Consider the following 144,179-nt stretch of genomic DNA (forward strand, 5'->3'; position numbering starts at 1 on the left):
TCTGGAGTTGTGATCTTGGCTTGTTCTGCCATTGAAGGCTGCTTGTTTTTGTTCCAGGAGGTCACATATTTCAGCATTGGTTTCTTTGAACCAGTCTTGGTGACGGCAATGTCCAAACCCAATGGTCTGGACACTAGAGTCCAGTATTACTGACTTTATTCATTCCCACTGTTCTGAAATTGAGATAATGCATGAAGATTTTCCAGAGGGAGCTGCACCTGGAATTCCTCTCTTCAATCGGGCTTTTTTAGGGCTGAAACATTGATTCTCTTCCTCTTGGACTTTTGGGTCTTGCGATGTCTTGGTACTAGGTAGGTGTTCATCACCGATCGAACAAGTTGATAATCTGTTCATCAGGCATCAGTTTCCTGCATGGATCGAGTGATACAGACATCACTTAGATCTTTGACTCAAACTATGACATAATCCAGGAGGTGCCAGTGCTTTGATCTAGGATGCCTCCATGTGGTTTTAGATTTGCCATTCTGGCAGAAGAGGGTGCTTGTTATAATGAGGCCATGCTGAGCACACTGTATCAGCAGGAGGACACCATTTACATTGGCTTTTCCTACCCGGTTTTCCCAGTGGTTCCTCTCCAGACATCGGAGTCATGGCCATCCCTGGCATTAAAGTCTCCCAGAAGGATGATTTTTTTCTTCTTTTGGGATGGCAATGAGGTCATCATCAAGGTCAGAATAGAACTTTTCTTTAACATCTTCATTGGAGTCAAGGGTTGGGGCAAAAGCCCTGATGACAATGGCATGTTGATTATGGTTGAGCTGTAAGTGAAGTGTCATGAGGCTTTCATTCACGCAGTTGAGGAGTTGTGGCAGTGCACCCAAGATCCTATTCCAGATGGCAAAACCAACTCCATGAGGGTGACTGTCAGTCTTTCCTTTACAGTAGAAGGTGTATCTCCCTGTTTGTTCCTTCAGTTGCCCCTCCCCAGGAAGGTGGGTCACACTGAGGGCAGTGATGTCAATTTGAAGTATCGATAGCTCATGTGAGATACAATTGTAGTTCTTCTTTCTGGATGGTCACTCCTGAGATTGTCCATGACTGTTCTAACATTCCAGGTTGTAAAAGTTAGAGTTTTATTTCTTGGACCACAGAATTAGTGATCTCACAGGGTGTGGTTCCCCAACCAGGAGAAAGAGGGACAGCCTATTTTTAGGGCATCTTTTCTAGACCCCTCCCCATTGGGGTGAGCAGAGAGTATTCTGGAGAGGACTGCTCAGTCACACATGCTGCTGCCCAAGGACACCTCTGTCCAACGACATTCATGTATCTATCACCTGTGTGATAGAGTCTCCCAGGTTCACAGCCCTGTCCCCATCATCAATCCTCCATTGCCACAGGATTTGGCAGGTGGATCCTATAGGTAGAAGCCTATGCGTAACGTCATTTAACATGGGGACCTTAGGGTGCCATCTTTGTCCACATGGTCTTGATGGTTTGGTGGTCAGATTTCAATGATCAAGACCTCCTTGCCGCTGCAGCTTTCTCGTGCCTTCACAGCCGGTGAGAAGCACAGTCTTCCTTCGCCTGTTGTGCCGTTGAGGATTTTTTGCATTTCACTTTGTCTGGCACTTCCCCCTGACCTTTGTGCCATGGGAGGCTTTAACAGGAGCAAAGAGTTCCTGACGGCATCGCTCAAGGGATCATCGGGATGCATGACCCTCTCCACCACCTGAAAGTGGCAATGCATGGAGAAGCTGCCGATATTATTGAGAATATCGCACCCCATATACATTATAGTGAATAACTCACCCTGTATCTATTACAGTGAATAACACACCATGTACACATTACACAGAATATCACACCCTTTATATATTGTACAGCATAACCCACGTTGTAAAGATTATAGTGAATATCAGAGCCTGGAAATATTATAGTGAATAACACACCCTGTATATATTATAGAAAATAATATGCTTGCTGCAGATGCCTCCATCGATGACAGTATTGGTAGGAGTGACCATGACACGATCCTTGTGAAAACAAAGTCCAGTCTTCATAATAAGGATAGCATTCATGGTGTTGTGTGGCACTATCACCGTGCTAAATGAATAGATTCAGAACAGTTTTGGCAGCTCCAAACTGAGCATCCATGAGGCGCTGTGGGCCATCAGCAGCAGCAGAATTGTATTCAAACAAAATCTGTAACCTCATGGCCCAGCATATCCCCCACTCTACCATTACCATCAAGCCGGGGGATCAACCCTGGTTCAATGAGGATTGCAGGAGAGCATGCACCAGGCCTACCTAAAAATGAGGTGTCAACCCGGTGAAGCTGCAACAAAGGACTACTTGCATGCTAAACAGCAGAGGCAGCATGTGATAGATGGGGCTAAGCGATCCCACAATCAACAGATCAGATCTAAGCTCTGCATTCCTGCCACATCTAGTCATGAATGGTGGTGGACAATTAAACATCTAACGGCAGGAGGAGGATCCACAAACATCCCCATCTTCAATGATGGGGAGCCCAGCACTTCAGAGCAAAAGACAAGGCTGACGATTTCACAATCTTCTTCAGCCAGAAGTGCCAAGTGGATGATCCATTGTGGCCTCTTCTCGAGGTCCCCAGCATCACAGATTCCAGTCTTTAGCCAATTTGATTCACTCCACATGATATCAAGAAATAACTGAAGGCACTGGATACTGCAAAGGCTATGGGCCCTAACAACATTCCGGCAATAGTACTGAATACATGTGTTCCAGAACTAGCTGCGCCTCTAGCCAAGCTGTTCCCGTACAGCTGCAACAATGGCATCTACCCGGCAATGTGGAAAATTGCCCAGGTATGTCCTGTGCACAAAAAGCAGGATAAATCCAATCCGGCCAATTCTCGATCATCAGCAAAGTGAAAGAAGGTGTCGTTGACAGTGCTATCAAGCAGCACTTACTCAGTAATAACCTGGTCACCGAGACTCAGTTTGGGTTCTCCCAGGGCCACTCGGTTCCTGACCTCATTATACGTCCTTGGTCCAAACATGGGCAAAAGAGCTGAATTCCAGAGGTCAGGTGAGAGTGATTGCCCTGGATATTCAGGCAACATTTGACCGAGTATGACATCAAGGAGCCCGAGCCAAACTGAAGTCAATGGGAATCAAGGGGAAAACTCTCTGCTGGTTGGAGTCATAGAGTCATAGAGTTATACAGCACAGAAACAGTCCCTTCAGCCCATCGTGTCTGTGCTGGCCATCAAGCACCTATCTATTCTAATCCCATTTTCCAGCACTTGGCCCGTAGCTTTGTATTCTATGGCATTTCAAGTGCACATCTAAATACTTCTTAAATGTTGTGAGGATTCCTGACTCTGCCACCCCTTCAGGCAGTGCGTTCCAGATTCCAACCACCCTCTGGGTGAAAAGATTTTTCCTCAAATCCCCTCTAAACCTCCTGCCCCTTACCTTAAATCTATGCCCGCTGGTTATTGACCCCTCCGCTAAGGGAAAAAAGTTTCTTGCTATCTAATCGATCAATGCCCCTCATAATTTTGTTACCTCAATCATGTCCCCCCTCATCCTTCTCTGATCTAAGGAAAACAATCCTAGCCTTTTCAGTCTCTCTTCATAGCTGAAATGCTCCAGCCCAGGCAACATCCTGGTGAATCTCCTCTGCACCCTCTCCAGTGCAATCACATCCTTCCTATAGTGTGGTGCCCAGAACTGTACACAGTACTGCAGCTGTGGCCTAATTAGCGTTTTATACAGCTCCATCATAACCTCCCTGCTCTTATATTCTATGCCTCGGCTAATAAAGGCAAGTATCCCATATCCCTTCCTAACCACCTTATCTACCTGTGCTGCTGCCTTCAGTGATCTATGGACAAGTACACCAAGGTCCCTCTGACCCTCTGTACTTCCTGGGGTCCTACCATCCATTGTATATTCCCTTGCCTTGTTAGTCCTCCCAAAATACATCACCTCACACTTCTCATGATTAAATTCCATTTGCCACAGCTCCGCCCATTTTACCAGCCCATTCTATATCACCCTGTAATCTAAGGCTTTCCTCCTCACTATTTACGGCACCACCAATTTTTGTGTCATCTGCAAACTTACTGATCATACCCTGCTATATTCACATCTAAATCATTAATGTACACTACAAACACTAAGGGTCCCAGCACCGATCCCTGTGGTACACCACTGGTCACAGGCTGCCACTCACAAAAACAACCCTCGACCATTACTCTCTGCCTCCTGCCACTAAGCCAATTTTGGATCCAATTTGACAAATTGCCCTGGATCCCATGGGCTCTTACCTTAACCAATCTCCCACGCGGGATCTTATCAAAAGCCTTACTGAAGTCCATGTAGAATACATCAACTGCTTTACCCTCATCTACACATCTAGTCACTGCCTCGAAAAATTCAATCCAGTTAGTTAGACACGATCTCCCCCTGACAAAGCCATGTTGACTATCCCTGATTAATCCCTGCCTCTCCAAGTGGAGATTAATCCTGTCCCTCAGAATTTTTTCCAATAGTTTCCCAACCACTGATGTTAGACTCACTGGCCTGTAATTACCTGGTTTATCCCTGATATCCTATTGAATAATGGTACCACATTCGCTGACCTCCAATCCTCTGGTACCTCCCGTGGCCAGAGAGGATTCGAAAATTTGTGTCAGAGCCCCTGCAATCTCGTCCCTTGCCTCACATAACATCCTGGGATACATCTCATCTGGGCCTGGGGATTTATCCACTTTTAAGCCTGCTAAAACAGCTAACCCTTTCAAAGGTAATTTGTTCAAGTATATCACAAACCCCCTCCCTGATCTCTACACCTACATTGTCCTTCTCCATAGTGAACATAGATGAAAAGTAATCATTTAAAACCTCACCTATGTCCTCCGGCTCCACATACAGATTGCCACTTTGGTCCCTAATGGGTCCCACTCTTTCCCTGGTTATCCTCTTGCCCTTAATATACTTATAAAACGCCTCAGGATTTTCCTTTATCTTGCCCGCCACTGTTTTTTCATGTCCCCTATTTGCTCTCCTAATTACTGTTTTAAGTACCCCCCTACACTTTCTATACTTCTCTAGGGCCTCCGCTGTTTTCAGCACTCTGAATCTGCTATAGCCTCCTTTTTTTTCCTGATCCAATCCTCTATATCCCTTGACATCCAGTTCCCTGGACTTGTTGGTCCTACCCTTCACCTTAATAGGTACATGTTGGCTCTGAACTCTCACTATTTCCTCTTTGAATGACTCCCATGGTCTGATGTCGACTTTCCTACATGTAGCTGCTCCCAGTCCACTTTGGCCAGATCCTGTTTTATCATATTGAAATCGGCCTTGCCCCCAGTTCAGTACCTTTATTTCTGGTCCGTCTTTGTCCTTTTCCATAACTGCGGCACAGTGGTTAGCACCGCAGCTCCAGCGACCCGGGTTCAGTTCTGGGTACTGCCTGTGCTGAATTTGCAAGTTCTCCCTGTGACTGTGTGGGTTTTTGCCGGGTGCTCCGGTTTCCTCCCACAGCCAAAGACTTGCAGGTTGATAGGTAAATTGGCCATTGTAAATTGCCCATAAGTGTAGGTAGGTGGTAGGAGAATGGTGGGGATGTGGTAGAGAATATGGGGTTAATGTAGGATTAGTATAAAATGAGTGGTTGTTGGTCAGCACAGACTCGGTGGGCTGAAGGGCCTGTTTCAGTGCTGTATCTCTAAATAAAATAAAATAACTTTAAAAAAACTACCTTAAATCTTAGAGTTATGGTCACTTTCCCTGAAATGCTCCCCACTGACACTTCTACCACTTGTCCGGCTTCATTCCCTAGGATTAGGTCCAGTACTCCCCCTTCTCTTGCAGGACTTTCTACATACTCGCTCAAAAAGCTCTCCTGTATGCATTTTAAGAATTCCGCCCCCTTTAAGCCTTTTGCACTAAAACTATCCCAGTTGATATTAGGGAAGTTGAAATCCCCTACTATTATTACCCTATTATTTTTACACCTCTCTGAGATTTGCCTACATATCTGCTCCTCTATCTCTTCCTGACTGTTTGGAGGCCTGTAGCACACTCCCAGCCAAGTGATTGCCCCTTTTTTATTTTCAAGTTTTACCCATATGGCCTCATTTGAGGAACCTTCTAAGATATCATCCCTCCTTACTGCAGTAATTGACTCCTTAATCAACAGTGCAATGCCACCTCCTCTTTTACCCCCTCCCCTGTCACGCCTGAAGATTCTATATCCTGGAATATTGAGCTGCCAGTCCTGCCCCTCCCTCAACCATGTCTCTGTGATAGCAATAATATCATAATGCCATGTGCTAATCAACACCGTCAATTCATCTGCCTTACTAGTAAGACTCCTTGCATTAAAATAAATGTAATCCAGCCTTGCATTTTTCACTTGTGCCTCAACAGGTCTATATTTGCTCTGCCTTCCAGACTGACTCAGTTTCTCTTCTATCTTTGACTGTGCATCACCCCATACTGTACCTCCACTCTGTATCCCATTCCCCTGCCAAATTAATTTAAACCCCCCTCCCAACAGCACTAGCAAACCTCCCAGCAAGGATGTTGGTCCCGTTCCGGTTCAGGTGCAACCCGTCCAATTTGTACAGGCCCCACCTTTGCCAGAGACTGATCAAGTGATCCAGAAAAATAAAGCCCTCCCTCTTGCACCACCTCCTCAGCCTCACATTCATCTGCTGTATCCTCCTATTCCTATACTCACTAGCACGTGGCACTGGGAGTAATCCAGAGATTACAACCTTTGAGGTCCTGCTTTTTAATCTTCTACCTCGCCCCCTAAATTCTTGTTGCAGGACCTCATCCATCTTTCTACCTATGTGGTTGGTACCAATGTGTACCATGACCTCTGACTGTTCACTCTCCCCCTTCAGAATGTCCTGCAGCCGCTCCAAGACATCCTTGACCCTAGCACCAGGTAGACAACATACCATCCTGGAATCTCGTTTGCGGCCACAGAAACAACTGTCTGTTCCCCTTACAGTTGAATCTCCTATCAGTATGGCTCTCTCACTCTTTTTCACCCCCTCCTGTGCAGCAGAGCCATCCATGTTTCCATGAACCTGGCTGTTGCTGCTTTCCCCTGGGAGGCCATCCACCCACCACCCCGCCAACCCCCACCCCCCCACCCCCCCGCCAATAGTATTCAAAGTGATATATCTGTTTGAGAGGGCAAGTCATTCCTGGCACAAAGAAAGATGGTTATGGTTGTTGGAGGCCAATCATCTCAACCTCAAACATCAAAGCAGGAATTCCTCAGGGTAGTATCCTAGACCCAACCATCTTCAGCTTCTTCATCAATGACCTTCCCTTCATCATAAGGGCAGATGTGGGGATGTTCACTGATGATTGCACAATGTTCAGCACCGCTTGCAACTCCTCAGATACTGAAGCAGCCCATGTCCATATGCAGCAAAACCTGGACAATATCCAGGCTTGGACTGATAAGTGGCATGTTACATTCGTGCCACACAAGTGCCAGGCAATGACCATCTCCAACAAGAGAGAATCTAACCATCTCCCCTTGGCATTCAATGGCATTACCATCGCTGAATCCCCCACTATCAACATCCTGGTGGGTTACCATTGACCAGAAACTGAACTGGACCAGCTGTATGAATACTGTGAATACACAAGCAGGTCGGAAACTGGGAATTCTGCGGCGAGTAACCCACCTCCTGATTCCCTAAAGCCTGTCCACCATCTACAAGGCACAAGTCAGGAGTGTGATGGAATACTCTCCACTTGCCTGGATGGGTGCAGCTCCAACAACATTCAGGAAGCTCAACACCATCAGAACAAAGCAGCCCGCTTGATTGACACCCCATCCACCACCTTTAACGTTCATTCCCTCCACCACCGATGCACAGTGGCAGGAGTGTGAATCATATACAAGATACACTGCAGCTATGGGCCCTGACAATATTCCGGCAATAGTACTGAAGACACCTGTGCTCCAGAACTAGCCACACCCCTAGCCAAGCTGTTCCAGTGCAGCTACAACACTGGCATCTTCCCGGCAATGTAGAAAATTTCCCAGGTATGTCCTGTACACAAAAAGCAGGACAAATCCAACGCGGCCAATTACTGTCCCATCAGTCTACTCTCAATCATCAGTAAAGTGATGGAAGTTGTCATCAACAGTGCCATCAAGCGGCACTTGCTTAGCAATAACCTGCTCAGTGATGCTTAGTTTGGGTTCCGCCAGGGCCGCTCAGCTCCTGACCTCATTACATGGACAAAAGAGCTGAACTCAAGAGGTGAGGTGAGAGTGACTGTCGTTGACATCAAGGCAGCATTTGACCGAGTATGACATTAAGGAGCCCTAGCAAAACTGAAGGCAATACGAATCGGGGGGAAAAACCTCCGCTGGTTGGAGTCATAGCTAGCTCAAGGAAGATGGTTGTGAATGTTGGAGGTCAATCATCTGAGCTCCAGGACATCACTGTGGGAGTTCCTCAGGATAGTGTCCTGGGCCCAACCATCTTCAGCTGCTTCATCAATAATCTTTGTTCATTCATAAGGTCAGAAGTGGGGATGTTCGCTGATGATTGCACAATGTTCAACACCATTCCCAACTCCTCAGATACTGAAGCAGTCCGTGTAGAAATGCAGCAAGAACTGGACAATATCCAGGCTTGTGTTGATAAGTGGCAAATAACATTCGCACCACACAAGTGCCAGGCAATGACCATCTCCAACAAGAGAGAATCTAACCATCTCCCCTTGACATTCAATGGCACTACGATCGCTGAATCACCCACTATCAACATCCTAGGGGTTACCATTGACCAGAAACCGAACTGGAGTAGCCATATAAATACTATGGCTACAAGAGCAGGTCAGAGGCTAGGAATCCTGCAGTGAGTAACTCAGGTCCTGACTCCCCAAAGCATGTCCACCATCTACAAGGCAGAAGTCAGGAGTGTGAAGGAGTACTCTCCACTTGCCTGGATGGGTGCAGTTCCAGCAACACTCAAGAAGCTTGACACGGCCCGCTTGATTGGCACCCCATCCACGAACATTCACTCCCTCCACCACTGACGCACAGTGGCAGCAGTGTGTACCATCTGCAAGATGCACTGCAGCAATGCACCATGGCTCCTCAGACAGCACCTTCCAAACCCACGTCCTCTACCAACTAGAAGGACAAGGGCAGCAAATGCATGGGAACATCACCACCTGCAAGTTCCCTGTCAAGTCTCACACCGTCCTGACTTGGAATAGTATCGCCGTTCCTTCACTGTCACTGGGTCAAAATCCTGGAACTCCCTTCCTAACAGCACGGTGTGTGTACCTACCCCACATGGACTGCAGCGGTTCAAGAAGGGCAGCTCACCACCACCTTCTCAAGGGCAATTAGGGATGGGCAATAAATGCTGGCTTAGCCAGCCTTGCCCACATCCCATGAATGAATAAATAAAAAGGCAGAAGTGGAGGAGCCTCAGCCCTTGCAATTGTGCAAAACACTTGAGGTTCTTTCAGATTATATGTTGAGAGCGGAGGCTGCAGGGTGTATGAGCAAACTGACCATGGCACCGTGGTACAGGATGCCATTCAAGAGGGGGGAGTAAATAGGAATGTAGTGGTAGTAGGGGACAGAATAGTCAGAGGGATGAACACCGTTCTCAGCATCCGAGAGCGAGAGGCCAGAAGGATGTGTTGCTTGCCCGCTGCCAGGGTTCAGGACATCTGTTTGGGGCTGGAGAGGAACTTGCTTTGTGAGGGGGAGGATCCAGTTGTCATGGTCCACGTGGGTACCAATGACATAGATAGAACTAGGAAAAAATTTCTGCATGGGGAGCATGGGCAGCTAGGGGCTAAATTAATCTCTGAGTTATTACTTGAGCCATGTGCAAATTGGAGTAGGGTAAATAAGATTGGACAGTTAAATGTGTCGCTAAAACATTGGTATGGTAAAAATGGGTTTCAATTCATGGGGCACTGGCACTGGTCTTGGGGAAAGTGGGAGCTGTACTGTTGGGACAGTCTTCACCTGAACCATGCTGGGACCGTGTTCTGGCAAGTTGTATAACTAGGGCGGTAGAGAGGGCGTTAAACTAAATAGTAGGGGCAAGGATCAAGTGAGAGTAGATATAATGTTGTTTGGTAGTACAGAACTTGAGAATTGCTGAAAATAGAGACATGTTATCGAAGCTTTTTGTCTTGTACTCATCAGGACATACGCAAGAATAACCAATGTAAGGGAAAACAACAACTGATACTGCATGAGAAGAGAGTGCTGATTGGTTGGCAAGTGAACTCTGGTCGAGGCGTTGCCATGGAGATGGCACCAGTTTACGGTGACTGACAGTTAACTGCCAAGATTTGTTTGAAAGTAAGACCAGGCAGCTTGACTCTGATTGGTCAAGGCATTGCCCTGAGGAATGAACCAGCCAATGGATGGCACTTATTTTGTTTAGCTGAAACAGGCACAATGTTTGTACATGTTCTTTCTGTCTGCAAAGACAGGGCCCTGTGTATTAATATATGTAGCTTCCAGTACACGCAAATGCACCACATTGTGAGCCTTACTGACAATCTTAAATTGGTTGTCAGCATAATTCTTAGCACACTTTCCAGGGCCGAAAATGATGGCCTTAGGCCTGTTCATAAGTTTGCGCGCTATACAGCAAGAAATGATCTGATCAGGGTAGTCATTGTCACACAGGATGTCTTGAAAGAAAAGTGCCCAGTTTACCTCAGATTACCCAGGAAGGGTAATGTATCCCAAACATTTGAGTAACAGGTAAAGCTAGCTGTTTCACACTGCTACTATGCAGTAGCAGCACATGTAGTGTTCGCCACTAACAGGATGCTGCCGTCAAGCCAAAATGGTGTCCTGCTTATCACACAAATGAGTAATATGATATATGAATTTCAGTGCCAGTGTGATGCTAGGTATATAGGTCATACGTCCCAAAGACTGGCGGATCATATCAAACAACATGTCCCTTCTGCTGTTCGCAATAGGCAAGATACAGACTGTACCCAACCAGCCTGTGCTTGCAAAACTCAAAACACATTGTCCAACATTAGATGTGATTCCACAATTGGTCAACTGCTAAATAATCCGCAGTGTGCTAAGGATTACATTGACAAGCAATTTAAGATTTTCAGTCGGACTCACAATGTGGTGCATTTGCGTGTATTGGAAGCTACATATATTAATACACAGGGCCCTGTTCTTTGCAAACAGAAAGAACATGTACAAACATTGCACCTGTTTTCAGCTAAACAAAATAAGTGACAGCCATTTGCTGGTTCATTCCTCAGGGCAATGCCTTGACCAATCAGAGTCAAGCTGCCTGGTTTAAATTTCAAACAAAGCTTGGCAGTTAACTGTCAGTCACCGTAAACTCGTGCATTCTCCATAGCAACGTTCTACCAATCAGAGTTCACTTGACAACCAATCAGCACTCTCTTCTCATGCAGCATAAGTTGTTGTTTTCCCTTACATTGGTTATTCTTGCATATTGTCCTGATGAGTGCAAGACAAAAAGCTTTGACAACATGTCTCTATTTTCAACAATTCCCAAAATATGCTAAATTAAAGAGAGAGGACAAGGTAATAGAGCAAAGTCGCAATAAGGGAAATGATAATCAGAGTGTGGCAGGAAGGGACAGAATGTATAAAATTAAGAGTGTGCAAGCAGCTAGGGCTAGAGGTTACACAAATAGTAAAAAGACAGAGCTAAAGGCTCTGTATTTGAATGTGTGCAGCATTCGTAACAAAACAAATGAATTGATAGCTCAAATAGAAATAAATATGTATGATCTGATAACCATTACAGAGACATGGATGCAAGATGACAAAGGCTGGGACCTGAATATTTAAGGGTACATGACATTTCGGAAGGACAGGAAACTAGGAAAAAGTGGAGGGGTAGCTCTGTTAATTAAGGATGACAATAATACAATAGAGACAGGTGATCTTAGTTCTAAAAATCAAGATGTAGAATCAATTTGGATAGAGATAAGAAATAGTAATGTTGTGAAGTTACTAGTGGGAGTAGTTTATAGGACCCCAACAGTTACCACAATGTAGGACAAGGTCTACAGGAAGAAATAATGAGGGCTTTTGAGAAAGGTACACTGATAATCATGGGTAATTTTAATCTACAGATAGATTGGATGAATCAGATTCGCAAAGGCAGCCTGGAAGTTGAGTTCATAGACTGTTTTCGGGACAGTTTCTTAGAGCAGCACATTCTAGTGCCAACCAGAGAGCAGGCTATGCTAGATCTGGTACTGTGCAATGAGACAAGATTAATTAATGACCTCATAATGAAGGCGCACCGAGGTAGCAGTGATCATAATATGATCGAATTTCACATTCAGTTTGAGGGTGAGAAAAGTAGATCTAAGACAAGTGTTTTAAACTTAAATAAGGGTAATTATGAGGGCTTGAAGTAAACTTTGAAATAAAGTTAAGGGAGAGGTCAGTAGAGATGCAGTGGCAGATATTTAAGGGGATATTTCATAATACTCAGCAAAGATACATCCCAGTGAGAAAGAAAGACTCTAGAGGAAGGGTGCACCATCCGTGGCTAACTAAGAAAGTTAAAGATAGTATCAAATTGAAAGAAAAAGTGTACAATTCAGCGAAGAGTATTGGCTGGTCAGAAGATTGGACAGAATATAAAAAACAGCAAAGAATGACCAAAAGAATAATGAGAGAGAAATTAGAGTATGAGAGAAAGCTAGCTAGAAATATAAAAACGGATAGTTAAGAGCTTTTACAGGTATTTAAAAAGGAAAAGAGTAAGTAAAGTGAGTGTTGGTCCTCTAGAGAGTGAGTATAGGGAGTTATAACGAAAAATAAGGAAATGGCGGAGGAACTGAACAGAGTTTTTGCATCTCTCTTTACTGTAGAGGATACAAATAACATCCCAGAAATAATTGTGAATCATGGACTGTGGGTGTACCTATCTCACATGAGCTGCAGCGGTTCAAGAAGGCAGCTCACCACAACTTTCTCAAGGGCAATTAGGGATGGGCAATAAATGCTGGCCTAGCTAGCGACACCTACATCCCATGAATGTATGAAAAAAAGAATTGAACGGGAGGGAGGAACTTAAAATAGTTACCATCGCCGTGCAAAGGGAAATGAAAAAATTAATAGAGCTATAAGTTGACAAGTCCCCAGGTCCTGATGGGCTTCATCCTAGGGTCTTAAAGGAAGTGGCTGCTGAGATAGTGGATGCATTGGTTTTAATTTTCCAAAATTCCCTAGATTCTGGAAAGGTCCCATCATATTGGAAAATATTGAATGGAACTCCGCTATTCAAGAAAGGAGGAAGACAGAAATCAGGAAACTACAGGCCTGTTAACTTAACATCTGTCATAGGGAAAATGATGGAATCTATTATTAAGGGGGTTATAGCAGGTCATTTAGAAAATCTCAATGCAATCAGGCAATCAACACGGTTTGTGAAAGGGAAATCATGTTTGACTCATTTATTAGAGTTCTTTGAGGAAGTAACAAGCAATATGGATAAAGGGTAACCTGTGGATGTGGTGTACTTGGATTTCCAGAAGGCATTTGACAAGGTGCAACATTAAAGGTTATGAAACAAAGTAAGAGGGATTGAGCGGGGGAGTGGGACGGACTGGATTGCTCTGTGGAGAGTCGGCATGGACTTGATGGGCCAAATGGCCTCCTTCTATGCCGTAAATGACTCTATGGCTCGAAGAGCCCATGGTATAGGGTGTAACATATTAGCATGGATAGGGGATTGGTAAGCTAACAGGAAACAGAGAGTAGGCATAAATGGGTCATTTTCATGTTGACAAGCTGTAACTAGTGGAGTGTCACAGGGATCAGTGCTGGGGGCTCAATTATTTACAATCTTTATTTATGATTTGGATGAAGGGACAGAATGTATGCTTGCTAAATTTGCTGATGACACAAAGATAGGTAGGAGAGAAAGTTGTGAAGAGGGCAGAAGGGGCTGAACTTTGCAAATTGTGGCAGCGCACTCTGAAGTCAGCAGCGTGCCCACAGGCATTGGCCACGGCTCAGCCCCCGCGATATTACACGCAGGAGGGGGATGGGGCAGAGCGACCGCCCCTAACGACATCATCGGGAGCGGCCGCACCATCCCCGGTAACAGCGTCCGGCGCCAACATCCAGGCACTGCCGCCATTTTTAAAGGGCTTCAAGCCCTTAGAAGACATTTGAATTTTTAAAGCAACAGTATTTTACATTGACCTTAAATAAAAAAGTAAATGAAAGCTGGAGGTCCTTTCCCACCCACCCAATGATTTTTTAATTGGCTCATATGCCGAAAATCAACTTTATTCCCACCTCGAACTTGCCCCCCAACCTCGTCACATTTCAACCCCTTCCCACCATCCCCACAGCCAATAAAAAAGATTTCCCCGCTTTCCCCACACCCTCCGCCCTGATAATTTTACTCCTGCCCCTTCCCCACCAGTGTCCCATCTTGCAACTCCGTTCCGAGTTCCAAAAACATGCAGGTTGCAGCTGGCGGCTGTAATATCGGCGTGGGACAGCCGCTGGGACCAGGTAGTTTATTTGCATCTTGTTTTAATTAATTTTAAGATTTAAATAATGGCCCCACTGCCTGGCGACGGTGGGGGCCACACTGAGGCCTCACCACCGCCGGTAACATGCGATGGGGCCTTCTCGGCGTCGTGGGTCATGGTGGGCCTCCCCGCAAGTATTTTACGGGCCCCCCTGCCATGAGCAACAACGTTGAGGGGCTGGTAAAATCCAGACCAAGGAGTCTACAAAGGGATATAGATAGGTTAAGTGAGTGGGAAAAGATTTGGCAGATGGAGTATAATGTGGGAAAGTGGGAAATTGTCCACTTTGGCTGGAAAAATGAAAAAACAACATATTATTTAAATGGAGAGAAATTGCAGAACTCAGATGCAGAGGGATCTGGGTGTCCTAGTACATGAAACACGAAAAGTTAGTGTACAGGTACAGCAATTGATTAAGAAGACAAATGCAATGCTGTCATTTATTGCAAGGGGAATGGAATATAAGAGTAGAGATGTTTTACTGCAGCTGTACAGGGCCTTGGTGAGATCACATATAGAGTATTTTGTACAGTTTTGATCTCCTTACTTCAGAAAGGATATAACTGCATTGAAAGCAGTTCAGAGAAAGTTCACTTGACTGATTTCTGGGATGAGAGGGTTATCTAATGAGGAAAGGTTGGACAGGTTGGGTCTGTATTCACTGGAGTTTAGAAGGATGAGAGGTGATCTTATTGAAACATGTAAGATCCTGAGGGGACTTGACAGGGTGGATGTTGAAAGGATGTTTCCCCTTGTGGGAGAGACTAAAGCTAGGGGGCACAGTTTAAAAATAAGAGGTCTCCCAGTAAAGACAGAGATGAGGAGAATATTTTTTTCTCTGAATGTTGTGAGTCTGTGGAACTCTCTTCTCCGGAGAGCAGTAGAGGCAGGGTCATTGAATGTTTTTAACGCAGAGGTAGACAGATTCTTGACAAACAAGGGAGTCAAACGGTATCAGAGATGGGCAGGAAGGTGGAGTTGAGTCCACAAACAGATCAGTCATGATCTTGTAGAATGGCAGAACATGCACGAGGGGCCAAATGGCCTACTCCTGCTCCTAGTTTGTATGTTCATATATATCTATTATAGAGAATAATACACCCTGTATATATTATATTGAATAACAATACCCTGTAAATATTAGAGTTACTATCAACACTGTGTATGTTATAAAAGGGGCTGTCTGTGTGGGAGGAGCTGTCTCTGTCTTTAAAGGAGGGACAGTCTCTGTTAGTCAGTCTGTGATGGTGAGCTGTCTTTGTCTATCCGTCTGCCTGTGACGAAAGGGCTGTTTTTGTCTGTCTGTTGATTGATGGTCTAACTTTGTCTTTGAGGAATGGGCTGAGAGTCTGGAACATACAAACATGGAACAGTAGGAGGCCATTTAACCCCTTGAGCCTGTTCCACTATTCAATGAAATCATGACTGATCTATGATCTAACTCCATGTACCCAGCTTTCCCTCACAATCCTTAATACCTTTCACTAACAAAAAACTTTCAATCTCAGTTTTAAAATCAACAATTGATCTCACAACAATTATTCCAAACTTCCACCACTCTTTGCATGAAGTAATGTTTCCTAATTTCACTGCTGTCAGGTCTGACTCTCATTTTTAGACTATTCCCCCAGTCCTCGACTCCCCAACCAGCAGAAATAGTTTCTCTTTATCTACTCTATCTGTTCCCCTAAATATCTTGAATATTTCACTCAAATTACTCCTTAATCTTCTAAATTCCAGGGAATATAACCCTAGTTCAGGTAATCTCTCCTCATAGCTTAACCCTTGGAGCCCAAACATACAAACATACATATGAATTTACGAATTAGGAGCAGGAGTAGGGCCATTCGGCCCGTCGAGCCTGCTCCGCCATTTGATAATATTATGAAAGTGCTTCTTTTTAAAAATATTTTTTGAGGATTCATGTGTTAGAATTATGGACGTTGATTTATTTGGGAAAACTGAAAAGACTCCATGGATGTTTTTTTTACAAGGGTCACTGAGAGGCCCTGTTTGAAAACAACCTTTACTGGAAGTCACAGTCCTTAAGCTCACTAAACGAGAGAAACCTTGGTAACTTGGGAAGATGTTTACAGAGAAGTGAGATGACAAGATTTCTGATGGTCAGCAGGTTCTGACTTGCTGTTTGGGATTTCACTTTTGAGATATTGTTTTGGTTCACTTAGGGTGTGGAATGTGCTGAAAGCAGTTGGAGAGCAACCTGTCAAGAGAGAAACACCCAGCTCATCTTTTCTCCACCTCTGGAAGAGACCTGGAGAAATCCAGCATGTAAGCTCCCCTTTCTCTACCTTTGAAAAACCGGTGAATCCGGAGTGGGATAAATGAAACCCCTGATGCCACATTTCTCCTGGAAGCCTACCAGACTACGTCTCAACATCTCCAGAATGAACTGCTCCAGAAAAGATCCCAGTGATCCATCTCCATATACCCGAATTAACAAGTATTTGGCCAAAGTACGCCTTTTTTTGTTTTTATTTGTAAAAGAGCTCTACAGAGAAAATCTAACTGCTAACATTGTACCTCTGTTTAAAAAGGGAGCAAGGGATAGACCGAATAATTTCAAGCCGGTCAGTCTAACCTCAGTAGTGGGCAAATTATTGGAATCAATTCTGAGAGGCAGGATAAACTGTCACATAGAAAGGCACAGGTTAATCAAGGACAGTCAGCATGGATTTGTTGAGAGAAGATCTTGTTTGACCCACTTGATAGAATTATTTGAAGAAGTAACAAGGAAGATAGATGAGGGTAGGGCAGTTGATGTGGTCTTCATGGATTTTAGCAAGGCTTTTGACAAGGTCCCACATGGCAGACTGGTTAAAAAAATAAAATCCCATGGGATCCAGGGGAATGCAGCAAGGTGGATACAAAATTGGCTCAGTGGCAGGAAACAAAGGGTAATTGTTGGGTGTTTTTGCGATTGGAGGGTTGTTCCAGTGGCGTTCTGCAGGGCTCAGTACTGGGTCCCCTGTTTTTTGTGGTATATATCAACAATTTGGATGTAAATGTAGGGGGCATGACCGAAGAAGTTTGCAGACGACACAAAGATTGGTCGTGTGGTACATGGTGAGGAGGATAGCTGTAGGTTGCAGGATGATATTGATGGTCTAGTCAGATGGGCAGAAAAGTGGCAAATGGAATTCAACCCAGAGGTGGTGCATTTGGGTAGGTCAAACAAGGCAAAGGAATACACGATTAATGGGAAAATACTGAGAAGTGTAGAGGAAGTGAGGGACCTTGGAGTGAATGTCCACAGATCCCTGAAGGTAGCAGGACAGGTCAATAAGGCAATTATAAAGGCATATGGAATCCTTTCCTTTATGAGCTGAGGTATAGAATATAAGAGCAGGGAGGTTATGCCGGAACTGTATAACTCATTGGTTAGGCCACAATCTGAGTATGTGTGCAGTTCTGGTCACCTCATTACAGAAAGGATGTAATTGCACTAGAGAGGGTACAGAGGAGATTTACGAGGATGTTGGCAGGACTGGAAAATTGCAGCTATAAGGAAAGATTGGATAGGCTGGGGTTGTTCTCCTTGGAATAGAGAAGGCTGAGGGGAGATCTGATTAAAATGTACAAAATTTTGAGGGGACTGGGTAGAGTGGAGGGGAAGGGTTTATTCACCTTAGCAGAGAGGTCAGTGACTAGGGGGCATAGATTTAAAGTGATTTGTAGAAAGATTAGAGAGGAGATGAGGAAAACCTTTTAAACCCAAGGGTGGTGATGGTCTGGAGCTCACTGCCTGAAAGGGTAGTTGAGGCAGAGACCCTCAACTCATTCAAAAGGTGTCTGGATATGCATCTCAAGTGCCGTAACCTGCAGGGCTACGGACCAAATGCTGGAAGGTGGGATTAGAATAGGTGAGTCGTTTTTCGGCCAGCACAGACACGATGGGCCAAGTGGCCTCTTTCTGTGCCGTGAACTTTTCTATGAAAATCTCTATTTTTCAGTTAACCGGTGTGTGGGCAGGGGGGGGTGGGGGGGGCAGTGGGGGGAAAGTATTTATAAAGGGAATTTTCATATTTCAATCTGTGCTTCATTATGGGATAAGTCTTGTTTTATAATAAACTGGTAATTTTGTCGTTTATTAAAGAAACCCGATTGTTGTATTTCATTCGGGGATGAAGAGTAAAATCTATGATTGACTGTATCGGTAACTGGGTAAACATTTAAATATATGTTGTCACCTGTGGAGAAGTGGAACTAGAAAAGACAGTGCACTCCTCCTGCCTCAGTCGTTACAATAAGATCATGTCTGATCTGATTGCGGTCACACTCTACTTTCCTATCTAAACTTTGACTCCTTTGTAAATCACGAATCTATCTAACTCAGCCATAAAAATATTCAATGACCCAGCCTCCATTGTTCTCTGGGTAAAGGAATAGCACAGACTAACAACACTCTGAGAGAAAAAAAATTCTCATTGTCTTAAATGGGAGACCCCTGATTTTAAACCGTTCTAGACTCTCCCATAAGGTGAAGCATCCTCTCAGCATCCACCCTGTCAAGTCCCCTCAGGATCTTATATGTTTCAATAAGATCACCTCTCATTCTTCTAAACTCCAATGGGTATACACCCAATCTGTCCAACCTTTCTTCATGAGATAACCCCGTCATCCCAGGAATGAGTCAATTGAACCTTCTCGGAACTGTTTCGCATGCAATTATATCCTTTCATAAGCAAGGAGACCAAAACTGTACACAGTGTACAGTACTCCAGATGTGGTTTCACCAATAATGTCCTGTACAGCTGTAGCAAAACATCCCTAATTTTATATTCCATTCCCCTTGCAATAAACGGCAGCATTCCATTTGCCTTCCTAATCACTTGCTATACCTGCATACTAACATTTTGTGATTCATGTACCAGGATACCCAGATCCCTCTGAACCACTGAGTCCTGTAATCTCTCTCCATTCAAATAATATACTACTTTTCGATTCTTCCTGCCAAAACGGACAACTTCACATTTTCCCACATTATACTCCATCAGCCAAATTTTTGCCCACTCACTTAACCTATCTATATCCCTTTGCATGAGTTCTTGGCCGGGATTTCGTGTGGCCGCCTGATGTGGGGGGACACGGAATATTGCGACAGGTGGCGAGGGGGGCGGTGGTGGTGGTGGGGTGATCTTCCCAGGGATGGGATAGGCTAATGATGGCCTTCCTGCCCAGAGCCCAATTGAGGCCCTTAAGTGACCTATTAATGACCAGTTAAGGGCCTCTTCCCACCGCCGCTGGGATCATACCGCGGTGTGGGGGCCTACGCTGTGTGGGGAGGACGCCTTGCAACACAAGGCGCCCTCCCTATGGGCTTGGGAGGAATCCCTCCTTCATGGGCAATTTGCGGCCCACAGAGGAACCCCACCGGAAACAACCTTACCCCGGGGACCACCCTCCCCCTGGACTGCACAACCACCTCCCCCCACACTCCTCCTCACTGGGGCCTTCCCGACCAGCCCTGCCGACCGCACCTCACCTACCTCTTGTCCAGGGTTCCAGCGCTGGGCCTGGGTCCGAGGCGTCTGCAGTACCGGCACTGTGACCACCACGCCTGGTGGTGCTGCCAATACTGCTGAGCTGCCAGCCCTCCGATTGGCTGGCAACTCATGGAGGCGGGTTCTCGGTCTTTAAAGGGACAAGGGATCCCGGCTCTTGAAACTTTGATTTAACAAGACAGGAGGATCACTCCTGGGGCATGAAAAGGCAGACGTGGGGTTCCCCTTTCCAGCCTGGCGCCAGAAGTCCTGCTTCTAGCACAAAATCCAGCTCTTTATGTCCTCTTCACAACTTATTCTCTTACCTATCTTAGTGACATCAGCAAATTTAGCAACCATACATTCTGTCCCTTCATCCAAATCATTGATATAGATTGTAAATAGTTGAAGCCCCAGCGCTTATCCCTGTGGCACTCCACTAGTTACAGCTTGCCAACCCGAAAATGACTCATTTATCCTACTTTCCGCTTGCTGTTAGCTAACCAATCCTCTATCCATGCTAATATGTTACTCCCCTACACCATGGGCTCTTATTTTGTGTATTAACCTTTGATGTGGCACCTTATCGAATGCCTGTTGGAAATCCAAGTACACCACATCTACAGGTTCCCCTGTATCCACCTTGCTAGTTACTTCCTCAAAGAACTCTAAGAAATTACTTAAACACGAGTTCCCTTTCATAAAACTATGTTGACTCTGCTTGATTGCATTAAGAGTTTCGAAGTGCCCTGCAATAATGTCCTTAATCATAGATTTGAGCATTTTCCCGACGACAGATGTTAGGCTAATTAGCCTGTAGTTTCCTGCTTTCTATCTTCCTTCTTTCTTGAAGAGTTACATTCACTATTTTACAATCTGATGAGACCTCATCAGAATCTAGGGAATCTTGGAAAATTAAACAAATGCCTCTACTATATCAGCAGCTTGGGGACTTGTCAACTTTTATTTCGAATAGTTTTTTCAGTACCCTTTCCCTGGTGATTGTAATTGTTTTAAGTTCCTCCCTCCCTTTCACCTCTTTTCCTTTTTAGATACTAGTAGAAACTCTTACTGTCCGTTTTTATATTTCTAGCAAGCTTTCCCTCATACTCTCTTTCTCCTTCATTTTTTTTTTAGTCAAACTTGGCTGGTTTTTAAATTCTGTCAAATCTTCTGATCTACCACCAATCTTCAAAGAATTGTACACATTTTCTTTCCATTTGATACTACCTTTAACTTCCTTAGTTAGCCACAGATGGTGTGTCATTCTGAGAGTCTTTCTTTCTCAGTGGAATGTATTTTTGCTGAGTGTTATGAAATATCTCCTTAAAAGTCTGCCACTGCATCTCCACTGTCCTACCTCATTTCCCAGTTCACTCTGCCTTCATAAAGTCATAGGCCAGAATTTTACGGCCCCCAATGAGCAAGTCCTGCATCAGCCTGCACCCCAAGAAGAATATAGACCACCAAGCATTGTCATCGAGGGAACCGAGCTGAATGCCATCAAGCAATTTACGTATTTGGGGAGCGTCATCTCGTTTGATACCACCATAGACAAGGAAGTGGACAATAGGCTCTCAAAAGCAAACAGTACATTCGGCAGTAAAAGAAAAGCAAAATACTGCAGATGCTGGAAATCTGAAATAAAAACAAGAAATGCTGGAAATACTCAGCAGGTCTGACAGCATCTGTGGAGAGAGAAGCAGAATTAACGTTTCAGGTCAGTGACCCTTCATCAAAAGTAGGGTCACTGACCTGAAACGTTAACTCTGCTTCTCTCTCCACAGATGCTGCCAGACCTGCTGAGTATTTCCAGCATTTCTTGTTTTAGAACATTTGGCAGACTCTACAAACGTGTGTGGAGCAACCACAGCCTCAGAGCACAGACCAAACTAAAAGTGTACAAAGCCATAGTCCTCACCACCCTTCTGTATGATGTCGTGTCAAGATCCGCTGGCAGGATCGCATCTCAAACATTGAAGGCCTGGAAACATCCAACATCACCAGCTTCAAGGCCATCCTCCTGCAAAACCAACTGCGTTGGGCGGGTCACGTTGCCCGGATGGACGACAGTTGCCTGCCCAAGATTGTGTTGTATGGAGAGCTGACCACGGGTAAAGGAACAGAGGGGCCCCACGCATATGTTTCAAGGACTCCTTGAGGAGGTCCCTCCCTGTGTGGCGCATCGACCATCACCAGTGGGAAGCGCAGGCCATAGATCGTGATGCTTGGAGATGCTACATCGGGAGGGCTACAGACACCTTTGAGACTGAGCAAAGAACCAGCATGAAAGAGAAAAGGAGGAGAAGAATAGATCCAATTTCCCCCAGCAGCGGCTACACCTTCATTTGTACCTGCTGTGGGAGAATTTGAAGGTCATGGATAGGCCTGACTAATCACCACCGGGCCTGCAACCGATGACACAACCGTCCCAAAATCTTCATCCGCGAAGAAATGCCAAGATGTCTGTCTATCTGTGAAGGAGGGACTGTCTGTCTATATTTTTTTTATTCGTTTTGTGGGATGTGGGCGTCGCTGGCTAGGCCAACATTTATTGCCCATCCCTAATTGCCCTTAAACTGAGTGGTTTGCGAGCCATTTCAGAGGGCACGTAAGAGTCAACCACATTGCTGTGGGTCTGGAGTCACATGTAGGCCAGACCAGGTAAGGACAGCAGATTTCCTTCAAAGAACAAAGAGCAAAGAAAATTACAGCACAGGAACAGGCCCTTCGGCCCTCCAAGCCTGCGCCGATCCAGATCCTCTATCTAAACCTGTCGCCTATTTTCTAAGGGTCTGTATCTCTTTGCTTCCTGCCCATTCATGTATCTGTCTAGATACATCTTAAAAGACGCTATCATGCCCGCGTCTACCACCTCCGCTGGCAACGCGTTCCAGGCACCCACCATCCTCTGCGTAAAGAACTTTCCACGCATATCCCCCCTAAACTTTTCCCCTCTCACTTTGAACTCGTGACCCCTAGTAATTGAATCCCCCACTCTGGGAAAAAGCTTCTTGCTATCCACCCTGTCCAGACCTCTCATGATTTTGTACACCTCAATCAGGTCCCCCCTCAACCTCCGTCTTTCTAATGAAAATAATCCTAATCTGCTCAACCTCTCTTCATAGCTAGCGCCCTCCATACCAGGCAACATCCTGGTGAACCTCCTCTGCACCCTCTCCAAAGCATCTACATACTGCACGCAGTATTCCAAATGTGGCCGAACCAAAGTCTTATACAACTGTAACATGACCTGCCAACCCTTGTACTCAATACCCCGTCCGATGAAGGAAAGCATGCCGTATGCCTTCTTGACCACTCTATTGACTTGCGTTGCCACCTTCAGGGAACAATGGACCTGAACACCCAAATCTCTCTGTACATCAATTTTCCCCAGGACTTTTCCATTTACTGTATAGTTCACTCTTGAATTGGATCTTCCAAAATGCATCACCTCGCATTTGCCCTGATTGAACTCCATCTGCCATTTCTCTGCCCAACTCTCCAATCTATTTATATTCTGCTGTATTCTCTGACAGTCCCCTTCACTATCTGCTACTCCACCAATCTTAGTGTCGTCTGCAAACTTGCTAATCAGTCCACCTATACTTTTCTCCAAATCATTTATGTATATCACAAACAACAGTGGTCCCAGCACGGATCCCTGTGGAACACCACTGGTCACACGTCTCCATTTTGAGAAACTCCCTTCCACTGCTACTCTCTGTCTCCTGTTGCCCAGCTAGTTCTTTATCCATCTAGCTAGTACACCCTGGACCCCATGCGACTTCACTTTCTCCATCAGCCTACCATGGGGAACCTTATCAAACGCCTTACTGAAGTCCATATATATGACATCGACAGCCCTTCCCTCATCAATCAACTTTGTCACTTCCTCAAAGAATTCTATTAAGTTGGTAAGACATGACCTTCCCTGCACAAAACCATGTTGCCTATCACTGATAAGCCCATTTTCTTCCAAATGTGAATAGATCCTATCCCTCAGTATCTTCTCCAGCAGCTTCCCTACCACTGACGTCAGGCTCACCGGTCTATAATTACCTGGATTATCCCTGCTACCCTTCTTAAACAAGGGGACAACATTAGCAATTCTCCAGTCCTCCGGGACCTCACCCGTGTTTAAGGATGCTGCAAAGATATCTGTTCAGGCCCCAGCTAAGGGGCGGCACAGTGGTACAGTGGTTAGCACTGCAGCCTCACAGCTCCAGGGACCCGGGTTCGATTCTGGGTACTGCCTGTGTGGAGTTTGCAAGTTCTCCCTGTGTCTGCGTGGGTTTTCTCCGGGTGCTCCGGTTTCCTCCCACAAGCCAAAAGACTTGCAGGTTGGTAGGTAAATTGGCCATTATAAATTGTCACTAGTATAGGTAGGTGGTAGAGAAATATAGGGACAGGTGGAGATGTTTGGTAGGAATATGGGATTAGTGTAGGATTAGTATAAATGGGTGGTTGATGGTCGGCACAGACTCGGTGGGCTGAAGGGCCTGTTTCAGTGCTGTATCTCTAATCTAATCTATTTCCTCTCTCTCTTCCCTCAGTAACCTGGGATAGATCCCATCCGGACCTGGGGACTTGTCCACCTTAATGCCTTTTAGAATACCCAACACTTCCTCCCTCCTTATGCCGACTTGACCTAGAGTAATCAAACATCTGTCCCTAACCTCAACATCCATCATGTCCCTCTCCTCGGTGAATACCGATGCAAAGTACTCGTTTAGAATCTCACCCATTTTCTCTGACTCCACGCATAACTTTCCTCCTTTGTCCTTGAGTGGGCCAATCCTTTCTCTAGTTACCCTCTTGCTCCTTATATATGAATAAAAGGCTTTGGGATTTTCCTTAACCCTGTTTGCTAAAGATATTTCATGACCCCTTTTAGCCCTAAAGGGCATTAGTGAACCAGATGGGTTTTTACAACAATCGACAGTGGTTTTATGGTCATTAGACTGTGAGGAGGGGCTGTCTTTTGTTTTATTTCATTCATGGGATCTGGGTGTCACTGGCCAGGCCAGCATTTATCGTCCATCCCTAATTGCCCTTGAGAAGGTGGTGGTGAGCTGCCTTCTTGAACCATTGCAGTCCATGTGAGGTAGGTACATCCACAATGCTGTTAGGAAGAGAGTTCCAGGATTTTGACCCAGCAACAGTGAAGGAACGGCGATATAGTTCCAAGTCAGGATGCTGTGTGACTTGGAGGGGAACTTGCAGGTGGTGATGTTCCCATGCATTTGCTGCCCTTGTCCTTCTAGTTGGCAGAGGTCGCGGGTTTGGAAGGTGCTGTCTAAGGAGCCTTGGTACATTGCTGCAGTGCATCTTGTAGATGGTACACACTGCTGCCACTGTGCGTCGGTGGTGGAGGGAGTGAATTATTGTAGATGGTGTGCCAATCAAGCAGGCTGCTTTGTCCTGGATGGTGTCGAGCTTCTTGAGTGTTGTTGGAGCTGCACCCATCCAGGCAAGTGGAGAGTATTCCAATACACTCCTGACTTGTGCCTTGTAGATGGTGGACAGGCTTTGGGGAGTCAGGAGGTGAATTATTCGCCGCAGGATTCCTAGCCTCTGACCTGCTCTTGTAGCCACGGTATTTATATGGCTACTCCAGTTCAGTTTCTGGTCAATGGTAGCCCCCAGAATGATGATAGTGGGGGATTCAGCGGTGGTAATGCCATTGAATGTCAAGGGGAGATGGTTAGATCTCTCTTGTTGGAGATGGTCATTGCCTGGCACTTGTGTGGCGCGAATATTATTTGCCACTTATCAGCCCAAGCCTGGATATTGTACAGGTCTTGCTGCATTTCTACACAGACTGCTTCAGTATCTGAGGAGTTGCAAATGGTGCTGAACATTGTGCAATCATCAGCGAACATCCCCACTTCTGACCTTATGATTGAAGGAAGGTCATTGATGAAACAGCTGAAGATGGTTGGGCCGAGGACACTACCCTGAGGAACTCCTGCAGTGATGTCCTGGAGCTGAGATGATTGACCTCCAACAACCACAGCCATCTTCCTTTGCGCTAGGTATGATTCCAACCAGCGGAGAGTTTTCCCCTGATTCCCATTGCCTTCAGTTTTGCTAGGGCTCCTTGATGCCATACTTGGTCAAATGCTGCCTTGATGTCAAGGGCAGTCACTCTCACCTCACCTCTTGAGTTCAGTTCTTTTGTCCATGTTTGAACCAAGGCTGTAATGAGGTCCGGAGCTAAGTGGCCCTGGCAGAACCCAAACTGAGCGTCACTGAGCAGGTTATTGCTAAGCAAGTGCCGCTTGATGGCACTGTTGATGACACCTTCCATCACTTTACTGATGATTGAGAGTAGGCTGATGGGGCGGTAATTGGTCGGGTTGGATTTGTCCTGCTTTTTGTGTACAGGACATACCTGGGCAATTTTCCACATTGCCGGGAAGATGCCAGTGTTGTGGCTATTCTGGAACAGCTTAGCTAGGGGTGTGGCAAGTTCTGGAGCACAGGTCTTCAGTACAATTTCCGGAATGTTGTCAGGACCCATAGCCTTTGCAGTATCCAGTGCCTTCAGTCGTCTCTTGATATCACGCGGAGTGAATCGAATTGGCTGAAGTCTGGCACCTGTGATGCTGGGGACTTCAGGAGGAGGCCGAGATGGATCATCAACTCGGCACTTCTGGCTGAAGATTTTTGCAAATGCTTCAGCCTTATCTTTTGCACTGATGTGTGAGGCTCCCCCATCATTGAGGATGGGGATATTTGTGGAGCCACCTCCTCCAGTTAGTTGTTTAATTTTCCACCACCATTCACGGCTGTTGTGGCAGGACTGCAGAGCTTAGATCTGATCCGTTGGTTATGGGATCGCTTAGCTCTGTCTATCGCATGCTGCTTACGCAGTTTGGCACGCAGATAGTCCTGTGTTGTAGCTTCACCAGGTTGACACCTCATTTTGAGGTATGCCTGGTGCTGCTCCTGGCATGCCCTCCTGCACTCCTCATTGAACCAGGGTTGGTCTCCTGGCTTGATGGTAATGGTAGAGTGGAGGATATGCCGGGCCATGAGGTTACAGATTGTGGTTGAGTACAATTCTGCTGCTGCTGATGACCCACAGCGCCTCATGGATGCCCAGTTTTGCATTGCTAGATCTGTTCGAAATCTATCCCATTTAGCACGGTGATAGTGCCACACAACACGATGGACGGTATCCTCAATGTGAAGGCAGGACTTCGTCTCCACAAGGACTGTGCGGTGGTCACTCCTCCCAATACTATCATGGACAGATGCATCTGCGGCAGGCAGATTGGTGAGGATGAGGTCAAGTCTGTTTTTCCCTTTTGTTGATTCCCTCACCACCTGCCGCAGACCCAGTCTAGCAGCTATGTCCTTTAGGACTCGGCCAGCTCGGTCAGTACTAAACCATTCTTGGTGATGGACATTGAAGTCCCCCACCCAGAGTACATTCTGTGCCCTTGCCACCCTCGGTGCTTCCTCCAAGTGCTGTTCAACATGGAGGAGTACTGAGTCATCAGCTGAGGGAGGGCGGTAGGTGGTAATCAGTAGGAGGTTACCTTGTCCATGTTTGACCTGATGCCATGAGACTTCATGGGGTCCGGAGTCGATGTTGAGGACTCCCAGGGCAACTCCCTCCCTACTGTAGACCACTGTCCCACTGCCGGTGGGACAGGACATACCCAGGGATAGTGATTGCAGTGTCTGGGACATAGGCTGTAAGGTATGATTCCGTGAGAATGACTATGTCAGGCTGTTGCTTGACTAGTCTGTGGGACAGCTCTCCCAACTTTGGCACAAGCCCCCAGATGTTATTAAGGAGGACATTGCAGGGTTGACAGGGCCGGGTTTGCCGTTGTCAATTCCGGTGCCTAGGTCGATGCCGGGTGGTCCATCCTGTTTCATTCCTTTTTATTGGCTTCGTAGCAGTTAGATACAACTGAGTGGCTTGCTAGGCTATTTCAGAGGGCATGTAAGAGTTAACCACATTGCTGTGGGTCTGGAGTCACATGTAGACCAGACCAGGTAAGGACAGCAGATTTCCTTCCCTAAAGGACATTAGTGAACCAGATGGGTTTTTACAACAATCGACAATGGTTTCATGGCCATCATTAGACTAGCTTTTAATTCCAGATTTATTAATTAAATTCAAATTCCACCTTCTGCTGTGGTGGGATTCGAACCCAGGTCCCCAGGGAAATACCCTGGGTCTCTGCGTTACTCATCCAGTGACAATACCACTGCCTCGCCTGGTTGGCTGTGAGGAAGAGGCTGTCTGTAAGGGTGGGGCAGACTGTTTGTGTGGGTGAGGCTGTCTGTCTGCCTGTTGCGGTGGGGCGGGTGTTGTCTCTGGGAGCGGGCCAATCTGTCTGTCTGTGGGGGCGGGGATGTCTGTCTGTCCGTGGGGGCGGGGATGTCAGTCTGCCTGTGGGGGCGGGGATGTCTGTCTGCATGTGGGGGCGAGGATGTCAGTCTGCCTGTGGGGGCGGGGATGTCTGTCTGCCTGTGGGGGCGGGGATGTCTGTCTGTCTGTGGGGGCGGGGATGTCTGTCTGCCTGTGGGGGCGGGGAGGTCTGTCTGTCTGTGGGGGCGGGGATGTCTGTCTGCCTGTGGGGCGGGGATGTCTGTCTGTCTGTGGGGGCGGGGATGTCTGTCTGCCTGTGGGGGCGGGGATGTCTGTCTGTCTGTGGGGGCGGGGATGTCTGTCTGCCTGTGGGGGCGGGGAGGTCTGTCTGTCTGTGGGGGCGGGGATGCCTGTCTGCCTGTGGGGGCGGGGATGTCTGTCTGCCTGTGGGGGCGGGGATGTCTGTCTGCCTGTGGGGGCGGGGATGCCTGTCTGTCTGTGGGGGCGGGGATGCCTGTCTGCCTGTGGGGGCGGGGATGTCTGTCTGCCTGTGGGGGCGGGGATGTCTGTCTGCCTGTGGGGGCGGGGATGTATCCCCGCACTGTGGTCAGTTTCCTTGTTAATGTTTCGAGTGTTGCCGCCGTGATCCGCGGCTCGGAGTCTCCACCAGGAGCTGCACTCACTGAGAAGTCGGTAAAACATGTTTAGTTAAATCCTTGTGATTACATTTCAGTTTATCAGGTTGGGATGTTTCATCTTTAAAGGTTTCCTCGTTCCCGAGAGAGAGAGACAGGTGCGTGTTTCACTGAACTGCGGGGATTCTCAAACCTGAGCTGTTCCCAGCCCCGGACTGTGTCACTCTCAGCCCCGGACTGTGTTACTCTCAGCCCCGGACTGTGTTACTCTCAGCCCCGGACTGTGTTACTCTCAGCCCCGGACTGTGTCACTCTCAGCCCCGGACTGTGTCACTCTCAGCCCCGGACTGTGTCACTCTCAGCCCCGGACTGTGATACTCTCAGCCCCGGACTGTGATACTCTCAGCCCCGGACTGTGATACTCTCAGCCCCGGACTGTGTCACTCTCAGCCCCGGACTGTGATACTCTCAGCCCCGGACTGTGATACTCTCAGCCCCGGACTGTGTTACTCTCAGCCCCGGACTGTGTTACTCTCAGCCCCGGACTGTGATACTCTCAGCCCCGGACTGTGTCACTCTCAGCCCCGGACTGTGATACTCTCAGCCCCGGACTGTGTTACTCTCAGCCCCGGACTGTGTCACTCTCAGACCCGGACTGTGATACTCTCAGCCCCGGACTGTGATACTCTCAGCCCCGGACTGTGTCACTCTCAGACCCGGACTGTGATACTCTCAGCCTCGGACTGTGTCACTCTCAGCCCCGGACTGTGATACTCTCAGCCCCGGACTGTGATACTCTCAGCCCCGGACTGTGTCACTCTCAGCCCCGGACTGTGATACTCTCAGCCCCGGACTGTGATACTCTCAGCCCCGGACTGTGTTACTCTCAGCCCCGGACTGTGTTACTCTCAGCCCCGGACTGTGATACTCTCAGCCCCGGACTGTGTCACTCTCAGCCCCGGACTGTGATACTCTCAGCCCCGGACTGTGTTACTCTCAGCCCCGGACTGTGTCACTCTCAGACCCGGACTGTGATACTCTCAGCCCCGGACTGTGATACTCTCAGCCCCGGACTGTGTCACTCTCAGACCCGGACTGTGATACTCTCAGCCTCGGACTGTGTCACTCTCAGCCCCGGACTGTGTTACTCTCAGCCCCGGACTGTGTCACTCTCAGCCCCGGACTGTGATACTCTCAGCCCCGGACTGTGATACTCTCAGCCTCGGACTGTGTCACTCTCAGCCCCGGACTGTGATACTCTCAGCCTCGGACTGTGTCACTCTCAGCCCCGGACTGTGATACTCTCAGCCTCGGACTGTGTTACTCTCAGCCCCGGACTGTGATACTCTCAGCCCCGGACTGTGTTACTCTCAGCCCCGGACTGTGTCACTCTCAGCCCCGGACTGTGTCACTCTCAGCCCCGGACTGTGTCACTCTCAGCCCCGGACTCTGTCACTCTCAGCCTCGGACTGTGATACTCTCAGCCCCGGACTGTGTTACTCTCAGCCCCGGACTGTGTCACTCTCAGCCCCGGACTGTGATACTCTCAGCCTCGGACTGTGTCACTCTCAGCCCCGGACTGTGATACTCTCAGCCCCGGACTGTGTCACTCTCAGCCCCGGACTGTGTCACTCTCAGCCCCGGACTGTGTCACTCTCAGCCCCGGACTGTGATACTCTCAGCCCCGGACTCTGTCACTCTCAGCCCCGGACTCTGTCACTCTCAGCCCCGGACTCTGTCACTCTCATCCCGGACTCTGTCACTCTCAGCCCCGGACTGTGTCACTCTCAGCCCCGGACTGTGTCACTCTCAGCCCCGGACTGTGTCACTCTCAGCCCCGGACTGTGTTACTCTCAGCCTCGGACTGTGTTACTCTCAGCCCCGGACTCTGTCACTCTCAGCCCCGGACTGTGATACTCTCAGCCCCGGACTGTGTCACTCTCAGCCCCGGACTGTGTCACTCTCAGCCCCGGACTGTGTCACTCTCAGCCCCGGACTGTGATACTCTCAGCCCCGGACTGTGATACTCTCAGCCCCGGACTGTGTCACTCTCAGCCCCGGACTGTGTCACTCTCAGCCCCGGACTGTGTCACTCTCAGCCCCGGACTGTGTCACTCTCAGCCCCGGACTGTGTCACTCTCAGCCCCGGACTGTGATACTCTCAGCCCCGGACTCTGTCACTCTCAGCCTCGGACTCTGTCACTCTCAGCCCCGGACAGTGTCACTCTCAGCCCCGGACAGTGTCACTCTCAGCCCCGGACTGTGTTACTCTCAGCCCCGGACTGTGTTACTCTCAGCCTCGGACTGTGTTACTCTCAGCCCCGGACTCTGTTACTCTCAGCCTCGGACTGTGTCACTCTCAGCCCCGGACTGTGTCACTCTCAGCCCCGGACTGTGTCACTCTCAGCCCCGGACTCTGTTACTCTCAGCCCCGGACTGTGTCACTCTCAGCCCCGGACTCTGTCACTCTCAGCCCCGGACTCTGTCACTCTCAGCCCCGGACTCTGTCACTCTCAGCCCCGGACTGTGATACTCTCAGCCCCGGACTGTGTCACTCTCAGCCCCGGACTGTGTCACTCTCAGCCCCGGACTGTGTCACTCTCAGCCCCGGACTGTGTCACTCTCAGCCCCGGACTGTGTCACTCTCAGCCCCGGACTGTGTCACTCTCAGCCCCGGACTGTGATACTCTCAGCCCCGCACTGTGATACTCTCAGCCCCGCACTGTGTTACTCTCAGCCCCGGACTGTGTCACTCTCAGCCCCGGACTCTGTCACTCTCAGCCCCGGACTCTGTCACTCTCAGCCCCGGACTGTGTCACTCTCAGCCCCGGACTGTGTCACTGTCAGCCCCGGACTGTGTCACTGTCAGCCCCGGACTGTGTCACTCTCAGCCCCGGACTGTGTCACTCTCAGCCCCGGACTGTGTCACTCTCAGCCCCGGACTCTGTCACTCTCAGCCCCGGACTGTGATACTCTCAGCCCCGGACTGTGTCACTCTCAGCCCCGGACTGTGTCACTCTCAGCCCCGGACTGTGTCACTCTCAGCCCCGGACTGTGTCACTCTCAGCCCCGGACTGTGTCACTCTCAGCCCCGGACTGTGTCACTCTCAGCCCCGGACTGTGTCACTCTCAGCCTCGGACTCTGTTACTCTCAGCCCCGGACTCTGTTACTCTCAGCCCCGGACTCTGTAACTCTCAGCCCCGGACTGTGTCACTCTCAGCCCCGGACTGTGTCACTCTCAGCCCCGGACTGTGATACTCTCAGCCCCGGACTGTGTCGCTCTCAGCCCCGGACTGTGTCGCTCTCAGCCCCGGACTCTGTCGCTCTCAGCCCCGGACTGTGTCGCTCTCAGCCCCGGACTCTGTCGCTCTCAGCCCCGGACTGTGTCGCTCTCAGCCCCGGACTGTGTCGCTCTCAGCCCCGGACTGTGTCGCTCTCAGCCCCGGACTGTGTCGCTCTCAGCCCCGGACTGTGTCGCTCTCAGCCCCGGACTGTGTCGCTCTCAGCCCCGGACTGTGTCGCTCTCAGCCCCGGACTGTGTCGCTCTCAGCCCCGGACTCTGTCGCTCTCAGCCCCGGACTCTGTCGCTCTCAGCCCCGGACTGTGTCGCTCTCAGCCCCGGACTCTGTTACTCTCAGCCCCGGACTGTGTTACTCTCAGCCCCGGACTGTGTTCCTCTCAGCCCCGGACTGTGTCACTCTCAGCCCCGGACTGTGTCACTCTCAGCCCCGGACTGTGTCACTCTCAGCCCCGGACTGTGTCACTCTCAGCCCCGGACTGTGTCACTCTCAGCCCCGGACTGTGTCACTCTCAGCCCCGGACTGTGTCACTCTCAGCCCCGGACTGTGTCACTCTCAGCCCCGGACTCTGTCACTCTCAGCCCCGGACTGTGTCACTCTCAGCCCCGGACTGTGTCACTCTCAGCCCCGGACTGTGATACTCTCAGCCCCGGACTGTGATACTCTCAGCCCCGGACTGTGTCACTCTCAGCCCCGGACTGTGTCACTCTCAGCCCCGGACTCTGTCACTCTCAGCCCCGGACTGTGATACTCTCAGCCCCGGACTGTGTTACTCTCAGCCCCGGACTGTGTTACTCTCAGCCCCTGACTGTGTTACTCTCAGCCCCTGACTGTGTTACTCTCAGCCCCGGACTGTGTTACTCTCAGCCCCGGACTGTGTTACTCTCAGCCCCGGACTGTGTTACTCTCAGCCCCGGACTGTGTTACTCTCAGCCCCGGACTCTGTCACTCTCAGCCCCGGACTCTGTCACTCTCAGCCCCGGACTCTGTCACTCTCAGCCCCGGACTGTGTCACTCTCAGCCCCGGACTGTGTCACTCTCAGCCCCGGACTGTGTCACTCTCAGCCCCGGACTGTGATACTCTCAGCCCCGGACTGTGTCACTCTCAGCCCCGGACTGTGTCACTCTCAGCCCCGGACTGTGTCACTCTCAGCCCCGGACTGTGTCACTCTCAGCCCCGGACTGTGTCACTCTCAGCCCCGGACTGTGTCACTCTCAGCCCCGGACTGTGTCAGTCTCAGCCCCGGACTGTGTCACTGTCAGCCCCGGACTGTGTCACTGTCAGCCCCGGACTGTGTCACTGTCAGCCCCGGACTCTGTCCCTCTCAGCCCCGGACTCTGTCCCTCTCAGCCCCGGACTCTGTCCCTCTCAGCCCCGGACTCTGTCCCTCTCAGCCCCGGACTCTGTCCCTCTCAGCCCCGGACTCTGTCCCTCTCAGCCCCGGACTGTGTCACTCTCAGCCCCGGACTGTGTCACTCTCAGCCCCGGACTGTGTCACTCTCAGCCCCGGACTGTGTCACTCTCAGCCCCGGACTGTGATACTCTCAGCCCCGGACTGTGTCACTCTCAGCCCCGGACTGTGTCACTCTCAGCCCCGGACTGTGTCACTCTCAGCCCCGGACTGTGTCACTCTCAGCCCCGGACTGTGTCACTCTCAGCCCCGGACTGTGTCACTCTCAGCCCCGGACTGTGTCACTCTCAGCCCCGGGCTGTGTCACTCTCAGCCCCGGGCTGTGATACTCTCAGCCCCGGACTCTGTTACTCTCAGCCCCGGACTGTGTCACTCTCAGCCCCGGACTGTGTCACTCTCAGCCCCGGGCTGTGATACTCTCAGCCCCGGACTGTTGTCACTCTCAGCCCCGGACTGTGATACTCTCAGCCCCGGACTGTGTCACTCTCAGCCCCGGACTGTGTCACTCTCAGCCCCGGACTGTGTCACTCTCAGCCCCGGACTGTGTCACTCTCAGCCCCGGACTGTGTCACTCTCAGCCCCGGACTGTGTCACTCTCAGCCCCGGACTGTGTCACTCTCAGCCCCGGACTGTGTCACTCTCAGCCCCGGACTGTGTCACTCTCAGCCCCGGACTGTGATACTCTCAGCCCCGGACTGTGATACTCTCAGCCCCGGACTGTGTCACTCTCAGCCCCGGACTGTGTCACTCTCAGCCCGGACTCTGTCACTCTCAGCCCCGGACTGTGTCACTGTCAGCCCTGGACTCTGTCAATCTCAGCCCGGTCTCTGTCACTCTCAGCCCCGGACTGTGTTACTGTCAGCCCTGGACTCTGTCCCTCTCAGTCCCGGACTGTGTCACTGTCAGCCCCGGACTCTGTCACTCTCAGTCCGGACTCTGTCACTCTCAGCCCCGGACTCTGTCACTCTCAGTCCGGACTCTGTCACTCTCAGTCCGGACTCTGTCACTCTCAGTCCGGACTCTGTCACTCTCAGCCCCGGACTCTGTCACTCTCAGTCCGGACTCTGATACACTCAGTCCGGACTCTGATACACTCAGTCCGGACTCTGATACACTCAGTCCGGACTCTGATACACTCAGTCCGGACTCTGTTACACTCAGTCCGGACTCTGTTACACTCAGTCCGGACTCTGTCACTGTCAGTCCGGACTCTGTTACTCTCAGCCCTGGACTCTGTTACTCTCAGTCCGGACTCTGTTACTCTCAGCCCCGGACTCTGTTGCCGTCTGCCCGGACTCTGTTACTCTCAGCCCCGGACTTTGTTACTCTCAGTCCGGACTCTGTTACTCTCAGTCCGGACTCTGTTACTCTCAGTCCGGTCTCTGTTACTCTCAGCCCCGGACTCTGTTACTCTCAGTCCGGACTCTGTTACTCTCAGTCCCGGACTCTGTTACTCTCAGTCCCGGACTCTGTTACTCTCAGTCTGGACTCTGTCACTGTCAGTCCGGACTCTGTTACTCTCAGCCCTGGACTCTGTTACTCTCAGTCCGGTCTCTGTTACTCTCAGCCCCGGACTCTGTTACCGTCTGCCCGGACTCTGTTACTCTCAGTCCGGACTCTGTTACTCTCAGTCCGGACTCTGTTACTCTCAGCCCCGGACTGTGTCACTCTCAGCCCCGGACTGTGTCACTCTCAGCCCCGGACTGTGTCACTCTCAGCCCCGGACTCTGTTACTCTCAGCCCCGGACTCTGTTACTCTCAGCCCCGGACTCTGATACTCTCAGCCCCGGACTGTGTCACTCTCAGCCCCGGACTGTGTCACTCTCAGCCCCGGACTGTGTCACTCTCAGCCCCGGACTGTGTCAGTCTCAGCCCCGGACTGTGTCACTGTCAGCCCCGGACTGTGTCACTGTCAGCCCCGGACTGTGTCACTGTCAGCCCCGGACTCTGTCCCTCTCAGCCCCGGACTCTGTCCCTCTCAGCCCCGGACTCTGTCCCTCTCAGCCCCGGACTCTGTCCCTCTCAGCCCCGGACTGTGTCACTCTCAGCCCCGGACTGTGTCACTCTCAGCCCCGGACTGTGTCACTCTCAGCCCCGGACTGTGTCACTCTCAGCCCCGGACTGTGTCACTCTCAGCCCCGGACTGTGTCACTCTCAGCCCCGGACTGTGTCACTCTCAGCCCCGGACTGTGATACTCTCAGCCCCGGACTGTGTCACTCTCAGCCCCGGACTGTGTCACTCTCAGCCCCGGACTGTGTCACTCTCAGCCCCGGACTGTGTCACTCTCAGCCCCGGACTGTGTCACTCTCAGCCCCGGACTGTGTCACTCTCAGCCCCGGGCTGTGTCACTCTCAGCCCCGGGCTGTGATACTCTCAGCCCCGGACTCTGTTACTCTCAGCCCCGGACTGTGTCACTCTCAGCCCCGGACTGTGTCACTCTCAGCCCCGGGCTGTGATACTCTCAGCCCCGGACTGTTGTCACTCTCAGCCCCGGACTGTGATACTCTCAGCCCCGGACTGTGTCACTCTCAGCCCCGGACTGTGTCACTCTCAGCCCCGGACTGTGTCACTCTCAGCCCCGGATTGTGTCACTCTCAGCCCCGGACTGTGTCACTCTCAGCCCCGGACTGTGTCACTCTCAGCCCCGGACTGTGTCACTCTCAGCCCCGGACTGTGTCACTCTCAGCCCCGGACTGTGTCACTCTCAGCCCCGGACTGTGTCACTCTCAGCCCCGGACTGTGATATTCTCAGCCCCGGACTGTGATATTCTCAGCCCCGGACTGTGATATTCTCAGCCCCGGACTGTGTCACTCTCAGCCCCGGACTGTGTCACTCTCAGCCCCGGACTGTGATACTCTCAGCCCCGGACTGTGATACTCTCAGCCCCGGACTGTGATACTCTCAGCCCGGACTGTGTCACTCTCAGCCCCGGACTGTGTCACTCTCTGCCCCGGACTGTGTCACTCTCAGCCCCGGACTGTGTCACTCTCAGCCCCGGACTGTGTCACTCTCAGCCCCGGACTCTGTCACTCTCAGCCCCGGACTGTGTCACTGTCAGCCCTGGACTCTGTCACTCTCAGCCCCGGACTCTGTCACTCTCAGCCCCGGACTGTGTCACTGTCAGCCCTGGACTCTGTCCCTCTCAGTCCCGGACTGTGTCACTGTCAGCCCCGGACTCTGTCACTCTCAGTCCGGACTCTGTCACTCTCAGTCCGGACTCTGTCACTCTCAGCCCCGGACTCTGTCACTCTCAGTCCGGACTCTGATACACTCAGTCCGGACTCTGATACACTCAGTCCGGACTCTGATACACTCAGTCCGGACTCTGTTACACTCAGTCCGGACTCTGTTACACTCAGTCCGGACTCTGTCACTGTCAGTCCGGACTCTGTCACTGTCAGTCCGGACTCTGTTACTCTCAGCCCTGGACTCTGTTACTCTCAGCCCTGGACTCTGTTACTCTCAGTCCGGACTCTGTTACTCTCAGCCCCGGACTCTGTTGCCGTCTGCCCGGACTCTGTTACTCTCAGCCCCGGACTTTGTTACTCTCAGTCCGGACTCTGTTACTCTCAGTCCGGACTCTGTTACTCTCAGTCCGGTCTCTGTTACTCTCAGCCCCGGACTCTGTTACTCTCAGTCCGGACTCTGTTACTCTCAGTCCGGACTCTGTTACTCTCAGCCCCGGACTTTGTTACTCTCAGTCCGGACTCTGTTACTCTCAGTCCCGGACTCTGTTACTCTCAGTCCCGGACTCTGTTATTCTCAGTCTGGACTCTGTCACTGTCAGTCCGGACTCTGTTACTCTCAGCCCTGGACTCTCTTACTCTCAGTCCGGTCTCTGTTACTCTCAGTCCGGTCTCTGTTACTCTCAGCCCCGGACTCTGTTACCGTCTGCCCGGACTCTGTTACTCTCAGTCCGGACTCTGTTACTCTCAGCCCCGGACTCTGTTACTCTCAGTCCGGACTCTGTTACACTCAGTCCGGACTCTGTTACACTCAGTCCGGACTCTGTTACTCTCAGCCCCGGACTGTGTCACTCTCAGCCCCGGACTGTGTCACTCTCAGCCCCGGACTGTGTCACTCTCAGCCCCGGACTCTGTTACTCTCAGCCCCGGACTCTGTTACTCTCAGCCCCGGACTGTGTCACTCTCAGCCCCGGACTGTGTCACTCTCAGCCCCGGACTGTGTCACTCTCAGCCCCGGACTGTGATACTCTCAGCCCCGGACTGTGTCGCTCTCAGCCCCGGACTGTGTCGCTCTCAGCCCCGGACTCTGTCGCTCTCAGCCCCGGACTCTGTCGCTCTCAGCCCCGGACTGTGTCGCTCTCAGCCCCGGACTGTGTCGCTCTCAGCCCCGGACTGTGTCGCTCTCAGCCCCGTACTGTGTCGCTCTCAGCCCCGGACTGTGTCGCTCTCAGCCCCGGACTGTGTCGCTCTCAGCCCCGGACTGTGTCGCTCTCAGCCCCGGACTGTGTCGCTCTCAGCCCCGGACTGTGTCGCTCTCAGCCCCGGACTGTGTCGCTCTCAGCCCCGGACTGTGTCGCTCTCAGCCCCGGACTGTGTCGCTCTCAGCCCCGGACTGTGTCGCTCTCAGCCCCGGACTGTGTCGCTCTCAGCCCCGGACTGTGTCGCTCTCAGCCCCGGACTGTGTCGCTCTCAGCCCCGGACTGTGTCGCTCTCAGCCCCGGACTGTGTCGCTCTCAGCCCCGGACTGTGTCGCTCTCAGCCCCGGACTGTGTCGCTCTCAGCCCCGGACTGTGTCGCTCTCAGCCCCGGACTGTGTCGCTCTCAGCCCCGGACTGTGTCGCTCTCAGCCCCGGACTGTGTCGCTCTCAGCCCCGGACTGTGTCGCTCTCAGCCCCGGACTGTGTCGCTCTCAGCCCCGGACTGTGTCGCTCTCAGCCCCGGACTGTGTCGCTCTCAGCCCCGGACTGTGTCGCTCTCAGCCCCGGACTGTGTCGCTCTCAGCCCCGGACTGTGTCACTCTCAGCCCCGGACTGTGTCACTCTCAGCCCCGGACTGTGTCACTCTCAGCCCCGGACTGTGTCACTCTCAGCCCCGGACTGTGTCACTCTCAGCCCCGGACTGTGATACTCTCAGCCCCGGACTGTGATACTCTCAGCCCCGGACTGTGATACTCTCAGCCCCGGACTGTGTTACTCTCAGCCCCGGACTCTGTCACTCTCAGCCCCGGACTGTGATACTCTCAGCCCCGGACTGTGTTACTCTCAGCCCCGGACTGTGTTACTCTCAGCCCCGGACTGTGTTACTCTCAGCCCCTGACTGTGTTACTCTCAGCCCCTGACTGTGTTACTCTCAGCCCCGGACTGTGTTACTCTCAGCCCCGGACTGTGTTACTCTCAGCCCCGGACTGTGTTACTCTCAGCCCCGGACTGTGTTACTCTCAGCCCCGGACTCTGTCACTCTCAGCCCCGGACTCTGTCACTCTCAGCCCCGGACTCTGTCACTCTCAGCCCCGGACTGTGTCACTCTCAGCCCCGGACTGTGTCACTCTCAGCCCCGGACTGTGTCACTCTCAGCCCCGGACTGTGATACTCTCAGCCCCGGACTGTGTCACTCTCAGCCCCGGACTGTGTCACTCTCAGCCCCGGACTGTGTCACTCTCAGCCCCGGACTGTGTCAGTCTCAGCCCCGGACTGTGTCAGTCTCAGCCCCGGACTGTGTCACTCTCAGCCCCGGACTGTGTCACTCTCAGCCCCGGACTGTGTCACTGTCAGCCCCGGACTGTGTCACTGTCAGCCCCGGACTGTGTCACTGTCAGCCCCGGACTGTGTCACTGTCAGCCCCGGACTGTGTCACTGTCAGCCCCGGACTCTGTCCCTCTCAGCCCCGGACTCTGTCCCTCTCAGCCCCGGACTCTGTCCCTCTCAGCCCCGGACTCTGTCCCTCTCAGCCCCGGACTCTGTCCCTCTCAGCCCCGGACTGTGTCACTCTCAGCCCCGGACTGTGTCACTCTCAGCCCCGGACTGTGTCACTCTCAGCCCCGGACTGTGATACTCTCAGCCCCGGACTGTGTCACTCTCAGCCCCGGACTGTGTCACTCTCAGCCCCGGACTGTGTCACTCTCAGCCCCGGACTGTGTCACTCTCAGCCCCGGACTGTGTCACTCTCAGCCCCGGACTGTGTCACTCTCAGCCCCGGGCTGTGTCACTCTCAGCCCCGGGCTGTGTCACTCTCAGCCCCGGGCTGTGTCACTCTCAGCCCCGGGCTGTGTCACTCTCAGCCCCGGGCTGTGATACTCTCAGCCCCGGACTCTGTTACTCTCAGCCCCGGACTGTGTCACTCTCAGCCCCGGACTGTGTCACTCTCAGCCCCGGGCTGTGATACTCTCAGCCCCGGACTGTTGTCACTCTCAGCCCCGGACTGTGATACTCTCAGCCCCGGACTGTGTCACTCTCAGCCCCGGACTGTGTCACTCTCAGCCCCGGACTGTGTCACTCTCAGCCCCGGACTGTGTCACTCTCAGCCCCGGACTGTGTCACTCTCAGCCCCGGACTGTGTCACTCTCAGCCCCGGACTGTGTCACTCTCAGCCCCGGATTGTGTCACTCTCAGCCCCGGGCTGTGATACTCTCAGCCCCGGACTGTTGTCACTCTCAGCCCCGGACTGTGATACTCTCAGCCCCGGACTGTGTCACTCTCAGCCCCGGACTGTGTCACTCTCAGCCCCGGACTGTGTCACTCTCAGCCCCGGACTGTGTCACTCTCAGCCCCGGACTGTGATATTCTCAGCCCCGGTCTGTGATATTCTCAGCCCCGGACTGTGTCACTCTCAGCCCCGGACTGTGTCACTCTCAGCCCCGGACTGTGTCACTCTCAGCCCCGGACTGTGATACTCTCAGCCCCGGACTGTGATACTCTCAGCCCCGGACTGTGATACTCTCAGCCCGGACTGTGTCACTCTCAGCCCCGGACTGTGTCACTCTCAGCCCCGGACTGTGTCACTCTCAGCCCGGACTCTGTCACTCTCAGCCCCGGACTGTGTCACTGTCAGCCCCGGACTCTGTCAATCTCAGCCCGGTCTCTGTCACTCTCAGCCCCGGACTGTGTTACTGTCAGCCCTGGACTCTGTCCCTCTCAGTCCCGGACTGTGTCACTGTCAGCCCCGGACTCTGTCACTCTCAGTCCGGACTCTGTCACTCTCAGCCCCGGACTCTGTCACTCTCAGCCCCGGACTCTGTCACTCTCAGCCCCGGACTCTGTCACTCTCAGCCCCGGACTCTGTCACTCTCAGCCCCGGACTCTGTCACTCTCAGCCCCGGACTCTGTCACTCTCAGTCCGGACTCTGTCACTCTCAGTCCGGACTCTGTCACTCTCAGCCCCGGACTCTGTCACTCTCAGTCCGGACTCTGATACACTCAGTCCGGACTCTGATACACTCAGTCCGGACTCTGTTACACTCAGTCCGGACTCTGTTACACTCAGTCCGGACTCTGTCACTGTCAGTCCGGACTCTGTTACTCTCAGCCCTGGACTCTGTTACTCTCAGCCCGGACTCTGTTACTCTCAGCCCCGGACTCTGTTGCCGTCTGCCCGGACTCTGTTACTCTCAGCCCCGGACTCTGTTACTCTCAGCCCCGGACTTTGTTACTCTCAGTCCGGACTCTGTTACTCTCAGTCCGGACTCTGTTACTCTCAGTCCGGTCTCTGTTACTCTCAGCCCCGGACTCTGTTACTCTCAGTCCGGACTCTGTTACTCTCAGTCCGGACTCTGTTACTCTCAGCCCCGGACTTTGTTACTCTCAGTCCGGACTCTGTTACTCTCAGTCCCGGACTCTGTTACTCTCAGTCCTGGACTCTGTTACTCTCAGTCTGGACTCTGTCACTGTCAGTCCGGACTCTGTTACTCTCAGCCCTGGACTCTGTTACTCTCAGTCCGGTCTCTGTTACTCTCAGCCCCGGACTCTGTTACCATCTGCCCGGACTCTGTTACTCTCAGTCCGGACTCTGTTACTCTCAGCCCCGGACTCTGTTACTCTCAGTCCGGACTCTGTTACACTCAGTCCGGACTCTGTTACTCTCAGTCCCGGACTCTGTCACTGTCAGTCCCGGACTGTGTCACTCTCAGCCCCGGACTCTGTCACTCTCAGCCCCGGACTCTGTCACTCTCAGCCCCGGACTCTGTTACTGTCTGCCCGGACTCTGTCGCTCTCGGACTCTGTCGCTCTCGGACTCTGTCACTCTCAGCCCGGATTCTGTAACTTTCAGCCCGCTCTCTGTCGCTCTCAGCCCGGACTCTGTCACTCTCAGCCCGCTCTCTGTAACTCTCAGCCCACTCTCTGTAGCTCTCAGCCCGCTCTCTGTAACTCTCAGCCCGCTCTCTGTAACTCTCAGCCCGCTCTCTGTAACTCTCAGCCCGCTCTCTGTAACTCTCAGCCCGCTCTCTGTAACTCTCAGCCCGCTCTCTGTAACTCTCAGCCCGCTCTCTGTAACTCTCAGCCCGCTCTCTGTAACTCTCAGCCCGCTCTCTGTAACTCTCAGCCCGCTCTCTGTAACTCTCAGCCCAGACTCTGTAACTCTCAGCCCAGACTCTGTAACTCTCAGCCCAGACTCTGTAACTCTCAGCCCGCTCTCTGTAACTCTCAGCCCGTTCTCTGTCACTCTCAGTCCCAGACTCTGTTACTGTCAGCTCAGACTCTGTAACTCTCAGCCTGCTCTCTCGCTCTCAGCCCCGGACTCTGTCGCTCTCAGCCCGGACTCTGTAACTCTCAGCCCGCTCTCTGTAACTCTCAGCCCGCTCTCTGTCGCTCTCAGCCCCAGACTCTGTTACTGTCAGCTCAGCCTCTGTAACTCTCAGCCCGGACTCTGTCGCTCTCAGCCCCAGACTCTGTCACTGTCAGCTCAGACTCTGTAACTCTCAGCCCGGACTCTGTCACTCTCAGCCCGGACTCTGTCACTCTCAGCCCCGGACTCTGTCACTCTCAGCCCGGACTCTGTCACTCTCAGCCCCGGACTCTGTCACTCTCAGCCCCGGACTCTGTCACTCTCAGCCCCGGACTCTGTTCCTGTCAATCTCCGGACTCTGTTCCTGTCAATCTCCGGACTCTGTTCCTGTCAATCCCCGGACTCTGTTCCTGTCAATCCCCGGATTTTGTTGCTCTCCGTTGCGCCCCGCCCGCTCTCTGTTACCCTCGGCCCAATAAACACACAGGCAGATAGAGACAGAAAAAGTAGAAGGAATAAAGGGGAAAGGTTTGAGGCAATATCTGGTAGCTACAGTCCTTTAAGTTCAATGTGGAGTTGTTGGTTGCTGGTATGTCTTGCTGTTCATTGGGACCCAGTTCATGCTTGAACTTTTTCCAATGTCGGAGCAATTTCTTTCTTGAGGTTTCCGTGTCTTCTGTGGGTATGGTGGCTTGGGAGAAAGCAAGAGAGAGAGAGGCTTCCTTGTTCCAGCCTCAGTTGAACACGGCCTTCTGAATTCAAACTGTCCTGTGGCTAGTTCAGCCAGTTAGTCATGTGACCAGCTGGTTTAACCAGTCCTGGCTCTGTGGATTGTATCATTTTAGCAGGGCCTGGAATGCGCTTCCTTACACCTTCAATGTCTGCTGATCAAAATTCATTTGGGTTAATTGGAGCAGGGAGTAGCCCTTTGTCTCCACAAGCAGCGTCTCTTAGTATGCAAATGTCCTTCCAGCCCAGTGTCTGGTGATCTTCAAACAAGTCAAATTCTTCACTCCAGCAACAGTTTAAAATCATTGTTCATATGACAAAATTAATATGCCTCATTCTTGGCAGGTGGGGGCCTGCATGACAGTAAGCAATCTTTCTCCTGTGGAACTTACAATATTATGCTGTTGCTTTTTCACCAACTCAAACTGTCAAGAGTTTGCCTTCACTGTAGTGAGGATACAGCAGCACTCTTGTGGCAGTTATATTAATTCTCGAGATGTGAGCATCACTGGCAAGGCCAGATTTGCCCATCTCTAATTACCCTGGAGAAGGTGATGGTGAGCCGCCTTTTTGAACCGCTGCAGTCATAGAGAGAGGGAGTGAGGGAGATGCTGTGTATTTAGATGCAGAAACTGATACTGAGAATTTAGGAACAGTTGGCGCACAAGAAATATCTGTTTAACCCATCGACAGTGGTCTCTCTAATATCCCAACTGTCCTCCATGATTGTGCCTCACCTGTTCCTAACTGGCAGGATTATGAGCAAAATTTCTTCCTTTTAAAAGTATATTTCATTTGTTGAAATCTCTTTTTTTTTTCTAAAAGCCTTGTGATTATCTCAACTGTGTTATTTGATATGGTGAGGTCTCTCCGCCCACATCTCCTTGATAAACAGACCGATTGGCTGATTTGTGGAACATGCACTCTGCACCACAGTGCTGAGAGAGAACCAAACACTGAGCCATCATGTTACAGAAGGTGAATGACTGAAATTTTTAACCTAGGAGTCTTTCCTGTCCCCCTCAGCGGATCCTTTTCTCCTCCTACACTGCCATGAATCAGTGATTCATTCAGCAGCCATGCAGCATTCTGACTATGTGCTACACACCTCAGGGTATAGAGCGTCAGCTGATGAGGGTGTGTTTTCCAAGTACAATGGGAGCAGTGCATTCAGGCCACAGAACCTGTGAGAATATCCCAAAATACAGACGCAACTCCAGGAGCCAGAGGAGCACAGTCTAAGGGAAATACGTCACAGAAACCAAATATGTAAGTCAAGGATCAGTGAGACTTTGATAGCTGTGAGTAAAAATCCTCAGACATGGGAAGTAAGCAGCAGAGATTCACAGAATTGTTGTACTTCAGGAAATCTTTAGACAAGCAATGTGCACCACACAGTATAGGTGAGGGCAATAAACAGTCCAAGAAACTACAATGGGTATGTCAATATTGGAACCATTCTGGTAAATCTCCTCTGCATCCTTCCTGACCAGAACTGGACACAATACTCCAGTTGGGGCCTAACCAGAGCTTTATAAAGGTTCAGCATAACTTCCCTGCTTCTGTACTCAATGCCTCTATTTATGAAGTCCAAGATCCAATATGCTTTCCTAACCACTCTCTCAATATGTCCTGCCACCTTCAAATATTGATGCACATGCACTCCCAGGTCCCTCTGTACCTGCACACTCTTTATAGCTGTGCCATTTAGATATATTGCCTCTCCCTATTCCTTCTGCCAAAATGCATCATCTCACATTTGTCAGTATTAAATCCCATCTGCCACCTCTCTACCCATTCTGCTAGCCTATCAATGTCCTGTTTCATATCATCCTCACTGTTTGCCGCACCTCCAAGTTTGGTCTCGTCAGCAAATTTTGAGATTCTACTTTGTATTCCAAGATCCAAGTCATTTATATATAGCAAAAAAGCAGTGGTCCCAGCACTGATCCTTGGGGGACATCACTGTCTATCATCCTCCAGTCTGAAAAACAGCCATTTACTATAACCTGCTGTTTTCTGTCCTTAAGCCAATTTTTTATCCAACTGGATAACTCCTATTCCATGAGTTTCAATTTTGTTAACCAGCCTTTTATGTGGTACCTTATCAAATACTTTCTTAAAATCCATATAAACAACATCCACCTCATTCCCTTCATCAACCTTCTCTGTTACTTCATCAAACAATTCAATTAGATTAGTCAAGCATGTTCTGCCTTTTACAAATCCATGCTCGCTATCCTTAATTAACTTAAACCTCTCTAAATGTCTGTTGATATTTTCCCTGATTATTGTTTCAAAACGTATCCATCACTGATGTTAAACTAACTGGCCTGTAGTTGCTCGGACTGTCCTTACAGCTTTTCTTGAATAAGGGTGTCACATTTGCCATTCTCCAATCCTCTGGCACCTTCCCCGTATCCAGGGAAGATTATGGCAAACCCTTCTGCTATTTCCATCCCCACTTCCTTTCGCAACCTGGGATGCACAGCATCCGGGCCAGGTGACTTATCTACCCTAATCATTGGTACTACTGCTACTAATAAACGCTGCTACTACTAATAGTAATAAACCTTACCAATAGTAATAAACCTTACCAGTAGTAATAATAACTTTACCAACATTAATAGTAACCTTACTACTCCTAATAATAAACTTTACCAATACTAATCCACCTGACCACTATTAATACACCCTAATACTAAAACATTGCCAATAGTAGGTAAACCTCACCAACAGTAATACACCTTACCAATAGTAATAGTAATAAGAGGAAATACTCACAAGCCAGTCTATTAATCTTTACTGCTATTAGTAAACTTTACTATCAACTAGCTGTTTTCCTGTGATGTCACGCTTTGATTTTTCTTTCACAGGGTGTCACATCCAGTCTGCTCTGGAGCCACAGACCAGACCGGACTTTACTGGACTGGACCGGACCGGATTGAACTTGACCGGATACGCTGGACCGGACCACTCCTTAAAGCTCCCTGCTCTCTCTCTCTCTGCCGCCGCTCTGTTCAACTCCTCACAGGTCGCTCTCTCTCTCTCTCTCTGCTGCCGCTCTGTTAACCTTCCCACTGGTCCCCAGTTAGTGAACAATTTGTGCTGTTGCACTATTAACCTCACGGAAATGACAGCTTGCATTCATTAGCGCATTCATTGTCAGTTAAACTCAGAAAGCAATAAGTTAGGGCTGGTACTTAACAGCGAAAACATCCTTATAACAATGTGATAATTGTGAATGCAATGCCACTCAAACCCTTCAGCCCAGAAAAGGGATAGTTCAAACAGTACAATCTCATACCTGCAGATAGTAAATATGACTTGAGATTTAAACAATATTCAATTTGTTAAAAAAAAATTCTTGCATTTCAGTGCTCTCTCTTTTTTCTCTCTTTCTTAAGCAAATATTTTTTCCCTTTATTTCTCCATCTAGAAACATAGAAAATAGGAGCAGGAGTGGACCATTCGGCCCTTCGGGCCTGCTCTGCCATTCAAAAAAGAACATGGATCATGGCTGATTGTCTAATTCAGTACCCTGTTCCCACCTTCTCCCCATATCCCTTGATCCCTTTGGCATTAAGAAATATATCTAAGTCTTTCTTGAATATATTTAATGACTTGGCCTCCACTGCCTTCTTCAGTAGAGAATTCCACAGGTTCACCACCCTCTGAGTGAAGAAATTTCTCCTCATCACGGTTCTAAATGGCTTACCCGCATCCTGAGACTGTGACCCCTGGTTCTGGACACCCCAGCCATCGGGAACATCCTCCCTGACCAGTCCTGTTGGAATTTTATAGCTTTTTATAAGATCCCCTCTCATTCATCTAAGCTCCATAGGCCTAGTCAATAAAAAGGAATGAAACCGGACGGATCATCCGGCATTGATCTAGGCACCGGAAACAACAACGGCAAACCCAGCCCTGTCGACCCTGCACAGTCCTCCTTACTAACATCTGGGGGCTTGTGCCAAAGTTGGGAGAGCTGTCCCACAGACCAGTCAAGCAACAGCCTGACATAGTCATACTCACGGAATCATACTTTACAGACAATGTCCCAGACACTGCAATCACTATCCCTGGGTATGTCCTGTCCCACCGGCAGGACAGACCCAGCAGAGGGGGCGGGACAGTTGGCTACAGTAAGGAGGGAGTTGCCCTGGGAGTCCTCAACATCGACTCCGGACCCCATGAAGTCTCACGGCATCAGGTCAAACATGGGCAAGGTAACCTCCTACTGATTACCACCTACCGCCCTCCCTCAGCTGATGAGTCAGTACCCCTCCATGTTGAACACTACTTGGAGGAAGCACTGAGGGTGGCAAGGGCACGAAATGTACTCTGGGTGGGGGATTTCAATGTCCATCACCAACAGTGGCTCGGTAGCACCACTACTGACCGAGCTGGCCGAGTACCAAAGGACATAGCTGCCAGACTGGGTCTGCGGCAGGTGGTGGGGGAACCAACACGAGGGAAAAACATACTTGACCTCGTCCTCACAAATCTGCCTGCCGCAGATGCTTCCGTCCATGACTGTATTGGTAGGAGTGACCACCGCACAGTCCTTGTGGAGTCGAAGTCCCGCCTTCACATTGAAGATACCCTCCATCGTGTTGTGTGGCACTGTCACCGTGCTAAATGGGATAGATTTCTAACAGATCTAGCAATGCAAAACTGGGCATCCATGAGGCACTGCGGGACATCAGCAGCAGCAGAATTGTACTCAACCACAAACTGTAACCTCATGGCCCGGCATATCCCCCACTCTACCATTACCATCAAGCCAGGAGACCAACCCTGGTTCAATGAAGAGTGCAGGAGGGCAAGCCAGGAGCAGCACCAGGCATACCTCAAAATGAGGTGTCAACCTGGTGAAGCTACAACCCAGGACTACTTGCATGCCAAACTGCGTAAGCAGCATGCGATAGACAGAGCTAAGCGATCCCATAACCAACGGATCAGATCTAAGCTCTGCAGTCCTGCCACATCCAGCCGTGAATGGTGGTGGACAATTAAACAACTAACTGGAGGAGGTGGCTCCACAAATATCCCCATCCGCAATGATGGGGGAGCCCAGCACATCAGTGCGAAAGATAAGGCTGAAGCATTTGCAACAATCTTCAGCCAGAAGTGCTGATTTGATGATCCATCTCGGCCTCCTCCTGAAGTCCCCAGCATCACAGATGCCAGATTTCAGCCAATTCGATTCACTCCGTGTGATATCAAGAAACGACTGAAGGCACTAGATACTGCAAAGGCGATGGGCCCTGACAACATTCCGGCAATAGTACTGAAGACCTGTGCTCCAAAACCTGCCGCACCCCTAGCCAAGCTGTTCCAATACAGCTACAACACTGGCATCTTCCCGGCAATGTGGAAAATTGCCCAGGTATGTCCTGTACATAAAAAGCAGGACAAGTCCAACCCGGTCAATTACCGCCCCATCAGCCTACTCTCAATCATCAGTAAGTGATGGAAGGTGTCATCAACAGTGCCATCAAGCAGCACTTGCTTAGCAATAACCTGCTCAGTGATGCTCAGTTTGTGTTCCGCCAGGGCCACTCAGCTCCTGACCTCATTCCAGCCTTGGTTCAAACATGGACAAAAGAGCTGAACTCAAGCGGTGAGGTGAGAGTGACTGCCATTGATATCAAGGCAGCATTTGATCGAGTATGGCATCAAGGAGCCCTAGCAAAACTGGAGTCAATGGGAATCAAGGGGAAAACTCTCTGCTGGTTGGAGTCATACCTAGCGCAAAGGAAGATGGTTGTAGTTGTTGGAGGTCAATCATCTGAGCTCCAGGACATCACTGCAGGAGTTCCTCAGGGTAGTGTCCTGGGCCCAACCATCTTCAGCTGCGTCATCAATGACCTTCCTTCAATCATAAGGTCAAAAGTGGGGATGTTCGCTGATGATTGCACAATGTTCAGCACCATTCGCAACTCCTCAGATACTGAAGCAGTCCCTGTAGAAATGCAGCAAGACCTGGACAATATCCAGGCTTGGTCTGATAAATGGCAAGTAATATTTGCACCACGCAAGTGCCAGGCAATGACCATCGCCAACAAGAGAGATCTAACCATCTCCCCATGACATTCAATGGCATTACCATCGCTGAATCACCCACTATCAACATCCTAGGGGCTACCATTGACCAGAAACTGAACTGGAGTAGCCATATAAATACCGTGGCTACAAGAGCAGGTCAGAGGCTAGGATTCCTGTGGTGAGTAACTCACCTACTGACTCCCCAAAGCCTGTCCACCATCATCAAGGCACAAGTCAGGAGTGTGATGGAATACTCTCCACTTGCCTGGATGGGTGCAGCTCCAACATCACTCAAGAAGCTCAACGTCATATCGAGCAAAGCAACCTGCTTGATTGGCACCCCATCTACAAACATTCACTCCCTCCACCACCGATGCACAGTGGCAGCAGTGTGTACCATCTACATGATGCACTGTAGCAATGCAGCAAGGCTCCTTAGACAGCACTTTCCAAACCTGTGATCTCTACTACCTCGAAAGACAAGAGCAGCAAATGCATAGGAACATCACCACCTGCAAGTTCCCGTCCAAGTCACACACCATCCTGACTTGGAACTATATCACCGTTCCTTCACTGTCGCTGGGTCAAAATCCTGGAACTCCCTTCCTAACAGCACTGTGGGTGTACCTACACCACATGGACTGCAGCAGTTCAAGAAGGCAGCTCACCACCACCTTCTCAAGGGCAATTAGGGATGGGCAATAAATGCTGGCATAGCCAGTGACACCCACATCCCATGAATGAATAAAAAAAAAATTTAAAAATCTCTCCTCATATGTCAATCCTGCCATCCCAGGAATCAGCCTAGTTAATCCTCTTTGCACTCCCTCCATAGCAAGAACATCCTTCATCAGATAAGGAGACCAAAACTGCACACAATACTCCATATGTGGTCTCACCGAGGCCCTGTATAACTGCAGTAAGACATCCTTGCTCCTGTACTCAAATCCTCTTGCAATGAAAGCCAACATACCATTCGCCTTCCTAACTGCTGGCTGCACCTGAATGCTTGCTTTCAGCAACTGGTGTACAAGGACACCCAGGTCTTGTTGCACCTCCCCCTTTCCCAATCTATCACCATTCAGATAATCTGCCTTTCTGTTTTATTTATCCACATTATACTGCATCTGCCATGCATTTGCCCACTCACCCAACTTGTCCAAATCACATTGGCGCCTCTTTGCATCCTCCTCACATCTCATCCCCCAGCTTTGTGTCGTCTGCAAACTTGGAAATGTTACATTTAGTTACCTCACCCAAGTCAGTAATCTATATTGTTAATAGCAGAGGCCCAAGCACTGATCCTTGCGGTACCCCACATTTGCCTGCCACCCGGAAAAAGACCCGTTTTTTCCCTACTCTCTGTTTCCTGTCTGCCAACCAGTTTTCAATCCATGTCAGTATATTACCCCAATCCCATGTGCTTTAATTTTGCACATTAAGCTGTTATGTGGGACCTTATCAAAAGCACCCAGAAAATCAAAATGCACCACATCCACTACTTTTCCCTTATCTATTCTACTAGTTACATGCTCAAAAAACTCCAGTAGATTTGTTGAGCTTGATTTTCCTTTCGTAAACCAATGTTGACATTGTCCAATCCTGTTAATGCTTTCCCAATGTCTACCTTATTTGAATCCAACTCATCCTACTTTTCCGTTGTTTCTTTCTGTCAATCTTTAAATCACTAACACATTCCCCTTTCATTGGGATTCTCACTGATATCACACTCTCCTCCACACTGGGATTCTCACTGATATCACACTCTCCTCTACACTGGGATTCTCACTGATATCACACGCCCCCTTACACTAGGATTCTCACTGATATCACACTCCCCCTTACACTGGGATTCTCACTGATATCATACTCCCCCTTACACTGGGATTCTCACTGATATCACACTCCCCCTTACACTGGGATTCTCACTGATATCACAGTCTCCTTTACACTGGGATTCTCACTGATATCACACTCCCCCTTACACTAGGATTCTCACTGATATCACACTCCCCCTTACACTGGGATTCTCACTGATATCATAGTCTCCTTTACACTGGGATTCTCCCCGATTTCACAGTCTCCTTTGCACTGGGATTCACATTGAAATTAGCTTCCCTTTACACTGGATTTCTGACTGATATCACACTGGTCGAATACTGGGATTCTCACTAATAACACTTTTCTTTCATGTGGGATTCTCACTTATATCACACTGCCTCATAGACTGGGATTCTCACTGATATCACACTGCCCCTTGGACAGGGATTCTCACTGATCTCACACTCCCCCTTAGACTGGGATTCACACTGATATCACACTGCCCCTTACACTGTGATTCTCACTGATATCACACTCTCCCTTACATTGGGATTCTCACTGATATCACACTCTCCTTTACACTGTGATTCTCACTGATATCACACTCCCCCTTACACTGGGATTCTCACTGATATCACACTCCCCATTACACTGGCATTCTCACTGATATCACACTGCCCCTTAGACTGGGATTCTCACTGATATCACACTGCCCCTTGGACTGGGATTCTCACTGATCTCACACTCCCCCTTAGACTGGGATTCTCACTGATATCACACTGCCCCTTAGACTGGAATTCACACTGATATCACGCTGCCCCTTACACTGTGATTCTCACTGATATCACACTCCCCCTTACACTGGGATTCTCACAGAGCTCACACTCCCCCTTACACTGGGATTCTCACTGATATCACACTCTCCCTTACATTGGGATTCTCACTGATAACACACTCCCCCTTACACTGGGATTCTCACTGATATCACACTCCCCCTTACACTGGGATTCTCACTGATATCACACTCCCCTTACACTGTGTTCTGACTGATGCCACACTCTCCCTTACACAAGAGCGATTGCTGTAACACAGCTGTCAGGAGACAAGAAAGGCTGTTCAGCTGAGAGTGCACTGCTGATGCTAAGGAAGGGTCATGTCGCAATCAAGTGGGATTGGCAAGCGGATCATGTCAGTTTAATGGTGTTATCATCGGAAATGTGGAAGAAACAGCGAGAACACAGGAAACAGGTCACTCACGTCCTTAAAAAAAAGCAGCATGGTCAGAAGGCCCCTTTGAAACAGCAGAGCCAATTACAATTTTCAGGTATAAGGTGGCGAGTATGTACTCAGTCAGGGAGTGTGTTATGGGTGGGAAATGGCTTTATCTTAAACCTCAAATTCGGATCAAATCTTCCTCTCCCATAAAGCACCACCAATCTTAATACTGCAGAGTTCTCTAAACTAACATACCTGGCGGGTTGTTCCTGAGCAGGAGGTTTGATTTATATACAGCGGTAGTGAAACAGGTGTATCTGTTTACAGGGGTTCTGCACAGGGACATTATTCACAAATACTGCTGGGGGTAACTACAAACCAGGATAATGACCCAGTATTTGCTGTCAGAGCAACAGTGAGTTGATTTCCCATGTTGATATCAGGATGTAAATTTTCTAACAACTTGTGAATCCAGGATCTTGATTTTTTTTGTGTCATTTGTCAGTTGTGAATCACCATAAGTTACTGGACAATCTGCACCTTTCCACGATGAACCTACAAAAATGGCAGCTATCACTCGTTTATGCATTCATTGCCAATTAATCTCAGAAAGCAAAAGGTTAGGGCTGGAATTTAACAGCAAAAGGACCCAAAAACAATGTGATAATTGTTAATGCAATGCCACTGAATCCCTTCAGAAAAGGGACAGTTCAAACTGTTCAATCCCATACCTGCAGATAACATGTTCAACTTAGAGATTTAAACAATGTTAAAATTTTAAAAAATTTAAAAATTGCTTATATTTCAATGCTCTCCTTTTTCTTTCAGTCTTAAGGAAATCTTCAACCTTTTTTTTAATCTCTTTCAGTACCTGATTTGACTAATATACCCTATTTCTCTATTGTTTCATTCTGAATCTTTAAATCACTATCTTGCTCACCCTTACTCTGGGATTCTCATTGATATCACACTCCCTTACACTAGGATTCACATCAATATCACACTCCCCTTGCACAGGGATTCTCACTGATATCAAACCCCCCTTACGTAAGAACATAAGAAATAGGCGCAGGAGTAGGCCATTCAGCCCCTCAAATCTGCCCCGCCATTCAATAAGATCATGACTGATCTGTCCCAGGCCTCAACTTCTCTTTCGGGTCTGCTCGGCATAACCCTCGACTCCCCAAGATTTCAAAAATCTATCTACCTCCTTCTTAAATACATTTAGTGACCTAGCCTCCACAACTCTCTGAGGTAGAGAATTCCAGACATTCACTACCCAGAGAGAGAAGAAATTCCTTCGCATCTCAGTTTTAAATGTGTGAACCCTGATTCTGTAACCATGTCCCCTAGTTTGAGATTCCCCCACCAGTGGAAACATATTCTCAACATCTACCCTGTCAAGCCCCCTTAGAATCTTATATGTTTCTATAAGATCACCTCTCATTCTTCTAAACTCCAATGAATAAAGGCTTAACCGATTCAGCCATTCTTGATAGGACAACCCCTTCATCCCGGGAATCAGCCGAGTGAACCTTTTCTGAACTGTCTCCAATGCCAGTATATCCTTCCTTAAATACGGGGAGCAAAACTGTACGTAGTACTCCAGGTGTGGCCTCACCAACACCCTGTACAGTTGTAACAAGACTTCCCTATTTTTAAACTCTAACCCCAAAGCAATAATGGCCAAAATTCCATTTGCCTTCCTAATTAATTGTTGCACCTGCATGCTAACCTTTTGTATTTCCTGTACAAGAACACCCAGATCCCTCTGTGCTGCAGTATTTTGTAGTCTTTCACCATCTAAATAATAATCTGCCTTTTTATTCTTCCTCCCAAAGTGGATGACCTCACACTTTCCCACATTGAACACCATCTGCTAAGTTTTTCCCACTCACTTAACCTATCTATATCCCTTTGCAGATTCTTTGTGTCCTCATCACAGCATAACTTCCCACCTATTTTTGTATCATCAGCAAATTTGGATACACTACACTCGTCCCTTCCTCCAAGTCATTAATATAGATAGTAAATAGTTGAAGCCCTAGGACCGATCCTTGTGGCACTCCACTAGTTACAGCTTTCCAACCTGAAAAAGACCCATTGATCCCGACTCTCTCCCTTCTGTGTGTTAGCCAATCCTCAATCCATGCCAACACATTACCCCCAATACCCTGAGCTCTTATTTTATGTAATACCCTTTTATGTGACACCTTATCGAACGCCTTCTGAAAATCCAAATACACATCTACCGGTTCCCCTTTATCCATGCTGCTTGTTATATCCTCAAAGAACTCTAACAAATTTGTCAAACATGATTTCCCTTTCATAAAACCATGTTGACTCTGTTTGATTGCATTATGTTTTTCTAAATGTCCTGCTATTTCTTCCTTAATAATGGACTCTAGCATTTTCCCAATGACTGATGTTAAGCTAACTGCTCTATAGTTTCCTGCTTTCTGTCTCCCTCCTTTCTTGAATAGGGCTGTCACATTAGCGGTTTTCCAATCCGCTGGTACCCAGTGAGTTTTGGTGTATTATGACCAATGCCTCTACTATTTCTGCAGCCACTTTTAAAACCCTTGGATGCAGGCCATCAGGTCCTGGTGACTTGTCTGCCTTTAGTCCCATCAGTTTGTCCAGCACCTTTTCCCTCGTGATTGAGATTGTTACAAGTTCCTCCCTCCCGTTTTCACCTTGTTCATCTATTATTGTTGGGATGTTGAAAGTGTCCTCCACCTTGGAGACTGATGCAAAATATTGGTTTAAATTATCTGCCATTTCCCTGTTCCCTGTTATTAATTCCCCAGTCTCATCCTGTAAGGGTCCCACACTTACTTTAGCTACTCTCTTCTTTTTTATAGTGCCGAAGCTCTTACTGGTTGTTTTTATATTTCTTGCCAATTTATTCTCATAATCAATTTTCTCCCTCTTTCTATTAGTTTTTTGTGTCATCTGCTGCTGGTTTTAAAAAAAAATACCCAATCCTCTGGCCTACCACTTGCTTTTGCCGCTTTGTACGCCTTTGTATCCTGTACGCCAGTATCACAACACCCCCACCCCCCCACCTTACACTGGGATTCTCAATGATATCACACTCCCCCTTACACTGGGATTCTCAATGATATCACACTCCCCCTTACACTGGGATTCTCACTGATATCACACTCCCCCTGACACTGGGACTCTCACTGATATCACACTCCCCCTGACACTGGGATTCTCACTGATATCACTCTCCCCGTTACACTGGGATTCTCACTGATATCACACTCCCCCTTACACTGGGATTCTCACTGATATCACTCTCCCCGCTACACTGGGATTCTCACTGATATCACACTCCCCCTTACACTGGGATTCTCACTGATATCACACTCCCCCTTACACTGGGATTCTCACTGATATCACACTCCCCCTGACACTGGGACTCTCACTGATATCACACTCCCCTGACACTGGGATTCTCACTGATATCACTCTCCCCGTTACACTGGGATTCTCACTGATATCACACTCCCCCTTACACTGGGATTCTCACTGATATCACTCTCCCCGCTACACTGGGATTCTCACTGATATCACACTCCCCCTTACACTGGGATTCTCACTGATATCACACTCCCCTTACACTGGGATTCTCACTGATATCACACTCCCCCTTACACTGCGATTCTCACTGATATCACATTGCCCCTTACACTGGGACTCTCACTGATATCACACTCCCCCTTACACTGGGATTCTCACTGCTTTCACACTCCCCCTTACACTGGGATTCTCACTGATATCACACTCCCCCTTACACTGGGATTCTCACTGATATCACACTCCCCCTTACACTGTGATTCTCACTGATATCGCACTCCCCCTTACACTCCCCCTTACATCTGGGATTCTCACTGATATCACACTCCCCCTTACACTGGGATTCTCACTGATATCACACTCCCCCTTACACTGGGATTCACACTGATATCACACTGCCCCTTACACTGGGATTCTCACTGATATCACACACCCCTCACAATGTGATTCTCACTGATATCACACTGCCCCTTACAATGGGATTCTCACTGATATCACACTCCCCCTTACACTGGGATTCTCACTGATATCACACTCCCCCTTACACTGGGACTCTCACTGATATCACACTCCCCCTTACACTGTGATTCTCACTGATATCACACTCCCCCTTACACTGGGATTCTCACAGAGCTCACACTCCCCCTTACATCTGGGATTCTCACTGATATCACACTCCCCCTTACACTGGGATTCTCACTGATATCACACTCCCCCTTACACTGGGACTCTCACTGATATCACACTCCCCCTTACACTGGGATTCTCACTGATATCACTCTCTCCGTTACACTGGGATTCTCACTGATATCACACTCACCCTTAGACTGGGATACACACTGATATCACACTGCCCCTTACAATGTGATTCTCACTGATATCACACTCCCCCTTACACTGGGATTCTGACTGATATCACACTCCCCCTTATACTGGGATTCTCACTGATATCACACTCCCCCTTACACTGGGATTCTCACTGATATCACACTCCCCCTTACACTGGGATTCTCACTGATATCACACTCCCCCTTACACTGGGATTCTCACTGATATCACACTCCCCCTTACACTGGGACTCTCACTGATATCACACTGCCCCTTACACTGGGATTCACACTGATATCACACTGCCCCTTACAATGTGATTCTCACTGATATCACACTGCCCCTTCCAATGTGATTCTCACTGATATCACATTGCCCCTTACACTGGGATTCTCACTGATATCACACTCCCCCTTACGCTGGGATTCTCACTGATATCACACTCCCCCTTACACTGGGACTCTCACTGATAACACACTGCCCCTTACACTGTGATTCTCACTGATATCACACTCCCCCTTACACTGGGATTCTCACAGAGCTCACACTCCCCCTTACATCTGGGATTCTCCCTGATATCACACTCCCCCTTACACTGGGATTCTCACTGATATCACACTCCCCCTTACACTGGGATTCTCACTGATATCACACTCCCCCTTACACTGGGACTCTCACTGATATCACACTCCCCCTTACACTGGGATTCTCACTGATATCACACTCTCCTTACACTGGGATTCTCACTGATATCACACTCCCACTTACACTGGGATTCTCACTGATATCAGACTCCCCCTTACACTGGGACTCTCACTGATATCACACTCCCCCTTACACTGGGATTCTCACAGAGCTCACACTCCCCCTTACATCTGGGATTCTCACTGATATCACACTCCCCCTTACACTGGGATTCTCACTGATATCACACTCCCCCTTACACTGGGACTCTCACTGATATCACACTCCCCCTTACACTGGGATTCTCACTGATATCACACTCTCCTTACACTGGGATTCGCACTGATATCACACTCTCCTTACACTGGGATTCTCACTGATATCACACTCCCCCTTACACTGGGATTCTCACTGATATCAGACTCCCCCTTACACTGGGATTCTCACTGATATCAGACTCCCCCTTACACTGGGACTCTCACTGATATCACACTCCCCCTTACACTGGGATTCACACTGATATCACACTGCCCCTTACAATGTGATTCACACTGATATCACACTGCCCCTTACAATGTGATTCTCACTGATATCACACTGCCCCTTACACTGGGATTCTCACTGATATCACACTCCCCCTTAGACTGGGATTCACACTGATATCACACTGCCCCTTACACTGTGATTCTCACTGATATCGCACTCCCCCTTACACTCCCCCTTACATCTAGGATTCTCACTGATATCACACTCCCCCTTACACTGGGACTGTCACTGATATCACACTCCCCCTTACACTGGGATTCACACTGATATCACACTGCCCCTTACAATGTGATTCTCACTGATATCACACTGCCCCTTACACTGGGATTCTCACTGATATCACACTCCCCCTTAGACTGGGATTCACACTGATATCACACTGCCCCTTACACTGTGATTCTCACTGATATCGCACTCCCCCTTACACTCCCCCTTACATCTGGGATTCTCACTGATATCACACTCCCCCTTACACTGGGATTCTCACTGATATCACACTCCCCCTTACACTGGGATTCACACTGATATCACATTCCCCCTTACACTGGGATTCTCACTGATATCACACTGCCCCTTACAATGGGATTCTCACTGATATCACACTCCCCCTTACATCTGGGATTCTCACTGATATCACACTCCCCCTTACACTGGGACTCTCACTGATATCACACTCCCCCTTACACTGTGATTCTCAATGATATCACACTCCCCCTTACACTGGGATTCTCACAGAGCTCACACTCCCCCTTACATCTGGGATTCTCACTGATATCACACTCCCCCTTACACTGGGATTCTCACTGATATCACACTCCCCCTTACACTGGGACTCTCACTGATATCACACTCCCCCTTACACTGGGATTCTCACTGATATCACTCTCTCCGTTACACTGGGATTCTCACTGATATCACACTCACCCTTAGACTGGGATTCACACTGATATCACACTGCCCCTTACAATGTGATTCTCACTGATATCACACTCCCCCTTACACTGGGATTCTGACTGATATCACACTCCCCCTTACACTGGGATTCTCACTGATATCACACTCCCCCTTACACTGGGATTCTCACTGATATCACACTCCCCCTTACACTGGGATTCTCACTGATATCACACTCCCCCTTACACTGGGATTCTCACTGATATCACACTCCCCCTTAGACTGGGATTCACACTGATATCACACTGCCCCTTACACTGTGATTCTCACTGATATCGCACTCCCCCTTACACTCCCCCTTACATCTGGGATTCTCACTGATATCACACTCCCCCTTCCACTGGGATTCTCACTGATATCACACTCCCCCTTACACTGGGACTGTCACTGATATCACACTCCCCCTTACACTGGGATTCACACTGATATCACACTGCCCCTTACAATGTGATTCTCACTGATATCACACTGCCCCTTACACTGGGATTCTCACTGATATCACACTCCCCCTTAGACTGGGATTCACACTGATATCACACTGCCCCTTACACTGTGATTCTCACTGATATCGCACTCCCCCTTACACTCCCCCTTACATCTGGGATTCTCACTGATATCACACTCCCCCTTACACTGGGATTCCCACTGATATCACACTCCCCCTTACACTGGGATTCACACTGATATCACACTGCCCCTTACACTGGGATTCTCACTGATATCACACTCCCCTTACAATGTGATTCTCACTGATATCACATTGCCCCTTCCAATGTGATTCTCACTGATATCACATTGCCCCTTACACTGGGATTCTCACTGATATCACACTCCCCCTTACGCTGGGATTCTCACTGATATCACACTCCCCCTTACACTGGGACTCTCACTGATATCACACTGCCCCTTACACTGTGATTCTCACTGATATCACACTCCCCCTTACACTGGGATTCTCACAGAGCTCACACTCCCCCTTACATCTGGGATTCTCCCTGATATCACACTCCCCCTTACACTGGGATTCTCACTGATATCACACTCCCCCTTACACTGGGACTCTCACTGATATCACACTCCCCCTTACACTGGGATTCTCACTGATATCACACTCTCCTTACACTGGGATTCTCACTGATATCACACTCCCCCTGACACTGGGATTCTCACTGATATCAGACTCCCCCTTACACTGGGACTCTCACTGATATCACACTCCCCCTTACACTGGGATTCTCACAGAGCTCACACTCCCCCTTACATCTGGGATTCTCACTGATATCACACTCCCCCTTACACTGGGATTCTCACTGATATCACACTCCCCCTTACACTGGGACTCTCACTGATATCACACTCCCCCTTACACTGGGATTCTCACTGATATCACACTCTCCTTACACTGGGATTCGCACTGATATCACACTCTCCTTACACTGGGATTCTCACTGATATCACACTCCCCCTTACACTGGGATTCTCACTGATATCAGACTCCCCCTTACACTGGGACTCTCACTGATATCACACTCCCCCTTACACTGGGATTCTCACTGATATCACTCTCTCCGTTACACTGGGATTCTCACTGATATCACACTCCCCCTTCCACTGGGATTCTCACTGATATCACACTCCCCCTTACACTGGGACTGTCACTGATATCACACTCCCCCTTACACTGGGATTCACACTGATATCACACTGCCCCTTACAATGTGATTCTCACTGATATCACACTGCCCCTTACACTGGGATTCTCACTGATATCACACTCCCCCTTAGACTGGGATTCACACTGATATCACACTGCCCCTTACACTGTGATTCTCACTGATATCGCACTCCCCCTTACACTGCCCCTTACATCTGGGATTCTCACTGATATCACACTCCCCCTTACACTGGGATTCCCACTGATATCACACTCCCCCTTACACTGGGATTCACACTGATATCACACTGCCCCTTACACTGGGATTCTCACTGATATCACACTCCCCTTACAATGTGATTCTCAATGATATCACACTGCCCCTTACACTGGGATTCTCACTGATCTCACACTCCCCCTTACATCTGGGATTCTCACTGATATCACACTCCCCCTTACACTGGGATTCTCACTGATATCACACTCCCCCTTACACTGGGACTCTCACTGATATCACACTCCCCCTTACACTGGGATTCTCACTGATATCACTCTCTCCGTTACACTGGGATTCTCACTGATCTCACACTCCCCCTTACATCTGGGATTCTCACTGATATCACACTCACCCTTAGACTGGGATTCACACTGATATCACACTGCCCCTTACAATGTGATTCTCACTGATATCACACTCCCCCTTACACTGGGATTCTGACTGATATCACACTCCCCCTTACACTGGGACTCTCACTGATATCACACTCCCCCTTACACTGGGATTCTCACTGATATCACACTCCCCCTTACACTGGGATTCTCACTGATATCACACTCCCCCTTACACTGGGATTCTCACTGATATCACACTCCCCCTTACACTGGGATTCTCACTGATATCACACTCCCCCTTACACTGGGACTCTCACTGATATCACACTGCCCCTTACACTGGGATTCACACTGATATCACACTGCCCCTTACAATGTGATTCTCACTGATATCACACCCCCCTTACACTGGGATTCTCACAGAGCTCACACTCCCCCTCACATCTGGGATTCTCCCTGATATCACACTCCCCCTTACACTGGGACTCTCACTGATATCACACTCCCCCTTACACTGGGATTCTCACTGATATCACACTCTCCTTACACTGGGATTCTCACTGATATCACACTCCCCCTTACACTGGGATTCTCACTGATATCAGACTCCCCCTTACACTGGGACTCTCACTGATATCACACTCCCCCTTACACTGGGATTCTCACTGATATCACTCTCTCCGTTACACTGGGATTCTCACTGATATCACACTCCCCCTTCCACTGGGATTCTCACTGATATCACACTCCCCCTTACACTGGGATTCTCACTGATTTCACACACCCCCTTACACTGGGACTGTCACTGATATCACACTCCCCCTTACACTGGGATTCACACTGATATCACACTGCCCCTTACAATGTGATTCTCACTGATATCACACTGCCCCTTACACTGGGATTCTCACTGATATCACACTCCCCCTTAGACTGGGATTCACACTGATATCACTCTGCCCCTTACACTGTGATTCTCACTGATATCACACTCCCCCTTACACTGGGATTCTCACAGAGTTCACACTCCCCCTTACATCTGGGATTCTCACTGATATCACACTCCCCCTTACACTGGGATTCTCACTGATATCACACTCCCCCTTACACTGCGATTCTCACTGATATCACACTCTCCTTACACTGGGATTCTCACTGATATCACACTCCCCCTTACACTGGGATTCACACTGATATCACACTCCCCCTTACACTGGGACTCTCACTGATATCACATTCCCCCTTACACTGGGATTCTCACTGATATCACTCTCTCCGTTACACTGGGATTCTCACTGATATCACACTCCCCCTTACACTGGGATTCTCACTGATATCACACTGCCCCTTACAATGTGATTCTCACTGATATCACACTCCCCCTTACACTGGGACTCTCACTGATATCACACTCCCCCTTACACTGGGATTCTCCTTGATATCACTCTCTCCGTTACACTGGGATTCTCACTGATATCACACTCCCCCTTACACTGGGATTCTCACTGATATCACACTGCCCCTTACAATGTGATTCTCACTGATATCGCACTGCCCATTACACTGGGATTCTCACTGATATCACACTCCCCCTTAGACTGGGATTCACACTGATATCACACTGCCCCTTACGTTGTGATTCTCACTGATATCACACTCCCCCTTCCACTGGGATTCTCACAGAGCTCACACTCCCCCTTACATCTGGGATTCTCACTGATATCACACTCTCCTTACACTGGGATTCTCACTGATATCACACTCCCCCTTACACTGGGCTTCTCACTGATATCACACTCCCCCTTACACTGGGACTCTCACTGATATCACACTCCCCCTGACACTGGGATTTTCACTGATATCACTCTCTCCGTTACACTGGGATTCTCACTGATTTCACACTCCCCCTTACACTGGGATTCACACTGATATCACACTCCCCCTTACAATCTGATTCTCACTGAAATCACACTCTCACTTACACCTGGATTCTCACTGATATCACACTCCCCCTTAGACTGGGATTCACACTGATATCACACTGCCCCTTACACTGTGATTCTCACTGAGACCACACACCTTTACACTGGGATTCTCACTGATATCACCCACCCTCTTGCACTGGGATTCTCACTAATATCACACTCTCCCTTACACTGCTGTGCACGGATGTCACACTCCCGCTCACATTGTGTTTCCATAGATGTCACACTCCCCCTTACACTGGGATTCTCACTGATATCACACTCCCCCTTACACTGGGATTCTCACTGATATCACACTCCCCCTTACACTGGGATTCTCACTGATATCACACTGCCCCTTAGACTGGGATTCTCACTGATAGCACACGCCCCCTTACACTGTGATTCTCACTGATATCACACTCTCACTTACATTGGGATTCTCACTGATATCACACTCTCCCTGACATTGGGATTCTCACTGATGCCACACTCTCCATTACACTGGGATTCTCACTGATATCACACTCTCCATTACACTGGGATTCTCACTGATATCACACTCCCCCTTACACTGGGATCCTCACTGATATCACACTCCCCCTTACACTGGGATTCTCACTGATATCACTCTCCCCGTTACACTGGGATTCTCACTGATATCACACTCTCCCTTACACTGGGATTCTCACTGATATCACACTCCCCCTGACACTGGGATTCTCACTGATATCACACTCCCCCTTACACTGGGACTCTCACTGATATTACACTCCCCCTTACACTGGGATTCTCACTGATATCACACTCTTGTTACACTGGGATTCTCACTGATATCATACTCCCCCTTAGACTGGGATTCACACTGATATCACCCTGCCCCTTACACTGTGATTCTCCCTGATATCACACTCCCCCTGACACTGGGATTCTCACTGATATCACACTGCCCCTTACAATGTGATTATCACTGACATCACACTGCCCCTTACACTGGGATTCTCACTGATATCACACTCCCCCTTACACTGGGATTCTCACTGATATCACACTCCCCCTTACACTGGGATGCTCACTGATATCACACTCCCCCTTACACTGGGATTCTCACTGATATCACACTCCCCCTTACACTGGGATTCTCACTGATATCACACTCCTCCTTACACTGGGATTCACACTGATATCACACTCCCCCTTACACTGGGATTCTCACTGATATCACACTCCCCCTTACACTGGGATTCTCACTGATATCACACTCCCCCTTACACTGGGACTCTCACTGATATCACACTGCCCCTTACACTGGGATTCACACTGATATCACACTGCCCCTTACAATGTGATTCTCACTGATATCACACTGCCCCTTCCAATGTGATTCTCACTGATATCACATTGCCCCTTACACTGGGATTCTCACTGATATCACACTCCCCCTTACACTGGGATTCTCACTGATATCACACTCCCCCTTACACTGGGACTCTCACTGATATCACACTGCCCCTGACACTGTGATTCTCACTGATATCACACTCCCCCTTACACTGGGATTCTCACAGAGCTCACACTCCCCCTTACATCTGGGATTCTCCCTGATATCACACTCCCCCTTACACTGGGATTCTCACTGATATCACACTCCCCCTTACACTGGGACTCTCACTGATATCACACTCCCCCTTACACTGGGATTCTCACTGATATCACACTCTCCTTACACTGGGATTCTCACTGATATCACACTCCCCCTTACACTGGGATTCTCACTGATATCAGACTCCCCCTTACACTGGGACTCTCACTGATATCACACTCCCCCTTACACTGGGATTCTCACTGATATCACTCTCTCCGTTACACTGGGATTCTCACTGATATCACACTCCCCGTTCCACTGGGATTCTCACTGATATCACACTCCCCCTTACACTGGGATTCTCACTGATATCACACTCCCCCTTACACTGGGACTGTCACTGATATCACACTGCCCCTTACACTGGGATTCACACTGATATCACACTGCCCCTTACAATGTGATTCTCACTGATATCACACTGCCCCTTACACTGGGATTCTCACTGATATCACACTCCCCCTTAGACTGGGATTCACACTGATATCACACTGCCCCTTACACTGTGATTCTCACTGATATCACACTCCCCCTTACACTGGGATTCTCACAGAGCTCACACTCCCCCTTACATCTGGGATTCTCACTGATATCACACTCCCCCTTACACTGGGATTCTCACTGATATCACACTCCCCCTTACACTGCGATTCTCACTGATATCACACTCTTCTTACACTGGGATTCTCACTGATATCACACTCCCCCTTACACTGGGATTCACACTGATATCACACTCCCCCTTACACTGGGATTCTCACTGATATCACTCTCTCCGTTACACTGGGATTCTCACTGATATCACACTCCCCTTTACACTGGGATTCTCACTGATATCACACTGCCCCTTACAATGTGATTCTCACTGACATCACACTCCCCCTTACACTGGGACTCTCACTGATATCACACTCCCCCTTACACTGGGATTCTCACTGATATCACTCTCTCCGTTACACTGGGATTCTCACTGATATTACACTCCCCCTTACACTGGGATTCTCACTGATATCACACTGCCCCTTACAATGTGATTCTCACTGATATCGCACTGCCCCTTACACTGGGATTCTCACTGATATCACACACCCCCTTAGACTGGGATTCACACTGATATCACACTCCCCCTTACACTGGGATTCTCACTGATATCACACTCCCCCTTACACTGGGATTCTCACTGATATCACACTCCCCCTTACACTGGGACTCTCACTGATATCACACTGCCCCTTACACTGGGATTCACACTGATATCACACTGCCCCTTACAATGTGATTCTCACTGATATCACACTGCCCCTTCCAATGTGATTCTCACTGATATCACATTGCCCCTTACACTGGGATTCTCACTGATATCACACTCCCCCTTACACTGGGATTCTCACTGATATCACACTCCCCCTTACACTGGGACTCTCACTGATATCACACTGCCCCTGACACTGTGATTCTCACTGATATCACACTCCCCCTTACACTGGGATTCTCACAGAGCTCACACTCCCCCTTACATCTGGGATTCTCCCTGATATCACACTCCCCCTTACACTGGGATTCTCACTGATATCACACTCCCCCTTACACTGGGACTCTCACTGATATCACACTCCCCCTTACACTGGGATTCTCACTGATATCACACTCTCCTTACACTGGGATTCTCACTGATATCACACTCCCCCTTACACTGGGATTCTCACTGATATCAGACTCCCCCTTACACTGGGACTCTCACTGATATCACACTCCCCCTTACACTGGGATTCTCACTGATATCACTCTCTCCGTTACACTGGGATTCTCACTGATATCACACTCCCCGTTCCACTGGGATTCTCACTGATATCACACTCCCCCTTACACTGGGATTCTCACTGATATCACACTCCCCCTTACACTGGGACTGTCACTGATATCACACTGCCCCTTACACTGGGATTCACACTGATATCACACTGCCCCTTACAATGTGATTCTCACTGATATCACACTGCCCCTTACACTGGGATTCTCACTGATATCACACTCCCCCTTAGACTGGGATTCACACTGATATCACACTGCCCCTTACACTGTGATTCTCACTGATATCACACTCCCCCTTATACTGGGATTCTCACAGAGCTCACACTCCCCCTTACATCTGGGATTCTCACTGATATCACACTCCCCCTTACACTGGGATTCTCACTGATATCACACTCCCCCTTACACTGCGATTCTCACTGATATCACACTCTTCTTACACTGGGATTCTCACTGATATCACACTCCCCCTTACACTGGGATTCACACTGATATCACACTCCCCCTTACACTGGGATTCTCACTGATATCACTCTCTCCGTTACACTGGGATTCTCACTGATATCACACTCCCCTTTACACTGGGATTCTCACTGATATCACACTGCCCCTTACAATGTGATTCTCACTGACATCACACTCCCCCTTACACTGGGACTCTCACTGATATCACACTCCCCCTTACACTGGGATTCTCACTGATATCACTCTCTCCGTTACACTGGGATTCTCACTGATATTACACTCCCCCTTACACTGGGATTCTCACTGATATCACACTGCCCCTTACAATGTGATTCTCACTGATATCGCACTGCCCCTTACACTGGGATTCTCACTGATATCACACACCCCCTTAGACTGGGATTCACACTGATATCACACTGCCCCTTACGTTGTGATTCTCACTGATATCACACTCCCCCTTCCACTGGGATTTTCACTGATATCACTCTCTCCGTTACACTGGAATTCTCATTGATTTCACACTCCCCCTTACACTGGGATTCTCACTGATATCACACTCTCCTTACACTGGGATTCTCACTGATATCACACTCCCCCTTACACTGGGCTTCGCACTGATATCACACTCCCCCTTACACTGGGACTCTCACTGATATCACACTCCCCCTGACACTGGGATTTTCACTGATATCACTCTCTCCGTTACACTGGGATTCTCATTGATTTCACACTCCCCCTTACACTGGGATTCTCACTGATATCACACTCCCCCTTACACTGGGACTGTCACTGATATCACACTCCCCCTTACACTGGGATTCACACTGATATCACACTGCCCCTTACAATCTGATTCTCACTGAAATCACACTCTCACTTACACCTGGATTCTCACTGATATCACACTCCCCCTTAGACTGGGATTCACACTGATATCACACTGCCCCTTACACTGTGATTCTCACTGAGACCACACACCTTTACACTGGGATTCTCACTGATATCACCCACCCTCTTACACTGGGATTCTCACTGATATCACACTCCCCCTTACACTGGGATTCTCACTGATATCACACTGCCCCTTAGACTGGGATTCTCACTGATATCACACGCCCCCTTACACTGGGATTCTCACTGATATCACACTCCTCCTTACACTGTGATTCTCACTGATATCACACTCTCACTTACATTGGGATTCTCACTGATATCACACTCTCCCTTACATTGGGATTCTCACTGATACCACACTCTCCTTCACACTGTGATTCTCACTGATATCACACTCTCCATTACACTGGGATTCTCACTGATATCACACTCCCCCTTACACTGGGATTCTCACTGATATCACACTCCCCCTTACACTGGGATTCTCACTGATATCACTCTCCCCGTTACACTGGGATTCTCACTGATATCACACTCTCCCTTACACTGGGATTCTCACTGATATCACACTCCCCCTGACACTGGGATTCTCACTGATATCACACTCCCCCTTACACTGGGACTCTCACTGATATTACACTCCCCCTTACACTGGGATTCTCACTGATATCACACTCTTGTTACACTGGGATTCTCACTGATATCATACTGCCCCTTACACTGGGATTCTCACTGATATCACACTCCCCCTGACACTGGGACTCTCACTGATATCACACTCCCCCTTACACTGGGATTCTCACTGATATCACACTCCCCCTTACACTGGGATTCTCACTGATATCACACTCCCCCTTACACTGGGATTCTCACTGATATCACACTCCCCCTTACACTGGGATTCTCACTGATATCACACTCCTCCTTACACTGGGACGCTCACTGATATCACACTGCCCCTTACACTGGGATTCTCACTGACATCACACTCCCCCTTAGACTGGGATTCACACTGATATCACACTGCCCCTTACACTGGGACTGTCACTGATATCACACTCCCCCTTACACTGGGATTCACACTGATATCACACTGCCCCTTACAATCTGATTCTCACTGAAATCACACTCTCACTTACACCTGGATTCTCACTGATATCACACTCCCCCTTAGACTGGGATTCACACTGATATCACACTGCCCCTTACACTGTGATTCTCACTGAGACCACACACCTTTACACTGGGATTCTCACTGATATCACCCACCCTCTTACACTGGGATTCTCACTAATATCACACTCTCCCTTACACTGCTGTGCACGGATGTCACACTCCCGCTCACATTGTGTTTCCATAGATGTCACACTGCCCCTTACACTGGGATTCTCACTGATATCACACTCCCTCTTACACTTTGATTCTCAATGATATCGCACTCCCCCTTACCCTAGGATTCTCACTGATATCACACTCCCCCTTACACTGGAATTCTCACTGATATCACACTGCCCCTTAGACTGGGATTCTCACTGATAGCACACGCCCCCTTACACTGGGATTCTCACTGATATCACACTCCTCCTTACACTGTGATTCTCACTGATATCACACTCTCACTTACATTGGGATTCTCACTGATATCACACTCTCCCTTACATTGGGATTCTCACTGATATCACACTCCCCCTTACACTGGGATTCTCACTGATATCACACTCCCCCTTACACTGGGATTCTCACTGATATCACTCTCCCCGTTACACTGGGATTCTCACTGATATCACACTCTCCCTTACACTGGGATTCTCACTGATATCACACTCCCCCTGACACTGGGATTCTCACTGATATCACACTCCCCCTTACACTGGGACTCTCACTGATATTACACTCCCCCTTACACTGGGATTCTCACTGATATCACACTCTTGTTACACTGGGATTCTCACTGATATCATACTGCCCCTTACACTGGGATTCTCACTGATATCACACTCCCCCTGACACTGGGACTGTCACTGATATCACACTCCCCCTTACACTGGGATTCTCACTGATATCACACTCCCCCTTACACTGGGATTCTCACTGATATCTCACTCCCCCTTACACTGGGATTCTCACTGATATCACACTGCCCCTTACACTGGGATTCTCACTGATATCACACTCCCCCTTAGACTGGGATTCACACTGATATCACACTGCCCACTACAATGTGATTCTCACTGATATCACACTGCCCCTTACACTGGGATTCTCACTGATATCACACTCCCCCTTACACTGGGATTCACACTGATATCACACTGCCCCTTACACTGTGATTCTCACTGATATCACACTCCCCCTGACACTGGGATTCTCACTGATATCACACTCCCCCTTACAATGTGATTGTCACTGACATCACACTGCCCCTTACACTGGGATTCTCACTGATATCACACTCCCCCTTAGACTAGGATTCTCACTGATATCACACTCGCCCTTACACTGGGATTCTCACTGATATCACATTCCCCCTTACACTGGGACTCTCACTAATATCACACTCCCCCTTACACTGGAATTCTCACTGATATCACTCTCTCCGTTACACTGGGATTCTCACTGATTTCACACTCCCCCTTAGACTGGGATTCTCACTGATATCACTCTCTCCATTACACTGGGATTCTCACTGATATCACACTCCCCCTTCCACTGGGATTCTCACTGATATCACACTCCCCCTTACACTGGGATTCTCACTGATATCACACTCCCCCTTACACTGGGACTGTCACTGATATCACACTCCCCCTTACACTGGGATTCACACTGATATCACACTGCCCCTTACAATGTGATTCTCACTGATATCACACTGCCCCTTACACTGGGATTCTCACTGATATCAAACTCCCCCTTAGACTGGGATTCACACTGATATCACACTGCCCCTTACACTGTGATTCTCACTGATATCACACTCCCCCTTACACTGGGATTCTCACAGAGCTCACACTCCCCCTTACATCTGGGATTCTCACTGATATCACACTCCCCCTTACACTGGGATTCTCACTGATATCACACTCCCCCTTACACTGCGATTCTCACTGATATCACACTCTCCTTACACTGGGATTCTCACTGATATCACACTCCCCCTTACACTGGGATTCACACCGATATCACACTCCCCCTTACACTGGGACTCTCACTGATATCACACTCCCCCTTACACTGGGATTCTCACTGATATCACTCTCTCCGTTACACTGGGATTCTCACTGATATCACACTCCCCCTTACACTGGGATTCTCACTGATATCACACTGCCCCTTACAATGTGATTCTCACTGACATCACACTCCCCCTTACACTGGGACTCTCACTGATATCACACTCCCCCTTACACTGGGATTCTCACTGATATCACTCTCTCCGTTACACTGGGATTCTCACTGATATCACACTCCCCCTTACACTGGGATTCTCACTGATATCACACTGCCCCTTACAATGTGATTCTCACTGATATCGCACTGCCCCTTACACTGGGATTCTCACTGATATCACACTCCCCCTTAGACTGGGATTCACACTGATATCACACTGCCCCTTACACTGGGATTCACACTGATATCACACTGCCCCTTACAATGTGATTCTCACTGATATCACACTGCCCCTTACAATGTGATTCTCACTGATATCACATTGCCCCTTACACTGGGATTCTCACTGATATCACACTCCCCCTTACACTGGGATTCTCACTGATATCACACTCCCCCTCACACTGGGACTCTCACTGATATCACACTGCCCCTTACACTGTGATTCTCACTGATATCACACTCCCCCTTACACTGGGATTCTCACTGATATCACACTCCCCCTTACACTGGGACTCTCACTGATATCACACTCCCCCTTTCACTGGGATTCTCACTGATATCACACTCTCCTTACACTGGGATTCTCACTGATATCACACTCCCCCTTACACTGGGATTCTCACTGATATCAGACTCCCCCTTACACTGGGACTCTCACTGATATCACACTCCCCCTTACACTGGGATTCTCACTGATATCACGCTCTCCGTTACACTGGGATTCTCACTGATATTACACTCCCCCTTACACTGGGATTCTCACTGATATCACACTCCCCCTTTCACTGGGACTGTCACTGATATCACACTCCCCCTTACACTGGGATTCACACTGATATCACACTGCCCCTTACAATGTGATTCTCACTGATATCACACTGCCCCTTACAATGTGATTCTCACTGATATCACACTGCCCCTTACACTGGGATTCTCACTGATATCACACTCCCCCTTAGACTGGGATTCACACTGATATCACACTGCCCCTTACACTGTGATTCTCACTGATATCACACTCCCCCTTACACTGGGATTCTCACAGAGCTCACACTCCCCCTTACATCTGGGATTCTCACTGATATCACACTCCCCCTTACACTGGGATTCTCACTGATATCACACTCCCCCTTACACTGGGACTCTCACTGATATCACACTCCCCCTTACACTGGGATTCTCACTGATATCACACTCCCCCTTAGACTGGGATTCACACTGATATCACACTCCCCCTTACACTGGGACTCTCACTGATATCACACTCCCCCTTACACTGGGATTCTCACTGATATTACTCTCTCCGTTACACTGGGATTCTCACTGATATCACACTCCCCCTTACACTGGGATTCTCACTGATATCACACTGCCCCTTACAATGTGATTCTCACTGATATCACACTGCCCCTTACACTGGGATTCTCACTGATATCACACTCCCCCTGAGACTGGGATTCACACTGATATCACACTGCCCCTTACGTTGTGATTCTCACTGATATCACACTCCCCCTTCCACTGGGATTCTCACAGAGCTCACACTCCCCCTTACATCTGGGATTCTCACTGATATCACACTCTCCTTACACTGGGATTCTCACTGATATCACACTCCCCCTTACACTGGGCTTCTCACTGATATCACACTCGCCCTTACATTGGGACTCTCACTGATATGACACTCCCCCTGACACTGGGATTTTCACTGATATCTGTCTCTCCTTTACACTGGGATTCTCACTGATTTCACACTCCCCCTTACACTGGGATTCTCACTGATATCACACTCCCCCTTACACTGGGATTCTCACTGATATCACACTCCCCCTTACACTGGGACTGTCACTGATATCACACTCCCCCTTACACTGGGATTCTCACTGATATCACACTCCTCCTTACACTGTGATTCTCACTGATATCACACTCTCCCTTACATTGGATTCTCACTGATATCACACTCCCCCTTACACTGGGATTCTCACTGATATCACACGCCCCCTTACACTGGGATTCTCACTGATATCACTCTCCCCGTTACACTGGGATTCTCACTGATATCACACTCTCCCTTACACTGGGATTCTCACTGATATCACACTCCCCCTGACACTGGGATTCTCACTGATATCACACTCCCCCTTACACTGGGACTCTCACTGATATTACACTCCCCCTTACACTGGGATTCTCACTGATATCACACTCTCGTTACACTGGGATTCTCACTGATATCATACTGCCCCTTACACTGGGATTCTAACTGATATCACACTCCCCCTTACACTGGGACTCTCACTGATATCACACTCCCCCTTACACTGGGATTTTCACTGATATCACACTCCCCCTTACACTGGGATTCTCACTGATATCACACTCCCCCTTACACTTAGATTCTCACTGATATCACACTCCCCCTTACACTGGGATTCTCACTGATATCACACTCCTCCTTACACTGGGACTCTCACTGATATCACACTGCCCCTTACACTGGGATTCTCACTGATATCACACTCCCCCTTAGACTGGGATTCACACTGATATCACACTGCCCACTACAATGTGATTCTCACTGATATCACACTGCCCCTTACACTGGGATTCTCACTGATATCACACTCCCCCTTAGCCTGGGATTCACACTGATATCACACTGCCCCTTACACTGTGATTCTCACTGATATCACACTCCCCCTGACACTGGGATTCTCACTGATATCACACTGCCCCTTACAATGTGATTGTCACTGATATCACACTGCCCCTTACACTGGGATTCTCACAGATATCACACTCGCCCTTACACTGGGATTCTCACTGATATCACATTCCCCCTTACACTGGGACTCTCACTGATATCACACTCGCCCTTACACTGGGATTCTCACTGATATCACTCTCTCCGTTACACTGGGATTCTCACTGATTTCACACTCCCCCTTAGACTGGTATTCTCACAGGGCTCACACTCCCCCTTACATCTGGGATTCTCACTGATATCACACTCCCTCTTACACTGGAATTCTCACAGATATCACACTCCCCTTACACTGGGATTCTCACTGATAGCACACGCCCCCTTACACTGGGATTCTCACTGATATCACACTCCTCCTTACACTGTGATTCTCACTGATATCACACTCTCCCTTACATTGGATTCTCACTGATATCACACTCTCCCTTACATTGGGATTCTCACTGATACCACACTCTCCTTCACACTGTGATTCTCACTGATATCACAATCTCCATTACACTGGGATTCTCACTGATATCACACTCCCCCTTACACTGGGATTCTCACTGATATCACACTCCCCCTTACACTGGGATTCTCACTGATATCACACTCCCCCTTACACTGGGATTCTCACTGATATCACTCTCCCCGTTACACTGGGATTCTCACTGATATCACACTCTCCCTTACACTGGGATTCTCACTGATATCACACTCCCCCTGACACTGGGATTCTCACTGATATCACACTCCCCCTTACACTTGGACTCTCACTGATATTACACTCCCCCTTACACTGGGATTCTCACTGATATCACACTCTCGTTACACTGGGATTCTCACTGATATCATACTGCCCCTTACACTGGGATTCTCACTGATATCACACTCCCCCTTACACTGGGACTCTCACTGATATCACACTCCCCCTTACACTGGGATTCTCACTGATATCACACTCCCCCTTACACTGGGATTCTCACTGATATCACACTCCCCCTTACACTGGGATTCTCACTGATATCACACTCCCCCTTACACTGGGATTCTCACTGATATCACACTCCTCCTTACACTGGGACTCTCACTGAGATCACACTGCCCCTTACACTGGGATTCTCACTGATATCACACTCCCCCTTAGACTGGGATTCACACTGATATCTTACTGCCCCTTACACTGTGATTCTCACTGATATCACACTCCCCCTGACACTGGGATTCTCACTGATATCACACTGCCCCTTACAATGTGATTGTCACTGATATCACACTGCCCCTTACACTGGGATTCTCACTGATATCACACTCGCCCTTACACTGGGATTCTCACTGATATCACACTCCCCCTTACACTGTGATTCTCACTGATATCACACTCTCCCTTACACTGGGATTCTCACTGATATCACACTCCCCCTTACACTGGGACTCTCACTGATATCACACTCCCCCTTACACTGGGATTCTCACTGATATCACACTCCCCCTTACACTGGGATTCTCACTGATATCACACTCCCCCTTACACTGGGATTCTCACTGATATCACACTCCCCCTTACACTGGGATTCTCACTGATATCACACTTCCCCTTACACTGGGACTCTCACTGATATCACTCTCTCCGTTACACTGGGATTCTCACTGATATCACACTCCCCCTTACACTGGGATTCTCACTGATATCACACTGCCCCTTACAATGTGATTCTCACTGATATCACACTGCCCCTTACACTGGGATTCTCACTGATATCACACACCCCCTTAGACTGGGATTCACACTGATATCACACTGCCCCTTACGTTGTGTTTCTCACTGATATCACACTCCCCCTTCCACTGGGATTCTCACAGAGCTCACACTCCCCCTTACATCTGGGATTCTCACTGATATCACACTCTCCTTACACTGGGATTCTCACTGATATCACACTCCCCCTTACACTGGGCTTCTCACTGATATCACACTCCCCCTTACACTGGGACTCTCACTGATATCACACTCCCCCTGACACTGGGATTTTCACTGATATCACTCTCTCCGTTACACTGGGATTCTCACTGATTTCACACTCCCCCTTACACTGGGATTCTCACTGATATCACACTGCCCCTTACACTGGGACTGTCACTGATATCACACTCCCCCTTACACTGGGATTCACACTGATATCACACTGCCCCTTACAATCTGATTCTCACTGATATCACACTGCCCCTTACACCTGGATTCTCACTGATATCACACTCCCCCTTAGACTGGGATTCACACTGATATCACACTGCCCCTTACACTGTGATTCTCACTGAGACCACACACCTTTACACTGGGATTCTCACTGATATCACCCACCCTCTTACACTGGGACTCTCACTAATATCACACTCTCCCTTACACTGCTGTGCACGGATGTCACACTCCCGCTCACATTGTGTTTCCACAGATGTCACACTCCCCCTTACACTGGGATTCTCACTGATATCACACTCCCCCTTACACTGGGATTCTCAATGATATCACACTCCCCCTTACACTAGGATTCTCACTGATATCACACTCCCCCTTACACTGGGATTCTCACTGATATCACACTGCCCCTTAGACTGGGATTCTCACTGATAGCACACGCCCCCTTACACTGGGATTCTCACTGATATCACACTCCTCCTTACACTGTGATTCTCACTGATATCACACTCTCCCTTACATTGGGATTCTCACTGATATCACACTCTCCCTTACATTGCGATTCTCACTGATACCACACTCTGCTTCACACTGTGATTCTCACTGATATCACACTCTCCTTCACACTGTGATTCTCACTGATATCACACTCTCCTTTACACTAGGATTCTCACTGATATCACACTCCCCCTTACACTGGGATTCTCACTGATATCACACTCCCCCTTACACTGGGATTCTCACTGATATCACACTCCCCCTGACACTGGGATTCTCACTGATATCACTCTCCCCGTTAGACTGGGATTCTCACTGATATCACACTCTCGTTACACTGGGATTCTCACTGATAGCACACTGCCCCTTACACTGGGATTCTCACTGATATCACACTCCCCCTTACACTGGGACTCTCACTGATATCACACTCCCCCTTACACTGGGATTCTCACTGATATCACACTCCCCCTTACACTGGGATTCTCACTAATATCACACTCCCCCTTACACTGGGATTCTCACTGATATCACACTCCTCCTTACACTGGGACTCTCACTGATATCACACTGCCCCTTACACTGGGATTCTCACTGATATCACACTCCCCCTTAGACTGGGATTCACACTGATATCACACTGCCCCTTACAATGTGATTCTCACTGATATCACACTGCCCCTTACACTGGGATTCTCACTGATATCACACTCCCCCTTAGACTGGGATTCACACTGATATCACACTGCCCCTTACACTGTGATTCTCACTGATATCACACTCCCCCTGACACTGGGATTCTCACTGATATCACACTGCCCCTTACAATGTGATTGTCACTGATATCACACTGCCCCTTACACTGGGATTCTCACTGATATCACACTCGCCCTTACACTGGGATTCTCACTGATATCACATTCCCCCTTACACTGGGACTCTCACTGATATCACACTCCCCCTTATACTGGGATTCTCACTGATATCACTCTCTCCGTTACACTGGGATTCTCACTGATTTCACACTCCCCCTTAGACTGGGATTCTCACAGGGCTCACACTCCCCCTTACATCTGGGATACTGACTGATATCACACTCCCTCTTGCATTGGAATTCTCACTGATATCGCACTCCCCTTACACTGGGATTCTCACTGATATCACTCTCTCCTTTACACTGGGATTCTCACTGATTTCACACTCCCCCTTACACTGGGATTCTCACTGATATCACACTCCCCCTTACACTGGGATTCTCACTGATATCACACTCCCCCTTACACTGGGATTCTCACTGATATCACACTCCCCCTTACACTGGGACTGTCACTGATATCACACTCCCCCTTACACTGGGATTCACACTGATATCACACTGCCCCTTACAATCTGATTCTCACTGATATCACACTGCCCCTTACACCTGGATTCTCACTGATATCACACTCCCCCTTAGACTGGGATTCACACTGATATCACACTGCCCTTACACTGGGATTCTCACTGATATCACACTCCCCCTTACACTGGGACTCTCACTGATATTACACTCCCCCTTACACTGGGATTCTCACTGATCTCACACTCTCGTTACACTGGGATTCTCACTGATATCACACTGCCCCTTACACTGGGATTCTCACTGATATCACACTCCCCCTTACACTGGGACTCTCACTGATATCACACTCCCCCTTACACTGGGATTCTCACTGATATCACACTCCCCCTTACACTGGGATTCTCACTGATATCACACTCCCCCTTACACTGGGATTCTCATTGATATCACACTCCTCCTTACACTGGGACTCTCACTGATATCACACTGCCCCTTACACTGGGATTCTCACTGATATCACACTCCCCCTTAGACTGGGATTCACACTGATATCACACTGCCCCTTACAATGTGTTTCTCACTGATATCACACTGCCCCTTACACTGGGATTCTCACTGATATCACACTCCCCCTTAGACTGGGATTCACACTGATATCACACTGCCCCTTACACTGTGATTCTCACTGATATCACACTCCCCCTGACACTGGGATTCTCACTGTTATCACACTGCCCCTTACAATGTGATTGTCACTGATATCACACTGCCCCTTACACTGGGATTCTCACTGATATCACACTCCCCCTTAGACTGGGATTCTCACTGATATCACACTCGCCCTTACACTGGGATTCTCACTGATATCACATTCCCCCTTACACTGGGACTCTCACTGATATCACACTCCCCCTTACACTGGGATTCTCACTGATATCACTCTCTCCGTTACACTGGGATTCTCACTGATTTCACACTCCCCCTTACACTGGGATTCTCACTGATATCATACTCCCCCTTACACTGGGACTGTCACTGATATCACACTCCCCCTTACACTGGGATTCACACTTATATCACACTGCCCCTTACAATGTGATTCTCACTGATATCACACAGCCCCTTACACTCTGATTCTCACTGATATCACACTCCCCCTAGACTGGGATTCACACTGATATCACACTGCCCCTTCCACTGTGATTCTCACTGATATCACACTCCCCCTTACACTGGGATTCTCACAGAGCTCACACTCCCCCTTACATCTGGGATTCTCACTGATATCACACTCCCCCTTACACTGGGATTCTCACTGATATCACACCCCCTTACACTGGGACTCTCACTGATATCACACTCCCCCTTACACTGGGATTCTCACTGATATCACACTCCCCCTTACACTGGGATTCTCACTGATATCACTCTCTCCGTTACACTGGGATTCTCACTGATTTCACACTCCCCCTTACACTGGGATTCTCACAGGGCTCACACTCCCCCTTACATCTGGGATTCTGACTGATATCACACTCCCTCTTCCACTGGAATTCTCACTGATATCACACTCCCCTTACACTGGGATTCTCACTGATATCTCTCTCTTCGTTACACTGGGATTCTCACTGATTTCACACTCCCCCTTACACTGGGATTCTCACTGATATCACACTCCCCCTTACACTGGGATTCTCACTGATATCACACTCCCGCTTACACTGGGACTGTCACTGATATCACACTCCCCCTTACACTGGGATTCACACTGATATCACACTGCCCCTTACAATCTGATTCTCACTGATATCACACTGCCCCTTACACCTGGATTCTCACTGATATCACACTCCCCCTTAGACTGGGATTCACACTGATATCACACTGCCCCTTACACTGGGATTCTCACTGATATCACACTCCCCCTTACACTGGGACTCTCACTGATATTACACTCCCCCTTACACTGGGATTCTCACTGATCTCACACTCTCGTTACACTGGGATTCTCACTGATATCACACTGCCCCTTACACTGGGATTCTCACTGATATCACACTCCCCCTTACACTGGGACTCTCACTGATATCACACTCCCCCTTACACTGGGATTCTCACTGATATCACACTCCCCCTTACACTGGGATTCTCACTGATATCACACTGCCCCTTAGACTGGGATTCTCACTGATAGCACACGCCCCCTTACACTGGGATTCTCACTGATATCACACTCCTCCTTACACTGTGATTCTCACTGATATCACACTCTCCCTTACATTGGGATTCTCACTGATATCACACTCTCCCTTACATTGGGATTCTCACTGATACCACACTCTCCTTCACACTGTGATTCTCACTGATATCACACTCTCCTTCACACTGTGATTCTCACTGATATCACACTCTCCTTTACACTAGGATTCTCACTGATATCACACTCCCCCTTACACTGGGATTCTCACTGATATCACACTCCCCCTTACACTGGGATTCTCACTGATATCACACTCCCCCTGACACTGGGATTCTCACTGATATCACTCTCCCCGTTAGACTGGGATTCTCACTGATATCACACTCTCGTTACACTGGGATTCTCACTGATATCACACTGCCCCTTACACTGGGATTCTCACTGATATCACACTCCCCCTTACACTGGGACTCTCACTGATATCACACTCCCCCTTACACTGGGATTCTCACTGATATCACACTCCCCCTTACACTGGGATTCTCACTAATATCACACTCCCCCTTACACTGGGATTCTCACTGATATCACACTCCTCCTTACACTGGGACTCTCACTGATATCACACTGCCCCTTACACTGGGATTCTCACTGATATCACACTCCCCCTTAGACTGGGATTCACACTGATATCACACTGCCCCTTACAATGTGATTCTCACTGATATCACACTGCCCCTTACACTGGGATTCTCACTGATATCACACTCCCCCTTAGACTGGGATTCACACTGATATCACACTGCCCCTTACACTGTGATTCTCACTGATATCACACTCCCCCTGACACTGGGATTCTCACTGATATCACACTGCCCCTTACAATGTGATTGTCACTGATATCACACTGCCCCTTACACTGGGATTCTCACTGATATCACACTCGCCCTTACACTGGGATTCTCACTGATATCACATTCCCCCTTACACTGGGACTCTCACTGATATTACACTCCCCCTTATACTGGGATTCTCACTGATATCACTCTCTCCGTTACACTGGGATTCTCACTGATTTCACACTCCCCCTTAGACTGGGATTCTCACAGGGCTCACACTCCCCCTTACATCTGGGATTCTGACTGATATCACACTCCCTCTTGCACTGGAATTCTCACTGATATCACACTCCCCTTACACTGGGATTCTCACTGATATCACTCTCTCCGTTACACTGGGATTCTCACTGATTTCACACTCCCCCTTACACTGGGATTCTCACTGATATCACACTCCCCCTTACACTGGGATTCTCACTGATATCACACTCCCCCTTACACTGGGATTCTCACTGATATCACACTCCCCCTTACACTGGGACTGTCACTGATATCACACTCCCCCTTACACTGGGATTCACACTGATATCACACTGCCCCTTACAATCTGATTCTCACTGATATCACACTGCCCCTTACACCTGGATTCTCACTGATATCACACTCCCCCTTAGACTGGGATTCACACTGATATCACACTGCCCTTACACTGGGATTCTCACTGATATCACACTCCCCCTTACACTGGGACTCTCACTGATATTACACTCCCCCTTACACTGGGATTCTCACTGATCTCACACTCTCGTTACACTGGGATTCTCACTGATATCACACTGCCCCTTACACTGGGATTCTCACTGATATCACACTCCCCCTTACACTGGGACTCTCACTGATATCACACTCCCCCTTACACTGGGATTCTCACTGATATCACACTCCCCCTTACACTGGGATTCTCACTGATATCACACTCCCCCTTACACTGGGATTCTCATTGATATCACACTCCTCCTTACACTGGGACTCTCACTGATATCACACTGCCCCTTACACTGGGATTCTCACTGATATCACACTCCCCCTTAGACTGGGATTCACACTGATATCACACTGCCCCTTACAATGTGTTTCTCACTGATATCACACTGCCCCTTACACTGGGATTCTCACTGATATCACACTCCCCCTTAGACTGGGATTCACACTGATATCACACTGCCCCTTACACTGTGATTCTCACTGATATCACACTCCCCCTGACACTGGGATTCTCACTGATATCACACTGCCCCTTACAATGTGATTGTCACTGATATCACACTGCCCCTTACACTGGGATTCTCACTGATATCACACTCCCCCTTAGACTGGGATTCTCACTGATATCACACTCGCCCTTACACTGGGATTCTCACTGATATCACATTCCCCCTTACACTGGGACTCTCACTGATATCACACTCCCCCTTACACTGGGATTCTCACTGATATCACTCTCTCCGTTACACTGGGATTCTCACTGATTTCACACTCCACCTTACACTGGGATTCTCACTGATATCATACTCCCCCTTACACTGGGACTGTCACTGATATCACACTCCCCCTTACACTGGGATTCACACTTATATCACACTGCCCCTTACAATGTGATTCTCACTGATATCACACAGCCCCTTACACTCTGATTCTCACTGATATCACACTCCCCCTAGACTGGGATTCACACTGATATCACACTGCCCCTTCCACTGTGATTCTCACTGATATCACACTCCCCCTTACACTGGGATTCTCACAGAGCTCACACTCCCCCTTACATCTGGGATTCTCACTGATATCACACTCCCCCTTACACTGGGATTCTCACTGATATCACACCCCCTTACACTGGGACTCTCACTGATATCACACTCCCCCTTACACTGGGATTCTCACTGATATCACACTCCCCCTTACACTGGGATTCTCACTGATATCACTCTCTCCGTTACACTGGGATTCTCACTGATTTCACACTCCCCCTTACACTGGGATTCTCACAGGGCTCACACTCCCCCTTACATCTGGGATTCTGACTGATATCACACTCCCTCTTCCACTGGAATTCTCACTGATATCACACTCCCCTTACACTGGGATTCTCACTGATATCTCTCTCTTCGTTACACTGGGATTCTCACTGATTTCACACTCCCCCTTACACTGGGATTCTCACTGATATCACACTCCCCCTTACACTGGGATTCTCACTGATATCACACTCCCGCTTACACTGGGACTGTCACTGATATCACACTCCCCCTTACACTGGGATTCACACTGATATCACACTGCCCCTTACAATCTGATTCTCACTGATATCACACTGCCCCTTACACCTGGATTCTCACTGATATCACACTCCCCCTTAGACTGGGATTCACACTGATATCACACTGCCCCTTACACTGGGATTCTCACTGATATCACACTCCCCCTTACACTGGGACTCTCACTGATATCACACTCCCCCTTACACTGGGATTCTCACTGATCTCACACTCTCGTTACACTGGGATTCTCACTGATATCACACTGCCCCTTACACTGGGATTCTCACTGATATCACACTCCCCCTTACACTGGGACTCTCACTGATATCACACTCCCCCTTACACTGGGATTCTCACTGATATCACACTCCCCCTTACACTGGGATTCTCACTGATATCACACTCCCCCTTACACTGGGATTCTCACTGATATCACACTCCCCCTTACACTGGGATTCTCACTGATATCACACTCCTCCTTACACTGGGACTCTCACTGATATCACACTGCCCCTTACACTGGGATTCTCACTGATATCACACTCCCCCTTACACTGGGATTCTCACTGATATCACACTCCTCCTTACACTGGGACTCTCACTGATATCACACTGCCCCTTACACTGGGATTCTCACTGATATCACACTCCCCCTTAGACTGGGATTCACACTGATATCACACTGCCCCTTACAATGTGTTTCTCACTGATATCACACTGCCCCTTACACTGGGATTCTCACTGATATCACACTCCCCCTTAGACTGGGATTCACACTGATATCACACTGCCCCTTACACTGTGATTCTCACTGATATCACACTCCCCCTGACACTGGGATTCTCACTGATATCACACTGCCCCTTACAATGTGATTGTCACTGATATCACACTGCCCCTTACACTGGGATTCTCACTGATATCACACTCCCCCTTAGACTGGGATTCTCACTGATATCACACTCGCCCTTACACTGGGATTCTCACTGATATCACATTCCCCCATACACTGGGACTCTCACTGATAGCACACTCCCCCTTACACTGGGATTCTCACTGATATCACTCTCTCCGTTACACTGGGATTCTCACTGATTTCACACTCCCCCTTACACTGGGATTCTCACTGATATCACACTCCCCCTTACACTGGGGTTCTCACTGATATCATACTCCCCCTTACACTGGGACTGTCACTGATATCACACTCCCCCTTACACTGGGATTCACAGTTATATCACACAGCCCCTTACAATGTGATTCTCACTGATACACACAGCCCCTTACACTCTGATTCTCAATGATATCACACTCCCCCTAGACTGGGATTCACACTGATATCACACTGCCCCTTACACTGTGATTCTCACTGATATCACACTCCCCCTTACACTGGGATTCTCACAGAGCTCACACTCCCCCTTACATCTGGGATTCTCACTGATATCACAGTCCCCCTTACACTGGGATTCTCACTGATATCACACTCCCCCTTACACTGGGACTCTCACTGATATCACACTCCCCCTTACACTGGGATTCTCACTGATATCACACTCCCCCTTACACTGGGATTCTCACTGATATCACACTCCCCCTTACACTGGGATTCTCACTGATATCACACTCCCCCTTACACTGGGACTCTCACTGATATCACACTCCCCCTTTCACTGTGATTCTCACTGATATCACACTCCCCCTTACACTGGGATTCTCACTGATATCACACTCCCCCTTACACTGGGATTCTCAATGATATCACACTCCCCCTTACACTGGGATTCTCACTGATATCACACTGATATCACACTCCCCCTTACACTGGGATTCTCACTGATATCACTCTCCCCGTTACACTGGGATTCTCACTGATATCACACTCTCGTTACACTGGGATTCTCACTGATATCACACTGCCCCTTACACTGGGATTCTCACTGATATCACACTCCCCCTTACACTGGGACTCTCACTGATATCACACTCCCCCTTACACTGGGATTCTCACTGATATCACACTCCCCCTTACACTGGGATTCTCACTAATATCACACTCCCCCTTACACTGGGATTCTCACTGATATCACACTCCTCCTTACACTGGGACTCTCACTGATATCACACTGCCCCTTACACTGGGATTCTCACTGATATCACACTCCCCCTTAGACTGGGATTCACACTGATATCACACTGCCCCTTACACTGTGATTCTCACTGATATCACACTCCTCCTTACACTGGGACTCTCACTGATATCACACTGCCCCTTACACTGGGATTCTCACTGATATCACACTCCCCCTTAGACTGGGATTCACACTGATATCACACTGCCCCTTACACTGTGATTCTCACTGATATCACACTCCCCCTGACACTGAGATTCTCACTGATATCACACTGCCCCTTACAATGTGATTGTCACTGATATCACACTGCCCCTTACACTGGGATTCTCACTGATATCACACTCCCCCTTACACTGGGATTCTCACTGATATCACATTCCCCCTTACACTGGGACTCTCACTGATATCACACTCCCCCTTACACTGGGATTCTCACTGATATCACTCTCTCCGTTACACTGGGATTCTCACTGATTTCACACTCCCCCTTATACTGGGATTCTCACAGGGCTCACACTCCCCCTTACATCTGGGATTCTGACTGATATCACACTCCCTCTTACACTGGAATTCTCACTGATATCACACTCCCCTTACACTGGGATTCTCACTGATATCACTCTCTCCGTTACACTGGGATTCTCACTGATTTCACACTCCCCCTTACACTGGGATTCTCACTGATATCACACTCCCCCTTACACTGGGATTCTCACTGATATCACACTCCCCCTTACACTGGGACTGTCACTGATATCACACTCCCCCTTACACTGGGATTCACACTGATATCACACTGCCCCTTACAATCTGATTCACACTGATATCACACTGCCCCTTACACTGGGATTCTCACTGATATCACACTCCCCCTTACACTGGGACTCTCACTGATATTACACTCCCCCTTATACTGGGATTCTCACTGATCTCACACTCTCGTTACACTGGGATTCTCACTGATATCACACTGCCCCTTACACTGGGATTCTCACTGATATCACACTCCCCCTTACACTGGGACTCTCACTGATATCACACTCCCCCTTACACTGGGATTCTCACTGATATCACACTCCCCCTTACACTGGGATTCTCACTGATATCACACTCCCCCTTACACTGGGATTCTCACTGATATCACACTGCTCCTTACACTGGGATTCTCACTGATATCACACTCCCCCTTAGACTGGGATTCACACTGATATCACACTGCCCCTTACTATGTGTTTCTCACTGATATCACACTGCCCCTTACACTGGGATTCTCACTGATATCACACTCCCCCTTAGACTGGGATTCACACTGATATCACACTGCCCCTTACACTGTGATTCTCACTGATATCACACTCCCCCTGACACTGGGATTCTCACTGATATCACACTGCCCCTTACAATGTGATTGTCACTGATATCACACTGCCCCTTACACTGGGATTCTCACTGATATCACACTCCCCCTTAGACTGGGATTCTCACTGATATCACACTCGCCCTTACACTGGGATTCTCACTGATATCACTCTCCCCGTTACACTGGGATTCTCACTGATATCACACTCCCCCTTACACTGGGATTCTCACTGATATCACACTGCCCCTTAGACTGGGATTCTCACTGATATCACACTGCCCCTTACACTGGTATTCTCACTGATATCACACTCCCCCTTAGACTGGGATTCACACTGATATCACACTGCCCCTTACACTGTGATTCTCACTGATATCACACTCCCCCTTACACTGGGATTCTCACAGGGCTCACACTCCCCCTTACATCTGGGATTCTCACTGATATCACACTCCCTATTACACTGGAAGTCTCACTGATATCACACTCCCCTTACACTGGGATTCTCACTGATATCACACTCCCCCTTACACTGTGATTCTCACTGATATCACACTCTCCCTTACATTGGGATTCTCACTGATATCACACTCTCCTTTACACTGTGATTCTCACTGATATCACACTCTCCTTTGCACTGTGATTCTCACTGATATCACACTCCCCCTTACACTGGGATTCTCACAGAGCTCACACTCCCCCTTCCACTGGGATTCTCACTGATATCACACTCCCCCTTACACTGGGATTCTCACTGATATCACACTCCCCCTTGCACTGGGATTCTCACTGATATCACACTCCCCTTACACTGGGATTCTCACTGATATCACACTCCCCCTTACACTGGGATTCTCACTGATATCACATTCCCCCTTACACTGGGACTGTCACTGATATCACACTCCCCCTTATACTGGGATTCTCACTGATATCACTCTCTCCGTTACACTGGGATTCTCACTGATTTCACACTCCCCCTTAGACTGGGATTCTCACAGGGCTCACACTCCCCCTTACATCTGGGATTCTGACTGATATCACACTCCCTCTTACACTGGAATTCTCACTGATATCACACTCCCCTTACACTGGGATTCTCACTGATATCACTCTCTCCCTTACACTGGGATTCTCACTGATTTCACACTCCCCCTTACACTGGGATTCTCACTGATATCACACTCCCCCTTACACTGGGATTCTCACTGATATCACACTCCCCCTTACACTGGGACTGTCACTGATATCACACTCCCCCTTACACTGGGATTCACACTGATATCACACTGCCCCTTACAATCTGATTCTCACTGATATCACACTGCCCCTTACACCTGGATTCTCACTGATATCACACTCCCCCTTAGACTGGGATTCACACTGATATCACACTGCCCTTACACTGGGATTCTCACTGATATCACACTCCCCCTTACACTGGGACTCTCACTGATATTACACTCCCCCTTACACTGGGATTCTCACTGATCTCACACTCTCGTTACACTGGGATTCTCACTGATATCACACTGCCCCTTACACTGGGATTCTCACTGATATCACAGTCCCCCTTACACTGGGACTCTCACTGATATCACACTCCCCCTTACACTGGGATTCTCACTGATATCACACTCCCCCTTACACTGGGATTCTCACTGATATCACACTCCCCCTTACACTGGGATTCTCACTGATATCACACTCCCCCTTACACTGGGATTCTCATTGATATCACACTCCTCCTTACACTGGGACTCTCACTGATATCACACTGCCCCTTACACTGGGATTCTCACTGATATCACACTCCCCCTTAGACTGGGATTCACACTGATATCACACTGCCCCTTACAATGTGTTTCTCACTGATATCACACTGCCCCTTACACTGGGATTCTCACTGATATCACACTCCCCCTTAGACTGGGATTCACACTGATATCACACTGCCCCTTACACTGTGATTCTCACTGATATCACACTCCCCCTGACACTGGGATTCTCACTGATATCACACTGCCCCTTACAATGTGATTGTCACTGATATCACACTGCCCCTTACACTGGGATTCTCACTGATATCACACTCCCCCTTAGACTGGGATTCTCACTGATATCACACTCGCCCTTACACTGGGATTCTCACTGATATCACATTCCCCCTTACACTGGGACTCTCACTGATATCACACTCCCCCTTACACTGGGATTCTCACTGATATCACTCTCTCCGTTACACTGGGATTCTCACTGATTTCACACTCCCCCTTACACTGGGATTCTCACTGATATCATACTCCCCATTACACTGGGACTGTCACTGATATCACACTCCCCCTTACACTGGGATTCACACTTATATCACACTGCCCCTTACAATGTGATTCTCACTGATATCACACAGCCCCTTACACTCTGATTCTCACTGATATCACACTCCCCCTAGACTGGGATTCACACTGATATCACACTGCCCCTTCCACTGTGATTCTCACTGATATCACACTCCCCCTTACACTGGGATTCTCACAGAGCTCACACTCCCCCTTACATCTGGGATTCTCACTGATATCACACTCCCCCTTACACTGGGATTCTCACTGATATCACACCCCCTTACACTGGGACTCTCACTGATATCACACTCCCCCTTACACTGGGATTCTCACTGATATCACACTCCCCCTTACACTGGGATTCTCACTGATATCACTCTCTCCGTTACACTGGGATTCTCACTGATTTCACACTCCCCCTTACACTGGGATTCTCACAGGGCTCACACTCCCCCTTACATCTGGGATTCTGACTGATATCACACTCCCTCTTCCACTGGAATTCTCACTGATATCACACTCCCCTTACACTGGGATTCTCACTGATATCACTCTCTCCGTTACACTGGGATTCTCACTGATTTCACACTCCCCCTTACACTGGGATTCTCACTGATATCACACTCCCCCTTACACTGGGATTCTCACTGATATCACACTCCCCCTTACACTGGGACTGTCACTGATATCACACTCCCCCTTACACTGGGATTCACACTGATATCACACTGCCCCTTACAATCTGATTCTCACTGATATCACACTGCCCCTTACACCTGGATTCTCACTGATATCACACTCCCCCTTAGACTGGGATTCACACTGATATCACACTGCCCCTTACACTGGGATTCTCACTGATATCACACTCCCCCTTACACTGGGACTCTCACTGATATTACACTCCCCCTTACACTGGGATTCTCACTGATCTCACACTCTCGTTACACTGGGATTCTCACTGATATCACACTGCCCCTTACACTGGGATTCTCACTGATATCACAGTCCCCCTTACACTGGGACTCTCACTGATATCACACTCCCCCTTACACTGGGATTCTCACTGATATCACACTCCCCCTTACACTGGGATTCTCACTGATATCACACTCCCCCTTACACTGGGATTCTCACTGATATCACACTCCCCCTTACACTGGGATTCTCACTGATATCACACTCCTCCTTACACTGGGACTCTCACTGATATCACACTGCCCCTTACACTGGGATTCTCACTGATATCACACTCCCCCTTAGACTGGGATTCACACTGATATCACACTGCCCCTTACAATGTGTTTCTCACTGATATCACACTGCCCCTTACACTGGGATTCTCACTGATATCACACTCCCCCTTAGACTGGGATTCACACTGATATCACACTGCCCCTTACACTGTGATTCTCACTGATATCACACTCCCCCTGACACTGGGATTCTCACTGATATCACACTGCCCCTTACAATGTGATTGTCACTGATATCACACTGCCCCTTACACTGGGACTGTCACTGATATCACACTCCCCCTTACACTGGGATTCACACTTATATCACACAGCCCCTTACAATGTGATTCTCACTGATATCACACAGCCCCTTACACTCTGATTCTCACTGATATCACACTCCCCCTAGACTGGGATTCACACTGATATCACACTGCCCCTTACACTGTGATTCTCACTGATATCACACTCCCCCTTACACTGGGATTCTCACAGAGCTCACACTCCCCCTTACATCTGGGATTCTCACTGATATCACACTCCCCCTTACACTGGGATTCTCACTGATATCACACTCCCCCTTACACTGGGACTCTCACTGATATCACACTCCCCCTTTCACTGTGATTCTCACTGATATCACACTCCCCCTTACACTGGGATTCTCACTGATATCACACTCCCCCTTACACTGGGATTCTCAATGATATCACACTCCCCCTTACACTGGGATTCTCACTGATATCACACTCCCCCTTAGACTGGGATTCACACTGATATCACACTCCCCCTTACACTGGGATTCTCACTGATATCACTCTCCCCGTTACACTGGGATTCTCACTGATATCACACTCTCGTTACACTGGGATTCTCACTGATATCACACTGCCCCTTACACTGGGATTCTCACTGATATCACACTCCCCCTTACACTGGGACTCTCACTGATATCACACTCCCCCTTACACTGGGATTCTCACTGATATCACACTCCCCCTTACACTGGGATTCTCACTAATATCACACTCCCCCTTACACTGGGATTCTCACTGATATCACACTCCTCCTTACACTGGGACTCTCACTGATATCACACTGCCCCTTACACTGGGATTCTCACTGATATCACACTCCCCCTTAGACTGGGATTCACACTGATATCACACTGCCCCTTACACTGTGATTCTCACTGATATCACACTCCTCCTTACACTGGGACTCTCACTGATATCACACTGCCCCTTACACTGGGATTCTCACTGATATCACACTCCCCCTTAGACTGGGATTCACACTGATATCACACTGCCCCTTACACTGTGATTCTCACTGATATCACACTCCCCCTGACACTGGGATTCTCACTGATATCACACTGCCCCTTACAATGTGATTGTCACTGATATCACACTGCCCCTTACACTGGGATTCTCACTGATATCACACTCCCCCTTACACTGGGATTCTCACTGATATCACATTCCCCCTTACACTGGGACTCTCACTGATATCACACTCCCCCTTACACTGGGATTCTCACTGATATCACTCTCTCTGTTACACTGGGATTCTCACTGATTTCACACTCCCCCTTAGACTGGGATTCTCACAGGGCTCACACTCCCCCTTACATCTGGGATTCTGACTGATATCACACTCCCTCTTACACTGGAATTCTCACTGATATCACACTCCCCTTACACTGGGATTCTCACTGATATCACTCTCTCCGTTACACTGGGATTCTCACTGATTTCACACTCCCCCTTACACTGGGATTCTCACTGATATCACACTCCCCCTTACACTGGGATTCTCACTGATATCACACTCCCCCTTACACTGGGACTGTCACTGATATCACACTCCCCCTTACACTGGGATTCACACTGATATCACACTGCCCCTTACAATCTGATTCTCACTGATATCACACTGCCCCTTACACCTGGATTCTCACTGATATCACACTCCCCCTTAGACTGGGATTCACACTGATATCACACTGCCCCTTGCACTGGGATTCTCACTGATATCACACTCCCCCTTACACTGGGACTCTCACTGATATTACACTCCCCTTATACTGGGATTCTCACTGATCTCACACTCTCGTTATACTGGGATTCTCACTGATATCACACTGCCCCTTACACTGGGATTCTCACTGATATCACACTCCCCCTTACACTGGGACTCTCACTGATATCACACTCCCCCTTACACTGGGATTCTCACTGATATCACACTCCCCCTTACACTGGGATTCTCACTGATATCACACTCCCCCTTACACTGGGATTCTCACTGATATCACACTGCTCCTTACACTGGGATTCTCACTGATATCACACTCCCCCTTAGACTTGGATTCACACTGATATCACACTGCCCCTTACAATGTGTTTCTCACTGATATCACACTGCCCCTTACACTGGGATTCTCACTGATATCACACTCCCCCTTAGACTGTGATTCACACTGATATCACACTGCCCCTTACACTGTGATTCTCACTGATATCACACTCCCCCTGACACTGGGATTCTCACTGATATCACACTGCCCCTTACAATGTGATTGTCACTGATATCACACTGCCCCTTACACTGGGATTCTCACTGATATCACACTCCCCCTTAGACTGGGATTCTCACTGATATCACACTCGCCCTTACACTGGGATTCTCACTGATATCACTCTCCCCGTTACACTGGGATTCTCACTGATATCACACTCCCCCTTACACTGGGATTCTCACTGATATCACACTGCCCCTTAGACTGGGATTCTCACTGATATCACACTGCCCCTTACACTGGTATTCTCACTGATATCACACTCCCCCTTAGACTGGGATTCACACTGATATCACACTGCCCCTTACACTGTGATTCTCACTGATATCACACTCCCCCTTACACTGGGATTCTCACAGGGCTCACACTCCCCCTTACATCTGGGATTCTCACTGATATCACACTCCCTATTACACTGGATGTCTCACTGATATCACACTCCCCTTACACTGGGATTCTCACTGATATCACACTCCCCCTTACACTGTGATTCTCACTGATATCACACTCTCCCTTACATTGGGATTCTCACTGATATCACTCTCTCCCTTACATTGGGATTCTCACTGATATCACACTCTCCTTTACACTGTGATTCTCACTGATATCACACTCTCCTTTGCACTGTGATTCTCACTGATATCACACTCCCCCTTACACTGGGATTCTCACAGAGCTCACACTCCCCCTTCCACTGGGATTCTCACTGATATCACACTCCCCCTTACACTGGGATTCTCACTGATATCACACTCCCCCTTGCACTGGGATTCTCACTGATATCACACTCCCCTTACACTGGGATTCTCACTGATATCACTCTCCCCGTTACACTGGGATTCTCGCTGATATCACACTCCCCCTTACACTGGGATTCTCGCTGATATCACACTCCCCCTTACACTGGGATTCTCACTGACATCACACTCCCCCTTACACTGGGATTCTCACTGATATCACACTCCCCCTTACTCTGGGACTCTCACTGATATCACACTCCCCCTTACACTGGGACTCTCACTGATATCACACTCCCCCTTACACTGGGATTCTCACTGATATCACACTCTCGTTATACTGGGATTCTCACTGATATCACACTGCCCCTTACACTGGGATTCTCACTGATATCACACTCCCCCTTACACTGGGACTCTCACTGATATCACACTCCCCCTTACACTGGGATTCTCACTGATATCACACTCCCCCTTACACTGGGATTCTCACTGATATCACACTCCCCCTTACACTGGGATTCTCACTGATATCACACTGCTCCTTACACTGGGATTCTCACTGATATCACACTCCCCCTTAGACTGGGATTCACACTGATATCACACTGCCCCTTACAATGTGTTTCTCACTGATATCACACTGCCCCTTACACTGGGATTCTCACTGATATCACACTCCCCCTTAGACTGGGATTCACACTGATATCACACTGCCCCTTACACTGTGATTCTCACTGATATCACACTCCCCCTGACACTGGGATTCTCACTGATATCACACTGCCCCTTACAATGTGATTGTCACTGATATCACACTGCCCCTTACACTGGGATTCTCACTGATATCACACTCCCCCTTAGACTGGGATTCTCACTGATATCACACTCGCCCTTACACTGGGATTCTCACTGATATCACTCTCCCCGTTACACTGGGATTCTCACTGATATCACACTCCCCCTTACACTGGGATTCTCACTGATATCACACTGCCCCTTAGACTGGGATTCTCACTGATATCACACTGCCCCTTACACTGGTATTCTCACTGATATCACACTCCCCCTTAGACTGGGATTCACACTGATATCACACTGCCCCTTACACTGTGATTCTCACTGATATCACACTCCCCCTTACACTGGGATTCTCACAGGGCTCACACTCCCCCTTACATCTGGGATTCTCACTGATATCACACTCCCTATTACACTGGAAGTCTCACTGATATCACACTCCCCTTACACTGGGATTCTCACTGATATCACACTCCCCCTTACACTGTGATTCTCACTGATATCACACTCTCCCTTACATTGGGATTCTCACTGATATCACTCTCTCCCTTACATTGGGATTCTCACTGATATCACACTCTCCTTTACACTGTGATTCTCACTGATATCACACTCTCCTTTGCACTGTGATTCTCACTGATATCACACTCCCCCTTACACTGGGATTCTCACAGAGCTCACACTCCCCCTTCCACTGGGATTCTCACTGATATCACACTCCCCCTTACACTGGGATTCTCACTGATATCACACTCCCCCTTGCACTGGGATTCTCACTGATATCACACTCCCCTTACACTGGGATTCTCACTGATATCACTCTCCCCGTTACACTGGGATTCTCGCTGATATCACACTCCCCCTTACACTGGGATTCTCGCTGATATCACACTCCCCCTTACACTGGGATTCTCACTGACATCACACTCCCCCTTACACTGGGATTCTCACTGATATCACACTCCCCCTTACTCTGGGACTCTCACTGATATCACACTCCCCCTTACACTGGGACTCTCACTGATATCACACTCCCCCTTACACTGGGATTCTCACTGATATCAGACTGCCCCTTACACTGGGACTCTCACTGATATCACACTCCCCCTTACACTGGGATTCTCACTGATATCTCTCTCCCCCTTTCCCTGGGATTCTCACTGATATCACTCTCCCCTTACACTGTGATCCTCTGATATCACTCTCCCCTTTTCCCTGGGATTCTCACTGATATCACTCTCCCCCTTTCCCTGGGATTCTCACTGATATCACTCTCCCCCTTTCCCTGGGATTCTCACTGATATCACACTCCTCTTTATACTGGGATTCTCACTGATATCACGCCTCCCTTTACACTGGGATTCTCACTGATATCACACTCCCCTTTACACTGGGTTTCTCACTGATATCACACTCCCCTTTATACTGGGATTCTCACTGATATCACACTCCTCTTTATACTGGGATTCTCACTGATATCACGCCTCCCTTTACACTGGGATTCTCATTGATATCACACTCCCCTTTACACTGGGATTTTCACTGATATCACACTCCCCTTTATGCTGGGATTCGCACTGATATCACGCCTCCCTTTACACTGGGATTCTCACTGACATCACATTCCTCTTTATACTGGGATTCTCACTGATATCACACTCCTTTTTATACTGGGATTCTGACTGATATCACGACTCCCTTTACACTGGGATTCTCACTGATATCACTCCCCTTTACACTGGGTTTCTCACTGATATCACACTCCCCTTTATACTGGGATTCTCACTGATATCACACTCCTCTTTATACTGGGATTCACACTGATATCACGCCTCCCTTTACACTGGGATTCTCACTGATATCACACTCCCCTTTACACTGGGATTCTCACTGATATCACACTCCTCTTTACACTGTTTTTTCACAAACTGATTTTCCTAGATTTATTCCTCAGGAGGTCTCGCTAAAGTTTTTAGCTCAGTTTGCCTGCTCCTCCTTGTGGTGGGAATCCAGTGTCTCTGTACTTTGGACGGAGCTCGACCTTTCCTTGAACTCAGCAGTGGTTTTCTGTGAGTTACAGCTGGTGATTGCTTTGTGTGATCATTCTGCCCTTCTGTGGTGGATGTTAATGGGATACTCTTTGTTTTTTTTCTCTTTGTCCAATACATGGACCGATTTTTGGTCTGTATTAAAGGCCACGACTTTGAGAAATTATCGCATCGCTTGCAAATTATCTTCCTGCGACAGAAAGACTACAGGGCATCCCAATGCATTTTACAAGCACCAAAGTACTTTTGAAGTGTAGTTGTAGTTGCAATGCAGGGAAATGTGGCAATGAAGTCATGCACAACAAGATACACAAACAACAATGTTTAATGTCTCAGCGAAAGATTTATTTTTATTTTTTTAAATTTTATTTAGACATACAGCACTGAAACAGGCCCTTCGACCCACCGAGTCTGTGCCAACCAACCCATTTATACTAATCCTACATTAATCCCATATTCCCTATTACACCCCCACCATTCTCCTACCACCTACCTACACTTATGGGCAATTTACAATGGCCAATTTCCCTATCAACCTGCAAGTCTTTGGCTGTGGGAGCAAACCGGAGCACCCGGCGGAAACCCACACGGTCACAGGGAGGACTTGCAAACTCCGCACAGGCAGTACCCATGTGAGAAACGTAGCCCACTTAATAATAATTTACACCAAGTCAAACTCTGAAGAAGTAAGTCTATTTAACGTTCTTGCAAGATCGGGTGTCCTACAAGCAGGCACACCGATCAACATATTCAGTTCATGTTTATACAATACAAATCCATTTGTCCACGCCTTTATTTTACATTATTGGTTATAACGTATTATGACACTAACCTATCCTATGGTTGCTACAGTCTCCTCCTCTGTTTACTTCTCCCCCTACTCTAACTTTCTAGCCCCTAACTCTTGTTTTTGTTTTACCTTATTTGGCTCTCCATTATGTGTTTTAACTTGCAGCTGTCAGCCTTTATCTTAGTGGGGCAGTTTCTTATTCACTACATCCGTTGTTCTAACTCTTGCTGTTTCTCTGTTATCTGCCTAAGCACAATTTTTAAGTGATGTACTGTCCCAAGGTCTCCACTTACATACCCTTATCAATTCTCTTTGTCAGTGATGTATTGTCTTAAGGTCTCCACATACCCTTATCAGTTCTCTTTGTCAGTGATGTACTGTCTTAAGGTCTCCACTGACATATCCTTATCAGTTCTCTTTTTCAGTGATTTCATTATGTTGTGCACAAATGACTTCTTGGTAACTTTCCACAAGCTGTAGAAACAACATTTCAGTATTTCTTATTCTCACACCCAGAACTGAACCCGGGTCGCTGGTGCTGTGAGGGTGCGGTGCTAACCACTGCGCCACTGTGCCGCCCTGCACTCTTCCCCCATAGTCCTATAAATCTTTCCCCTTCAAGTATTTATCCAACACCCTTGTGAAAGTAATTATTGAATCTACTTCCACTACCCTTTCAGGCAGCGCACTCCAGATCCTCATAACTTGCTGCGTAAAAAAAAATCCTCAAGTTGCCTCTGGTTCTTTTGCCAATCTGTGTCCCCTGATTGCAAACCCTTCTGCCACTGGAAACAGGTTCTCCTATTTACTCTATCAAAACCATTCATGATTTTGGACACTTCCATCCAATTTCCTCTTAATCTTCTCTGATCTAAGGAGAACCCCCAGCCTCTCCACATAATTTAAGTCCTACATCCCAGGAGAATACTTGGCATCAGGTGGCAGGACCGTATCTCCAACACAGAAGTCCTCGAGGTGGCCAACATCCCCAGCTTATACATACTACTGAGTCAGCGGCGCTTGAGATGGCTTGGCCATGTGAGCCGCATGGAAGATGGCAGGATCCCCAAAGACACATTGTCCAGCGAGCTCGCCACTGGTATCAGACCCACCGCCCGTCCATGTCTCCGCTTTAAAGACGTCTGCAAACGTGACATGAAGTCCTGTGACACAAATCGTGGGAGTCAGTTGCCAGCGTTCGCCAGAGCTGGCAGGCAGCCATAAAGACGGGGCTAAAGTGTGGCGAGTCGAAGAGACTTAGTAGTTGGCAGGAAAAAAGACAGAGGCGCAAGGGGAGAGCCAACTGTGTAACAGCCCCGACAAACAAATTTCTCTGCAGCACCTGTGGAAGAGCCTGTCACTCTAGAATTGGCCTTTATAGCCACTCCAGGCGCTGCTTCACAAACCACTGACCACCTCCAGGCACTTATCCATTGTCTCTCGAGATAAGGAGGCCAAAGAGACATCCCAGGTACTATTTTAGTACATCTTCTGCACTCTCGCTAAAGCTTTCACAACCTTCCTAAAGTATGGTCAGAATTGGACGCAATGTTCCAAAACATTGAGGCTTAATCAGTGTTTTATAAAAGTTAAGCTTTACTTCCTTGCTCTTGTACTCTGTGCCCCTGTTGATAAAGCCGAGGATTCCGTATGCTTTCTCAACAGCCTTTTCAACTTGGCCTGCCACTTTCAAAGATTTGTACATATACCCTCTTTAGAATGCTACTATTTAGTTTCTATTGCCTGTCCTCATTCTTCTTACAAAATATATCACTTTGCACTTGGCTGTATTAAATTGTATCTGCCACCTGTCTGCCCATTTCATCCATCTGTCTGGCTTCCTGAAGTCTGTTTCTATTCTCCGTATTGCCCTCTTTGAAATTATGCCCTGTACACCCACGTCCAAGTCATTAATATAGATCAAAAAGAGCAGTGCTCCCAATCCTGACCTCTGGGAAACACCATTGTATGCTTCCCTCCAATGTGAAAAACAGTTCATCATGACTCTCTGTTTTCTGTCTCTTAGCCAATTTTGTGTCCAATTTTGTAAGTTGTTGACTTATCATTGCAATCAATCTCTATCAATCAAAGGAAGATGGCTGTGGTTCGAGGTGAATCATCTGAGCTCCAGGACATCACTGCAGGAGTACCCTTGGAGAGGGTACAGAAGAGGTTTACCAGGATGTTGCCTGGTCTGGAGGGCATTAGCTATGAGGAGAGGTTGGATAAAGTCGGATTGTTTTAACTGGAACAACGGAGGTGGAGGGGTGACATGATAGAGGTTTACAAAGTTATGAGTGGCATGGACAGAGTGGATAGTCAGAAGCTTTTTCCCAGGGTGGAAGAGTCAGTTACTAGGGGACATAGGTTTCAGGTATGAAGGGCAAAGTTTAGAGGGGATGTGCGAGGCAAGTTCTTTACACAGAGGGTGGTGAGTGCCTGGAACTTGCTGCCGGAGGAGGTGGTGGAAGCAGGTACGATAGCGACGTTTAAGAGGCATCTTGACAAATACATGAATAGGATGGGAATAGAGGGATACGGTCCCTGGAAGTGCAGAAGGTTTTAGTTTAGGCAGGCATCAAGATCGGCGCAGGCTTGGAGGGCCGAATGGCCTGTTCCTGTGCTGTACTGTTCTTTGTGTTCCTCAGGGTAGTGTCCTAGGCCTAACCATCTTCAGCTGCTTCATCAATGACCTTCCCTCCATCATAAGGTCAGAAGTGGGGATGTTTGCTGATGATTGCACAACGTTCAGCACCATTCGCAACTCCTCAGATACTGAAGCAGTCCGTGCCCACGTTAGCAAGACGTGGACAACAATCAGGTTTGGGCTGATAAGTGGCAAGTAACATTTGTGATACACAAGTGCCAGGCAATGACCATCTCCAACAAGAGAGAATCTAACCATTTCCCCTCTACATTCAATGGCATGACCATCGCTAAATTGCCTACTAGCAACATTGACCAAAATCTGAACTGGAGCAGCCATATAAATACCGTAGCTACAGGAGCAGGTCAGAGGCTAGGAATCCTGCGGCGAGTAACTCATCTCCTAACTCCCCAAAGCCTGTCCACCATCCAAAAGGCATAAATCAGGAATGTGATGGCATACTCTCTACTTGTCTGAATAGGTGCAATTCCAACAACACTCAAGAAGCTCAACACCATCCAGGACAAAGCAGCCTGCTTGATCAGCACCCCATCCACCTCCTTAAACATTCACTATCTCCACCAGGGCACAGTGACAGCAGTGTGTACCATATACAAGATGCACTGTAACAACTTGCCAAGCCGCCTTTCACAGTACCTTCCAAACCTCTACCACCCAGAAGAATAAGGGCAGCGGACGCATGGGAACACCGCCACCTGCAAGTTCCCCTCCAAGCCACACACCATCTTGACATGGAACTATATCGCCGTTCCCTCACTGTCGCTGGGTCAAAATCATGGGACTCTGCCTCTAACAGCACATGGACTGCAATGGATCAAGAAGGCAGGTCACCACACCACCTTCTTAAGGGAAATTAGGGATGAGCAAAAATTCTGGCCTACCCAGTGCCACCCATATCCCATGAATGAATAAAAAAAAGTCTACGAGAGACCCAGACATGTGTTGAGGAAAACCTCCAGTGGTGGAGAGCTTTGGGGACCATTGTTCCAAGTTAGCTGTTCCTCCTAAGCACTCACCACAAGTCATTTCTCAAATTCCTCATATACTATAACCCAAAATGTTAGCTTCTGAAAGAAATCGATCTCATTTGCATTTGAATGAAGCAACAGTATCTGCTTCCACCATCTCCCTAGTGAGTCTGTTCCATAGATTGACCACTCTCTGAAATATTGTTTCTGAATTTACCACACTTGTTTCCTCTGGTTCTACTGTTCTGAACAAAGTGAAACAGCACTTCATTATCTACATTATCTGGTTCCTTTAGAATCCTAAAAATGACAATCAGATCACCTCTTTTCCAGTGACCAGATGCCCAATTAGGCCTCAGCGTTCCTAAGGGAGGGGGAAAAAATCAGCCAAGGTTCAGGTCAGTGATATAAGAACAAGACCATAAAAGTTCACTTTGGTCCATTGTCATCCTCACCAGTCTGCCAGTCGCAGAGGCATCTGTCCATGGCAGTATTGGTAGGAGTGACCACCACACAGCCCATGTGGAACCAAAGTCCCATCTTTACATTGAGGATACCTTCCATCGTGTTATGTGGCACTACCGCCATGCTAAATGGGATAGATTTTGAACAGATCTCACAATGCAAAACTGGGCATCCATGAGGTGCAATGGGCCATCAACAGCAGCAGAATTGTACTCAACCACAATCTGTAACCTCATGGCCCAGCATATTTCCCATTCTGCCATTACCATCAAGCTGGGGGACCAACCACTCTTCAATGAAGAGTGCAGGATGGCATGCCAGGAGCAGCACCAGGCATACCTAAAAATGAAGTGTCATTTCCGCCACCTCCAGCCACCACCAAACACATCTTCCACTCCCCTCCCCGTCAACATTCCAAACAAATCGTTCCCTCTGCGACACCCTGGTCCACTCCTCTATCAACCCCGACACCTCGTCCCCTTCCCACGGCACTTTCCCATGCAATCACAGGAGGTGTAATACCTGCCCTTTTACCTCCTCTCTCCTCACCATCCAAGGCCCCAAACACTTCTTTCAGGTGAAGCAGCGATTTACTTCTACTTCTTTCAATTTAGTATACTGTACTTACTGCTCACAATACGGTCACCGCTACACTGGGGTGACCAAACGCAGATTGGGTGACCGCTTTGCGGAACACCTCCGCTCAGTCCGAAAGCATGACCCTGAGCTTCTGGTTGCTTGCTGTTTTAATTCACTACCCTGCTTTCATGCCCACATTTCTGTCCTTGGTCTGCTGCAGTGTTCCAGTGAACATCAATGCAAGCTTGATGAACAGCACCTCCTCTTCTGGTTAGGCACTTTACAGCCTTCCAGACTCGACAATGAGTTCAACAATTTCAGAGCACGACTGACCTTTTTTTTATTATTTTATTTTATTATTTTTGTAACCATTTGCCTGCCTTAAACTTGGTTTTTCATATTTGTGCTTTTGGACAGAGGTGTTAATTATTCTGCCATTAACACTTTTTCTGGACTAATCCTTCGCCTCTCACCATAACTATTAGCACTCCCTTTGCCTTTGTACCAGGACATCTTTGTCATTTAATCTCTCCTGCCCTCTGCCCTTTCACACACCTTCACTTTTGTTCTCTTCCACCACCACCACCACCCCACCCCCCCAACCCCCTTCACTTGCATAAAACCTATTGCATTTCTAACCTTTGCCAGTTCTGATGAAAGGTCACAGACCTGTAACGTTAACTCTGCTTCTTTCTCCACAGATGTTGCCTGACCTGCTGTGTATTTCCAGTACTTTATGTTTTTATTTCAGAGGGCCAGGGAGACTTGGGGTTCTAAGTATAAAGATGATCAAAATATCATGAACATGTACAGAAAATACTGGCCTTTATATTTAGAGGGATAGAATATACAGTGGTGGAAGTTCTGCTTCAGCTATACAAAGCCCTGGTTAGACCACACCTGCAGTATTGTGAACAGTTCTGGGCATCACACCTTAGGAAGGATATATTGTCTTGGAGATAGTGCAGCATGGACTTACTAGATGACACCTGGACTCCAAAGATTAAGCGATGAGGAGCGATTACACAAACTTGGATTATATTCTCTGAAATTTAGAAAGTGAAGAGGTGATTTGATCAAAGTTTTAGGCATATTAGCCTATGAACATATGAATTAGGAGCAGGAGTAGGCAACAGTTGCTCGACCATTCAACAAGATCATGGCTGATCTGATTGTAACCTCAACTCCACATTCCCGCCTACCCCCAATAACCTTCCACCCCCTTACTTATCAAGAATCTATCTAAATCTGTCTTAAAATTATTCAAAGACGCTTCTTCCACCGCCTTTTGAGCAACGGCATTCCAAAGACTCAGGTCCCTCTGAGAGAAAAAAAATTTCTCCTCATCTGTCTTAAATGTGTGACCCCTTATTTTTAAACAGTGACCCCTAGTTCTAGATTCTCCCACAGGAGGAAACATCCTTTCTACATCCACCCTGTGAAGACCCCTCAGGATTTTATGTTTCAATCAAGTTGTCTCTTACTGTTCTGAACTCCAGCGGATACAAGCCTAGCCTGTCCAATCTTTCCTCGTAAGACAGCCCACCCATTCCAGGTATTAGTCTAGTAAATCTTATCTGAAGCGCTTCCAATGCATCTACATCCTTCCTTAAATAAGGAGACCAATACTGTAAACAGTACTCCAGATATGGTCTCACCAATGCCCTGTATAACTGAAGCGTAATGTCCCTACTTTTGTATTCAATTCCCCTCGCAATAAACGATAACATTCTATTAGCTTTCCTAATTATGTTCTGTACCTGCATACTAACTGTTACCACTGACCATTCCAGTCAATGCCCCCAATCAAAATATACGATTCTGATTGTGGTGGGAGAAACACACTGATAATTCAATCCCGTCACTCCACAGATCGCCTAACATATTATTTTAAACTTTCCAAATTAAAGAAAGACCCAGCCAAATTGTACCATCTATTAACCCCCGAATGAAGCTAACCAAACCAGGTGTCTTTCAATCAACAAATTAACTCTTTAATTAGAAGAACTAAATTCTTAAACACTATGAAGATATAAACAACATTAAAAAACAGAAAAAATTAGAGCCCTTGAAGATTCACAATCCAATGGAGCTTGAAGTCCTCACAGAATGTTCCTTGAAGTCCTCACGGAATGTTGTTTGAAGTCCTCACAGTCGTCTGATGCAGGAAAAAAGGTTCTTTGACAGTAGAACAGTCTGTAGTCTAACTTCAGCAGTAGGTGATGCTTTCCTTCTCCAGCGAATTTCAACAATTAATGACTTGCAAACACTTACAATAGAATCAAGCTGACTTTAGAGTTTTTGAGGGATTAAAGATTGTCACAGTCTAACTTCCCTTTCTTTAATTTAAATTACCAGAGATCTCTGTTTTGGCTTGACTTTTTCTTTGAGTTTTGAGAGATAATAATTAAACAAACTAAAATCCTCTTCCTTCAGTTTAAATGGTTGTGAGCTCTTTTTGCAGGTGCTGTCATCACAGCTGTCTGTGTGTCCTCTGTGTCTGTGTTCAGTTAGAACAAACTGTCCTCAACTAAAAAGCCAGTTCAAAATTGAATTGTAACAAATGTATTGCTTAATACTCACTCCCAGTGGCTATATCTATGGTAACGAGAATGCACCCTTTGAATCGCAATCTCCAAATTGCTGTTTCTAAGGCAATCAAAATGCACCTTCCTATAACTCCTGAGGCTTGCTGGTTCTTAAAACAATACTGATCCTTTGCAAGCCTTAAAGGCAAACCATATATTCCCAGAACAAAACTACAGGACCATGACATAACCTTTTGTGATTCATGCACTAGGACACCCAGATTGCTCTGCATCTCAGAGCTCTGCAATCTCTTACCAGTTAGATAATATGCTTCTTTTTTATTCTTCCTGACAAAACAGACAATTTCACATTTTCCCACATTATACCCCATTTGTCAGGTCTTTGTCCACTCACTTAACCTAAGTATATCCCTTTGTAGCTTCCTTATGTCCTCTTCACAACTTACTTTCCTACCTAACCTTGTGTCATCAGCAAATTTAGCAACCATACCTTCGGTCCCTTCATCCAAGTCATTTATATAAATTGTAAAACATTGAGGCACCAGCACTGATCCCTGTAGCACACCATCCATTACAACTTGCCAACCAGAAAATGACCCATTTATGCCTACTCTCTTTCCTGTTAGCTAGCCAATCTTCTATCCATGCCAATAGGTTAGCCCCTACACTGTGAGCTTTTATTTTCTGCAATAACCTTTGATGTGGCACCTTTTCAAATGCCTTCTGGAAATCTCAGTACAATACATCCACTGGTTCCCATTTATCCACAGCACATGTTACTTCTTCAAAGAACTCCAATAAATTGGTTCAGCATGATTTCCCTTATTCAAAACCATGGTTGACTCTGTCTGATTACCTTGAATTTTTCTAAGTGCCCTGCTATAACATCTTTAATAATAGATTCTAACATTTTCCCCAAGACAGATCTTAAGCTAACTGGCCTGTAGTTTCCTGCTTTCTGTCTCCCTTCCTTTTTGAATAAAGGAGTTACATTGGCTATTTTCCAATCTATTAGAACCTTCCCCGAATCTAGGGAATTTGGAAGAGATGGGAGCAGACAGGAGAGATCTTCTCAGTACAGGAGCAAACAGTCTTTCTGAGTTCAAACTCTCTGTGGCTCATTTCAAAAACCCTGGAACAGCCAGTTAGTCATGTGACCAGCTGCTCCAACCAGTCCCGGCCCCTGTGGATTGCATGACCCCAGTAGGGACTGGAATGCTCTTCCCCACCTCTCACTGTCCGGTGATCAAAATCCATTGTGGGTTGAATGTGTCAGGGAATGGCCCTTTGTCTACACAAGCACCATTGTTAGTATGTAAATGTTTTTTTCCAGCCACGCCTGTTCTGTTTACCAAGTCATTTCCTCGCTCCAGCAACAGTTCAAAATTAATGTTCATGACAAAATTAATGTGTCTCATTCTTGGCAGGTGGGGGCCTACATGACGGTAGTCTAAAAATTGGAGCTCAATCTTTCAGGAGTGAAATTAGGAAACAGTTCTTCTAGTAAAGGGTGGTACAAGTTTGGAACTCTCTTCTGCAAATGGCAATTGATGCTAGATAAATTGTTGATTTTAAAACTGAGATTGATAGTTTTATGTTTGCCAAAGGTATTAAGGGATATGCAACAAAGGCTAGTACATGGAGTTAGTTCACAGATCAGTCATAATCTCATTGAATGGTGGAACAGGCTCGAGCAGCTCAATGGCCTCCTCCTATTCCTATGTTCCTAACCTTTATAAATCACTGGTTAGGCCTCAGCTGTAGTATTGTGTTCAATTCTGAGAAGCACACTTTTTGAAGGATGTCAAGGCCTTAGAGAGAGTGCAAAAGGGTTGGTAACTAGAAGACATAGATTGGCAAAAGAACCGGAGAAGACATGAGGAAATAGATGTTTTACACAGTGACTTGGTGTATTCTGGAATGCACTGCCTGAAAGGTTGCTGGAAGCAGTTTCAATAGTAACGTTCAAAAAGGAATTGAATAAGTACTTGAAAGGGGAAAATTGCAAGGTTGAGGAAAAAGCAAGGGAATGGGACTAATTGGATAGTTCAAAGAGCTAGTACAGGGACAATGGGCTGAATGGTCTACTTCTGTGCTGTATCATTTTATGCTTCTATGATCAGGATAGACAAAGTCACTGATGGACAAATCACTGGGTTATTATGTGCAGTTCGTCCTGGATCCAGTTAGATATGAAGATTCAGTGATTTCTTCAGCAAACAACAATAAATAATTCACCTCTTTTCAATAGGACATCATGATGCTACACTTCTCTCTGTGCTTCCTCGGAGCAGCCTTCGCTATAGCTCAGCAACAACCTTTCGTCAACACATGTTCCAGGTATCAGAACTACTTGGACTGTCAGAGTTGCCATTTTACTGAGATCCCACAAGTACCAATAGACATCGTCCACCTCAACTTAAATTGGAACAGCATCAGGCTTATTGAGGAGACATCATTTTCTTGGCTAGGTCAGCTACAAATCCTCTCAGTTGGGTTGCAGTCGAAGTTACCATTGCGTGTTGGACCAGGAGCATTTAGGAATTTGCCCAATCTGACATCTCTGGACCTGGGAGGAAACAAAGAACTAGAGCTGGACTTGAAGGCATTTTCTGGGCTAGGAAACCTGCAGGTCCTGCTTCTGGATTACAATGGTCTTAATGACTCAGTTCTACAACAAGGGTATTTTAAAGATTTAATCTCACTACACACCCTCATTCTTGAAGGAAACAAGATAGAACATATCAGGCCAGATCCGACATTTTACAATCTATGGGCATTGGTAAATGTTAATTTTAAGGCAAATCGGATTCGCCAGATTTGTCAGGGGGATCTGTACAATGTTCGACAGAGGCTTTTCAAAACATTTGACATCTCCTCAAACAGATACTTGTATGGAGATAAAACCTTTAACTGGGAACAATGTGGCAATCCTTTCCAGGGCATAATGCTTCACACTTTGGACATTTCATCAACCAGCCTCAGCACCCAACAGCTGGAGAAGATGTTTTTAGCCTTAAGGGGAACAGTTATTATCCACATGAAAATGCAGTTCCTAGCCATTGGTAGATCGTTTGGTTTTGACAATATAGAGGATCCAAGCAATCAGACATTTTCTGGTCTTGTTGAAAGTTCCATGATGGTTCTGGACATATCCCATACATTCATTTTCTCCCTGAAACCTCATGTATTTTCACACTTGACCTCCTTGCTGTTTCTAACATTATCTTCGAACAAAATCAATCAGATTGAAAAGAACGCATTCTTCGGCCTTGGTTCCCTTCAACAGTTAAATCTTTCTTTCAATCTTTTGGGGGAGCTCTACTCATCAACCTTTGAAGGTCTGAGGAATGTCTCGCTCATTGACCTGCAGCACAACCATATTGGGGCCATTCAGTACAATGCATTTCATGGACTCAATCAACTGAAGACATTGAACCTTCGAGACAATTCTCTCTCCTCTATTTCTGAGTTTCACCACCTCCCACAATTGGCATATTTCTTAGTGGGTCACAATCGACTCAAGACAGTTTATGGCCTGGAGGCAGTTTACAATAGCACCTTTCTCGATTTCTCAAGCAACGCTTTAAGCAACCTCAATGTTTTCTATGAGATCATGAAGCTCCCTGCCGTGGAGTATCTTTTGTTGAGGAACAACCGTGTGTCGATGTGCACTCCCACTCACACTGACACCATTCCGAAAGACAACCAGTTAATACACCTTGACCTCTCAGATAATTTCCTCCAGTTGATATGGGCATCTAAACAGTGCTGGGAGGTGTTCCACAATCTGACTAACCTAACTGTCCTTCTCCTTGATCATAACTATCTCACTGAGCTGCCACAAGATGTTTTTAAAGGTTTGAATTCTCTAAAGAGACTCAACTTATCTTCTAACTCCCTGTCCCAGCTCAGCCTTGGCCTGTTTCCCAGCACTCTTGAAACTCTCGACCTGTCTAAAAACCGCCTTGTGTCACCCAACCCGGAGGTCTTCAGCTTTGTGAGTCACCTAGACTTGAGGCAAAACCAATACATCTGTGACTGTAGTCTCAGGGACTTTGTTGAATGGCTAAATGGCACTTCAGTGGAGTTGATGGAACCATTAATGGAAATATACTGTATGTTTCCAGAAGAGTTGCATGGGACACCTCTTCTTTATCTGAATGCTGATGGGTGTGATGAGGATGTTAATGTGGAGCCAATACAATTTGCTCTCTTTGTCTTCTTCACTACAGTCTTACTGATTATGATCACTTCTGTTCTTCTCTACAATCACTACAGGGGCTTGTTCTTCATCTGGTACAAAAGAACAACAAACAGCATTCTGAACGGTCAGAAAGCTGATCTGGAAGGAAAGAACTACATGTTTGATGCATACTTGTGCTTCAGCAGTAAGGACATCGAGTGGGTGAAGAACTCACTTCTTCAGTACTTGGACTCCCAGTTCGATGGCAAGAACAGGTTTCAGCTGTGCTTTGAAGACCGGGACTTCATTCCCGGAGAGGATCACATTATGAACATACGTGATGCCATCTGGTGCAGCAAGAAAACTATCTGCATTGTGACCAGGGAGTTCCTGAAGGATGGTTGGTGCGTTGAAGCTTTCAATATTGCCCAGAGTCGACTTTTCCATGAACTGAGGGATGTGATGATTGTGTTGATTGTTGGCAGGCTCCCGGACTACCAACTGATGAAGTACCAGCCCATTAGAGCGTACATTCGGGGCAGGAAATACATGCGCTGGCCAGAAGACCCCCAGGACCACAAGTGGATCTTGGATAAGCTGGCATACCAAATCCTGCAAGAGCCCAAAAGGAAAAGTCCAAAACTGGAGAAGGTGAAGTCTTTCCGCCGACTGAATTTCTTCAAAAGGGAGAAGGCAAACGATGACATTGGGTTGCAACGGGTGGCGACAGTCACAAGGTAATAACTCTGGGTTGCTCTCTGCAATAGATATGACATCCAGCTGTAGGCCAACTGCAAGCCTAGGCTCTATCTCCAACCAAATGGTGTTTGGACACCATAGCATATTACCAATAGGTGGCCTACAACCTCAATACCAGTCTGCTGTTACACAATTACCTCAAAGAATGTCAATTACTCCGATTCTTTGAACATCCTCTGGGTCACTTTCTGGATTGTGCAACTTTTTCCATTAACTCCCCCTTTTGATTTTTTTATCCTTCCCTCTGTTAATTATGTATCAATTGTCTCATTATATGCAGGTGGAGGGTGTTAACTGGCGTCTCAATTGAGCACATATAAGGAAACACTGAGACTGGTGGAGGTTGAGTGAGGAGATACATGTTTGTAATCCTTTTACACTGTACAATAAATGTGAAACTGAGTAAAGATATGCTCCAGCAGTATCTATCCATAACAAGCTTTCTGGAGTTTAACATGGTAGCAGAGGATGGTTGCCTAATGCGGAAGGTTGAAAACTCGGTATGATTACCCTCCGATGTTCTCGGAGTCTCAACCATATGACCAGTGGAATAATGAAGTGGATATGTGGACACGGGTTACATTTCTACCAAAGAGGAAACAAGGTATGGCTTTGGTGTTGTCTTTCCTACCAAAAGTAAAATCAGAAGTAAAGTGTTTTGTGAACTGGATGCTCGTCAGTTGGATACCAATGAAGATTTGGATCTTCTGATAGAATTCTTGCATGAAATGTATAAGAAAGATGATCTATTGAATGTGTATGAGGCATGGTCAGACTTTGATAGATTTCGGAAAACAGATGATTATTTAATGGAGGTGAAAGAACTAAAGGGTTAACCTCTGCCACATCTGTTGGATGAACCTATGTAAGTTATGGTCTGATAAAACTCACAGGAGATGCTATGTTTTAAATTGGAATGATTTTAAGTGATGTTGTGGTTATGCTTGGGAATAATTATACTTTTTATATATCTCAAGGTATTAGTTTAGAACTAAGTTATGGATTTTGTGTCTAGAATCATGTTGTTAAATGTGAAATGTATATTTGCATACTGTAGTGGGGAGATAGTGGGAGACAGTGTTTACTGGGGAGATGATGGTGTAGTGGTAATGTCACTGGACCAGTAATCCAGATGCCTAGGCTAATGTTTTGGGGACATGGGTTCGAATCCCACCACAGTAGATGGTGAAATTTGAATTCAAGTCATAAATCTGGAATTAAAAGCTGGTCTAATGGTGACCATGAAACTATTGTCGACTGTTATAAAAGCCCATCTGGTTCACTAATGCCCTTTAGGGAAGGAAATCTGTCATCCTTACCTGGTCTGGCCTAAATGTGACTCCAGACCCACAGCAATGTGGTTGACTTTTAACTGCCTCCAGTGGGCGATAAATGCTGGCCTAGCCAGTGATGCCCACATCCTATGAATAAATAATTTTAAAAAATCAGGAATAGCTTTGCTATGAGACTGGATGTCTTGATAACTGCCCATTCTGCATTTCAGTGGAGACAAACTCAATAAGAGATAGATTTGTGGGCCCCATGAGATGGTAATGCAACTAAAGTTATTCAGAGGTTATTCATGTTGATGGGGACAGAAAACATCTCCCATTGTGTGACAATGACTGGGCCATCAAGCTGTCTTCGGAGACAATGTACAGGGGGTAGGGTAATATCGGTTAAGGTGGACTGTAACCTCCTAATATGGAAGGATGGAACCCTCGGAGGGGGCCATAAATGGCAGGTGTGCACTGATTCACTGACCTACAGTCAACAGAACACCTCAAGAAAGAAGACGGCGCTACAGTAGCTCAGAAGGCAAGGACCGAGGACACCCTATATCCTGCTGTATGGCTACTGCCGTTGGTTAAGTATTGCTTGTATATTCGTGCTGTACTTATTAAACTCTCTATCTTAAGAAGCCAGAGTTTGTACCTTGTGAGTCAAAAGCTAGTCAACATCCCACCTAAACACAGAAAAATCTTACAGAGGAATATATCAGAGACGTTAACAGACTGTATAGGAAGATTGCGGAAATTCAATTTGGAGATCCCTGGTTCAGTGCAACATTTAAGTTGATAGATTGTGCTATGGTGTCACATCTGGGCAGGCTCTTGGTTCTGACTGGGATCCGGTTCTTGGAAAAAGACTGTTAGATCAGAGATCTGCTGCCTTAAAGAAATTCCTGGGGAAGCAGTCATTTCCTGCAACTCTGGTATAACAAACAGGGCATTCTGTGGTGACCCAATGAATTGAGGAGTCAATGCTTACTGGATTTCGAAATGGTCCAGATGCTGGACGCAGGCATAAATACAATGGAAGAGTTAAAGACAGGAGGAATGAGGATGAAAGCACGTTTAGCAGGTTTGACTATTAGAGTGGAAAACAGAATTGGAACAGCAATCATAGGCGAATGAATCCCAGGAATGCCCAAGGAACAGTTAATAGGTGCTTCAGGTGTGACTGAAAGTATCATTATGCAATTAACTGCCCAAAGTGGAGGGACAAAGTCCTCGAAATAACACACGGCACAGAGAATTCTGAGGCAGAAGAGGAAGATACTGATGAACCTGAACGAATTGCACTAGTCACAAGGAGTTTTAGCCCTGTGATGAATGTGTTAGTTGTAGATTCATTCAGCCATGCTGTATTGGATAGTGCTTGCACGTCGACAGTATGTGAAACAGATTGGTTACAATGTTATCTGGATTCACTCAGTAGTGAGGATTGATGGAAGGTTAAGGAGTATAAAAGTACTACCAGCTTTAGGTTTGGTGATGACAACACATTGAAGTCACTGAAGAGAGTAGTAATTCCTTGTAAAATAGCTGGAGTAAGCCATTTTATTAGTACTGATGTAGTCTCTAGTGAGATACCTTTACTGTTGAGTAAACCTTCAATGAAAAATGCACAAATGAAACTTGAAATGGAACATGATAAGGCAATTGTTTTTGGAACGTCAGTGATTTCGCAGTTTACCCTGTTATGACCAAGGTGGGAGGAATGCACTGTCTTTTCTAGTCCCACTTCTTCACCGGTCACAACATGTATTTTAAAGTGTTTACCCAGTTACCGATAAGGTCAATCATATACTCTACTCTTTAGCCCAGAATAAAGTAAACCAACCACATTCTTTTAAAAAACAACAAAATTATCAGTTTATCATAAAACAAGACTTATTCAGTAAAGAAGCAAAGCATTCACACACAGATTGAAATATGAACGTTCCCTTTTTAAAATACCCCACACACAAAATTCTCTCACACACTGAAAAAAATGCCGAAATTCTCTCTGCAGAGATCTGTTACAAAAAAAAACTTTGGCCAAATACTTGCTAATTCTTGATGAAAAAATGAGAAGATATGGATGGATGTCAGTTGTCCCTTTTGGTCTGGTGTCCAGATATACGGTGACGGGTCACTGGGATCTTTTCAGAAGCAGTTCATTCTGGAGATGTCGAGCAATAGCCCAGGAGGCTTTCCAGGAGAAATATGGTATCAGGGGCTTCCGCTGTTATACTCTGGTTTCGCAGTGTTTTTTCAAATTGGGAGGAAAGAGGAGTTGACACACTGGATCTCTCAGGGTCTCTTAGAGAGGTGCAGGAAAGATGAGTTGGTGGTTTCTTTCTTGGCAGGTTGATCTTCAATTGCTTTTCAATGCTTAGCGATGGGCAGGGACAGGTATATACCGCAGGGCAAGAATTATAGCTGGGGGAAAGGAAATTATGACGCGATTAGGCAAGATTTAGGATGTGTAGGATGGGGAAGGAAACTGCAGGGGATAGGCACAAACGAAATGTGGAGCTTATTCAAGGAGCAGCTAATGCGTGTCCTTGATAAGTATGTACCTGTCAGGCAGGGAGGAAGTTGTCGAGCGAGGGAGCCGTGGTTTTCTCAAGAAGTTGAAGTGCTTGTCAAGAGGAAGAGGGCGGCTTATGTTAGGATGAGACGTGAAGGCTCAGTTAGGGCGCTTGAGAGTTACAAGCTAGCCAGGAAGGATCTAAAGGGAGGGCTAAGAAGAGCAAGGAGAGGACACGAGAAGTCACTGGCGGATAGGATCAAAGAAAACCCTAAGGCTTTCTATAGGTATATCAGGAATAAAAGAATGATAAGAGTTAGAACAGGGCCAATCAAGGATAGTAGTGGGAAGTTTTGTGCGGAATCAGAGGAGATAGGGGAAGCGTTAAATGAATATTTTTCGTCAGTATTTACAGTAGAGAAAGAAAATGTTGCCGAGGAGATTACTGAGATACAGCCTACTGGGCTAGATGGGATTGAGATTCACAAGGAGGAGGTGTTATCAATTTTGGAAAGAGTGAAAATAGATAAGTCCCCTGGGCCAGATGGGATTTATCCTAGGATTCTCTGGGAAGCCAGGGAGGAGATTGCAGAGCCGTTGTTGTTGATCTTTATGTCGTCATTGTCGACAGGAGTAGTGCCGGAAGACTGGAGGATAGCAAATGTTGTCCCCTTGTTCAAGAAGGGGAGTAGAGACAGCCCTGGTAATTATAGACCTGTGAGCCTTACTTCGGTTGTGGGTAAAATGTTGGAAAAGGTTATAAGAGATAGGATTTATAATCATCTTGAAAAGAATAAGTTCGTTTGCGATAGTCAGCACGGTTTTGTGAGGGGTAGGTCGTGCCTCACAAACCTTATTGAGTTTTTCGAGAAGGTGACCAAACAGGTGGATGAGGGTAAAGCCGTGGATGTGGTGTATATGGATTTCAGTAAGGCGTTTGATAAGGTTCCCCATGGTAGGCTATTGCAGAAAATACGTAAGTATGGGGTTGAAGGTGATTTAGAGCTTTGGATCAGAAATTGGCTAGCTGAAAGAAGACAGAGGCTGGTGGTTGATGGCAAATGTTCATCCTAGAGTTTAGTTACTAGTGGTGTACCGCAAGGTTCTGTTTTGGGGCCACTGCTGTTTGTCATTTTTATAAATGACCTGGATGAGGGTGTAGAAGGGTGGGTTAGTAAATTTGCGGATGACACGAAGGTCGGTGGAGTTGTGGATAGTGTCGAAGGGTGTTGTAGGGTACAGAGGGACATAGATAGGCTGCAGAGCTGGGCTGAGAGATGGCAAATGGAGTTTAATGCGGAGAAGTGTGAGGTGATTCACTTTGGAAGGAGTAACAGCAATGCAGAGTACTGGGCTAATGGGAAGATTCTTGGTAGTGTAGATGAGCAGAGAGATCTTGGTGTCCAGGTACATAAATCCCTGAAAGTTGCAACCAGGTTAATAGGGCTGTTAAGAAGGCATATGGTGTGTTAGCTTTTATTAGTAGGGGGATCGGGTTTCGGAGCCACGAGGTCATGATGCAGCTGTACAAAACTCTGGTGAGGCCGCACCTTGAGTATTGCGTGCAGTTCTGGTCACCGCATTATAGGAAGGATGTGGAAGCTATGGAAAGGGTGCAGAGGAGATTTACTAGGATGTTGCCTGGCATGGAAGGAAGGTCTTACGAGGAAAGGCTGAGGGACTTGGGGTTGTTTTCGTTAGAGAGAAGGAGGAGGAGAGGTGACTTAATAGAGACATACAAGATAATCAGAGGGTTAGATAGGGTGGATAGTGAGAGTCTTTTTCCTCGGATGATGATGGCAAACACGAGGGGACATAGCTTTAAGTTGAGGGGTGAAAGATATAGGACAGATGTCAGAGGTAGTTTCTTTACGCAGAGAGTAGTAGGGGCGTGGAACGCCCTGCCTGCAACAGTAGTAGACTCGCCAACTTTAAGGGCATTTAAGTGGTCATTGGATAGACATATGGATGAAAATGGAATAGTGTAGGTCAGATGGTCGGCGCAACATCAAGGGCCGAAGGGCCTGTACTGCGCTGTAATGTTCTAATTCTAATTCTAAAACACAGTCCAACTGAACCAAAACAATATCTCAGAAGCGAAACCACGAACAGCCAGTCAGAACCTCCTGACCCTCATAAATCTTGTCATGTCACTTCTCTATAAACATCTTCCCCAAGTTACCAAGGTTTCTGTTCTTTATTGAGCTTAAGGCCTGTGACTTCCAGTAAAGGTTGTCTTCAAACAGGGCCTCTCAGTGACCCTTGGAGTCTTTTCAGTTTTCCCAAATAAACCAACGTCCATAATTCTAACACATGAATCCTCAAAAAATATTTTTAAAAAGAAGCACTTTCATAATATTATCAAATGGCGGAGCAGGCTCGAGGGGCCGAATGGCCCTACTCCTGCTCCTAATTCGTAAATTCATATGTATGTTTGTATGTATGGGCTCCAAGGGTTAAGCTATGAGGAGAGATTACCCGAACTAGGGTTATATTCCCTGGAATTTAGAAGATTAAGGAGTAATTTGAGTGAAATATTCAAGATATTTAGGGGAACAGATAGAGTAGATAAAGAGAAACTATTTCTGCTGGTTGGGGAGTCGAGGACTGGGGGAATAGTCTAAAAATGAGAGTCAGACCTGACAGCAGTGAAATTAGGAAACATTACTTCATGTCAAGAGTGGTGGAAGTTTGGAATAATTGTTGTGAGATCAATTGTTGATTTTAAAACTGAGATTGAAAGTTTTTTGTTAGTGAAAGGTATTAAGGATTGTGAGGGAAAGCTGGGTACATGGAGTTAGATCATAGATCAGTCATGATTTCATTGAATAGTGGAACAGGCTCAAGGGGTTAAATGGCCTCCTACTGTTCCATGTTTGTATGTTCCAGACTCTCAGCCCATTCCTCAAAGACAAAGTTAGACCATCAATCAACAGACAGACAAAAACAGCCCTTTCGTCACAGGCAGACGGATAGACAAAGACAGCTCACCATCACAGACTGACTAACAGAGACTGTCCCTCCTTTAAAGACAGAGACAGCTCCTCCCACACAGACAGCCCCTTTTATAACATACACAGTGTTGATAGTAACACTAATATTTACAGGGTATTGTTATTCAATATAATATATACAGGGTGCATTATTCTCTATAATTTCTTTTTCTTTTGGGCCTCCTTATCTCGAGAGACAATGGATACGCGCCTGGAGGTGGTCAGTGGTTTGTGAAGCAGCGCCTGGAGTGGCTATAAAGGCCAATTCTGGAGTGACAGGCTCTTCCACAGGTGCTGCAGAGAAATTTGTTTGTTGGGGCTTTTGCACAGTTGGCTCTCCCCTTGCGCCTCTGTCTTTTTTCCTGCCAACTACTAAGTCTCTTCGACTCGCCACAATTTAGCCCTGTCTTTATGGCTGCCCGCCAGCTCTGGCGAATGCTGGCAACTGACTCCCACGACTTGTGATCAATGTCACACGATTTCATGTCACGTTTGCAGACGTCTTTATAACGGAGACATGGACGGCCGGTGGGTCTGATACCAGTGGCGAGCTCGCTGTACAATGTGTCTTTGGGGATCCTGCCATCTTCCATGCGGCTCACATGGCCAAGCCATCTCAAGCGCCGCTGACTCAGTAGTGTGTATAAGCTGGGGGTGTTGGCCGCTTCAAGGACTTCTGTGTTGGAGATATAGTCCTGCCACCTGATGCCAAGTATTCTCCGAAGGCAGCGAAGATGGAATGAATTGAGACGTCGCTCTTGGCTGGCATACGTTGTCCAGGCCTCGCTGCCGTAGAGCAAGGTACTGAGGACACAGGCCTGATACACTCGGACTTTTGTGTTCCGTGTCAGTGCGCCATTTTCCCACACTCTCTTGGCCAGTCTGGACATAGCAGTGGAAGCCTTACCCATGCGCTTGTTGATTTCTGCATCTAGAGACAGGTTACTGGTGATAGTTGAGCCTAGGTAGGTGAACTCTTGAACCACTTCCAGAGCGTGGTCGCCAATATTGATGGATGGAGCATTTCTGACATCCTGCCCCATGATGTTCGTTTTCTTGAGGCTGATGGTTAGGCCAAATTCATTGCAGGCAGACGCAAACCTGTCGATGAGACTCTGCAGGCATTCTTCAGTGTGAGATGTTAAACCAGCATCGTCAGCAAAGAGGAGTTCTCTGATGAGGACTTTCCGTACTTTGGACTTCGCTCTTAGACGGGCAAGGTTGAACAACCTGCCCCCTGATCTTGTGTGGAGGAAAATTCCTTCTTCAGAGGATTTGAACGCATGTGAAAGCAGCAGGGAGAAGAAAATCCCAAAAAGTGTGGGTGCGAGAACACAGCCCTGTTTCACACCACTCAGGATAGGAAAGGGCTCTGATGAGGAGCCACCATGTTGAATTGTGCCTTTCATATTGTCATGGAATGAGGTGATGATACTTAGTAGCTTTGGTGGACATCTGATCTTTTCTAGTAGTCTGAAGAGACCACGTCTGCTGACGAGGTCAAAGGCTTTGGTGAGATCAATGAAAGCAATGTAGAGGGGCATCTGTTGTTCACGGCATTTCTCCTGTATCTGACGAAGGGAGAACAGCATGTCAATAGTCGATCTCTCTGCACGAAAGCCACACTGTGCCTCAGGGTAGACGCGTTCGGCCAGCTTCTGGAGCCTGTTCAGAGCGACTCGAGCAAAGACTTTCCCCACTATGCTGAGCAGGGAGATTCCACGGTAGTTGTTGCAGTCACCGCGGTCACCTTTGTTTTTATAGAGGGTGATGATGTTGGCATCGCGCATGTCCTGGGGTACTGCTCCCTCGTCCCAGCACAGGCATAGCAGTTCATGTAGTGCTGAGAGTATAGCAGGCTTGGCACTCTTGATTATTTCAGGGGTAATGCTGTCCTTCCCAGGGGCTTTTCCGCTGGCTAGGGAATCAATGGCATCACTGAGTTCCGATTTGGTTGGCTGTATGTCCAGCTCATCCATGACTGGTAGAGGCTGGGCTGCATTGAGGGCAGTCTCAGTGACAGCATTCTCCCTGGAGTACAGTTCTAGGTAGTGCTCAACCCAGCGGTCCATCTGTTTGCGTTGGTCAGTGATTATGTCCCCCGATTTAGATTTGAGGGGGGTGATCTTCTTGATGGTTGGCCCAAGAGCTCTCTTCATGCCATCATACATTCCTCTGATGTTTCCGGTGTCTGAGGCCAGCTGAATATGACTGCATAGGTGTTGCCAGTAGTCGTTTGCGCAACGCCTAGCTGTTCTTTGTGCAGTACTTCTGGCTGCTTTAAGTGCTGCGGATGTTAAATCGCTGGGGGCTTTCTTGTAGTTCAGAAGTGCAGTGCGCTTAGCGGCTATGACAGGTTCCAGCTCTTCATTATGAGATTGAAACCAGTCTGCATTTCTTTTCGCACTTTTGCCGTAGGTGGTCAAAGCTGACTCATAGATGGCGTCTCTGATGTGGGCCCACTTGGTCTCAGCATCCCCTGTGGGAGTGTTTTGAAGGGCTGTTACAAGTGAATTTAGAAATTTTTGTAACAGCTGTGGGTGAGAAATTCTGCTCGTGTTGATGCGCGGGTGGCCCTTCTGCTTGGAATGATGCAACTTCTTTGGTCTGAGTCTAACCTTGCTGCACACCAGGGAGTGGTCGGTGTCGCAGTCCGCACTGTGGAAGCTGCGTGTGATTTGAACACTGTTTAAGGCGGCTCGCCTTGTGACAATGAGGTCTAGCTGGTGCCAACGACGTGATCTTGGGTGCCTCCATGAAACCTGGTGACAGGGTTTAGTGTGAAAGAACGAGTTGGTGATGCAGAGGTTATGATAGGTACACAACTCAAGCAGTCTCTGCCCGTTCTCATTCATCCTTCCAACGCCATAGCGCCCAAGGCAGGAGGGCCATGAGTCATGGTCGGCCCCAACCCTGGCATTAAAGTCCCCCAGCAGGAATAGGTGTTCGGTGTTGGGGATGCTGCTAATGATGTTATGGAGTTGTTCATAGAACTGGTCTTTAGCTTCAGGTGCGGAGCAGAGTGTTGGAGCATAGATGCTGAGTAGGTGTACTGGACCAGAGGTGGTGAGCAGTCGGATGGACAGTATGCGTTCCGAGCCATTTGAGGGAGGCTCTATCATGCTGAGCAAGGAGTTTCTGATGGCGAAGCCCACTCCATGCTGTCTTGGTTCTTCAGGATCCCTGCCCTGCCAGAAGAAGGTGTAGTCTTGCTCTGCTAGAGAGCCACTCGCGGGGAGGCGAGTCTCCTGAAGTGCTGCAATGTCCACATTGAATCTACTGAGCTCGTTGTTAATGATGGCGGTCTTCCGAGAATCGTTGATTTGTGTAAGGTCTTCCGACAGGCCAGGACACATAGTTCTGACGTTCCAGCTTGCAAAGCGAAGGGCTGGTACCTTCTTTCCTTTTTTCATGTTGTTTGGTGCGGTGTATCAGTCCACCTTTCGGGCAATGACCCTGAGCTCCAAGCACCCATTGAAGCAGGCAGACTGTGGCGGGACAGAACCTTATTGACCGGGGGCTGCCCGGTTTGAGGCGGGCGGTAGCTGTCCAGTGAGGTGCAATGACCTCTCCCACCGACAAAGGCAACCCGTGGCGCCCAGTTTCTACGCCAATTTATCTGGACTTATAACCCGTAACTGCTGCCTTCCGTGTTGTTTTAGTCGCTGTGAGGCAACTATGGAGTGACCTCTCCATGGCGCATGCCTGGGCAAAATTTATGGAGGTTGAGAGTTGCCCAGTCGTCAAAACCCCCCTCTCGGCCTTTCTGGTGGGGTCCAAAGGAGTGCAGGACACGACGTTTGGCACCAGTATGGCTGCAGGAACTGCCGGAAACATGCCAAAGGTGACACATGACCGCCTACGGGGTTCCGCTCCGGATTTTCTGTTAGGGTTTACTCTATAATAGATATATATGAACATACAAACTAGGAGCAGGAGTAGGCCATTTGGCCCCTCGTGCATGTTCTGCCATTCTACAAGATCATGACTGATCTGTTTGTGGACTCAACTCCACCTTCCTGCCCATCTCTGATACCGTTTGACTCCCTTGTTTGTCAAGAATCTGTCTACCTCTGCGTTAAAAACATTCAATGACCCTGCCTCTACTGCTCTCCGGAGAAGAGAGTTCCACAGACTCACAACATTCAGAGAAAAAAATATTCTCCTCATCTCTGTCTTTAATGGGAGACCTCTTATTTTTAAACTGTGCCCCCTAGCTTTAGTCTCTCCCACAAGGGGAAACATCCTTTCAACATCCACCCTGTCAAGTCCCCTCAGGATCTTACATGTTTCAATAAGATCACCTCTCATCCTTCTAAACTCCAGTGAATACAGACCCAACCTGTCCAACCTTTCCTCATTAGATAACCCTCTCATCCCAGAAATCAGTCAAGTGAACTTTCTCTGAACTGCTTTCAATGCAGTTATATCCTTTCTGAAGTAAGGAGATCAAAACTGTACAAAATACTCTATATGTGATCTCACCAAGGCCCTGTACAGCTGCAGTAAAACATCTCTACTCTTATATTCCATTCCCCTTGCAATAAATGACAGCATTGCATTTGTCTTCTTAATCAATTGCTGTACCTGTACACTAACTTTTTGTGTTTCATGTACTAGGACACCCAGATCCCTCTGCATCTGAGTTCTGCAATTTCTCTCCATTTAAATAATATGTTGTTTTTCCATTTTTCCAGCCAAAGTGGACAATTTCCCACTTTCCCACATTATACTCCATCTGCCAAATCTTTTCCCACTCACTTAACCTATCTATATCCCTTTGTAGACTCCTTGGTCTGGATTTTACCAGCCCCTCAACGTTGTTGCTCATGGCAGGGGGGCCCGTAAAATACTTGCGGGAGAGGCCCACCATGACCCACGACGCCGAGAAGGCCCCATCGCATGTTACCGGCGGTGGTGAGGCCTCAGTGTGGCCCCCACCGTCGCCAGGCAGTGGGGCCATTATTTAAATATTAAAATTAATTAAATCAAGATGCAAATAAACTACCTGGTCCCAGCGGCTGTCCCACGCCGATATTACAGCCGCCAGCTGCAACCTGCATGTTTTTGGAACTCGGAACGGAGTTGCAAGATGGGACACTGGTGGGGAAGGGGCAGGAGTAAAATTATCAGGGCGGAGGGTGTGGGGAAAGCGGGGAAATCTTTTTTTATTGGCTGTGGGGATGGTGGGAAGGGGTTGAAATGTGACGAGGTTGGGGGGCAAGTTCGAGGTGGGAATAAAGTTGATTTTCGGCATATGAGCCAATTAAAAAATCATTGGGTGGGTGGGAAAGGACCTACAGCTTTCATTTACTTTTTTATTTAAGGTCAATGTAAAATACTGTTGCTTTAAAAATTCAAATGTCTTCTGAGGGCTTGAAGCCCTTTAAAAATGGCGTCAGTGCCTGGATGTTGGCGGCGGACGCTGTTACCAGGGATGGTGCGGCCGCTCCCGATGATGTCATTAGGGGCGGTCGCTCTGCCCCATCCCCCTCCTGCTTGTAATATCGCGGGGGCTGAGCCGTGGCCAATGCCTGTGGGCACGCTGCTGACTTTAGAGTGCGCTGCCACAATTTGCAAAGTTCAGTCCCTTCTGCCCTCTTCACAACTTTCTCTCCTACCTATCTTTGTGTCATCAGCAAATTTAGCAAGCATACATTCTGTCCCTTCATCCAAATCATAAATAAAGATTGTAAATGGTTGAGGCCCCAGCACTGATCCCTGTGACACTCCACTAGTTACAGCTTGTCAACATGAAAATGACCCATTTATGCCTACTCTCTGTTTCCTGTTAGCTTACCAATCCCCTATCCATGCTAATATGTTACACCCTATACCATGGGCTCTTGGAGCCATAGAGTCATTTACGGCATAGAAGGAGGCCATTTGGCCCATCGAGTCTATGCCGACTCTCCACAGAGCAATCCAGTCCGTCCCACTCCCCTGCTCAATCCCTCTTACTTTGTTTCGTAACCATTGCTGTTGCACCTTGTCAAATGCCTTCCAGAAATCCAAGTACACCACATCCACAGGTTACCCTTTATCCATATTGCTTGTTACTTCCTCAAATAACTCTAATAAATGAGTCAAACATGATTTCCCTTTCACAAAACCATGTTGACTCTGCCTGATTGCACTGAGATTTTCTAAATGACCTGCTATAACCTCCTTAATAATAGATTCCAGCATTTTCCCTAAGACAGATGTTAAGCTAACTGGCCTGTAGTTTCCTGCTTTCTGTCTTCCTCCTTTTTTGAATAGCAGAGTTACATTCACTATTTTCCACTCTGATGGGACCTTTCCAGAATCTAGGGAATTTTGGAAAATTAAAACCAATGTAACCACTATCTCAGCAGCCACTTCTTTTAAGACCCTCGGATGAAGCCCACCAGGACCTGGGGACTTGTCAGCTTATAGTTCTATTAATGTTTTCAGTTCCCTTTCCCTGGTGATGGTAACTATTTTAAGTTCCTCCCTCCCTTTCAACTCTTGATTCACAATTACTTCTGGGATGTTATTTATATCCTCTACAGTGAAGACAGATGCAAAACATCTGTTCAATTGCTCCACCATTTTCTTATTTTCCATTATTAACTCCCTATACTCACTCTCTAGAGGACCAACACTCACTTTTCTTACTCTTTTCCTTTTTAAATACTCATAAAAACTCTTAACTATCCGTTTTTATATTTCTAGCTAGCTTTCTCTCATACTCTAATTTCGTTCTCATTATTCTTTTGGTCATTCTTTGCTGTTTTTTATATTCTGTCCAATCTTCTGACCTGCCAATACTCTTCACTGAATTGTACACTTTTTCTTTCAATTTGGTACTATCTTTAACTTCCTTAGTTAGCCACGGATGGTGCGTCCTTCCCCTAGAGTCTTTCTTTCTCACTGGAATGTAGCTTTGCTGAGTGTTTTGACATATCCCCTTAAATGTCTGCCACTGCATCTCTACTGACCTATCCCTTAACCTAATTTCCCAGTTTACTTTATCCAGCTCTGTCTTCAAACCCTCATAATTACCCTTATTTAAATTTAAAACACTTGTCTTAGATCCACTTTTCTCACCCTCAAACTGAATGTGAAATTCGATCATATTATGATCACTGCTACGCAGGTGCGCCTTCATTATGAGGTCATCAATTAGTCCCATCTCATTGCACAGTACCAGATCTAGTATAGCCTGCTTTCTGGTTGGCTATCGAACTGCTCTAAGAAACTGTCCTGAAAACAATGCATGAACTCAACATCCAGGCTAACTTTGCCAATCTGATTCATCCAATCTATCTGCAGATTAAAATTACCCATGATTATCAGTGTACCTTTCTCACAAGCCCTCATTATTTCTTCCTGTAAACCTCGTCCTACAGTGTGGTAACTGTTGGGGTCCTATAAACTACTCCCACTAGTGACTTCATAACATTACTATTTCTTATCTCTGTCCAAATTGATTCTACATCTTGATTTTTAGAACTAAGATCACCTCTCTCTATTATATTATTGTCATCCTTAATTAACAGAGCTCCCCCTCCACTTTTTCCGAGTTTCCTGTCCTTCCAAAATGTCATGTACCCTTAAATATTCAGGTCCCAGCCTTTGCCATCTTGCATCCATGTCTCTGTAAGGGTTATGAGATCATACATATTTATGTCTATTTGAGCTATCAATTCATTTGTTTTGTTACAAATGCTGCACACATTCAAATACAGAGCCTTTACTTCTGTCTTTTTACTATTTGTGCAACCTCTCGCCTCAGCTGCTTACACACTCTTAATTTTATACATTCTGTCCCTTCCTGCCACACTCTGATTATCATTTCCATTATTGCTACTTTTCTCTATTACCTTGTCCTCTCTCTTTAATTTAGCATATCTTGGGAATTGCTGAAAATAGAGACATGTTGTCGAAGCTTTTCGTCTTGCACTCATCAGGACAATCCATAAGAATAACCAATGTAAGGGAAAACAACAGCTTATGCTGCATGAGAAGAGAGTGCTGATTGGTTGACAAGTGAACTCCGATTGACAGAGGTGTTGCTATGGAGAATGTATCAGTTTGTGGTAACTGACAAATAACTGCAAAGCTTTGTTTGAAATTTAAATCAGGCAGCTTGACTCTGATTTGTCAAGTCCCTGAGGAATGAACCAGCAAATGGTTGTCACTTACTTTGTTCGGCTGAAACAGGCGCAATGTGTGTACATGTTCTTTCTGTCTACAAAGTACAGGGCCCTATGTATTAATACATGTAGCTTCCAGTATGCGCAAATGAGCCACACTGCGAGTCCTACTGACAATCTTAAATTGGTTGTCAGCGTAGTTCTTAGCACACTGCGGATTATTTAGCAAATGTTGTCCAATCGCGGAATCACATCTAATGTTGGACACTGTGTTTTGAGTTTTGCAAGCACAAGCTGGTTGGGTACGGCCTGTATCTTGCCTGTTGTGAACAGCAGAAAGGACATGTTGTTTGATATGATCTGCCAGTCTTTGGGACATACGGCCTATATACCTAGCATTACACTGGCATTGAAATTCATATATCACATTACCCATTTGTGTGATAGGCAGGACGTCTTTTTGGCTTGACGGCAGCATCCTGTTAGTGTCGAACATCACACGTGTTGCTACTGCATAGTAGCAGCATGTAACAGCTAGCTTTACTTGTTGCTCAAACTTTTGGGATACATTACCCTTCCGGGGTAATTTGAGGTAAACTGGGCACTTTTCTTTCAAGACATCCTGTGTGTCAATGGCTACCCTGATCAGATCATTCCTCGCTGTATAACGTTCAAACTTATGTCAGGGCCTAAGGATGTCATTTTCGGCCCTGGAAAGTGCCCAGTCTACCTCAAGTAACCATGACAGTCAAGAAAGAGCTATTGCATCCAAAGGCCAATTGCTCCATGTAGATACTCGGGTAACATATATTCCAGAGGAGTCTAATAAATGGAGGGATGCAACAATTGTGGGACGTGCAGGAAAATCTACAGGCAAGTTTAAATATTGGTTAAATGTTCAAGATGATGGCCAAGAAGCCAGAGCCATAGACTGGCAGAGTGGGGTGAAAGAGTGGAGGGTAAGAAAGTGCAATGCAAGCTTTGATAGAGGGTCTGGCAGTGATTCTTGTGTAAGGAAGCGATCACGTACTTCAATAAAGGGCGAGGGAGATCTTCTAGCAGTAGTTCCGAAAGACATCAAAGTGCTAATAGAGGCCGTAGTTTGAGGAGATTCCACAGTGAAATGAAGGCGAGAGGGCAGTCTCAGAATAGAACGGGAAGCAGAAGTTCTCATGACCATGAAGTTTTAGTGGCTGCCAATAAACATGAGGATAAACTAGTAAGAGAAGCAAAACATAAAGGATTAGAGAGTTTGGAGTTTATTATGAGATACCAGATAGGGGACAACCAGCCTTGTCACATAGATGGATTTGTACTGAAAAAGTCCTTCCTGATGGAATTTATAAGGCTAAAGCGAGGCTTGTTGCAAGGGGTTTTGAGGAGTGACTGGGTGATACCGATGTTAGAGTGGACTCTCCCACAGCTGGAAAAGTAATCTTGAAAATCTTTTTTAGCCCTTCTGGCCACATATTCATGGGAGTATAGATCCATTGACATAAAAGCTGCATTTCTACAAGGTGATACTTTTTCAGAGAAGTGTTTCTGAAACTACCTAAAGAGGCAGCAAATGCAGAAGGAAAATTATGGAAACTGAACGAATGTGTTTATAGCGTTAATCATGCTTCAAGGGTGTGGTATTTCTCAGTGAGATCTGTTTTATTGAAAAATTGGTTGTGTTCAACTAAAAGCAGATCATGCCATAATTTATTGGTATAAAGGTAAACTTTCAGGCATCTTCATGATGCACGTTGATGATTCATTTTAGGTTGGTACTGCAGATTTTGAGAAATATGTTAAGATAGGTAGGAAAGTCACTTGTGAAAAGGACATCAGGAGGCTACAAAGGGATATAGATAGGTTAAGTGAGTGGGCAAAGACACGGCAAATGGAGTAGAACTGAGGGGAGACTGTTCACCATCCCGTGGGAGACTGTGTAACTGAGGGGAGACTGTTCACCATCCCGTGGGAGACTGTGTAACTGAGGGGAGACTGTTCACCATCCCGTGGGAGACTGTGTAACTGAGGGGAGACTGTTCACCATCCCACAGGAGACTGTGTAAATGAGGTGAGACGGTGGAACTGAGGTGAGACTGTTCAACTGAGGGGAGACTGTTCAACTGAGGGGAGACTGTGTAACTGAGGGGACACTGTGTAGTATCACATGGGGAGGCGGGGCCGTAGTGGTGTTATCACTGGACTAGTAAACCAAAGACCCAGGGTATTGATCTGGAGACATGTGTTCGAATCCCACCACAGCAGAAGGTGGAATTTGAATTTAATTAATAAATCTGGAATTAAAAGCTAGTCTAATGATGGCCATGAAACCATTGTCGATTGTTGTAAAAACCCATCTGGTTCACTAATGTCCTTTGGGAAGGAAATCTGCTGTCCTTACCTGGTCTGGCCTACATGTGACTCCAGACCCTCAGCAATGTGGTTAACTCTTACACACTCTCTGAAATGGCCTAGCAAACTACTCAGTTGTACCTAACCGCTACAAAGTCAATAAAAAGGAATGAAACCGGACGGATCATCCGGCATTGATCTAGGCACCGGAAACGACAACGGCAAACCCAGCCCTGTCGACCCTGCAAAGTCCTCCTTACTAACATCTAGGGGCTTGTGCCAAAGTTGGGAGAGCTGTCCCACAGACCAGTCAAGCAACAGCCTGACATAGTCATACTCACGGAATCATACCTTACAGACTATGTCCCAGACACTGCAATCACTATCCCTGGGTATGTCCTGTCCCACCGGCAGTGGGACAGTGGTCTACAGTAGGGAGGGAGTTGCCCTGGGAGTCCTCAACATCGACTCCGGACCCCATGAAGTCTCATGGCATCAGGTCAAACATGGGCAAAGTAACCTCCTACTGATTACCACCTACCGCCCTCCCTCAGCTGATGACTCAGTACTCCACCATGTTGAACAGCACTTGGAGGAAGCACCGAGGGTGGCAAGGGCACAGAATGTACTCTGGGTGGGGGACTTCAATGTCCATCACCAAGAGTGGCTCGGTAGCACCACTACTGACCGAGCTGGCCGAGTACTAAAGGACATAGCTGCTAGACTGGGTCTGCGGCAGGTGGTGGGGGAACCAACACGAGGGAAAAACATACTTGACCTCGACCTCACCAATCTGCCTGCCGCAGATGCTTCTGTCCATGACTGTATTGGTAGGAGTGACCACCACATAGTCCTTGTGAAGACAAAGTCCCACCTTCACACTGAGGATACCGTCCATCGTGTTGTGTGGCACTATCACCATGCTAAATGGGATAAATGTCGAACAGATCAAGCAATGCAAAACTGGGCATCCATTAGGCGCTGTGGGCCATCAGCAGCAGCAGGACTGTACTCAACCACAATCTGTAACCTCATGGCCCGGCATATCCCCCACTCTACCATTACCATCAAGCCAGGAGACCAACCCTGGTTCAATGAAGGAGCAGCACCAGGCATACCTCAAAATGAGGTTCCCAACTGGTGAAGCTACAACCCAGGACTACTTGCATGCCAAACTGCATAAGCAGCATGCAATAGACAGAGCTAAGCGATCCCATAACCAACGGATCAGATCTAAGCTCTGCAGTCCTGCCACATCTAGTCGTGAATGGTGGTGGACAATTAAACAACTAACTGGAGAAGGTGGCTCCACAAATATCCCCATCCTCAATGATGGGGGAACCCAGCACATCAGTGCGAAAGATAAGGCTGAAGCATTTGCAACAATCTTCAGCCAGAAGTGCCGAGTCGATGATGCATCTCGGCTTCCTCCTGAAGTCCCCAGCATTACAGATGCCAGACTTCAGCCAATTCGATTCACTCCGCATGATATCAAGAAACGACTGAAGGCACTGGATACTGCAAAGGCTATGGGCCCTGACAACATTCCGGCAATAGTAGTGAAGACCTGTGCTTCAGAACTTGCCGCGCCCCTAGCCAAGCTGTTCCAGTACAGCTACAACACTGGCATCTAACCGGCAATGTGGAAAATTGCCCAGGTATGTCCTGTACACAAAAAGCAGGACAAATCCAACCCGGCCAATTACTGTCCCATCAGTCTATCTCAATCATCAGTAAAGTGATGGAAGGTGTCATCAACAGTGCCATCAAGCGGCACTTGCTTAGCAATAACCTGCTCAGTGACGCTCAGTTTGGGTTCTGCCAGGGCCACTCAGCTCCTGACCTCATTACAGCCTTGGTTCAGACATGGACAAAAGAGCTGAACTCAAGAGGTGAGGTGAGAGTGACTGCACTTGACATCAAGGCAGCATTTCACCGAGTATGGAATCAAGGAGCCCTAGCAAAACTGGAGTCAATAGGAATCAGGGGGAAAACTCTCTGCTGGTTGGAGTCATACCTAGCGCAAAGGAAGATGGCTGTGGTTGTTGGAGGTCAATCATCTGAGCGCCAGAACATCACTGCAGAAGTTCCTTAGGGTAGTGTCCTAGGCCCAACCATCTTCAGCTGCTTCATCAATGACCTTCCTTCAATCGCTGATGATTGCACAATGTTCAGCACCATTCGCAACTCCTCAGATGCTGAAGCAGTCCGTGTAGAAATGCAGCAAGACCTGGACAATGTCCAGGCTTGGGCTGATAAATGGTAAGTAACATTTGTGCCACACAAGTGCCAGGCAGCCCGCTTGATTGGCACGCGATCCACACCCTTCACTCCCTCCACCACCGACGCACAGTGGCAGCAGTGTGTACCATCGACAAGATGCACTGCAGCAACGCACCAAGGCTCCTTAGACAGCACCTTCCAAACCCGCGACCCCTACCACCTCGAAGGACAAGAGCAGCAGATGCATGAGAACATCACCACCTTCAAGTTCCCGTCCAAGTCATACACCATCCTGGCTTGGAATTATATCGCTGTTCCATCACTGTCGCTGGGTCAAAATCCTGGAACTCCCTTCCTGATAGCACTGTGAGTGTACCTACCTCACATGGACTGCAGCAGTTCAAGAAGGCAGCTCACCACCACCTTCTCAAGGGCAATTAGGGATGGGCAATAAATGCTGGCATAGCTAGTGACGCCCACATCCCCATGAATGAATTAAAAAAAAGTGTAACTGAGGGGAGACTGTTCACTATCCCATGGGAGACTGTTTTACTGAGGGGAGATTGTTCACCATCCCCCGGGAGACTGTGTAACTGAGAAGAGACTGTGTAACTGAGAGGAGACTGTTCACTATCCCAGGGAGACTGTGTAACTGAGGGGAGTCTGTGTAACTGAGGAGAGACTGTGTAACTGAGAGGAGACTGTTCACTATCCCAGGGAGACTGTGTAACTGAGGAGAGACTGTGTAACTGAGGGGAGACTGTGTAACTGAGAGGAGACTGTTCACTATCCCAGGGAGACTGTGTAACTGAGGAGAGACTGTGTAACTGAGAGGAGACTGTGTAACTGAGAGGAGACTGTTCACTATCCCAGGGAGACTGTGTAACTGAGGAGAGACTGTGTAACTGAGGAGAGACTGTGTAACTGAGGAGAGACTGTGTAACTGAGGGAAGACTGTGTAACTGAGGAGAGACTGTTCACTATCCCAGGGAGACTGTGTAACTGAGGAGAGACTGTGTAACTGAGGGGAGACTGTGTAACTGAGAGGAGACTGTTCACTATCCCAGGGAGACTGTGTAACTGAGGAGAGACTGTGTAACTGAGGAGAGACTGTGTAACTGAGAGGAGACTGTGTAACTGAGAGGAGACTGTTCACTATCCCAGGGAGACTGTGTAACTGAGGAGAGACTGTGTAACTGAGGAGAGACTGTGTAACTGAGGAGAGACTGTGTAACTGAGGGGAGACTGTGTAACTGAGGAGAGACTGTTCACTATCCCAGGGAGACTGTGTAACTGAGGGGAGTCTGTGTAACTGAGAGGAGACTGTTCACTATCCCAGGGAGACTGTGTAACTGAGGGGAGGATGTGTAACTGAGGGGAGACTGTGTAACTGAGGGGAGACGGTGTAACTGAGAGGAGACTGTGTAACTGAGAGGAGACTGTTCACTATCCCAGGGAGACTGTGTAACTGAGGAGAGACTGTGTAACTGAGGGGAGACTGTTCACTATCCCAGGGAAACTGTGTAACTGAGGAGAGACTGTGCAACTGAGGGGAGACTGTGTAACTAAGGAGAGACTGTGTAACTGAGTGGAGACGGTGTAACTGAGGCAAGACTGTTCACTATCCCAGGGAGGCTGTGCAACTGAGGGGAGACGGTGTAACTGAGGCAAGACTGTTCACTATCCCAGGGAGACTGTGCAACTGAGTGGAGACTGTTCACTATCCCAGGGACACTGTGTAACTGAGGGGAGACGGTGTAACTGAGGAGAGACTGTGTAACTGAGTGGAGACTGTTCACTATCCCAGGGAGACTGTGTAACTGAGGGGAGACTGTGTAACTGAGGGGAGGCTGTGTAACTGAGGGGAGACTGTGTAACTGAGGGGAGACTGTGTAACTGAGAGGAGACTGTGTAACTGATGAGAGACTGTTCACTATCCCAGGGAGACTGCGTAACTGAGGAGAGACTGTGTAACTGAGGGGAGACTGTTCACTATCCCAGGGAGACTGTGTAACTGAGGAGAGACTGTGTAACTGAGAGGAGACTGTGTAACTGAGGAGAGACTGTGTAACTGAGTGGAGACTGTTCACTATCCCAGGGAGACTGTGTAACTGAGGTGACACTGTGTAACTGAGGCAAGACTGTTCACTATCCCAGGGAGACTGTGTAACTGAGGAGAGACTGTGTAACTGAGTGGAGACTGTTCACTATCCCAGGGAGACTGTGTAACTGAGGGGAGACTGGGTAACTGAGAGCAGACTGTTCACTATCCCAGGGAGACTGTGTAACTGAGGGGAGACTGTGCAACTGAGGAGAGACTGTGCAACTGAGTGGAGACTGTTCACTATCCCAGGGAGACTGTGTAAGTGAGTGGAGACTGTTCACTATCCCAGGGAGACTGTGTAACTGAGGAGAGACTGTGTAACTGAGTGGAGACTGTTCACTATCCCAGGGAGACTGTGTAACTGAGGGGAGACTGTTCACTATCCCAGGGAGACTGTGTAACTGAGTGGAGACTGTTCACTATCCCAGGGAGACTGTGTAACTGAGGGGAGACTGTGTAACTGAGGGGACACTGTTCACTATCCCAGGGAGACTGCGTAACTGAGTGGAGACTTTTCACTATCCCAGGGAGACTGTGTAACTGAGGGGAGACTGTGTAACTGCGGAGAGACTGTGTAACTGAGTGGAGACTGTTCACTATCCCAGGGAGACTGTGTAACTGAGGGGAGACTGTGTAACTGAGGGGAGACTGTTCACTATCCCAGGGAGACTGTGTAACTGAGGAGAGACTGTTTAACTGAGGGGAGACTGTTCACTATCCCAGGGAGTCTGTGTAACTGAGGAGAGACTGTGTAACTGAGGGGAGTCTGTGGAACTGAGGAGAGACTGTGAAACTGAGGGGAGACTGTGTAACTGAGAGGAGACTGTTCACCATCCCATGGGAGACTGTGTAACTGAGGAGAGACTGTGTAACTGAGGGGAGACTGTTCACCATCGCATGGGAGACTGTGTAACTGAGGGGAGACTGTTCACTATCCCAGGGAGTCTGTGTAACTGAGGAGAGACTGTGTAACTGAGGGGAGACTGTTCACTATCCCAGGGAGACTGTGTAACCGAGGGGAGACTGTGGAACTGAGGAGAGACTGTGTAACTGAGGGGAGACTGTTCACTATCCCAGGGAGACTGTGTAACTGAGTGGAGACTGTTCACTATCCCAGGGAGACTGTGTAACTGAGTGGAGACTGTTCACCATCCCATGGGAGACTGTGTAACTGATGAGAGACTGTGGAACTGAGGGGAGACTGTGTAACTGAGGGCAGACTGTGTAACTGAGGGCAGACTGTTAACTATCCCAGGGAGTCTGTGTAACTGAGGGGAGACTGTGTAACTGAGGAGAGACTGTGTAACTGAGGGGAGACTGTTCACCATCCCATGGGAGACTGTGTAACTGAGGAGAGACTGTGTAACTGAGATGAGACTGTTCACTATCCCAGGGAGACTTTGTAACTGAGGAGAGACTGTGTAACTGGAGACTGTTCACTATCCCAGGGAGACTGTGTAACTGAGGGGAGACTGTGTAACTGAGGGGAGACTGTTCACCATCCCATGGGAGACTGTGTAACTGAGGAGAGAAAGTGTAACTGAGGGGAGACTGTTCACTATCCCAGGGAGACTGTTCACTATCCCGGAGAGACTGTGTAACTGAGGGGAGACTGTGTAACTGAGGGGAGACTGTGTAACTGAGCGGAGTCTGTGTAACTGAGGAGAGACTGTGTAACTGAGAGGAGACTGTTCACTATCCCAGGGAGACTGTGTAACTGAGGAGAGACTGTGTAACTGAGGGGAGACTGTGTAACTGAGAGGAGACTGTTCACTATCCCAGGGAGACTGTGTAACTGAGGGGAGACTGTGTAACTGAGGGGAGACTGTGTAACTGAGATGAGACTGTTCACTATCCCAGGGAGACTTTGTAACTGAGGAGAGACTGTGTAACTGAGATGAGACTGTTCACTATCCCAGGGAGACTTTGTAACTGAGGAGAGACTGTGTAACTGAGTGGAGACTGTTCACTATCCCAGGGAGACTGTGTAACTGAGGGGAGACTGTGTAACTGAGGGGAGACTGTTCACTATCCCAGGGAGACTGTGCAACTGAGTGGAGACTGGTCACTATCCCAGGGAGACTGTGTAACTGAGGGGAGACTGTGTAACTGAGGGGACACTTTTCGCTATCCCAGGGAGACTGTGTAACTGAGGGGAGACTGTTTACTATCCCAGGGAGACTGTGTAACTGAGTGGAGACTGTTCACTATCCCAGGGAGACTGTGTAACTGAGGGGAGACTGTGTAACTGAGTGGAGACTGTTCACTATCCCAGGGAGACTGTTCACTATCCCAGGGAGACTGTGTAACTGAGGGGAGACTGTGTAACTGAGGGGAGACTGTTCACTATCCCAGGGAGACTGTGTAACTGAGGGGAGGCTGTGTAACTGAGGAGAGACTGTGTAACTGAGATGAGACTGTTCACTATCCCAGGGAGACTTTGTAACTGAGGAGAGACTGTGTAACTGAGTGGAGACTGTTCACTATCCCAGGGAGACTGTGTAACTTAGGGGAGACTGTGTAACTGAGGGGAGACTGTTCACTATCCCAGGGAGACTGTGTAACTGAGTGGAGACTGTTCAATATCCCAGGGAGACTGTGTAACTGAGGGGAGACTGTGTAACTGAGGGGACACTTTTCGCTATCCCAGGGAGACTGTGTAACTGAGGGGAGACTGTTCACTATCCCAGGGAGTCTGTGTAACTGAGGAGAGACTGTGAAACTGAGGGGAGACTGTGTAACTGAGAGGAGACTGTTCACCATCCCATGGGAGACTGTGTAACTGAGGAGAGACTGTGTAACTGAGGGGAGACTGTTCACCATCGCATGGGAGACTGTGTAACTGAGGAGAGACTGTGTAACTGAGGGGAGACTGTTCACTATCCCAGGGAGTCTGTGTAACTGAGGAGAGACTGTGTAACTGAGGGGAGACTGTTCACTATCCCAGGGAGACTGTGTAACCGAGGGGAGACTGTGGAACTGAGGAGAGACTGTGTAACTGAGGGGAGACTGTTGACTATCCCAGGGAGACTGTGTAACTGAGTGGAGACTGTTCACTATCCCAGGGAGACTGTGTAACTGAGTGGAGACTGTTCACCATCCCATGGGAGACTGTGTAACTGATGAGAGACTGTTCACTATCCCAGGGAGACTGTGTAACTGAGGAGAGACTGTGTAACTGAGGGGAGACTGTGTAACTGAGGGCAGACTGTTAACTATCCCAGGGAGTCTGTGTAACTGAGGAGAGACTGTGTAACTGAGGGGAGACTGTTCACCATCCCATGGGAGACTGTGTAACTGAGGAGAGAAAGTGTAACTGAGGGGAGACTGTTCACTATCCCAGGGAGACTGTGTAACTGAGGAGAGACTGTGTAACTGAGGGGAGACTGTGTAACTGAGGGGAGTCTGTGTAACTGAGGAGAGACTGTGTAACTGAGAGGAGACTGTTCACTATCCCAGGGAGACTGTGTAACTGAGGGGAGGCTGTGTAACTGAGGAGAGACTCTGTAACTGAGGGGAGACTGTGTAACTGAGATGAGACTGTTCACTATCCCAGGGAGACTTTGTAACTGAGGAGAGACTGTGTAACTGAGTGGAGACTGTTCACTATCCCAGGGAGACTGTGTAACTGAGGGGAGACTGTGTAACTGAGGGGAGACTGTTCACTATCCCAGGGAGACTGTGTAACTGAGTGGAGACTGTTCACTATCCCAGGGAGACTGTGTAACTGAGGGGACATTTTTCGCTATCCCAGGGAGACTGTGTAACTGAGGGGAGACTGTTCACTATCCCAGGGAGACTGTGTAACTGAGTGGAGACTGTTCACTATCCCAGGGAGACTGTGTAACTGAGGGGAGACTGTGTAACTGAGTGGAGACTGTTCACTATCCCAGGGTGACTGTGTAACAGAGGAGAGACTGTGTAACTGAGGGGAGACTGTTCACCATCCCATGGGAGACTGTGTAACTGAGGAGAGACTGTGTAACTGAGGGGAGACTGTTCACTATCCCAGGGAGTCTGTGTAACTGAGGAGAGACTGTGTAACTGAGTGGAGACTGTTCACTATCCCAGGGAGACTGTGTAACTGAGTGGAGACTGTTCACCATCCCATGGGAGACTGTGTAACTGATGAGAGACTGTTCACTATCCCAGGGAGTCTGTGTAACTGAGGAGAGACTGTGTAACTGAGGGGAGACTGTGTAACTGAGGGCAGACTGTTAACTATCCCAGGGAGTCTGTGTAAGTGAGGGGTGACTGTTCACTATCCCAGGGAGACTGTGTAACTGAGGGGAGACTGTGTAACTGAGGGCAGACTGTTAACTATCCCAGGGAGTCTGTGTAACTGAGGGGAGACTGTGTAACTGAGGAGAGACTGTGTAACTGAGGGGAGACTGTTCACTCTCCCAGGGAGACTGTGTAACTGAGGAGAGACTGTGTAACTGAGGGGAGTCTGTGTAACTGAGGAGAGACTGTGTAACTGAGAGGAGACTGTTCGCTATCCCAGGGAGACTGTGTAACTGAGGGGAGACTGTGTAACTGAGGGGAGACTGTGTAACTGAGAGGAGACTGTTCACTATCCCAGGGAGACTGTGTAACTGAGGGGAGACTGTGTAACTGAGATGGGACTGTTCACTATCCCAGGGAGACTTCGTAACTGAGGAGAGACTGTGTAACTGAGGGGAGACTGTGTAACTGAGAGGAGACTGTTCGCTATCCCAGGGAGACTGTGTAACTGAGGAGAGACTGTGTAACTGAGGAGAGACTGTGTAACTGAGGGGAGACTGTTCACTATCCCAGGGAGACTGTGTAACTGAGTGGAGAGTGTTCACTATCCCAGGGAGACTGTGTAACTGAGGGGAGACTGTGTAACTGAGGGGAGACTGTTCACAATCCCAGGGAGACTGTGTAACTGAGGAGAGACTGTGTAACTGAGGGGAGACTGTTCACTATCCCAGGCATACTGTGTAACAGAGTGGAGACTGTTCACTATCCCAGGGAGACTGTGTAACTGAGGAGAGACTGTGTAACTGAGGGGAGACTGTTCACCATCCCATGGCAGACTGTGTAACTGAGGAGAGACTGTGTAACTGAGGGGAGACTGTTCACTATCCCAGGGAGTCTGTGTAACTGAGGAGAGACTGTGAAACTGAGGGGAGACTGTGTAACTGAGGGCAGACTGTTAACTATCCCAGGGAGTCTGTGTAACTGAGGAGAGACTGTAACTGAGGGGAGACTGTTCACTATCCCAGGGAGACTGTGTAACTCAGGAGAGACTGTGTAACTGAGGGGAGACTGTTCACTATCCCAGGGAGACTGTGTAACTGAGGAGAGACTGTGTAACTGAGGGGAGACTGTTCACTGTCCCAGGGAGACTGTGTAACTGAGGGGAGACTGTTCACTATCCCAGGGAGACTGTGTAACTGAGGAGAGACTGTGTAACTGAGGGGAGACTGTTCACCATCCCATGGCAGACTGTGTAACTGAGGAGAGACTGTGTAACTGAGGGGAGACTGTTCACTATCCCAGGGAGACTATGTAACTGAGGGGAGACTGTGTAACTGAGGAGAGACTGTGTAACTGAGGGCAGACTGTTCACTATCCCAGGGGGACTGTGTAACTCAGGAGAGACTGTGTAACTGAGGGGAGACTGTTCACTATCCCAGGGAGACTGTGTAACTGAGGAGAGACTGTGTAACTGAGGGGAGACTGTTCACTATCCCAGGGAGACTGTGTAACTGAGGGGAGACTGTTCACTATCCCAGGGAGACTGTGTAACTGAGGGGAGACTGTGTAACTGAGGAGAGACTGTGTAACTGAGGTGAGACTGTTCACTATCCCAGGGAGACTGTGGAACAGAGAGGAGACTGTGTAACTGAGGGGAGACTGTTCACTATCCTAGGGAGACTGTGTAACTGAGTGGAGACTGTTCACTATCCCAGGGAGACTGTGTAACTGAGGAGAGACTGTAACTGAGGGGAGACTGTTCACTATCCCAGGGAGAATATGTAACTGAGGGGAGACTGTGTAACTGAGGGGAGACTGTTCACTATCCCAGGGAGACTGTGTAACTGAGGAGAGACTGTGTAATTGAGGGGAGACTGTTCACTATCCCAGGGAGACTGTGTAACTGAGGAGAGACTGTGTAATTGAGGGGAGACTGTTCACTATCCCAGGGAGACTGTGTAACTGAGGGGAGACTGTGTAACTGAGGAGAGACTGTGTGACTGAGGGGAGACTGTTCACTATCCCCGGGAGACTGTGTAACTGAGGGGAGACTGTTCACTATCCCAGGGAGACTGTGTAACTGAGGGGAGACTGTGTAACTGAGGAGAGACTGTGTAACTGAGGGGAGACTGTTCACTATCCCAGGGAGACTGTGTAACTGAGAGGTGACTGTGTAACTGAGGGGAGACTGTTCACTATCCCAGGGAGACTGTGCAACTGAGTGGAGACTGTTCACTATCCCAGGGAGACTGTGTAACTGAGTGGAGACTGTTCATCATCCCATGGGAGACTGTGTAACTGAGGAGAGACTGTTCACTATCCCAGGGAGTCTGTGTAACTGAGGGGAGACTGTGTCACTGAGGGGAGACTGTTCACTATCCCAGGGAGACTGTGTAACTGAGGGGAGACTGTGTAACTGAGGGCAGACTGTTAACTATCCCAGGGTGTCTGTGTAACTGAGGGGAGACTGTGTAACTGAGGAGAGACTGTGTAACTGAGGGGAGACTGTTCACCATCCCATGGGAGACTGTGTAACTGAGGGGAGACTGTTCATTATCCCAGGGAGACTGTGTAACTCAGGAGAGACAGTGTAACTGAGGGGAGACCGTTCACCATCCCATGGGAGGCTGTGTAATTGAGTGGAGACTGTGTAATTGAGTGGAGACTGTGTAATTGAGTGGAGACTGTGTAACTGAGGGGAGACAGTTAACCATCTCCTGGGAGACTGTGTAACTGAGGAGAGACTCTGTAACTGAGGGGACACTGTTCAACTGAGTGGAGACTGTTCACCATCACGTGCGAGACTGTGTAACTGAGTGGAGATTGTTCACCATCCCATGTGAGACTGTGTAACTGAGGAGATACTGTGTAACTGAGGGGAGACTGTTCACCATCCCTAGTGAGACTGTGTAACTGAGGGGAGACTGTGTAACTGAGTGGAGACTGTGTAACTGAGGAGAGACTGTTCACCATCCCATGTGAGACTGTGTAATTGAGGGGAGACTGTGTAACTGAGGGGAGACTGTTCACCATACTGCAGGAGACTCTGTAACTGAGGGGAGACTGTGTAATTGACTGGAGACTGTGTAACTGAGGAGAGACTGTTCACCATCCCATTTGAGACTGTGTAACTGAGGGGAGACTGTGTAACTGAGTGGAGACTGTGTAACTGAGGAGAGACTGTTCACCATCCCATGTGAGACTGTGTAACTGAGGGGAGACTGTGTTATTGAGTGGAGACTGTGTAACTGAGGAGAGACTGTGTAACTGAGGTGAGACTGTTCACCATCCCATGTGAGACTGTGTAACTGAGTGGAGACTGTGTAACTGAGTGGAGACTGTGTAACTGAGGAGAGACTGTGTAACTGAGTGGAGACTGTGTAACTGAGTGGAGACTGTGTAATTGAGGGGAGACTGTTCACCATCCCTGAAATAATGTTACAGTCCCTAATTGTGTCCAATTCTGGGCACTGCTCTTTCGGAAGGAAATGAAAGCTTTAGAGAGGAAAGGCTGGAAAGATTTTCAGGACTGGTTCCAGGATGAGCATTTTAGTTATGAGGGAAGATTGGAGAAGCTGGTTTTCTCCTTAGTGAAGAGAAGATTCATTAATAAGATCACATCTGGAGTGCTGTGTACTTTGTACAGTTTTGGTCTCCTTACATAAGAAAGGGTATAATTGCATTAGAAGTAGTTCAGAGAAGGTTCACTCATCCGATTCCTGGGGTGAAGGGGGTTATCTTGATAGTGCGGGTGCTGAGAGGATGTTTCCCCTTTTGAGACTAGAACCAGGGACACAGTTTAAACATACAGGGTCTTCCATTTAAGACAGAGATGAGGAGAAGGTTTTTCTCTCCGAGGGTTGTTAATCTTTGGAATTCTCTTCCCCAGAGAGCAGTGGAGGCTGTGTCATGGAATATATTCAAGGCCATGTTAGATTTTTGATCGATAAGCGAGTCCAGTGTTATGGAGGTCAGACAGGGAAGTAGAGTTGAGGCCACAATCAGATCAGCCATTATCTTATCAAATGACGGAGCAGGCTCGAGGGGCCGAATGTCCTATTCCTGCTCCTAATTCAGATGCTTGTAAGGTTGCAAAGAGATTGATAGAAGTGTTGAAAATCGTGAGGGGTCTGGACAGAATAGATAGAGAAAAACTGAAGGGCAGAAGGTTTTGGAATTAGAAGGCACAGATTTAAGGCAATTAGCAAAAGAACCAACATGAGGAAACACTTTTTTACCCAGCAAGTGGTTACAATCTGGAATGTACTGCCTGTGGAGGCAGACTCAATTGTGGCTTTCAAAAGTGAATTGAATAAGCACCAGACGGGAAAAAATTTGCAGAGCTACAGGGAAAGGGCAGGGGAGTGGGACTAGCTGAATTGTTCTTGCAGAGAGTGGGCATGGGCTCCACAAGCTGAATGGCTTCCTTCCAGGCTGTAACCTGCTGTGTCTGCCATTATTAAGGATGGGAATATTTGTAAAGCCTGCTTTTCCAGTTAGTTGTTTAATTGCCTACCACCATTTGTGACTGGATATGGCATTACTGCACAGTTTTGATCTGGCCGGTTGGTTGTGGAATCCTTAGCTCTGTCTATCGTGTGTTGCTTCTGCTGTTTAGTACGTTTGTAGTCCCTGTGTTGTAGCTTTATCAGGTTGGTCCCCTCATAGAGTCAGACAGCACTGAAACAGGCCCTTCAGCCCACCGAGTCTGTGCCGACCAACAACCACCCATTTATACTAAGCCTACATTAATCCCATATTCCCTACCACATCCCCACCATTCACCGACCTACACTAGGAGCAATTTACAATGGCTAATTTACCTATCAACCTGCAAGTCTTTGGCTGTGGCAGGAAACTGGGGCACACGGCGGAAACCCACACCATCACAGGGAGAACTTGCAAACTCCACACAGGCAGTACCCAGAACCGAACCCGGGTTGCTGGAGCTGGGAGGCTGTGGTGCTAACCACTGTGCCACCCCATTTTGAGGTAGGCCTGGTGCTGCTCCTGGCATGCTCTCCTGCACTCTTCACTGACCCAGGGCTGGTCCCCTGGCTTGATGGTAATGGTGAGAATGAGAGATATGCTGGGTCATGAGGTTACAGATTGTGTTTGAATACAAGTCTGCTGCTGCTGATGGGCCACAGAGCCTCATGGATGCCCAGTTATGAACTGCTGGATTTGGTCTCAATCTATCCCATTTATAGAATCATAGAATGGTTACAGCACAGAAGGCAATTCGGCCCATCGTCTCCATGCTGGCTCTTTGCAAGAACAACTTACCTGGTCCCACTTCCTTGCCTTTTCCTTGGAGCCCTGCAAGTCTTTTCTCTTCAAATAATTAGTGCAGTGGTAGTGCCACACACCATGATAAAGGGTGTCCTCAGTGTGAAGACAGGACTGTCTCTCCACAAGGACTGTGCGGTGGTCACTCCTCCCAATACTGTCATGGACAGATGCATCTGTGACAGGTAGATTAATGAGAACAAGGTCAAGGAGGTTTTTCCCTCTTGGTTCCTTCACGATCTGCCACAGGCCCAGTCTGGTAGCTATGTCCTTTAGGACTCGGCACGCTCGGTCAGTAGTGGCGCTACTAAGACATTATTGGTGATAGACACAAAAGTCCCCCACCCAAAGTACATTCTGTGCCCCTTGCTACCCTCAGTGCTTCTTCCAGGTGATTTCTAATGAGGAGGTTCATTAGCTCAGGGAGGGCAACAGGAGGTTTCCTTGCCCATGTTTGGCCTGATGCCATGAGACTCCATTGAGTCCGGAGTCAATGTTGAGGACTCCCAAGGCCACTCCTCCTGACTGTGTTGCACTGCGCCACCACAACTGCAGGCTCTGTCCTACTGGTGGGACAGAACATACTCGGGAATGGTGACGGAGGAGTCTGGAACATTCGCTGTAAGGTATGATTCTGTGAGTATGACTGTGTCTGGCTGATGCTTGACTAGTCTGTGTGACAGCTCTCCCAATTTTGGCACAAGTCTCCGGATGTTAGTGAGGAGGACTGTGCAGGGTTGACTGGGCTGGTTGTGCCTTTGTAGTGTCCGGTACCGAGGTCAGTGCCAGGTGGTCTAATGGTTTTATTCTTATTCAACTTTTCTGTAGTGGTTCGATACAACTGAGTGGCTTGCTAGGCCATTTCAGATGTAGTTAAGCGTCACCCACATTGCTCTGAGTCTGGAGTCACATGTAGGCCAGACTGGGTAAGAACAGCTGCTTCCTTTCCTAAAGGACATTAGTGAACCATATGTACTCAGTGGCAGCACTCCCTTCTGAGTCAGAAGGTCAGGGGTTCAAGTCCCATTCTATAGACCTGAGCACAAAATCCAGGCTGACACTCCAATGTGGCACTGAGGCAATGCTACAATGTTCGCGGTCCTGTCTTTCGGATGAACTCTCCAAGATTTTGGAAAAAATTGGCTGTCCGCCAAAGCGCCTCAGTCTCATCACTCAAGTGCACAACACGATATTGCTGTAGTTCTGATGAATGATCATCGAACTGAAACATTAACTCTGTTTCTCTCTCCACAAATGCTGCCTGACCTGCTGAGTATTTCCAGCATTTTTTGTTTTTCAGATTTCAAGCATCCACAGCTTTTGTACTACATTTCTCTAGATTAAATGATGTCTGTCAGATGGAGTCCCCATTCCCTTAAGTTCTTAAATTTCACACAAATCTTGGCATCATCCATGAACTTTCAAACTGTTCCTCCAGTGCCTTTGTCCAAATTATTATGAAGAGCAATGATCCCAACACAAATCCCTGCAAAACTCCACTAGTAAACAGTCCTCACATAGAACAACTGCCATGAATAACAGAACTGAAACAGCTCTCATCAAAATCACATATGACATCCTGTGTTACTCTGACCATGGTAAACTTATCCTGATCCTTTTTGACCTGTCTGCAGGCCTTGACACAGTTGACCACACCATCCTCCTCCAGCACCTCTCCTTTGTTCAAAAGAAAATCACTGCAGATGCTGGAAACCTGAAATAAAAACAGAAAATGCTGGAAATACTCAGCAGGTCAGGCAGCATCTGTGGAACGGGAAGCAGAGTTAAGGTTTGAAAGCTCTGACACAAGGTCATTGGCCTGAAAGGTTAACTGTTCTGTCTTTTATTGTTCAGCTGGGTGGAACTGCTCTCAACTGGTTCCGTTTATATCTATCCCATTGTAGCTAGGGAGTCACCTGCATTGGCTTCTCTTCCTGCACCTGCACTGTTACATTTGGAGCCCCTCAAGGATTTATCCTTGTCCCCCTCCTAGGTCTCACCTACATGCTGCCCCTCAGCAACATTATTCAAAAACACATCAGGTTCTACATGTCTGGTGCCGACATCCAGCTCCAACTCACCACTACCTCTCCCAATCCTTTCACGGTCTCTGATTTGTCTTGCTGCTTGTCTGACATCCAGTCTTGGATGAGCAGAAATTTCTCCCAACTAAATATTGGGAAGATTGAAGCCATTGTCTTCAGGCCCTGCCTCAAACTCCACTCCCAATCATTAACTCCAGTTCTTGCCCTACTCACTGTCTGAGACTGAACCAGCCCAATTGCAACTTTGGTGACCTTTGACCGAGTTTAGCTTCCAACCCCATATCCACTCCATCACCAACACTGTCCACTTCTACCTCTGCAACATCACCCACCTCCACCCCTGCCTCAGCTCATCTGCTGAAACCTCTATCCATTGTACCTCTAGACTTTCCGAGCCAGCCTCCCATCATTCACCCTCCATAAACTTGAGCTTATCCAAAACTCTGCAGCTCCTGTCCTTACTGGCATCAAATCCTGTTCACCCATCACTTGTGTGCTCGCTGCACTATATTGGCTCCCTGATCTGGCAATGGCTCGATTTTAAAATACTCATCCTTGTTTTCAAATCCCTCCATGGCCTCACCCTCCCTATCTCTGCAACCTTCTCCAGTCCAACAACCCTCTGAGAGGTCTGCTCTTCTGAAATTCTATTTTCTTGCATATCCCCGAACTTCATTACTCTACCAATACCAGTCATGCTTTGAATTCATCACTCTGCCAATACCAGTCATGCTTTGAATTCATCACTCTGCCAATACCAGTCATGCTTTGAATTCATCACTCTGCCAATACCAGTCATGCTTTGAATTCATCACTCTGCCAATACCAGTCATGCTTTGAATTCATTACTCTGCCAATACCAGTCATGCTTTGAATTCATTACTCTACCAATACCAGTCATGCTTTGAATTCGTCACTCTACCAATACCAGTCATGCTTTGAATTCGTCACTCTGCCAATACCAGTCATGCTTTGAATTCATCACTCTACCAATACCAGTCATGCTTTGAATTCGTCACTCTACCAATACCAGTCATGCTTTGAATTCGTCACTCTGCCAATACCAGCCATGCTTTGAATTCGTCACTCTACCAATACCAGTCATGCTTTGAATTCGTCACTCTACCAATACCAGTCATGCTTTGAATTCGTCACTCTGCCAATACCAGTCATGCTTTGAATTCATCACTCTACCAATACCAGTCATGCTTTGAATTCGTCACTCTACCATTACCAGTCATGCTTTGAATTCGTCACTCTGCCAATACCAGTCATGCTTTGAATTCATCACTCTGCCAATACCAGTCATGCTTTGAATTCATCACTCTACCAATACCAGTCATGCTTTGAATTTGTCACTCCACCAATACCAGTCATGCTTTGAATTTGTCACTCTACCAATACCAGTC

The 144,179-nt window shown here is 47.8% G+C and overlaps 1 protein-coding gene across 15 annotated transcripts; it reads left to right on the forward strand.

Annotated features, from left to right (window-relative positions):
• Window positions 1-28,991: 28,991 nt before the first annotated feature.
• On the forward strand, window positions 28,992-111,547 carry LOC137365608 (toll-like receptor 5). Of its 15 annotated transcripts, XM_068028012.1 has the most exons (6): window positions 28,992-29,075; window positions 44,171-44,413; window positions 46,021-46,178; window positions 52,559-52,646; window positions 106,935-109,606; window positions 109,909-111,547. In XM_068028012.1, exons 5-6 carry the CDS (start codon window positions 106,941-106,943, stop codon window positions 109,946-109,948), a joined length of 2,706 nt encoding a protein of 901 aa, XP_067884113.1. In that variant the 5' UTR covers window positions 28,992-29,075; window positions 44,171-44,413; window positions 46,021-46,178; window positions 52,559-52,646; window positions 106,935-106,940; the 3' UTR covers window positions 109,949-111,547. The 15 variants fall into 15 exon arrangements, with proteins under 15 accessions (XP_067884113.1, XP_067884110.1, XP_067884120.1 ...); XM_068028009.1 differs by lacking the exon at window positions 52,559-52,646; XM_068027987.1 differs by lacking the exons at window positions 44,171-44,413; window positions 46,021-46,178 and adding an exon at window positions 43,970-44,122 and having other exon boundaries at window positions 29,007-29,075.
• The last annotated feature ends 32,632 nt before the right edge of the window (window positions 111,548-144,179 follow it).

This window comes from Heterodontus francisci, chromosome 3 (assembly GCF_036365525.1).
Source record: "Heterodontus francisci isolate sHetFra1 chromosome 3, sHetFra1.hap1, whole genome shotgun sequence".
Taxonomy (NCBI): domain Eukaryota; kingdom Metazoa; phylum Chordata; class Chondrichthyes; order Heterodontiformes; family Heterodontidae; genus Heterodontus; species Heterodontus francisci.

What these genes read in the sequence shown, in the direction of transcription:
- LOC137365608 (XM_068027987.1), top strand. Translation starts at nt 44,001, where the DNA reads ATGGTGAGGTCTCTCCGCCCACATCTCCTTGATAAACAGACCGATTGG. An exon ending in TATTTGCTGTCAGAGCAACA is followed by an intron (nt 52,647 to 106,934) that starts GTGAGTTGATTT and finishes TCTTTTCAATAG; the next exon opens with GACATCATGATGCTACACTT. An exon ending in CGGGTGGCGACAGTCACAAG is followed by an intron (nt 109,607 to 109,908) that starts GTAATAACTCTG and finishes CATTATATGCAG; the next exon opens with GTGGAGGGTGTTAACTGGCG.